We start from the raw sequence: 141255 nt of genomic DNA on the forward strand, positions 1-141255 counted from the left end.
GCCTTTCTCTAAGAATTACATGATGATGAAACCCTTTATTGCTATATAGATGTTTATTTCTTACAGCATATCCAGATATTTGTTCCATTAATAGGTTTGCATTACATGATAATTTGTTTGTGTTCTTTGTGCATGCTTTATGTGCTTGGAGTACTAATATTGATCTCAAGATGCCTTCTCCTTATTCAAATCTGCATTCATGAACGCATTTAAAATGTCATTAAAAAGCCAATAAAGCAGTGGTCAATGTGGACTTATGTTTCTCTGAGAATCAGATAGTGATAAAACCCTCTATGTTTATAGATATGTTTATTTCTTAGTGTGCAATCACATATTGGCTCCATTAATACTCTTAAATTGCATTTTAACTGTAGCAAACCTGTATGATAATGTGTTTGTGTTATATGTGTATGTTTTATTGTATTTGGACTTGTAGTACTAATATTGATTCACTTGTACCTTCCCCTTATTCAAATTTGCATTCATGAATGCATTTCTGATCTCTCACTGAAACCAATAAAACAACAGTCAATGTGGAAGTTCTCTTTTGGGGGAGAAATTAGTACCACTTAATTTTCTCTTAGAATCACATATATAGATGTTTATTTTTCTTTGCTATTAGTATGTTGGTTCTGTTACTGTTCCTGAATGCTCTTGCATTTTATTTATAAGCAAAGTTGTATCATAAGTTGTTTATGCTCTTTCTGCATACTTTTTGTTGATTCTATGATGTCTTCACCTTAATTTAAATTTGCGTTAAAGTATTGGTTCCAATAGTACACTAGATCACCACTCTAGTAATTATGCATTTCGATTATAAGCAAACCTGCACGATAATTTATTTGTGTTCTTTGTGCATGCTTTTATTGTGCTTGGAGTACCTATATTGATTCAACAGTACCTTCCCCTTATTAAATTTCGTATTCATGATCTCATTTGCACATACATTTGCAATCTCATTGAAACCGATAAAACATCAGTCAAAGATGTACTTTCAAGAAAGATTATGCACTGTTCGAAGTCTTTAAGCCTGACTGAGATTATGAACAACTGAGTTACTTTCATGATGTAGCTTGTGTGCCATCAAATAACAGCATTATGAGACCGACCGATCTTTCTAGTATAGTTTCCGGTCTCCCAATGGTCAGCATAATTACTGTCCAACACTGAATGCATCAATGCAGTTCCTCCAGACAATTGTGAAAAAAAATTTCAGGTTAGTTTTTTTGTTGACCTAATTTTTCAATATCTGAAATATTTTTGCCATGAATCTCATGCAGCAGGATTTTGTTTCTGTGCATAAGAAGACCTTATCTCAATTCAAGCAAGATTCTTGTGAAAACCCAAAAAAGTTATTTAATAGTTTGGTGTTGCTTCTGAATCCACAATTTTCAATTTTTTTCTGAATCAATGCAGAGCCTGCAAAATCAGTAATTATATTACTGATTTAATTGTTCTCAGATTTATTTCTGTAAATTTTGAATCAGCGTTTACTCACAAAGATATAATTTAATAATGAATTTATTATATATATATATTATAAGATTTCAATGATGAAAGTACTGATCAGGACCCAGCAAATTGAAAGTACATAGACGTTGGAAAGATTCAAACTTCACAACAAAAGTTTCACATTATCAGAGGAACATTTTTTTTTTTCCTCTGAACTGCCCACCTACTTGTCATGGCTGGATAAGCCATACTCACTTTATTTACTTATACACCCCTCAATTTCAACTCATAAAAGAATAGCAAATTAATTGCCATCTCTCTAGTTTTCTTTTCCTTTTCACCTTTAAAACATGATATTTTTAAATTGGATTAAATACATTTTTAACCCATATATATATATATATATGTGTGTGTGTGTGTATATACCTCATTAGATTATATATGAAATATGAGAAATTATTTTTATAAAAAGTTCATGATTTTTTTTTATTTAAATCAGTTATATATATATATTATTTTTTTAATGAAAAACTTTGATTTATTTATTAAAACCAAATATATAGCTATATTTTGTATAAATAAAAAGATAAATAAATGATTCCGTTTCAAACTAAATACATAAAAAGCAGTTGTTTTTATAGTTGACAAGTAAAATAAAATTACAGTGGGAGCATTTTAAGTAAAAAAACTTTATAAAACGTAATAAAAACACTTCACTCTAATTTAGCATAGAGGTATATCAATAATATGAATTTTTACAAGGGTATGTTAGTAATTTCCCAGCTTCACAAGGTACCAATTTTCTCATGCATGTTACATGAGACCATTATGAATATCCCTCCCGCCCGTTGAGGAATTTGAATCCAAACCCCTCCATTTTATTAAGAAGAGACACAACAATAGATTCATTGAAGTAGTTGTTAAAGTTGGACGTTGATCCAGAGTTTTAGAAGAGAAGTAGTCATGGGTTGCCATTTCAGCAAGAAGAGAGCTCCACCACCACCATCACCACTCACTCCCCTTCCACAAGAGAAGAAGAATGACAAGGTGAAGAAGAAGACAAGCACAACAATGGAGGACTTGTTAGCCTCACACCCCATTGAGAAAAAGCAAGTCTTTCTCATTACTAACAACAAGAAGGTGAAGACTCAAAGTGAAGCCATTTGTGAGGAGAATGAGAAGAACAAGGACTGCTGCAATAAGGAAGAGATAGATACCATTTTGATCCAGTGTGGCCGTCTCAGTAGAAGCTCATCTGGTAAGCCTTCTAATGAGACTAGTATTCATTTGAGGAAAAAAAGCTATGATTTTGATGAGGAGATGGAGAAGCCAGTCTCAAGGCCTTCGCCATGGAGAAGAACACCAGGCCGAGAACGGTCTAGGAGCAAAGAGGGTGGTAGGAGATTGAGTCGATCCCCGGGAAGGCGATTGGATAATAATGTAACTGCTGTTGTCTCTGGTTGTCATATTGAGAACTCTAAGCAACCAATGAGGATGGTCTCTGTTCCTCCAAGAGAGAAGGCTATCACTAATGTCAATGTTATTAGTAACAAACGATGCCCTTCACCGCGATCTCAGTCACCGGGGAACACCAGTAGAGCTTCTTTTGACTATAGAAGGTATCCGATGGCTGAAATCGACGGCAATGCTCGGAGAGGTGAAGAATTTCCTACTCCAAGAAACAAAACTTTAATGAGTAGGACTTGTTCCCATTCACAGGTAGGCAGTGAACATCTTCTGAATTTAAAGATTGAAACTTTTGGTTCCCTTGTTTTACTAATACATTTCATCTTCAGAAATCAAGTGAAGGCATTAGTGAAGCTAGAAAAGCTGAGATGAGGAGCAACAACGTGTTTGCTGACCGTGTGAAGGACCATTTGATGAGCTCCAGAGTAAGGGAACAACAGCTGCTAGAGCTGGAGGTCGTGGACGAGACAGCAAAGAGTTTTGTTGAGGCACGGAGAAGTATGGGTAGACGATCGTCTTCACGAAGATCTTCGCGAGATCTTGACCAGACTTATGCGGCATTGCTGCTTGAAGATATCCAGAATTATCATCAGCAGAAGGTTGCGCACTCTGTCTCTTCCTTTTCAGAGAAAAACTACAAAGCAGAGGAGGCTATCAATGACAAAAAGCCATTCATGGTGTCTGAGGTTACTGCCAAGGATGGTTATGTGTCTCTGAGGAGCTTTGGTGGAGAACTCAGACAACAGGGATCACCTATTGATGTTGGTCTTCGAGGAAGGAAAGAGTGGAGTTCTGAGAAAAAACACAAGTCCGGTAACAACCAACCTTATGCTTCACGGAAGAGAGAGTTAAATAGGCATCAGCCACGAAATCCAAGAAGAGTTTCTACCTCTTCTGCTACTGCAGCAAACTCTTGAATTTCAACAATTATCAGGAATAGATGTCACAAAATCTGCTTGTTTTGTTAACATAGCAAGACATTTTGCTTTGATGCATGTTTGGTGATTGCAAAGTCTGATTTTCTGCATGATTTACAGAAGGCTGAGTTCATTTCATTGTTAAAATCCATTGAAACTATAATTTCATTGATAGTCAAAGTGTTACATAACAAACAAGAGAACAAACAGTAATTTTCTAGGATCTCATCTCAAGTCAGACAATCAAATTACATACTTCCATAAAACAACTAGAAGAAATCTGCCACCAAATCAGACCATGAGATCAACTACATCAGTCTTGTTAAGTAGAACCTGAATCAAGGACCGGAAGCCTGCAGTGGAAGCTGATCGATTTGTCCATTAATCGTGTGCCTGGTATGAAGAACTGGAAAATCATGGTCAAGCAAGCACCTTGCGGAGCTATACCTGCAAAGAGACACGGAACATCTCTAATAATCCATGATACACCAACAATAGGAAATTATAGAAATTGCAGCAAGGTATTTAACCATAGAAGACGCAGTCAGGCTTCGATAAATGACATTGCAAGCTCTTCGCTAGGTGTTTCATGCTCACTTGCTGAAATATTCACATGATTTTGTTAGTACACTATTTGGTAGAGAAGGATGATTGATTGGAAGTGATGAAATACGAACTACTGATTGAGCTTCGCCTCTCTGAATTGCCATTGCAGTTCGAGACTGAGCATTCAGATTTTGTTCTGAGGCAGGTGCATTAGCTGAAAATAAAGAGGAAAAGTTTGTTATTATTGAAATTCTTCATAATCCAGAGGCACTGGAGAAAAGGCCATGCTTCATACCGTGCGCTCCAAGAACCCTGAGCTCCCGGAACTCAGACCCGACAGTGATGAGAGAAGTAGAGACCTGAAGATGGAGGTCGCCGTACTGAGTGATTGCAACTGTGAGAAGATCTCCAACATTCTTAAGACGATCCACGAGGCTCTGCAGCTGCGCCAAGTCTGGAACCTGAACAAGAGTCTTCACACAAAGGAGCAAACTTAGACAGTTTTATGACACATGAAAAGGATAATCTAAACGAAAAATGATCAAAACTTGAATTGCACTAGTTGCAAAAAAGAATTATAAGAAACAAAAGTCATCGATTCTACACAACAATCAACTATGCCAAGAAAACAATGCGTGAAAGGTATGAAATAATGGAAATTTTATAATGTGGCCATCTGATCTCATTTACTCATCCAACAACATAATGATCCTTTGTTTTCTCCCAGTTTCACTCAATCCAAACATTCAAAGATCAAAATGACTGGAGAAAATTGGGCTTTTTATGCAACAAAAGAAGAAAAAATTGAAATAATAGATCAACTTGAAGAATAAAAGTTGAAGCTTTTCAAGAAACAATGGAACAATAGAAACGAAAACAAGAAAAAGGTAGGAACTTGATTGGAAAATATGAACCTGGGGGAGGTCCTGAGCAGCGTCAAGCGCTGCCTGGAGTTGAAGAACATCAGCCCGAGAAAGCGGCTTCGAGATAGGCACGTCCTGAACAACAGCAGATCTCAATCCCTTTGTCTCAAAAGTGAGAAAAGGCGCCGGATTCCGCGACCCCGCCGGCAACTTCTTGACAAGCTTGATCTGAATAGCAGCGGTGTCGTCTCCCGATTGGAGCTGGATCGTTAGTGCGCTGCGGAGGGCTCGGTGGAGAAGGGCGGGGTCGATGGCAAAGGCAATGCGATCATCGTTCTGGCTCGAGATGCGGTAGTCTCGAAAGAGGATCTCCTTCTTGAATTGTGCCACTGACTGGACGCCATCGGCGGCGAAGAGGTTGTGTAGGAACATGGCGTGGTCGCGGGTGAGATACATGTGGCATAACCTTCCGAGCTTATCCAGCGCCGGAAGGAAGCCTGGAAGAAGGAGAAGAGAAGATATTGGTTGCGGATTAGGTGTTTGTGAAAATGCGGCAAAGAGATGGGTGATTTGAGGATTAGCCGATCAAGTGTTTGTCGAAATGTGAATAATAAGAGAAGAAGAGAAGAAGAGAAGAGATGCATACGCTTGTCGAGGAGATTGACTCCATCGGAGGTGATGAAAGCTTTGAACTTCATCTTCTTCTTCTTCTTCTTCTTAGCTTCCCGCCTTCTGAACTCTGAAAGCAGTGTTTTTTATTTGGGGATCAAACGCGCGCGTGGCGGCGAGTTGGTAACCGAATCACATATTCACAGCTTTTCTATTCACGCTTAAATTTTGGGTTAAACCCCTTATAAAACAGGGTATGATATCCGATTAGTCCTTATACTTTTCTCTCTCTTTATTTATGGTCTCTCTACTCAGAAATGCTCTAAATTAGTCCTTTTTATTCTTGAAAATAGTTATATTTAATCGCTTTTACTCTAAAATAGATCAATTATTGACTGTATTTTTTAAGAATAAAAAGACTAGATGGAAAAATATTAAGGGTAGATAGACTAAATTGGGTCATTTTTAAAAGTAAAAGAATTAGTGGGCCGTATTTCTAAGTAGAGGGACTAAAAGAGAAGAGAAAGAAAAGTAGAGAGATCAATTCAAGTATTATATCTATAAACAAACGTGCCCAAATGGTTTAGCCAAATTAAAGAGCCAATTTTTTATTTTTTATTTATTTTCTAAATTACCCACATGTCATCTAGCATGATTTGAAGTTTTGAACAATCATGTGCTAATATGTTCCTAATGTAAACATGTTGTTTTGATTTTTTAATAATACCGTTTATTTGAATTAAATACTAAAATAATTCATTAGACAATTTTTTTTTCCCAAAAACTAGAAGTATTATATAAATCAAAAATAAAAATATACTTATAAATTGGGAATTAATCATTTTACCTGCGCACTATCATTCAATGATATAGAATTTGAATAGCTAGCTTACACCCACAACTAGAGACCCATTATTATCACTGTGTTTAATGACATTTAAATTCGAAAATAGAGATTATTAGACAGACTGTCATGTCATTAACGATAGTGAGAAAAATGTTTGAAATAAGTAATTCAAATTGTGAAGTTACATGTTTATCCATACATGACTAAGATGATTATTTGAATATAATTTGTGGACTAGTTCTGGACTTTCACATGATAATTTTTTTTTTTTTTTCACTTGACAAAAAAGTACATTAAAATATCCATTGATTTTAATATTATAAATCCAAGTTAGTTTGATGCATTAGCTAGTGGACACCCAGGTTTAGATATATTGCCATGCTGCCTTCTTATATTGAAGAACCAAATTACCAACAGATATATTATTTATTAGTAAAAATAAAAATAAATAATAGCAATTACAAATTTATTCATTCAAGGAGTACAACAAATGACACAAGAAATAGAATTTTCAATAGTATAATCATCCCAGCACTGAAATCATTTGGAACCTGCTCATAATACTAAGCACTACATTCTGGGCAATCTCTGGAAATCTGGTAAACATTACAAAATAATAAAATAGCCCGAAAAACTCGACAAATTCCTGACTAGCAGCTTATAACATACTTTTGTAACAGAAAATTGCAGATAATGCGCATGTATAATCACAAGAAATGACGTGTGGTAGTTTTTAAACCATATCAAAAGTTTAGAGTCCATAAAAGTGACACCAGAAACATATGCCCCAAACTAAGAATAATAAAGTTAAACACAGCATTGCCGGAATTTGAAAGGCTGGCAGCTACCATCAGTAGCCTTGACCATCCTGGTTCACATTACTAGAGCTTGAGAAGCCACCTCTATTAAGCTGCTGCACCATCGGTGGAGGCAGAGGGGGCGGTGGCGGGAGTGGCATAGACAATGGCATTTGAAGCGGTACTGATGCCAACACACCCTTTCCATCATTCTGCTCAGCAGAGCCACTGTGTGAGTCTGTTGGATTTGCAAAGCCTTCAGGAATTCCTTGACCCATTGCGAGAGAATTGAAAGGCACATTCATATATCCCATGCTCCACGGGCGAGGAAAACCCTCGGGAAAGCTTGCAAGGCCTGCTGCCTGTGCTGGTGGAAATCCCAACACTGAACCCTGGTCTGGTCCACTCTGTGGCATGGATTCTGGTCGCGGCATCTCATAAGGTGCATTATAATATGACTGCAAGCCTTCAGGTGGAATAGGATAATTGTAGGATGGAGTTGGTGCAGGAGCTTGATTGGCATTCATAGGCAATTGAAAGTTTGGCTGTTGAAGCGGTTGAACAGGAGGATAAGTGGGGATTGGTGATTCTTGGGGAATACCTGTTTGTTTATCAGGAGGTGGGTACTGAAAATTACTCTGGTTCTCGAAACCCTGGCCTTGGTTGTACCAGTTCTGGCTGGGCTTGTCAAACCCTTGAGGTGGGTTGTTATCCAGCAGCTGATCATTTGGCTGGTAAGAGGGACGACCAGGAAAGGGTGACAATTTTGGCTGAAGCTGTGGCTTTGCAGACTGTTGATCTCTTGAAGGGTAGCGACGAGTCCTTTCATCAAAGTCCTGCATTTGAAAATCTGAATTGGGTGAAAAGGCCGGTCTAGAAGGAGCACGGGCAGTAGAGGATTCTGGCTGCTGTGAGGATTGTTTATGGGAGTCCAATGACAACCGCTGGTTGTTGGAAGCGTCTACATCATTCATACTCTTCTCAACATTAGGCTGGAGGATGTCTGCATGGGTTTCATGAATATGTGATTCAAATTCAGATTTTTTAAGAAAAGACTTGAGGCAATGAGGAGCTGCACAAATGAAGATCCCTTCCATCATTTTAATAGTTTGAATTTTCTGAATACGTTCATCACAACTGCACAAAGAAAATAGTGAACCCAAGAAAGAGCAAAACCTTAGAAAGCAACAATAAACTATCATAATAAGCAATATCAGAGTACAAAATGGTATGGCAGTATAATATAAATGGCAGAAACCTATAAGGGAAGAAGATTGAATACTAATGACTATATGAAATGTAGGAAATGCATAGACAAATGATGCATTTAAAAACAATAAATAATTTCTGATGCCTCACTGAAAAAAAGTGCCATATAGTTAACCAATAGACCGCAGATATAACAATTTCCACATTTTCTTTTACACAAGCAGAATATGAAAGACTGCATTCAATTAAAATGCTTAATTTCCCTTAGCTTTATGCACTGAAGATGACTTGTACAACCAGAATAAAAATACATGAGAAATTATTAGGTGGTGTTCAGCTAAATGGTAAGTTGGATACACAAAGCTAAATCATAAGTTGGATAAACTAAGGCTTGTTTGTGAAGAACATTTTTCATCTTGTTTTTTCTAAGTAAAAGGGAAAACATCTGAAAAACATGTTTACGAGCATATTTTTTCTTTTCTCATGTTTGGAGAATACCCAATAGAAGTTTATTAAAAAATATTCTATGGCAATTCTAGAAAAGTTTAGAAAGCTCTTGTATTAAAGGAATTCAAATTGATAGGATGTGTTCGAGCATGCTACGTTAAATATCTTAATCTATACATTATTTTTTAAATTTTTTTTCATGCTTCAAATATTTTTATTTGCAAATTTTATCTTAATTAAAACAGTATACTTAGATTCTACCTTATAAAAATTACAAGTCCATCTTCATAACTAACAAGATTGAGTTTATCTATTATAATTAAGAAGCTCAAGTCTATCTAAAATGCTCAAATGATATATTTTTTGACATCAATTAGGTAGAATAAATCATAGCCATGGCTCTAAAGTTTTACATGACACAACAGTTCTAGAAAGGCCAAGAACTAAAAGATTACACAGATCATAATGTGCAAGTAAGAATGAATAAATTTTCACTTTTCACACAAAGACAAAGAAATTCTTACAGGTAGCAGATGGAATCATTCCTTGCACATGCCAGACAAAACACATGTTCACAAGGGATCTGCAAAGAGCATTTAACAAGATTAATAACTTACTCATAAGCAAACACTAACAATTATATATTAAGTTTTAAAATTGTTCTGAGGGTCATCAACAATGATAAGGGTAAAAAAAGGCAAAAGAAAAGGACATCGAAAAGATTTTCATAGAGGAAGAGAAACACATATGCAGAAAAGACTGGAAAGAGAATTTGAGTGCACAAGCAGACGAAGAAAGTAAGATTAAGTAAAACACTAATTGACACACTTAACAGTAAAAAGATTCCGTGAGCAATAATTCATACAAAGGTGATTTTGAGAGCAACATGACAATCAAATAGCTGCTAATAATAAACAACACTAACTCCAGCATCAATTTTTAACCAAACCATATCAGTCCAAAAAACAAGGATCACTGAAATGACATGTTTATTGGGTACTTTATAAACCAAGCCATGCCATAGATACAAGCAGCAGGGCAACATGAGGCCATAAGCGGTCACAACGTTTCCTTTAACTTCAAAATTAAAGAGGGCATAAGAACCATGAAGGAGAGATGTCAAATAAAAATGAGATCAGTAAAGTGCCACAACATAAAAACTTAGGAGAGGAAGAACAAAATGGCAGGAGGGTATCAGTTACTGATCACAAGTTGCTCAACATTTTTGCTGGTTTTAAAATGCATGCATCTTAGTTTGTCACAAGACGAGTGATTTATACTTCTAAAAATAGATGCATTTTTGGTGCATCTACACAAAATAATCTATCTGTGTATTACAAGAATTATGATTGAAATTTGTGGCGAATTCTAGTGACTATAATTCACTAAATTATTATTACCATGGTTTACTTCAAAGATCTACAAAAGACCGACATGATTTTTGATGTACCCACACATCTACTCTAACAGGTTTCCTTACCACATGTAAATTCCATTATAGTTACTTAAATCTAGTAGAACATGATACCTAGCAACTCTCAAATCCTTTAACAGGTGATCTTACAAAAAGATTTATTCCTACTAAATTCGTGCTGCTCATACAATCCGTTCTTCAAACAATTAACAGTTTTTCGGGAAACTTCAACTCTATTTCAATATATGTCAATCGGTTTGACATATACCAAACAGAACATATGGACATCATAGGCTAAGCAAGTGATAAAAACATGCATAAATAGGTAAGCTATTCAAGGTGAAGATTCCACAACCCTAGCAAAAATTGACTGAATAAAAATGCATTACCAATGTAAGACTAAAGCATTGTAAACCAGATTCTGTTTCTTGTCCATGATGAATTATATAACGACTAAAAGATTAAGCTTCAAAAGAAGACAAAATAGTTAATGATACATATCCACTAAGAAGGAACTTTCATTGCTTATGATGGAGCCTTAAACCCTTTTAAGAACCACTTAAATCAGACTTCTCTATTCCAGAAAGAACAGTAAATCTTCTCATACCAAATTTCAATCAAAAGAAAATCTATTTTCAACTATGCCACGGCATAACCATTCACCATGACCTATATTCCAAATATAGAAATAATGGCTTAAGGTTGACTTCTTTGACATCACAAAATTCAATCTTAAACATAGTGCTGTGTTTGAAAAGGGGAAAATCAGAGGAAAGGAAAAGAAAAGATGAAGCAAAGTTGTTTTCTTGCATATAATTAACTGAAGAGAATAAGCTCGATAAGCAATTGAAGAACATGTATCTATAATATTTTCTACATTATTTTTTCATTCAATTCATCATCTTTTATATCCTTCTCTCCAATCCCAACATACTCTAAAAGATTTTGCCACAATATGAAAGCCAAATAATTCCTAACGCATCAAAGAACTAAAAACTAAAACAAACACTATCTAATGAAGAACACAAAAAAACACTTTAATCACAGATAAGAAATCCATCTACACAAAAGAATATCCAGTATAGCATACAAAGCCATTCAAATAGGTGAGATAGGGCTTACGAGGCGGCCATAGACGGCGATAGGGTAGTCGCAGCGAACGCAGAAGTGGACTCGATCCCCGGGGAGTCGGCGAGAGCGGCGTCCAAGAGAACGTAGGGCTGGGGCGGCGGAGGAGGTGATAGCGCCGAGGCTTTTGGCAACGGGGAGATCAGCAATGACCAAGTGGTCCGGGCACGCCACCGTCACCGTGTCTGATGGGGGCGGAGGCCTCGTGACCGCCGGTCCCGCACCGCCGTCTCCCGGCGGCGCCTTGCTGAGCCTGATCTGCAGCATCTCCGCGAGCCCTCTTCTCGGGAATGGTCCTTCCAGGGACTATTCGTTAATCTCATGCGATTCGTGTTTTTTACTTAGAACACCTCAAAAGCATAAAAATACCAAAATTGCTTCCGTTTTAAAATAATATCTCATAAAACTCTTTCCTTATTTTTATTTTATTTATCATCTCCTCGAAAGCAATTTTAATTACTCTGATTTTTATTAGAAAAAATTAGCCTGGACGGTAACATATGTAAAATTAAAATTTTATTTTTTATTAAAGTTGGAGGATGAAAAAAAGTGGATCAACCACATATATTAAAACTAAAAAATTGAGAACAAGTTTTGCGGCCGAACCGCTACAAAAAGAGAATAACCAAAAAAAGAAAAATTCCACTAGTAGTGGGACAACAAGAAGATGTAAAGAACCATAGGAAGAGAGAGAAGACCCTCCAGGCTTCTTCTGACTTTCTCAGCGGGCTCCTCGAGTCTTGCCATCTTGGAATCTGGGACTGCATTTAGCCATAAAAGAATCATATGATCAATCTTTAGTATGATAGATGAAGACGGGAGAAAAATATAAGAAAGCATGCGTGCATTTCTCTATAATCAAATATTCCAAGTAATTGCTTTCAAAACTAAAATCCAGAAAAATCTCATGGATTTTCTAAGACTAGCTAACCATGGGCCCCATAATTCTTTGAGGGAAGCAGGAAAACCGTTTTGCCCAAAAAAGCTCCCCAAATAACTCCAGATATGGGCGACCCATGGACATGTTAGTAGTAAATGATTAGACGTTTCAATGGCAGCGTGACACATTATACAGGTGGAATTTTGCAAAAGATTACAAGATTTTTTCGCAAGATTTTCGAGAGAACGGATTTTATCTTCCTACACTAATTAATTAAAAAGATTGATTTTTTTTTTTGGGCAAGGCCTTCCCAGAATAATTGGGGTCAGCTGGCATCGTAGTCACCCGTCAATCAGGAAGGTGTAGAAAGGTTTGACTGTGAAAATGCCGTTAGCAGTCAATTTCCATCTCTTTGAGTCTTGGTAGGCTGAGGTGTGGTTAACAAGTCTATTATGCATCTCCCTTATTCTAGGAAGGTTCCCCAATGGGATATTGTTGGCAAGACCCACCAGATCTTTAATGGTGCCCCCAGGAAGTGGCGATGAGAGAAACAACTGTGGACAAATATCGGTGGGGGCTCAACCCTCAATCCATTCGTCGAACCAAAAAAGGGTGGTTTCCCTATCTTGGACGATTGTCTAGACGCACTTTCTAAACGCTTGCACATTGTGCATGATTTCACTCTAGAAGAAAGATGCCCTTCTGATTGGCCTTTAGAAGAGGTTCTGAGGTGACTCTCCTTGGCAGTAGATGAAGCTAAAAACCTTATCACAACACCAAGATTTCCTTGACATAATCTTCCACCACCATTCCTAATAGAGCATTATTGAAGGAGTTTATGTCTAGGATGCCCACCCTCCTTGAACCTTTGGTATGCAAAATCTTTTCCAGTTAACTAGTCTAGATTGGGGATGATTCACATCAGCACCAGACCACAAGAAATCTCTTCTAACTCTATCAATGCCTTTAATGAGCCATTTAGGCAGCTTAAAAATCAACATCTAATAGGTTGGGATTGTCGTAAGAACAGAATCTACCAAAGTAAGTCTACCACCCAGAGACAGGAATTTCTCTTTCCAAGAAGCCAGCCTTGTTCGGATCTTATTTATTAGAATTTCCCAATCCTGGTTCCTAGGTCTCTTTCCCGAGATCGGAATACCCAAGTAAGTCAAAGGCAAGGAACAATCGAGCAATGAACCATCTATGTCAGGGAGTTGTGCTGTTGATATCCTACCCGAGAAGAGCACATGCAAGTTTTTTGATAATTCACTATTAGCCCGGATAAGCCCTAAAAAAGATAGAGCAAAAGCTTCATGATCCTTAAATTTTCCCTTCCTCCAGAGGTGAGGATTAGCAGGTCATTAGCAAATTGTAGATGACATATTTTTTTTGCGTGTCCTAAGGGTATCCCGTAAAGAATTCTGGACTTTAACGCATTACCGAACATTGTGCTGAGAACGTCAGTGACTAAAATGAATAACAGTGGGGAGAGTGGGTCCCCCTGTCTGAGGCCACGCCGATAACGTACATAGCCACTCTTAGCCCCATTTATAAGGAAGTTTGCTTTAGACGAGATAAGGATGGCCTTGATCCACCGTGCCCATCTATTTCCAAACCCACGCGTTTTCAACAACTCAAGTAGAAAATCCCAATCCATTATATCAAAGGCCTTACATAAGCCCACTTTTAGGATAAGGTTAGGAGTGCTCTGCTTCTGCATATGAAAAGATCGGTTCCTGTGTAGTGACAATATTATCAATAATGCATCGTTCTTTGATGTAAGCTAACTGAGTAGAGTCAACCAGGGCATAAATTTTCTTGCTTAGGCGAGTGCCCAGCACTTTAGAGATGATTTTTAGTGAAGAATTGATAGACTAATCAGGCGAAAATATGTTTATATGCACAATTAATCTTTGCAAAACTTTACATTGGAATATGCAGTACTGATTTTTGGTTTTGAATGATGTCAATCTGCACAATTAATCTCTGCAAAACTTTACATTAATCTGACATGTATGTAATTGAACCCGAAGCACACAATTTCTTGCAATCTGCAGTTACTGATTTTTTTTTTCTTTTACCAATTTCATTAATATATGAAATTTCGCAAATTACATAATTTAGTTTCTCCATACATTTTGGTTTTCAATGATGTCAAACTCCATTTGCACACAATTAAAATTTGCCATGTATTTGCACAATTACAAAACTTTACATTCAAATAGCAGTTTCATTTATGTATGAAACATAGCAGTTTACAAAATTTGCTTCCTCCATACATGTTTCAAAATCCAATCTGCCATGCAACTATTCAAAAAGAAACTTTCCAACATTGCATCACATTTCATGTCACATGTATCTTTAAAACGCAAAAAGAGACAAAAATATGTATCATTCTAAACAAAAAACAAAAGCCATGTAAACAGCATCAAATTTGGTTATCCTCTGCACTGGTAGTCCTGGTCATGCTTTGTTGTGTTGATAAAAATTTTGGATGCTCAATTGCTGATGATGATTGTTGGCTTGAGTCCATCATATTCTGCTTTTTTTTTACAGTCTTATCTTTTCTTGCCTACAAAATTCATGAGCATCAAAGAATATCCTGGGAAAATGAACAATCAATCATAAGGAAATGACGCTCATCTAAATAAATTGTTAGAAATGCCACCATTAATTGGGAGACAGTAATAAAAGATGATGCTTGTGGATTTTCCCTACCAACAATGAGCTCCCTGGTGTGGGAACCCTACATAAATGAGCATCTTGCTACACGGCCTCTTGAACTGCACATATTTGTTCAGTGTAATCCTGGCCTGGTCCCTTTCATCATCTACATTTGACCCCACAATGGGGACATCTACTAATATGTCCTCATCATCCTCTTCTGAGATGTTGTCTTGTTCATCGAATACATTTTCAAATCCAAAGATTTTCAAATCCAAGTATTTTCAAATCCGGCCAAACAAACAGCATCCATTAAAATACGTGATTCTGACCTAAGCAATGATCCAATTCTTTGCCTTAGTTTTTTTAATTAAGTGGACAACCCAAGCATCCATTAAAATATTTACAAAGACAGTAAAAAAAAAAATTTCTTTTTTTTTTATTTTATTTTGTAAGATCGGCCATGTGCAGCCCAATCATTCTTGTTTTCTTTTAATCTTTATTAAAAAAAAAATTCATTGACAAATATAAAAAGTTATTTATTTAAATAAAATAGATTAATCAAATAATTTATAGCTCAATGATACTGACGTCACTTGAAAAAAAATAACTTTTAAAAAAAAATGTAAAATTTTCAAATATTTTCTAGATGCATGTTGTGGTAATGGATTTTTAATGGATTTTCAATTTGCGTATGGTCTTGCAGTTTAAAATCTTATATTAGTAGACGAAAGTGCATGAAATAGATGATGAATTTGATCAATTAATTATATTTGTGTATTTATAAATAAAATAAAATAAAGCTGATTTACACTTGTTTCTTTTGGATTCTCGTTTGATCTTTATATTTTCACGACTTTTCTCAACTGAGCGGCTCAGCCTAGCAATATAAAATGCCTTTTTTTTGTCAAATTTTTTTCTTTTCTTTTTTCTCTCCAACTCTCACTCTTTGTCAAGCAAACTTGTGCAGTCCAATTCATGTGTGACACGTAGGCGAGCTGAAGCGCCGCCAGGAGCACTACACAATTACAGTCAATTTTTTTTACAAAATTAACGACAAGTATTTGTTTTTATTATATTATGTTGAGGGATTTCAAACTTGAGACTGTTTGAGATGATGATGTTGAAGACATTAAGCTTATTTCAAAACAAATAAAAAGAGGAGAAGAATGAAGAAGTAATTCACAGTTTTTTACTGAAGCAAAGAAGGAAGAGATCTTGTTCTGTTTCAAAGCCTTCTCATTTCATTTTCACGTGCAACTCACATGGGCATCTAAACCGTTACATTATGCCACATCAGCACAAGTTGTTATAACTGAATCATCGGCTTTGTACAATCAGAGAGAAGCTATATAAAGCTCTCTTTTCATTGTTACCTTTCATCATGAAATCAATGGAACCTTCTTCTCTTCTCCTTCATCTCCTTCGTCTTCTCTTTTTTCTCAATTAAGCAATTGGAGTTCTTGTGTGGATCTCTAGTTTTCCTGCAGATTTGCTTCATTGAAGGAAGCTTCAACTCAAGTAGCATGGGTTCCAATCTCTGCAGGTCAAGAGCTTCAAGGCCAATTCAGTGAGTTGAATCTTTGTTTTTGTTCTATTTCAACAGAGACTTTTGAAATACAAGTAAAATATTAGAATATATTTTGATTCGGACAGTCAATCTCTCTTAGAAGATTTTTTTTTTATGTCGTTACTCTTTTTAAATTTTTTAATACCACATGAATAAACCATCACTATGACTCACTTTATTTGAGTCTTAATAATGAATTAAAAATCAAACCCAAGATTTTTCATATAAAAATCAAATATCATAATTACTCCATCATTACAAAAATAGTAAAATATTTTTATAAAAAACTAAAAAAATATAGGAAAGGTGATAAAAAAAAATTTTAATATCAATTTATTGAAAATGGAAGCAAATGTTAATTTTAGTTGTAGTACTAAATTATGGAAACTTAAAATAATTGATGCAAATTAATACAAAATAAATAAGATAGGATTCTTATTCCAAATTTCAGTAAAATTATTAGAGAATTTGATTTATGTAGAATATGATTTATTTTTTTTTAAAAGAAATAATCTATGTAAGTTTTGTGTGAAGTAAGCGTGGTACAATAATTGTTATCAACTCATTAAGGTATGAAAAGTTCATCTCAACAAGTACTTATCCTTTTATTAATATTTTAACAAGTGCTTAATATAATAATTAGTTATCTTTGTCTTTTCCTGCTTTTAACATTTTCGATTTAAAAGTATTTTTTTAACTAATTTTTGTTATAAATTTTAAAAATCATTGGATTTCTTTAACTTTTTGAAAATTTTTAAGTACCGCAGGATCCCAGAGTTTAATTTATCAATAAACTATAGCATGTTGAGTTAATTTTACCTGCCATTTCACATCGTTATAAAATTAAGAAAGCAAATAAAAACAATATCCAAAATAAAATTAAAAAGAAAAAAGAAAAACAACCAACTTTTTATTCACTTCACTATATATTTATTGTATAAAATTATAAAACCAGATAGATTCATATGAAAATTTATATCTTTTAAACTTTTTCGTGTGTACTATGAAATTTTTAAGAGACATTATGAACAGTTTTGAAAGTTTTTAGGAGTACAGGGGACTATTTTGGTGATTATACCATATATTAATAGCCATCCACTTAATAAATATTCTATAACATGATTTTTTTTTCTCTATTCATTATATTACTCTTTTATGTCTTTTTTTACTTATTTATTTTACCTAATTAACAAGAAAAACAAGTTGAAGTTAGTTGGTAATTTAAATTTTAAAAAAAAATTGTATTAACCTTCCAAATTTACTCTTATTTAAAATATGCTTTAAAAATTGTATAGTTGATTATAATTTATTAAAAAAAATTTATAAATTGACGACAAGCACATTTTTATTTTTATTTTTATTTTTTTGCATTGTGCATGAAACAAGATAGCAAATCAATATGTTATGCCTTGATTCCTAATTTATTAGAAGTTGTAGAGGTTTATTAAATAATAAATATAAAGAATAAATTTGAAAAAAAATAATATTTTAATGCTTCAAAAATTTATGATGGACAACTAAAAATGACAAAAAATCCTCTATAATAGGATAATTAAAAAATTGATGAAGCAGTAAATATTATTTTTTTCAAATTTATTTTTTATATTTATGTAATTTTATAATTTCTAATAAATATAATCAACTACACAATTTATTAAATTATATTTTAATAAAATTAAATGATTAAATTTGGAAAGTTAATATAATTTTTTTTATAAATTTTAAATTTTTAACTAATTTTAACTGATTTTTTTAGTATGTGTGAATTAGTTTAAATTGGTAAATAAAAAAGAGTGGAAAGAGTAATAAATAAATATGTTTATAAATATATATATATAAAATTTTTACAAGGGGTTTTATGCAAACAAATGTGCTATATAAGCAACACAAGAGCACCAAATCTTCATTGCCATTTGCCACTCACTCCGGGGTGGTGTTTGGATGTCAAAAGTGGAGTGGGAGTGAGGGGGGATTAGATGCAATCTCTTGTTTGAGTGTATATCATTGGGAGTGAAGGGGGATTGTGGAAGGAGTGAGACTCACCCATGTGAGTGAGTCTCAATCACCATGTTTTTAGGGGATTGTCCAATCCTGGATATGAAAAAGATCTATATGCCCCGAAGTTATCTTAGTATTATTTTCAATGTTTTTACAAATATTTATTTTGATAATTAATTAGTTAAATTTTTTTGAATGTGTTACACAAATATAATTACAAATATCTCATTATAGTTAATACCATTAATTAGCTAATTACTTGCTAATTAATAATATTAATATTTAAATATAATACTTATAACAAAATTATAGTATTATAAAATTAAATAGTTATTTTTTATAATTAATTAGTTCAATTTTTAATGGGTTACACGAATATAATTAAAAATATCTCATTATAGTTAATATCATTAATAACTAGCTAATTAATAATATTAATATTTAAATATAATACTTATAACAAAATTATAGTATTATCAATTTAAGTAGTTATTTTTTATAATTAATTAGTTAGATTTTTTCAATGTTTTAAAAATTATAATTAAAAATAATTCAGTATATTTAACATCATTAATTAATATCTAATTAATGATATTAATATCTCATTCCAAAAATTAGATTGAAATTATAATATACTAAAATTAAATAAATATTTTTTATAATTTAAAAATATATATAATTAAAAATAACTCATTATTATATATACAATTTCATTTATATGGATAAGGGTCATAATTATCATTTTATCATTTTTATTTTTCTCATTCCCAATAAATTACACTCTCCAAATCTTATCAACCAAACACATTATTCATTCTCACTCCTCCTCCATTACCCCTAATATCCCTCTTAATTCACTCCTCCTCCAATTCACTATTACTCCTCCTCCATTACTCCTAATGTCCCTCTTAATCCACTCCTCCTCCAATCCACTATTTGCATCCAAACACAAACTCTCGGTCTTCTTTCCCATCATCACCATCATTCCTCCCCTTCAATGGCCTCCTCCAAACCCCATCACATCACATCGTCGCCATGCCCTACCCCGGCCGTGGCCACATCAACCCCCTCCTCAACCTCGCCGGCCATCTCTCCACCCGTGGCCTCTTCGTCACCGTCGTCCTCACCGAAGAATGGCTCGGTCTTCTCTCCACTTCCCCTACCCCATCTCACCCCGCCGTCCAGTTCCGATCCATCCCCAATGTCATCCCCTCCGAGCACGGCCGCGCCAACGACTTCAATGGCTTCCTCGACGCCATCAACACCAAGCTCGAGAAACCCTTTGAGCGTCTCCTCGAGAGTCTCGATCCGCCGCCGGCGGCCATCCTCGCCGATACCTGCTTGTCGTGGATGGCCGCCGTCGGCGAGCGCCGGCGGCTGCCGGTTTACTCGCTTTGGACTATGCCGGCGGCGTTCTTCTCTCTGTTTTATGGATTCGAGGATATCTTCGGCGGTGAATCCACGGCGGCTCTTGAAGGTTAGCTCTCTCTGTTTCTTTTTATTTTTATTATTTATTTATTTATTTATTTATTTATTTTTAATTTAAGTTTATTATTATTATATTATGGAAATTTTTGTGTGGGTTTCGTATGGAACAAGAATGCTAGTGTTATCAATGATTATAGCCTTCCTAAAATTCCACAATATAAGGGTTTGGGCAAAATTGCATGAGAAAATGGAAATTTCTCAAGGTTTTGGTCAACTATGTAATATATATATATATATATATATATATATATATATATATATATATATATATATATATATATATATATATATATATATATATCTTTTGGGTAATTATGAGGTATTTTGCTTTAAGAGTCTAAATGACATAACTAACTTAAATAATCTACTGTCTTGGTCACTTGCTTAAGTTACAATTGTGCTAAAATATTATCTCCATTTCTATGCATGAGCATAGCTTCCCTAGATGGGTTGGGCATTCGTGTTTTATTTATAAAAAATAAAGATATCAATTGGCCCCGCCCCGACAAAGAACTTGATTCTCCACCCTGTTGAGGCCGGGGTCAGGAATTTTTTTCGAGGACAGGACCGAAAAAATTCCCCGTTAGCATTGAGGCCGGAGCGGGGAATATCCTTCCTTCCCTGCCCGGGCCCGAAATATTAAATATTTAATTTAAATATTATATATATATATATATATATATATATATATATATATATATAATATTTTATAGGTTTAATTGTTATACACGTCCTTGTAATTATGTACTTTCTGCCCATTTAGTCCTTACAATATTTTTAGGTACAATGAAGTCCTCATATTTAGTCGAGTTGGGTCATTCTAGTCCGCAGTGTAGATGTGTAAGTGTAAATTGTAAGGACTTAATTGTACCTAAAAATTTTACCGTGGACTAGAACGACCCAACTCAACCAAATATAAGGACTTAATTATACGTAAAAGTATTAGAAGGACTAAAAAGACCGAAAGTACACAATTATAGGGGCATGTATGGCAATTAAACCTATTTTATATTATAAATATCTAGCAAATTATTAATAATTAAGTAAACATTAGTATAAAAATTTAATAAAATTCTAAACTCATATTAATTATATTGTTTTTTTTAATTTTTTTTAATTTTGTATATAATTTATTGGTGATTGTGTATGTTGGTATTGTGTGTTAAGTTGTATTTATAAATGAGTTTTTCAATTATTTAAAATTTTTATGGTACTTTTAGTAAATATTTTATAAATTTTATTTTAAATAATAATAATATTTTAATTTATTAATCGGGGCTGAAGAACCCCGGAACCCAAAAAATCCCCGCAAAGGACGGAAAAAAAACTCCCCGTATTTAGGTTCGGGGATGGAAGTATAATTTTGGGGTAAGGGTCAGGAAATGTATCCTCTGTGAATACTCTCTCCGTTGACATCTCTAGTACTAAAATGAATAATAATCATAATAATTAACTTAAAAAATATAATGTTCGGTGGGGGGATTTGAGATATAGAATTGAGAGTCGGTTGTTTGGCTTATATAATAAGATAATAAATTTTAAAATAATTCACTTTTATAATTATTAATAAATGTTTATAAATAAAGAAAAAACTCTTTTTCACCTCGACACTTTTTATTATTATTTTTTTATTTTAATAAATGTAGACATGAACCCTCAGCAAATAAGTTACCACCCCTTTTACTGCAGTGGAGGTGGTTCATCTTGACACTCTTTCATGAACTTTTTACCCACATCAGTTAGTTGTTCTGGGAATTACTAACCTTAACATTTAAAATGTCTTTTGATAATTTTAAAGAATAAAAATATGCAGGTATATATATGGAAATTTATGGAATGATCATTATCTCAGGTCTATCATTTTGGTCTTTAAAAAAAAAAGTACGAACGAAAATGAACCTGTTTTGTATTCATGAACAAAATTAACCAAAGAAGTATAGTTTAATGACCAAAAATGCACTTTTACCCAGCAGAATGCTCTATGTATTTACAGAAATAGACAAGAAATTGGAACAGCATGTCAAGGGTCTAAATTTAGGTGATGTGAGTTCCGTAATCTGCTCAGCCACACTAAAGAAGTGGGTCTTAGAATCTTTCATTTGGGCAAGAGGAGCAAAAGGAGTCATCTTCACTTCAGTATATGAATTGGAGTCAGACATCATAGACTCATTGAAATCAAAGCTCTCATGTCCTGTGTACACTGTTGGTCCTTGCATCCCTTACTTGACACTCAAAATAAGCCTGGCAATTCAGATTACATGCAATGGCTCGACTCTCAACCTATCAACTCTGTGCTCTACTTATCTTTAGGAAGCTTCTTGTCGGTCTCTGTTGCACAAATGGATGAGATTGTAACCGGGCTGCACGAAAGCGGCATTCGCTTTTTAGTGGTTGGCCGAGGCGCCACTTCGCGTGTGCAGGCAAAGTTGGGCAGCACAGATCTTGTTGTGCAGTGGTGTGATCAGTTGAAGGTTTTGTGCCATCCTTCAATTGGTGGTTTTTTCACACATTGTGGTTGGAACTCGACTATGGAATGCGTGTTTGCCGGTAAGCCAATGCTCACATTTCCTTTGTTTGGGGACCAACCTCTTAATTGCAAGCTTATTGCGAACGTTTGGAAGGTTGGTTTGAATGTGAAGGAAGAGATCGAAGATGGGAATTTGGTCGGAGGTAAAGCCATTGCTAAGGTTGCGAAGAGGTTGATGGATGTGGAGGGGATAGAGTACAAGGAGATGAGGGAAAAAGTTGTTGAACTTAGTGAAACAGTTCATAGAGCTGTTGAAGAAGGTGGTTCTTCTTATTGTGCTATCAATGCCTTTGTTGAAGATGTTTCAAGTAGTGTTTGATTTTTCATGAGTTTTAAGAGTGTGTCGGCTCTTTTTTCATATTTGTCATGGAATGGGCTTAATGCATTTCCATTTATTGTAATATATTTTTATTTATTTATCTTTAAGGTAGCACTGTTGGTTCTTCTTATGTCTTTTTTTTTTAATACAATATGGCTTCAACTCATATGAAAATATGTTAGAAATAGATGTATCCGTTTCTTGTATGAGTTCGTTATTGCTTTAAAAGATGTGTCATTTGATAATGTGACCATGTTTATAAATTCTCTTTTATCTCTTGGATTTATAAATAAGAAAAACTTTCACTTTTTTTTAAAGAATTCTAATAACTTGCTGCTCTCTATCATGATAATTTAAAAGGATTGGATCTGTGTGTGCAACATAGATTCGATTGGGGCTTCGTTGTATCCTGAAAACTATTTCTATTTTCCCTATTGCATATCACATTTGGTGGTGGTGAATTAAGTCTAAAGAAGAGTGGCAATTCGCAACACGCTTTGAAGCCTTTTCAAATTCTTCTTCCTCTTTTTCATCTAACATTTTTTATACTTAATCCATGGCTTCCACATTACAGGAGATGGTTACTGACTTTCAAAAATTGGATCATTTTGATGGAGAGAACTTTGTCCGTTGGCAGAGAAAGGTGCATATTCTTCTTACAACGCTCAACATTGTTTATGTTTTATCTGTTGTTCATCCCCAAGCAAAGGTGTCAGAAACTGTAGACGAAACAAGGAAAGGCAGAAGGAGGACAATGACGATTATGTTTGGAGGGGTTGCTTTTTGAACGGTATGTTTGATTCTCTCTTTGACACTTACGTTCACGTCTCTACAACAAAAAAATTGTGGGAAAAATTGGAAGTAAGATATATGAGTGAGGATGCAATTTATAAAAAGTTTTTGGTGACTAAGTGAAACAACTTCAAAATGATTAATAGCAAATCAGTTATGGAGCAATTCTGAGAAATTGAGAAGTAGTTGAACCATTTTAAACTGTATGATATGAAAATGGATGATTCCATTATTGTGTCCATGCAAGATGACAGTTCATTGATGGAGAAATTGTAGAAATGCAAGCATACTGGGCTAATGGAGTGGTTATTGAAATTATAGAAATGCAAGCGAGATTATAAAAATACATTCACACAAAATTACAAAAATAAAATTGCAAAACCTAAATGGATGGGAGAAATATGAAAGGTTTATATATGGCTGAGGATGATGAATGACTTCTTTTTTAAAAAAAAAAAAAAAATCAAATTTATCAACCATGCAGTACTCACAATGCAGTCACAAATATTCAAAAACATCACTAATTCAAAACTACAAAATCAGAAATGTAAAAGTTACAAAAAGATCATCAAAATTAAGAACCTTAATAGATTGGAGAAATAATAGAAATGCAAGCATACGTTGATGGAGTAGCCTCGAGCGTCATACGCTATTGGGATGGATGGATCACTAGGGATGAGGGGGAGAGGCTTTATGACCCAAGATTGAGAGAATCGGGGCCAGCTGCGATGGTGGTCAGAGACGGGGCAACTAGGGCACAATGGTGTCGATGATCGGGCGAGAGTTCAATGCTGCTTTCCAGCCCAGTTTCAACAATTGTTTTTCTCCATTAAAAAAGGTCACGTCGGCACACACAGAGAGTAAAGAGAACAGACGTCTATGTGTGGATTAAGATTTCCCCTTTTAAAAAAAATAAAGGATACAACTGGTGCAAGTTTTAGTAGAGGGACAAATTAGGGAATTCTACCTTAAAAATAATCTTTGGACGGCTTCAATTGACTTTTCCTCCACTGTTTTATTTAAGGACTCCTGGTGTTTTAACGTCCTGATTTCTTATAAATCTTGTTTTCTTAATATGGACTTGGATTTTGATAACTTTAGTATCTTGGATGTTACAACTAATTTTGATTGGAGTTTGGATGTTACAACTAATTTTGATTGGAGTTTGGATGTTACAACTAATTTTGATTGGAGTTTGAAAGCTCTTACAAAGATTTTTGGTGTTCACATTGAGTCACCAATTATGAGAATAAACTCCATTGATTCAGGTGAGGGCTTTTACCGGGTCTAGCCTCCAACTTTAAATATCAACAAAATTGTGCCTTATGTTTAATCTTTTTACAATCAAAGTTGTAAGTCTAATACCCGCTGCCGGATAGAAGGAACATTTAATTCTTATTGTGGCTCAGAAAGTGAAATTTTTTACTTGGTTAGTTGTGCATGTCTGTGTTAAAACCTTTGATTTTCAGTATTCCCTAAGATTTAGGTCTGATACTAATTGAGTTTTTTGTGGTCTCAGTAAAGAGACTACTTCACATAGGACATTGGTTAGATTACAGTACTTTCACTTCCAAGTCCCTAATTTCTGCTACAATGTGGTTTGTTTAGAAAACGAGATGTAGATTGATTTTTATAGAAAAGTCCTATAATTATGTTTTTTGCCAAGATGAATGGCGAGACCGCTAAAAAAGGCAGGGGCGTATACAATCCTCGTCTGAGCAAGTGGGGGCAAAGCCCGCGCACACATGGGCACTAGAACCACCTACACATAACCACTGCTTACAGTCCCAGAAATGGGCTTTCACCAATGATTTGAACTCTCACCACTTATGAAGAGTTCTAATGGGGATCCGACTACTAACAGATTACTCGGTCGTTGGTAAAGTTTTAGGATTATTAGGAAATTGATTGTAAAGCTATGAATCATGTGGAGGAATATTCCATTTTGCTAACATTCATCTGAAGAAATTCTTTATCAATGTCTCTAGCTCTAGAAGTCTGAACCACTATATGTTCTCAAATGCTTCATGGAGGACTGAAGACGATAGTGGAGGTTGTGGCTTTGCTATCATTGATTTCAATTGCACTACTCTTCTTGCATCACTCACTTATCAATTCATTAAAGCAGTTAATTAATGGCTCAAGTGAGATGCACCAGAATTGAAGACATTCCTAGAGATTGAAACCATTTGAAAGTTAGACTAGCAAGACAAGGTAGATCCTCGCCGGATATCTCTTTATTTCATCAAGGATTTGATCTACCCAAATGGCTAATAAAACTTGGGAGCTGTTCAGGTTTAAAATTTTGAAGTTTTTTGTGTTTTGTCTGTTTTCTTCCCATCTAGTCTCCGCCGGATATCTCTTTATTTCATCAAGGATTTGATCTACCCAAATATAAAAAATAATAAATAAAAAAGATGTTGCACGAGAATTACATACGGCATAAAATTTTTTAAAATTTAATATAAAAATCAACCAAAATTTTAAACTATTAATCTCTTGGAATCATATCTTTTTCTTGAGACTATTTTTCATTTATATATTACTTATTAAATTGAATTAAGGTAATGTTGGAAAAAAATAATTATATTTAAACTCTAAAATGACAATTATTTTGGATTTTTTTTTTTCTTAAAACTACATCTAATTCCAAACGGAAAGTGAAAAAAAAATTCATTAGTGACCTTTTGGTCTATTGACATTAGATCTTCTATGTGAAGTATTTATATTTTAATGAGAAGATAAGTTTGAACCTCAATTCACATAAAGTGAAGACTCACATATATTTATTTAGGAATTAACTTATATATTAAAATAAGTTAAGAACGATCATGCTTTAGCATAAACTTAAATAAAAATAAAATTAACATATTTTATAAATGAGGTTAAAATGTGCTGATTTTATTTATTTTTAACAAAATAAATAAATCACATACATTAAACAACATAACAAAGGTTACATAAGGAGAGAAAAAAAATAGTACATTGTATAGTTACATGAATTTTATATAAGAGGTTGAGCGTTTGACTCGCTAATAATACATAATTAATGACAAATAATAAAACAATCAAGAACAGCTCATTAAAAAACAAAAAGACAAGAGCACCTACATAAGATAAGTGGTCCGGGTGAGAAAAGCTAGTTTTATTTTGTGCTTTATTTATTTATTTAAATAAAAATTGGTGTATTTTTCTTGACATCCACCTGTTTCTAAACACAGCCAACAACCAAGACACGTACTCAAATCCATCGCAATTCAAAACTGGGTGGGACCCGACCTATTTACTCCTACATGGCTGATTAGTTCCAGGTGGATCTGATCCCTGGGCTATTAAATTACCATTTTACCCTTATTCAAATATTAAAAAAACTAATTTAAAGATCCCCTATCTCATCCAACGGTCAACATGTCACGATCTGCCATCGTTATCGATCTCGAGGCATCGTCACTTCCATTTTAGCAATGCGAGGAGTCTATTGCTCATCGTCTTTCTCTATGTTAGCATGCTTGCTAACGCTCGGTGCTAGACCTCGCCGGCGATGTCGTGGTGGAACGGCGGCGCGTTTCTCTCCGGCGAGCTCTCGAAGCCGACGTCCATCTTTGGGTTGAAGCTATGGGTCGTGATCTGCATCGGTGTGGGCGTGTTCATCCTCCTTATGCTCTCCCTCATCGCACTCTGCATCGCATGCCGCTCTCGATCTAAGAAGGCTCGCCGCGTGCTTGATCCCACTCCGCCCGTATCCAAGGAGATTCTCGAGATCGCTCCACGGGCGGAAGCCATCCAGATCGACATCAGCGGGAAGCCGGAGCACCGGGTTGTGTTTCCTGAGATATCGCCGCGGGCGCCGCCTTCGGTGTCCACTGCTAGTGGGGAAAGCCGGGAGGTTGTGGACTCGGTTTCGCCTTCAGGAGGGCGGCCGCCGGAGGTTTCGCACCTTGGATGGGGACACTGGTACACATTGAGGGAACTGGAGGAGGCGACCGGGGGGCTTGCGGAGGAGAATATCATCGGAGAGGGGGGATATGGGATCGTGTACCGAGGCGTCCTGCAGGACAACACCATGGTTGCTGTGAAGAATCTCCTTAATAACAAGTGAGTAGTGATTCATCCATTCTTCAAATTCAGATCTTTAGATCAGTTTATAGTTGTGTTTTTCCTCATTGATCAATGGTGTCCGGCAGGGGCCAGGCGGAGAGGGAGTTCAAGGTGGAAGTTGAAACCATTGGGAGAGTGAGGCATAAGAATCTGGTTAGATTGCTTGGATACTGCGTAGAAGGAGCGTATAGGTATATTGCAGTTATGCATATGTTCTCAGTTTTGGTTTTTTTGGTTGCTTCTGTTGCTGAAAGTGATGGTTTTTTCTTTTGTTTTGAGTAGGATGTTGGTGTATGAGTATGTAGATAATGGAAATCTGGATCAGTGGCTTCATGGAGATATGGGGAGAGTGAATCCTTTGACATGGGAGATTCGGATAAAAATCATAATAGGAACGGCAAAAGGGTATGACAATTTCCACTTTTTTCTGTTGTTTTGGAGGTTGGAGCTGAGAAATGGTTTACTGAGAATTTAATGCATTGGAAGCCTAGAATTTGTAGTATTTGAAGGAACAGGAAGTTCTTTAAACTAAGTAATGGTATATATTGCAAGGAAGCTTAGAATTCTGTTATTGAGATGTCAAACAACTCTCTCTTGTTGTTGGACTTCATGGATTGGTGTTATTGAGTTTCATATAATTTATTGGTTTGCACATGATAGTTGAAGTTATGATCTTCACTTCCAAGTGATGGGAAGCAGAGGAATGTTTACTAGTAGTTGTATGAGATTCCAGTTTACCTTCTCTTACTCTTGCAAGTTGCAACACCACTGTCTGACATATCTTTACTATGTTTATGAGTGCCTTTTGAGTTTTTACAATGGATGTCAATTTGTAGTCTAATCTCTGAATTCTCTCATAGTCTGGCCTATCTTCATGAGGGGCTTGAACCAAAGGTTGTTCACCGAGATGTGAAGTCTAGTAACATACTTCTTGACCAGCAGTGGAATCCAAAAGTATCCGACTTTGGCCTTGCGAAGCTTCTATGCTCTGAAAGGAATTATGTTACTACCCGTGTCATGGGGACGTTCGGGTTAGTTTACGATTTATTTATGTTTAAGTTTCCTCTATTATATGTTCAGAAGAATTCGTTTATTTGTTTTATTTTGGTGATTCAGCTATGTGGCTCCAGAGTATGCTAGCACAGGAATGCTCAATGAGAGAAGTGATGTTTACAGTTTTGGGATTCTTATCATGGAGATAATAACTGGTAGGACACCTGTAGATTACACAAGACCACCTGGAGAGGTTGCTTCTCTAAACTCTAATTCTAAATAAAGTCTTTCAACTGAGTGAAACACTTAATCCACTTCGTGTCATTTTCAGGTGAATTTGGTAGACTGGTTAAAGGTAATGGTTGGAGAGAAGAAATCTGAGGAAGTTATAGATCCGAATTTGCCTGAGAAACCTTCACCCAAGGCCCTTAAAAGAGCACTGCTTGTGGCTCTTCGCTGTGTTGATCCTGATGCACAAAAACGACCAAAAATGGGACTCGTTATTCACATGCTTGAACTTGATGATTTGCTCTCCCGGGATGTATGCCTATTCATTCTCAACAAAATCCCAGTGTCTTATTCTTTATGAAAGATAAACATGCAATGTGGTTCTCACTATCATTCAATTCATTGCAGTTTTTGACCCATTTTCGGTGAATTCTCATTGCAGGATGGTATTGTTCTGCGCCAAGGATCTCAAGCACAGCATGATCTTCCTCAAAACAGACCAGGTTCATACAGATACAATCCTGAGCATGAGTTTACGAGGGAGAATCAAAGTAGGTGGAGATGACAAACATCCAGATAGGTGACTAATAATTTGTTTCTTGTTACAGTTTTAGTATTTATAGTTTATTATTCAATCTCCCTGCAACTCTCAATTCAACAAAATGTCTGTGTTGTGCCCCACAACACTCATATCATTGTCTTGAGAATATTGGCTGGTCCTTTAGCAATTAATCCCTTTTTGGACTCATTGTATCATAACAAGTGTCTCTTTTGAAAATTAATTTTTATAGCTCCCCTGATATATTTATTGTATCATGATCTATGATTAAATTCATCAAAAAAAAAAAAAAGTTTGTATATTTATTAAATCAGTTGGTGTGAGAACTTTTGAATTAGAAAAAGAGTGGGGCTGGAGTAAGTAATAAATAGAGATGCAGGAATGGCGTGAACCTATGTTGGAACAGTATGATTGTTTAATTAAATGTCAAGGGATTCAAATCGTGAAGGCTACGGACAGACAGATGGAGTGAAACAACACTAAATTCACTTCTTTATGTTTTTTGAGCTTTGAGCTTTGAGCTTTGAAGTCCTGTGAGTATATATGTTTAGGCACTTGCATGTGGAGTTCTGACAGTAGAACATGAATGCCAGACTGTGGAAAAGGGTACTCTGATTGGGAAGAGAGTGGGAATAGTGGAAAAAGGTTCTTTGATTGGGAGGAGAGTGGGAATAATTGAGATTGCTTCTTGGTTGGATCACTATTACCATAACTGGAAAAGTAAAGGTCAGCTAAGTTTTGAATAGTGGAAAGATGTGAACAAGAGAGTTGGTGTTACTGGTGGCCTGGAGTTGTCTCAAGACTGTAGGAAAGGTATTGATGATGCCGTTTGTCTTCTTGGGCCCTTTAGTTTGGTTGGAATATATTTTGATTAAGGCACTGGTTGCCTCTCAATTTTAGAAATGCTGGCTCTGTTGCTTGATGAAAACATAAGATAAAATTTTATGCTGCCGTTTCAGAACATAATGGAATTCCTTATTTGGTAAACCAATATGATCTCTTCAACTTAAAATAGCACGGATAATGTTTGAGACATTGGCTTAACATTTTATTAATTTTTTTTCTAACAAACAGGATAAAACAAGAGGCTGAGGTTTTAATGCCAGCATTTCTTTAATTAAATGCGTCGCCAGCATCTGAAACTGACGGCTTCATTTTTTTTAAAAAAAAAAAGTACACCAACATAACAAATAATAATAATAATAATAATAAATAACACAGCCCCACCATCACCATAGGAAATAACAGCAGGTTACTAAATATTTTTGAAAGAGAGATTTTTCTAATCTCTTTTAAACAAAGTTTGATTGAATGGAGAAGGATAAATGGATAAGCAAAAGAAAGAAAATGTTGTTAAATGCCCTTTTCTGCCTCATCTTGGATCCTTTCAGTGATGCATCATGATTTACATCTAAACAGAAATCAGTACCTCAAAACACTATTATAATCCAACCATGACAAAAAGAAGTTAAACAATCACCTTGTGTGTGAGTGAAGCATGTTCAAAAGGACAGGCAAAAGCTTCTTTGCCCCCTCCAATAACAGACCATGCATGTTAGTACTGCATAAGAAACAGAAAAGGAAATCTGGTAACATGACAAATAATACCAAATAATAACCAAACACACATGCAATTTCCATTGTTTGCAGGGCAACCATTTTGATCCTTGCAATGTCCCTCTATATGACAATAGTTCCTTTCTGCATTGACTGCTCAAATCACTGGAATAACCCCACCAACAATTACATAGAACAAGCAAGTGTGAATTCTGTAATTGGATGATCGACAGATTTCGTTAACAGAATCCTTATGAAATTCATACAATGAAATTTTGTAGATGGAGTGAAGAATTGATACATTAGCTGAAGAATTCGATAGCTGCAGGCAAAACAAAGAACTTTGCTGGTAGGAATCCAAAGTGTTCACCATCTGACTGTACGTAGGTCAAACCAGTGGGAGTCACCTCCATGACTTCAATAGACTTCACACTGCACCATAGTTGCATTTTTTTTTAGCATTAAATTAATTACCGGGCAAAAAATAATGGCATTAGAGCAGTAACTAAGTGCTGTGGCTTCAGATGAATGTTAGTGATTTCATACGTGAGTTCAAGCATGATATGGTTTGACAATGGCGAGCCATTTTACCATTTTAAGTAAGCCCTATCTGCATTTTAACCTTCATAATGAGAAAGGTTCAATCCTTGGCATCTTTAAATTGTCATGTCATCAAATTGGTGTCTCACCGAAGGCTCAAAGATCATTTTTAATGTGTATAAAGAGCAAGATTTATGTAGCTTAGATGTCCACTAAACTGGGGGAAAAAATTAACTGTCCTTTTCTTTATGGAGCTCAAAGTCAGGTTCAAGTTCATACTTTGACTCACACGGCACACATGCTTAAGCGGCAGATGAATTGTCCTTCAGCAGGGTTTACCACGCAAATGGGTTCTATGTTGTGCACGCAGCATTCACATTTCCATATCAACTAATCAAGCATGTTATTATTTTTATATAGATTCGTCAAGAGTTCTGACATTGTGCATACTTGACAATACAAGGAAAACCTCAAAATTGTCAAAACATTTCACACTTTATATACGTCACTGTTTGAAAGAGCCATTCAATTCCAAAACTTATTGTATTATAAGATTACACCCATCATCAATGAGATGAAAACTGGTAATTTAAGTGCACAATAGTCTACGGACAATTATGCACAACAATCTTACTATACAGGCAGCTACTGCACTGGTTAACATTCAAGAACTACCACAGATAAGAGAAATGTACCTTGGAAAATAATTTGCATGTTATGGTACTGTAGTATATAATGCATGCCAAGTATAAGTGTAGATCATGAAATATACAACGTAGCACTAGGTTTTCATAACACTTTCACAGCAAAGAATATGATCAACATATCTCCAATGAAAACCATTGAAAGAATTAGATCTTTCTTCTCATTGTAACTGAATTGATAATAAACACTTCAAAGCTACCAACCTGAACTAAAACTCTGAGCAAAATTATGAGATAATTAAACTAGGAATCAGAAATTGATAGGGATGGGCCAGCAAATCTGTTTGCAAGTGTCATTGCTAAAGGAAAATCGCAAAAAGATTAATACAACAAGCAGAAACTATAAAACATGAAGGAAAATTTCCCTTTTCTGAAAACTGAATAAGTGACCTTTTCGAATGCACAGTTTTCTCAGATAAATGTGATCCTCTGTACAGATTGTGCAGCTTAAACACAAAATCATACCATTTGAAGTCCTGAAGAATAACCACCTAGTATGTAGAACAATCTTCAAAAGTTTAGCAACTCAATAAGCATAATAAACTTTGAGAAAAAATCTCCCTGCAAAAACCCATTGTACCTCAAGTTCTCCACTTGATGGATCAGCTGTTGGAGTGATCTTCATGCCACCACCAAAGAATTTTGCATTTCCAATGCAAATGGCGGTGACTTTCTGGAAAACCTCCCACTCCCCTCCATTGAACTGTGGTGTGGCAGAGCATAATGTTGGCAATGAATAATAAGTCGTTATGGGGGTTGATTGCAAGTGCTAGTACCTAGCATTATGTAGTTTCAGGCATTGAGTTGGAGATAAAACTGACCTTGATTTTGAGGTCCTGATTGTTATGTCCAATAAAGGCTCTTAAAGCCCCAATAACATAGCATAGATTTCCAAATCTTTTATATTTGGAAGCAAAATAACCCGCTTTTGCACTTCTGCAGGTTTTGCCAAATAATTGAAAAGGTGAGTCAAACCCAACAATTTATTGAGGATTCAAGTGTGACAAAAGACATTCTTACAAATGAATATCAGCAACATTAATGAAGAAATGTTGATTTCCATTTGTCCCAGTAATAACACCAACATCTATTCTAGATCTGAATCCTGCAAGACAAATTGCTGTAAGCATAAAGCCCCAAAGAAATTTGAGTTCTTTTAGCTTTCTAGTGATTCTGGATGAAGCTTAATTGTATTATTTACATATGCACACTTATTGTACATGAGGTACCAGAAGCAAGCATCATATAATGTTTCTAATGACCCAATTCATATATCATCTTCCTTTCGGCCACCACACCACATGGTATAAGCAGGTTCCCAAATCCATTCCTAAAATGTTAGTTACCTATCATGCTTGGATCTAGCTTTTTCAGTTAAATGCTTGGATCAAACTTTTTCAGTTAAATGCTTGGATCAAACTTGAATGTAAAAATTTGACAGAGAATAGAAAAAAATTGACACATATAGAAGCTCATATTTATTATATACCAAACTTAAATAGTTAGGTGCAGCAACCTCTCACAATCCGCTCAATTGCCTCATATGGATCATTTTTCCTAATGGAAAAAACATAAATGATATGTCAGTAAATGAATAACAGCAAATATCTAAGCATTCAAACTCTGTAAGGCATAGGAAATAATGAAAGACTGACCAGCCAAATGTCCTAGCAAAATCTGATCCAGTCCCCAGTGGAATGAGCTGAGAACAGTGAACACAATCAAACTTTAAAATGGAACAAATTTTCGATTGAGGAGTAAAAACTGGTGAGATAGAAATCTTAATCACTGACTCCAAGGGCAGTAGAATGTCTGCTTTGATGTTCAAGTTCAACTGGGTGTCTTTCCGAAAAGAACCCATTCACAACCTGCCAATAGAAAGATAACATCCAATATGACCAGAAAACTGAAGACATGTTGTAAATTGAAGTTTAAGGGCAAAGAATGATAGTGAAATAGAACTAAACATGGCAATTCAATATTATCTGATCATAATACAAAATGAAAGACACACGACAAATGAAAAAAGCACTTGAAGAGACTATGAAGATCCTGAAAGGTTGATTTTATTGGCAAAAGCATTAATTATTTGTCCTATAACCCAACCTATCTGTACTTACAAGTTCCCATCTACAAAATTACCCAGGCCACCTGCCATCTAACCTAGATTCAACACAGAACTTCCATGTTGAGACCAACCAATAAAAAACTTAACTGTCATCTTTATCAATTAAAACTGTTAACCAAGAATATTGAAAGATAATTGACTAGGCTGTCCCATCTCAATTATTTCTCAACAAGAACAGTCTCTACTTTCTAGCATACTTATCTACAGTAAATACAAGAGGGATAGGTTATGATGTTCATTAAGAGCAACTACCTTCAAAATAATCATTCCATCTAATCTTTACAAAAAAGAAAACTGGCTAACTAGTACATTCACATTCCCCCATGTCCATTTCTATCAGAAACTTCAACTTGTGTTGTCCCATAATCCTGCAATGCTGCTTCTCCAGGCACACAAACACATCCCACTTATCCCAGCCGCACATTAAATATTAAGCGGTTATGATAGCATGCTTTTCATTTTTCAAAGATTAAACAAACTTAGTTTCAAGAACTATTAAATGATTTAAGTCCGAAAAACACACAAGTTTCTTTCTTTAAGCTTAATGCAATTACCTCATGAAGAGTACCATCGCCACCAACAGCTATAACAGCATCAGCACCATCTCTTATTGCCTGTATTACCAAGAATAAAACAAGGGTTGAAAGGAAAATTGGCCATTTATCACACTTTCAAATAAAATTTATACCTCCCTTGTTAAGTCTTCAGCATGAGAAGGACCAGACGTGATGGACTCGCATATCTGGTAAAAGTCTACATGAAATCAATTGTGATCCAGAGATGCTAAAGAGTGGAGATCAAGATCAAGAAATCAAATAAAATGTGCACTCTATACATAAGTTTAAATGCCAGTGTAATTAATGTATGGTTTTATAATTGCAATTAAACACAATCATCAATTATATGTGAACGCCATTGACTGGGAAAAGAAGCCAAGAATGTGCGTGCCAGTAGCTGATGGCTGAATACATATTGACAATTGATCTGTTGTGTGAAATAACAACCAAACAAAAAAAGCTCTAATAAAATTGTTCCCCGTCTTCCTTATTGCCTACTTGTTTCCTATCATTTGGTCATATACCTCAAAGTCTTGACTCTAAACGTAATTTTCCAACAAGTGCATAGGTTGAGAGATAAATATTCAGACTGTGAATGTAATTTGCTAACTGATACATGTTCTGGACATTTACCTGACAATCAGGATTTGCTAACAGACTCATGAGTTGGGAAACAACAACTTCTTTTATACCCTTTACCCCAGAGCTAAGAATGGTTCTATGCTTTGTAACATGATTTAAATGTGGCCATGTTTGATAAAACATGTGGTGTATGCAGTATGAATCTTAGAAGCATTTCAACAAACTTACTGAAAGAAAAAAGATCAATCATGCCTTTGAAATTCATTTTCCTTATAAACTCTATTTGATGATTGCATGTTTTACAAAGAAACTGATATTCCCTAGAGCACATTTGATCTAGCTAAAAACGTTGTCAGTTATTCACTGGGTTATCCAGCCCACTTTTTGATTTTTCATTTACAAATCACAAAGACTAACTAAAGTTCGATGGTATTTTGTGCCACACACTGACCAAATCTTAATCGGACTCATGCTTACTTTTATTATGGCTGAAGGTTGTAATTTATGTTTATGTTTCAGAGAGTTTCTGATGGTTAAAATTCAGTATGTTTGACTTATTGTGGCTAGAAGTCTTGGCTAGAACTACTGTGCTCTTCTGTAATAAAGAGTTCTAGCTAGTCGGTATGTCATAGGGATCAATAGACTACCTAAATGATGATTCTCTGTTTCTTTAACTTCTCCCGGGGGTAAGGTCATTACTCATTACCACTGTGTCACTTCGCATCTTGTGTTGGATTGTCCGTCATTTGGTACATATTCCATAATAATCCATTATAATCTAGTTAAGAAATGCCTGATACTCTCCATCACTCCCAACTCTCTACCAGTTAAAACTTTCAGCAAACCTATACCATCTTCCAAGTTTGCATCTCACTTAAAAGAGCAATCATTACATTCTCATGTCAGCTGAACATAATCATGTTATTCATAATCTTGTACTTACATGAATAGTCACAACCAAAATTAGCAGTGAGGCTGAATAAAAGATTAGCGTCATTGCTGACACCCAACCTACACATATAAGACCATCCATGGTTTCCTACTTTTAAGAGCTCTCAAGATTTAATTTCTGAAATGACGCTCAAACATTTAACTGCTGAAACCCTACACCATCAGAAAAACTAATTCATTGCAGAACCACCCATAGCAGTAGTTCTAGTCTTGGATTATAAATCTTCCAATTAAATTTTAAATTTTCCAATCCTTGAAAAGCTTCCCATTGAATACTATCAAGTTTCAACTCACTTAAACATTCAAGCTGAAATATTTTATAATAGTGTTGAAAAATTTAAGCCATACAGAGTAATACACAATATGCTTGCAATTGTATCTTATCCTGTTACTTTAAATCAAGATTTGAAAAGATGCTAGCTATTAAAGAGTAAGAAGTCAAAATCATGAAGCAAAACACAAAGAATTCTTAAACAAGATAACAATGACAAGCAAGAAGGGAGCTCACATTGCAGCGATTGCCAAGCCGAGTGGTGAGATACGGAAGCAGCTTCTTCCACTCCTTTCCAGTCCGTCCATTAGCACCTAAATCCAACCAAAGATTAAGAAAAAAAAACAAAAGAAAGCATAATGTTCAGATTTGGGGAAGATTAAGGGACCTCGGGGGTTGACGACGAAGACGAGATTCCTCATGGAGCGAGCGTTACTGGTAGCGCAATCAGAGGAGAAATCGAGAGAGCTTGAGCGGTCAGCGCTGATGGAGAAGGATGAGGGTTTGGCCATGGCCACCACTGCCATGCCCAATGCCATGGCTGACCTTTGTTTGATTGATGATTGTGTCGAAGAGATGAATACCAGTCGATGAAGAAGTATTCAATTCCTTGGAATTGGATCCACGTTTGCTTGCTGGTATTTGGACTTCAGCGCCGAGTTTGATGAGCTTTTTATTTATTTATTTATTTTCTCATAAAAAATGTTATGTTTTTTTTTTAGAGTAAAGTGTTAAAAGCCCCATTTTTTTAATATATAAAGTAAAATACCTTAAATGGTCCCTCTACTTAGGTCACTCTGTCCTTTTAGTTCCTCCACTTAGAGATACGGGAACTAATTAGGTTATTTTCAAGCGTAAAAATACTAAGTGTATAGGGGCTAATTTGGAGCATTTCTGAGTAGAGGTAGGGGTGTAATCGATCGAGTTCGAGCCGAGTAGTAGTGAGCTCGAGCTCGACTGAAAATTCAGTATTCGATACTCGACTCGAGCTCGATCGAGTATTTATTTTATAGCTCGAGCTTGACTCGGTACACAAATTGAGCTACTCGAGCTCGCTCGATTAGGCTGGAAAAAGCTGAAAATAACCATAAACATTATGCTCGAGCTTAAACTCGACTCGAACTCGAAAGTTTTTCTCCTTAATTTCTATCAAATAAATCTAATATTATATATATACATACATGCTCGATTAGGCTCGCGAGCACTCGAGTCAAGTATCACAATACTTGAACTCGGTTCGCTCGACTACTCAAGCTACTCGAGCTCGGCTCACCTATGACCGAGCCGAGTTCGAGTTTTCACCGAATCGAGCCTGATTAGCTTGCGAGTAGAGGTGTATCATTTATACCCCTAAGTAGAGGACTAAAATGACAGAGTAATCTAAGTAAAGAGATCAATTCAAGTATTATACCACTAAATAACGATTTTAAAAAATTATTTCAAAAAATATAAATTTAATAATTTCATAGACATATGAAAAAGGGCCTAAGTAAACATCCAAATGGGCCCTAAATTGCACAATTTAGCATTTTTCATGAACACATAAAAAATAACATAAAATCTGCAAAAAAAAATTCCTTTATTTCTAATTTTAAAATATTTAATATGATTTTTAGGTTTTTTTAAGTGAATAAACCACAATTAAAAAAAAAATAAAGGAACAGAGGGAGTACAAAATAACCAACTGAAATAATAGACAAAACAAATAAAGAGAAAACAATAACAAACAACAAAGTAGAGAGTACAAAAATAAAAATAAAAAAAACATTCACTGATAATGAAAGAGACACTATAGACGATAAAATAGAGGGAATAGAAAACATAGGACTAATGTGGTAGCTCTTAGCATATACTTGAGAATATATCTTGAGAGTATATCTCTCATTAGTATCTCATAAGCTATTTTAAAAGCAATTTGTTTGTAAGCAACCATCCAACTCTAATGGAGAAAAATAAATAAGATGCTATTCGTTTATCATGGCATGCAGAAAACTTGTCCATGATGAGAATGAGCAACAATGCACTCCATCGTAGTCTCCAATGCATAAAATATAAGTTAGTGAGTGGACTAACCTTGTAATAGCCAGAGATAATTGGTTTTTTCTGTCATGCCTAAAAAAAAATCGCAATTTGTTTGTCAATCTCTAAACTAATTTGTATTTTTTTTATTTGTGGTCACTAAAGCATAAAAAATTGTTAGTAGGATGGTAAGTAAATTTTTTATTTTATTTTATTTTTTATTTTCAAAGGTGATAAATATGGTCAGATTTGTTAAAAAAAAATAAGTATGATTTATCAAATTTTTACAGATTAATTAACTTAATCAAATGTCTATGAGGTGATTAAAATCTTACCATGGGAATGTAAAAAAAAAAAACCAATAAATAGTTAATGAATATAATGCTACAATATTCCTATAGTATTTAGGTAAATTTTCCATTTTAGTCCTTGCACTTATCAACATGTACCATTTCTGTTCTTCTGCTTCAATTTGTGCCTTTTAAATCCCCTACTTTTTTATTTGAGCCAATATAGTCCCTCATGTTAACGGTTATGAAATTTGCCGTCAAAGTATGCTGACATGGCGACACGTGATTTTTTATAAGTTTTTAAGAGGGCACACATGGGATTCATTTATCCTAATCAATGGCCACTAATATAACCTTCTCAAATTCGGATTCTCCCAATTAGATCTGAATTCAAGAAGGTCACCCCCTTCCCCTTCTAAATTAGACCCCACCCTCATCTCTTTTCACAAATCTCCACCACCGGTTCCCGCCCGACCGACTGACACCGTAATAATCCTAACCGGTTATCACCAGAAGTAGGTTGTAACCTGAAATCCTCTGACAAACCGAGTTCTCACCGGCGTTGCTCTCATCGTTTCCATTGTAGTTCTCACCCGCTGACTCAACTCACTGCAAGCTTGAAGTAAATGGCCAAGTTTTGTTTTAAAACACCAATTGTTTAGCATGTATGGAAACAAACGCTTTATGCAATGTGAATGAAATGTTTAGCAATGTATGCAGAAAATCTTGTAATTTTCATATGTTATTTGTCAATGAAAATGGAATTGTATTTTGGAATTGGAATTGTATTTTGATTCTGTTCAGACTTCAATGAAGATGTTAATTCTATTTCTAAATCAACGAAATTGGAATTGTATTTTAATTGTATATCATTGTGCGATCTAGATGTATGAAGAACAAATTTTTTAGTAAATTAATTTTGGATATTTAAAGTGCAGAACCTGCATTTTTGTTGTTCAATGCTGAATTCTTATAATGCAAGATCTGTATTTTTGTTGATTGATGTTGGATTCTTATAGTGGCATATAAATAATGGAAATGTTTTGCTGCAATCTAGATTCTTATTATGCAATATGGAAATGTTTTGCTGCAATCTAGATTCTTATTATGCAATATGGAAATGTTTTGCTTCATTGTGGATAATGTGCTGGAAATTTTGTACATCAATTTCTTACATCACTTTGTTACATACAAAAAAATCCAAATGAAAAGAGCAACATATATATATATATATATATATATATATATATATATATATATAAATTGGCAAACTTTGATTTGAATTCCATTAGGGCTGCCACCCGATCTCACCAAGATTTTGATTTCAAGCTTTTCAAGAACTTGACTTGAAGCTTGTCGTGAATCGAGTTAATCAGTGTGAACAACAATAGAAACGATGAGAGCAATGCCGGTGAGAGCTCGGTTTATTAAAAGATTTCATGTTACAACCCACTTCCGGTGATAACCAGTTGGGATTAGCATGGCCCCAGTCCATTGGTGGGAGCCGCTAGTGGAGATTTGTGAAAGGGATGCACAAATTAGAGTAAATGAAAATAAAAAATACATTTCAATAAGTATAGGGATTAAAATGAAAAATTTACCTAATATTTATACCGTATCACAACAATATCATCTATCCATGAATTTGATTCAAAACTTATTTATTTATTATTAAAGCAACAATCTACTATATTTCACGGTGGTTGTTTATTAGAATAGTAAATTAAACATCTTTAAAAAAAAAAAAAATCACAGAGTTTTTCTGAAAAAGGAGGAGTTGATAACCAATTTCGCTTGTTTACCGGGACAGGCGAGTAAGAAATTTTAATTTCAAGTCTATCGGACTCGAAACAAGGCATCCGAAATCCGAAGCAAAACCCTTGCGGGTCGGATCCCATCATTTTGCCGGGTTATCGGGTTTACAGGCGAGAGTTAGGGTTTGCAAGCGCTGGTTTCCCTATAAAACGGCGGCGAAAGGGCCTCGATGTATCAAATCCGGCGTCTCTCTTTTCGTCGTCTCGCGATGCTGTTTCTCGTTTGTTCTCGGTCGCTGGTTCTTTCTCTTTCCTTTATCTTTTTTCACAGAATTAGTATTCAAATGATGAGGAAAATACTGCAACAATATGATTCGTGTCTTTAACACGATGCATGATTCGTAGTATTTAAGTCTCTGATGATCCCTTCGTCGATCCAAATTTTTTTTTTTAAAAAAATTTGTTTTGATTTCTCTTGGATTTGAAAGAAGTTTGCTTTGTGGATGTGTGGGATATGACGATGGAAACGAATTGGTCCGTGTTTCTGATTGTTCAGTGACTGATAAAATTCGATTACAATTTCTGATCCCATTCATCTTCACCTTTTTGTTTGTTTTTGGGAGTTTTGCTGCTGTGATGAAGTGATGAAATCGTTTATTCGCATGTCAGACTTCAGAGATCCATGGATCAATGAGAAGAGATTTCATTCTTTCTGAGCCAAATTTGTTATTTTAGCAATATCTTGATTCATGTTTTAAATATATTCATATTGACAGGAAGTCTGAGATCTCAATCACAATGTAGTTCTCTTGGCAAAATTTTCAATTGTATTATTATTATTTTTTTTAATATTTTGATGAAATCTTAGGATGGATACATCATCTTGGTCAATAAACCAAGTATTAGACCAGAAAGCTTCAGGTGGTTGTTGAAGTATGGTTGTATCAGCTTCTCTTGAAGATTCTTGTCCAAAAAAAAAAGAAATTCTCTGGAGCTACCTTCAAAAATTTTAATTTCTGGAAAACAAGTAATGAGATCTACGTAAGAAAGAAATAAAAGAAATAAAAAGATGTGTCCAATGGTTCAACAAAAATGATTAGATTAATGATGCATTTAAATCCAAGACAACATCTACGTAATGAACCTTTAAGTATAAACCAAAGGTGTCTGGTCGTTATACAAACGTAAGGGTTTATCCGGTAGACTCGGTTAGTAACTATCACTGAAGTTGTTCATTTTTAACCAGATCTATCAATTTAATTTTTTTTATTTTATAATTTAGAAATATATTAGTAATTGTCTTAAACGATTCATGCTCTTTACTTTAGAAATTATTAAATTGAGGCAATTTAACCGATTAGGTTGAGTCATATTTCAGTTCTATAATAATTATTATGGAATCAGTTCTGTGATCAGAGAAATTTTTTGGTTCTGGCGAAAGGGTCATTGATAAATTCTGCTCCTTACATGCTCTGCTCTGATGTATGGTGCATCCTTTTTTTTATTTCTTCATTTTATTTAGGGAAAATTACTGTTTACCCATCGTAATTTTCAAAATTTTCCAAAAACCCCCTCTTACTTTTTACAATCTGCTCACTTCAAATCGGCTCACGTCGTGAAATCCAATTTTTGACTGAAAAATAGTGAGAAAGAAAGTCGCCAAATCACATCATGCTCAACCTTTTCGAGGCTTTTTCCTGGTTTCCGATAGACAATCGCCTAGGAGTTGCATTACATCTCGTTGTTCTCCTCATTTCTCCCGAGTTGTTCGACTTTTTAGTTCTCGCTTGCTCGTGAATACGATGAGAATCTTTTCGTCATATCACTCGACCATTCCGCACGTGTTTATTATGGCGACTCATTCATGGTAGCTCTGAGCGAAGTTTATCATAACCCGAAATATATAAATCGGCTTTCTCCAACAGTAAAATGAAGTTTCGATTTTTCATCTGATCTGGGTCAAGTGTACTTCATCTTCAAAACGAAATCAGAGTCAATTTTATCGTCGAGACGCAGCATGCGCCATCTGTCGCTCCGGTCTGAAAAATAAGTTCATTTCATCTGTAATGTTCTTCTAATTTATGGTTATCTATTCAGATATTTTTCAATATTGTTTAACTCATTCTGCTATTACCCGCTTAAATATATTACCAATATGTTTAATAATAGTCATCTCTCGCTTTAACCTTTTATCTTTACATGTATAACTATTCATATTAACGCAGTAAATTTTTAAAAGTCTCTCACAGAAACAAAGTCGATCTTTTTCATTCTGATCCGAATTGTCAGCAGCAAGTGCGCAAGAAGATGCAGATCCCGCAGATAAGAATTAATCGACGGATTAATTCTTACTGCATCGTGAACATAAATATCCGAACAACCGCTCGTTGTCATCGCCATCGCTTTCGGTCCATCACTGCTTAACTTTTTTTCTGATATGAAGAGTCACCGCCAGCGACTTCGCACTATAACAACAAGGAAGAACCCTTCCCATAGACAACCACCGCTCGTCCCCTCATCATCATCATCCTCCTCCTCCTCGCCATCTCGCTCTCCCGCAGATGATATTCACTGAGTCGACTGAAAGTCAAGATCAACTCTATCTCGAAAGGATGCCCTCGTGATCTTCCTTATCTCGAGAATCATCGACAGAATCACACAACAAGTTAAACTATCTTTTTCTTTGCCCAAGTCGAAATACTCGTATAATCGCCTCGAACGCAGAGGGATTCTCCAACGCTGGACGACGGCAAGCAATTGCTGGCATTTCGACTTGGGTAAGAAAAAAAGATTTCACTTATTGTGCGATCATGAGGATTCTCTAGAGGAGGGAGATCGTGAAACATCTTTTAAGATCGGAGTTGATATTTTTCACTGAAACTTTTTGTTACCGCTTTAAAAAAACATTACGCTAGCTGTACAACTATTACGCTATGTGTTTAACTATCGATCTTCGCTAAGTCGCACTCACGACACATCGATTAATAGACGCTTTTCCCGGCTTTTCATGAATGTGTTTGTTTAAACTTTTTTTAATGTCAGACGTAGCGCAGGTTCAAGTTGATGCGCATGTTACGCAAACCGCGTGAGCATCTCGAACGCATGACATACTCTGTTTCGCTTCTACGAGGGTCGAGTCGCTGAGTGTCCAAAGTCCGAGAAGACGTAGTAAATGTTGTAAATGTTTTTATAAATAAAACGAAACAAGCTTTATTCGAATGTGAACTTCGAAATTTAAACAAAGCGCCTAGTAAAAACAATGTGGGAAACAAAAGAACGCTCATCAGAAACAATAGAAAAAGTTAAACAATACCAAGTTACTCTTTTAAACAACGACAACTGAGTTTAAGAAAAATACGTAAAGATGTTTAAACAAAGTGACCCGTGAGGTACCCATCTTCAACGCTGACGTCAGCTGAAAAGCATTCAATTTAAACAATAACATATATTTTAAACAGTTTAATCACTATATTTAAACGGTTTACGTATTATTTAAATGATATAGTCGTTATTTAAACTTGTAATCGTTATGTTAACATTATATGTATCCGTTTAAAACATAAAAAGCCCGACGCTTAAACAGAGCACTCACGTCGAGCGTGATAATACGCCTTTCATCGCGACAATGGCATATATTTTTTTCCTTTTTGCCCTTTGGGATGGAGGGAAAAATACCGCCCAATCACATCACGTGAGTCTAACCTCTATGCACTTTTTTTGGCTTTCATCGCGACAAAATGATATATATATGCACTTTTTGTTCGCTTATCCGATCGTTGTTCATTGTTTACATCTTCTTCTTCTTCTTCTTCGGCTTATTTTTGCTCTTCATTTCATCTCGATTTAGACGATCTGGCTCTTTCGCCGATATATTATGGAGAGTTTTTGTGTTATCGCTAGATTCAACGAGTGAGGGAAGAGTGCTAATGCTCACTACCCTCGCACTTTCGGGAGTCGGTAGCTACTGAGACATGCGAGCTGATGAGGTCCTCAAGTTTCTCTCATGAGGGTTAAGTTCATCACACCCGATGGATATAAAAACGAGTTTGCTCAATAGAAAACGATGTCGACTTCCAGATGGATGTGTCACGCCAGACTCCATCTTCAAATGTGCATGCAGCTTGATCTTGTCGTCGAGATGTAAAATGCGCCATCGTCGAATCTCTAACGAAAACGAGTTTTACTCGTCAGAAGTTCCTTCTCTTTTAATTGCTCCGCATGTCTGGGGTCATTAGTGTTTAAATATATCCGCTACTAGTTAACATCTCGTACTAGTCGCTTACGTTATTAATTAACCGCTAAGTATTTAATTTAACGCTTTAAATATTGTCATTATCACTTAAACATTATATTCTCCGCTTAACATATCGATCTTTTCATTCGATCAAGTGTGGCAGGAATTCGGATCATGCGAGTGCTCCTGCTCATCCCCATGGCGCATCCGGACGCGTGGATGTATTCCTTCCTCGCCGATCATTCCAAGTGTCGTCGTTGATATCGACAACGCTGACGCTGTCTAACATTTCGTGGACGTATCTAAATCACGCAATCAAAAGGAATTTTCGACTTCAAATTCATAAAGAACGAAAAACATCGAGCGATCGTGGAACGCTATCGACGGTACCCACTTTTCTTGGAAAAATATCGGGTACACTCATCGGGTGCCACGGTGGAAAGATGGAAACAATGTTTTTCCACGTCTTCTGTGATAGTCGACAACGCCAGACCGACGCCAATCGACTTGGTTCATATCTAAGTTAGGGCGATGCTTTTATACGAGGACGGAGATTATCATGAGATAATTAACTTCGTGCCGGACGGTCCAAGGGTCTTGTGAGCGCAATCGCGAGAGTCTTCCCTTCTTCGCCACATGCATACCTGCCTTCGACACTGGAGGCCAATTTTATGAAACCCAATATCGACTTGGGAAGGCATCGAGGGATGAGTCGTCGGTCCATATGCTTCCGCATCGCGCTGGGCATCCACGGCTAAAGATTTCTACGACACCGCGAATGAACCTGCGACCACATCACCCGAGCTCATCACCTGGTCGATTAATAAATCGGATATAACACATTGGTCGAATTATCTGCTCGGAGGTGATCGCTGAGGGTGAGATGTATTCAAACGTCGCGGAGTCGCTCAATGCTTGGATCAAGGAAGCCTCGCCATTTCACGCGACGTAAAATGGTCGACTCCATAAGGTCTCGCGAATGTCTGGGTTTTACACTTAACATTTAGTGTTACCATTTAAACATTCTCAATCTTTGTTTAATTACACTTGTCTCGACTTTTTAAATATTAATCCTTTTCGTTTAAGTATTTACAATAATGTTTAAAACATGTTTACTGAATTATTTAACCATCAACTGCCTTTGTTTAACCTTATTTGCCAAGTTCAAGTTGATGTGCATGTTATGTAACCCATGCGTGAAAGCAAGCGAGCAAACGAGAGACCTACTTATGCCCGGACATACATTCAAGGTAGAGATCATTGTCGAGGACGAAAATGAAATCTTCGTGTTGGTCGTCAGGTCGACGATCGCTACGGGCCGATCGACCAGTCATGACAGAACTCCGTAGATCTCGCCATCAAAACTTGTTCATGTCGGCGTATGGCAAGTTTATGGTATCCCTTCCAAACACGCTATACGCGCAATAACGCAGATGTACACCAACGATATCGATTTATTAGCGGGTACTTCACCGTCGACAATTACAAATCAGGGCGCATAAAGAAGCTATATTCCCCCATACCCGACGATGGCTGAGCTTCGGATCGAAATCGTGAGCTTCGCTTCATGACCGCTGCGACGAGAAGGTAGCCTGGGCGGCTCAGACGAAAGAGGATCGAGTCGCAAGCGTTTGATGTCCTCTTTACAACGAATTGAATGTATTTAAACAGAGACATTGTTATTTTAAACGGATACACTGTAATTTGAAATATTTCCACTGATGTTTAAACGATATATGGTATATTTAAACAATGAAACGGAAATGTACACAATTACAACGTAAATTAAACAATGAAATGAAACTGAATGGAATTTAACCTACCTTACAATTGAAAAACAAACAAAAATTTACATTGAGATATACAAGTCATGTTCTTCGAAAACAAAAAAACAATGAATTGAATTTGTCCGTGTTTACACTCGAAAAACAAAAATTAATATTGAGATATACAGGGACATGTTCTTCAAAACAAAATTTAACGCTGCCATGACGACCCCCTTTCGTCACAGACGCCTACCGCCTCCCTCCTTAAGTATGCGGGTAACATATCTTAATCCGAGGGTAAGGAACGCCCTGCCTCACGGTAGCGTAACTTCTCACCCCAAAGTAATCGCTCGATAAACCGCATGACGTAGACGGCGCAATCGACGCCTCCCTGTTTCGCGTGGGGTTTCCATGTCGTGCACGGTGGGTACTTTCGTCGTCGCCGATCGCCGAACTCCATATCGACACAATTGTCGAATAGATTCCGCTGTCGAGATATGCAAGTTGAGATTAGAATACCGATTAAATACCAACCACTATTAATCGGACGTAATTAAAGAACTTACCATGTCCAACGCTGTCTTTATCGCACTCCCGGACATGAAGAATAACGCTCAGATTCTTGTTTATCATTATCGAGGACAACAACATGGAAGTGGCCATTCATGATTATCTGGAGGACGACAATTTCAAATTCGGTAGGTTCATGACGAAAGATCCCCGACCTATAGCCATAATTGTTTCATGTAAGCGTCGTCCTCGCTTTGACATAAAAAAGCGCAAGCGATCCGGTGACTGGGAGGCGCTTCTTGTAAGGATATGGCTCTTTCGCTCAAAGAACTTTTGTATAATCGATATGAAAGCGTGCATACAATTTGTCTCAGTGTAGGTCTGGGACAATGGTCATTTTTTTCCACTACGACGATGCTAAGGTTAAACGATAACATATATAATAAAAACTATATCTAGAATGTTTAAATGATATTATCAATTGTTAAATGATATTATATATAATTAAACGTTAAGTAGAAAAACTTAAATGATAACATAAAGACATTAAACACCATTAGAAAATCGCTCAACACTATAATAAAAAAACTTTTAAACACTATCATAAAAACTTAAGACTTACCCGTCCATGAGAGCGATTGAGGAAGATCCTCATCAACTCCCTCGCTCATATTTTGTTAAGACGAGACAAGCCAACCCATTTTTGGGAATAAAAAGCTTTTCGAGCCGTCTCGTCCCATCGTTGGTCGGGCCTTGATCATCTCTCTCGCTGCTTCGGGTCGGGGTCTTCACGGGCATCGCTGCTGCACCTTCACGGCAGACAAGACCAAAGCAAAGATCTTCCTTCGACGCGAGGACGATCGCGACAACATCAACTCGCGGACACATCCTTACATGGTTGTTCTTGTTGCGGGATCGCGCCTCTGCTCGACGCGGGACGACGGCGATAACATCAACCGCGGACACATCCTTACATGGTTGTATTTGCTGGTGGGATCGTGCCCCGCCGCTGCGACATCGCCGGCCACGGCCACGGCCATGGCAACAGATTCAACGATCTTCTCAACCGTGGCCACGACGAGCAAAGATCATCGAGACACACCCTTAGCTTGTTCTTGATCTGCAAAGATTGTGTCCATCTTTGATGCCCAAATCTCGGCAACCGGTTCCACCGGGTCTATCGATTCATTAAGAAGAGAGTTAACGACCTTCTCAATCGCGGCAACGGCCACATCATCGACGATGTCCTCCACCGTCATGGCCATGTCATCAACGATCGACGCACTTTAGTAATAAAGATCACCGCCGATGGTGTTGCTATTGTTTTATCGTCACCCACGCGTGGAGACAGAGGCAGTATTGTTCTCATCTTCTTCTCAAGTCTCTTCGAATGTGGCCGTCTGGGGATGACCTTTCCCGATGACGTCGCTGCCGTTAAATCCGACGCCTCGCTCGTCCCTCGGGTGCTTCAGTCTTTGGAGGGATGGCGCAGCTCGGTCGTGAAACGTCCCTCCAGTCCCTCAACACGAGCGATAAAGCCGAGGAAACTCGGTCATTAATATCTCGCACGCATGCATAAGAGTTGCGCGACATCTTCGCTAATGTCGCCGGTCACTGCCACTGCCGGAGGGGTCGCGCATGGCCTGTGGTAGGCCGCCACAATCGGGAGACTCGCTGCTGTCGTGGTAGAGGGTTGTCGCAATCTGCCAGGTGGTGGAGGGCTTCTCCCTGGCCGAGGATTGCGTGCGCGTGGTGGACTGGAAGTAGGAGAACTGCGTCGAGCGCACACGATGAGGGCCGCCTCTCATCCTCGCCTTCGAGCTAGCTGGTTCCGGAGCAATAGCATCCATCCGCTCGGTCGACCCCTAATAAATATTTCTTCTTCAAAGATTCGACGGAACCATTTCAAGAAACTAACATATGTAAACCAAACAATGTCAACTAAATCGACTCATTTTAAAACTCAGAAAACTATATTAAAACAGATTGGTTATATATTTAAAGGTTATAGAATATATTTAAACGGAGAACAAAATATTTAAACCAGTATGAATATATTTTAAATGGTAAATACTACAGTTAAACACTAAATAATATCTTTAAACATTAAATACTTATGTTAAACATTGTCCATGATTTATTACCTCTTTCCCATCGAGTGATGACAAGCTGGTTTCTACCGTCGCTTGCTTCCGTAAGTACTTTCACGTAGTACGCAGCATCCTTGGGATCTTCTTGAAGCGAATTTTTCTTCCCCGTTACGGTCACTCAGTAAAACCAGGGACGTTAAGCGTGACCCTAGCAACCCTTAATGTACCTCTGTCTGGGTCTTCTTTCCCGACAAGATCTATCTCTGCGACTCGGGCGGTCAGCTTGGGGAATATCCTCCATAAGCCACTTGTGTCGCTCGCTGCCTACGCCGTATCGCCCCCATGGGTCGGTAGATCATCGACATAATCAACGATCCGATTCGAACCCGAGCATGACGTATTTGGGAAGAGGATCTGCACTCCATGAGTTACACCATCGGGGAGTTTGACAAAATTATCTTCTTCTCCCTCCGTCGAACAAGTCGCACTGGGAGTGCTCTTGATGGAGTCTCAGATCTCTCGTAGGGTTTTTGATAAATACCGCCCCTTCGAAGCCGACCGGTCTTCTTCTTCGAAAGACGCATCGCGCCACCATCGCAACGCAGCACTCAAGAACGAGGGCCACATCCCGAGGGCTCGAAACTCAAGCAGGCTTTCCCCGATCCCTCGAATTTATTGGTGCGACCATCGTACCTTCTGCGAAAAGAGAATCAAGAAGGGCCCTCTCTTGGTATATAGCTTCCATCTCGATGAACGCCGCTAAACGGTGTCCTTCGAATAATCTCCCAATAGTCGAGGGGTCATGTTATCTTTCAATTCGACTAAGGTCTCCACAACCGGTGTCAAATAGCATCGCCCATTAACTAGGGTTGATCGCCATAATCACAAGCTGCAGCATAATAACAACACATTCAACATGCAGATTAACAAAAGTTTAAGCGGAAATATAAGGTTTTAAACGGTAACCTCTCGGGTTATTAAACGGAGATATCAAATGTTAAACAGAGACCCATTTTTAAAGCAGAGCAGGGAATACTTAAAGCAGAGACAACAAATTTTTAAAAGCTGTAACATCTCATTTCTTAAACGTCAACCCTCATTTGTAAAATCGCAACCATATCAAACGAAGGGAAATGTACATTATAAATATTACACAAATCATAACAATCGAAAAAAACTATTTCGATAGTGTATACATACTGAAAATGCAAAAACAAAAACAAAACCCTAGCCGAGAAATCTCCATGCAAGACTAACAAAACCCCAGCCGAGAAATCCCCCTGCAGACTTCAATATCTTCCAACAAAAACTGGAGCACAAAACAAAACCGAAAAAAATCTTTCTTTGTAATGTAGCAGCTTAACATAAAACCATACTCAATACCTTAGATCGCGAATCGATGAAATGCCAACTAGTGCATGGGGACTTCTTATTCGAGATACCGGTGGAAAGGGAAAAGCTGATGAAATGCCAATTATAGAGCCTTCGCCAGTAGAGACAACTTCAGAGACAGCTTCGGAAATAGAAAAGCTAATGACGCGAGTTGAGAAAAAGCAAGTAAATGGCTCCAAGAAATTCGTCTCTTGGGGTTACCCTACGGAAACCCACCCCACTTCTTTTCAAACTGCCGAGATGGATGCAGCCACGACTCCCCATGCAAGGGCATTTTCGTCCATAAAATTTAAAACTCACTCCGTTCACATCCGTTACAGGCTTTGGGGGTTTGAAAAACATATTGTTTAAAAGAAGGGGTTTTTAGGGATTGCAAAACTAACGGGGTATTTTTGGCAATTTTACAAACTTAGAGGGTTTTTTTGGCAATTTCTACTTTTATTTAAATAATTAAATCACTTGTAGATCTGTAAAAATTAATTTTAGTAATTTAAAATTTATAAAATTTATATTAATTTTTTAAGATTATTTTTATTTAATATATATATATATATATATATATATATATATATATAGTTAAATATAGTTTATTAAAAATTATATAAATATATTAAATATGAAAATAAGTTAAAAAATAATATTTTATATTTTATAAGTTTTTATTAAATAGTTAATACTAAATATATATTTTGTATTCCAATATTATTTTAAATTGAACCAAAGATTATCAAACATTACTATTCTAGAGCTTGACTAGAGCAACATCCAAGTCCTCGTCTATGAATTTTTTTTAGTACGAAATTTATAAAAAAAAACCAAATTTTAAATAATTAAAAAAAAAATTTTAACAAATTGACGACAGGTATTTTTTTTATTAATTTTATATTGTGCTTGAGAGGTTTCGAACTCGAGACATCCGCTTGAGAGGTTTCGAACTCGAGACATCCCAAGCACAAGCAAGGTAGGAACCCACTAGGTTATGTCTTGGTTGATATTTAAAATTTTCTTTCTAATTTTATTTTATTTTATTTTTTTTGGAAATGCTATAAGTATCACAATCTCAAGGACGTGCATGTGTGGGGAGCAAGACTTACCTTTATTTTATGTAGGACATGAAATTTGATTTTGGGTGACCTAATATTAATTGACCCAAAGGCGTTGGTTTAGCTTTTTAATTTTTAATCCTAGAAATTGGGTAGCTAATTACGCAGAAAATTTGTAATTTTTTCTCCAACTTATCACAAGTGAAAAAGCGCGGTTGACTCCAGTCAAGAACTTCAACATTCACATCTAATGGCGGCAACGCCCGGCATCAACCACGCCCCTACGTGCGTTTTCCTCGACGGCGCCACCGTGCGCTCGATCCTCCCTCTCCGCGCGCTCATCCCCCATCTCCGCTCCTCCCTCCCATCCCTCTCCCTCTCCATTCACACCCCTCCTCGCCATTCCCACACCATCGACCCCTCCTCCTCCTCCACCCTCCTCCTCATGCCCTCCTGGTCCTCCCATCCCTCCCTTCCCTTCATCGGCGTCAAGCTCGTCACCTGTTTCCCTCTCAACTCCCACCTTCGCCTCCCCGGCGTCCAAGCCTCCTTTCTCCTCTTCTCCTCCTCCACCGGTGTCCCCCTTGTCTCCCTCGATGCAACGCCTCTCACGCTTCTCCGCACCTCCGCTGTTTCCGCTCTTGCCTCCCTCCACCTCTCCCGCCCCACCTCCTCCGTCCTCGTCCTTGCCGGTGCCGGCTTCCTTGCTCCTTACCTCGTCCGCGCTCATCTCTTCTCCCGTCCATCTATCAACCGCGTCATTATCTGGAACCGCAATCCCGATAAATCCCGTGATCTCGTGCTGGAACTCCGTCGTGAATTCGATCACGGCGTGGTCTTCGACCACGCTGAGGATCTCGATGAGGTGGTCGGACTTGGAGATATTGTTAGCTGCGCGACTAGTTCGATGACGCCGCTGATCAGAGGAGAGCTGCTGAAGCCTGGGGCACATCTGGACCTTGTCGGATCGTTCTCACCGGCCATGAAAGAGTGTGACGATGCAGCTATGGTGAGGGGGAGGGTGTTTGTTGACTTCGATGTGGCATTGGAGGAGGCTGGGGAGCTGGTGGGTGCTTTCGAGAGAGGGGTAATGGCGCCCAGCGATGTGGCTGGGACTTTGGTGGAGTTGCTCGGTGGGGTGAAGGAAGGGAGGAGGGACGAGGACGAGGTGACGGTGTTCAAGTCGGTGGGGGCGGCGGTGGTTGATCTCCTTGCCGCGCAGCTTGCCTATCAGACATACATCGCAAGTTAGTACTCTGATTCTTTTCTAATTCTTTGCATTTGTTTCTTTCTTTTCGTTTCAATTGTTTTGCTTACTCTTTTTACTGGAATGCTAGTGTTGACCTTATTACTGTTGAAGCTTCTTGCTTGCTTGCTTGTTTCGTGTCCTCTGTTAGACCATTCATATTGAGTGGTGCTGTTACTCTTGATTTACTCATGAGTTTTCCAAAGGTTGAATCTTGAATTTGGAAACCTTGTTGGCGCACTGTTAATCCATTGAGAATAATTGTACTATCGTTCATTATCTTTTAGAGATACCAATGGTAAATAGGGAACAGTGATCTTCGGATGTTTTTATCACCATTATTCTATCGGCGACGGTTATTATATGACTGTTTGCTTGTAATGGCCAACGAGAGAGCAGGGCCAAGTAGATGCGTCTGATGATTATTGATAGAGTTGGTGTTCTTTCCTTGGAACAACTGTATCACTTGTTATCTTGACTCAGCTATTTTGTGGTTAATTATATTTAGCGTAAGGCCTTGTGTTTTTATTTTATCTAGCAAGATCAAATTTTCTTGGTTTGTTCCTAATCTTGTTTGATTTAGATCCCTACTGTATAAGTTGGTACAGTCTTATTGTTAGAATCCACTGTGGTGCTAATCTTGTTTATAGTCACCATGCTCAAGCTTGAGCTTTTTGAATTCTTAAAGAAATCTGGTAATATTTTCTTGAGCTTGATGAGTTGGTGTGTTAAATGATGGTTGTCCCAGATCAAATTGACAGGGACCAGCAGGGTTGGTGTAGTTCTCTTTATGAGCCTTCGTATAAGGAATACTAGCATGAGTCTATTAATCCCAAAAAAGCATTAGGATGAATACTTGATATATGCCAATGAGGTTGGAATTTGGATACTAAGTGGCTATGGGGGCATCAGCATGATAAACTTGGGGAATAGGTTGGAGGGAATGAGGTTAACTGTTAAATTTTCCATGTAAGTGATCCATTCATAAGTGAAGGATATGGTCTAGGGGTCTTGGGCGTTAACTTATTGAATGCCGAAAAAGGTAATGTATTACTATGCATGTAAAGTGGTCTAAGCTATCTTGATAAGAACTGAAGAGGTTGTGCCTGTATGTTTCAAGCATCAATGAGGTAATGGCCAAGTCATTGATGGTCAATGGAAAGACTTGGAGGGTCAATCTTATCTTTTTTGAGTAACTTTTCATGAATAACACTTGATGGTCTAGCTAGCAACAATTTCTAAATTAGTTAGATTATTAACATCAGTCATCAGCCTCAAAATGATTGGACACAGACAAACACCTCTTACTCTTGTCAGCATATTCTTAGTCCAAGTTTCATTTTAATTCTCTTGCTAATTTTAATAAAATTGCTTTTTTCTTTTCTATTAGACAAGTGGAAGTGCATTAGGCCACAACCCATGGCATAGCTTGGTCTTACAATTTTTAGGCAAAAGTTGGGGGATATCCTTCCTTACACATCGTTTTCCTCCTTTAGTTCACCACCTACCCACTTGGCTGCTTGATTTTGCCTATTATATCAGTCATTTGGGTCAACAATTGGTAGTGCCGCATAAGCAACACGTTGTTTAAAGTTAAAGTTTTTGGTTTGAGTATCGCCTAAATGTTGCCAAAAGGAAAAGGAGAAAGATTGTTGTCCTCAAAAATAAATTTACCTCCCTTTGATCAAATAATCAATTGACGTGAAGGTAATAACTGGATTGAGGTAAAAGTTAGGAAATAAGCACAATCTAAGCAATGCAGAATATGAAGAATAAAAAAAAATAGAATACACTCTCACATCAGAGCTGTTTGCTCAACCCCGACTAAATTATGACTTGCGCTGCTTCAATCCTGTTTGTAACCAATGAATTTTCTAATACCGCAATTTGGATGATTGTAGAATGTATACATTGACCTCCAATTTGAATATGTTCCCTGTATTTTAGCATGTCAAATGTTTGCTAGTTTACCAGGATTAAATTTCCTTCTTTGGTTTCTTTCCATTGTATAATTTTTCCCCCGATACTCGATTTGAATAAAAAAAACTAACCTTTTATCATTATCCAATTCATATTTCTAACAGGTACTTGAAACCCCGCAATCTGGCATTTGGTCAAACAATATATTCATACTGGTAATTAAACTATCAAATAATCAATCCCCAGTGGCTTCTGGAAGCTAGCCAAGAGATGGGTTTTGGATTTTAAGGTTTTTCTGCAGGTTTTTATTTGCTCTCTTAGTTTTTCATTTGTGCTCAGCTACCAACTCTCATAATAATGTAAGATATTTATCAACCTGGTATATAATAATGTAAGACCTGTAGCTATGATAATAATGTACTTTTATTGTTGATAAAATGACAGACTGAATTTATTCCTATGTAAAGAATAGAGTTGTTGGATTGCAGTGTATTATCTGAAAGAACATGAACCAAAATTGGTTAAAACCTACCTATCACCACTTAGGCTTTCTTTGGGTGAGAATGGCCCAACTTAGAGTCCAGTAGTTTATTATTATTATTATTATTTTTGAAATAATGTGGATAAATCACATATTTATTGAATAGGAAAAGACAGTACAAAATAGGAAACTACTCTCACCGGGGGTGAGGAGAAACGGAATACAGCAAAAAGAAGTAAAAAAATGAGGAAAAAAAAAAGATCTAGGTAGGCGGAAGACACCGTTTGGTATCTCAGGTCTTCCTAGAAAGACATCAGGAACAGCTACTTCTGAGCAACATCAAGATCGGAGTCTCCTGCAGGGTTTGGGAGTCCAGTAGTTTATCAAGAACCTCATCTCTCTTGTTTTATTTGTGCTTACAATAATTGTGTGTAATCCACTACTTGTAACCATTTTTGTTTTTTGAAAACTACTTTTTGTACATGAATTTGTTTATATTCTGGTAATTTTTCAGCATTTAATACAGCTAATTTATTGCCAATATAATTATCCCAAAATTTCCGGAAAATACTGTTGTTGATTTGGTACCAATAATCTAATGTGGCAGGGGAGTCAACCCTCCATTTCTTTTTGGTAAACAAAAGCAGAGATTTCCAAGCTAAAAAGCAATGTTTGCCGGCCAGTTTCTCATCAACCCTTTCTTGACTAACTGTCTTAGTTTCAGACTGCAACTGATTGATGATTCATGAAAGAGACCAATTACACACTAAGGGGAAAGAATGGCATGAGTATGCCTATCTATTTGTATAGCTAAACAAATTAAAATATAACAACAAGGTGCATGGGAGAGTGATATGGCATATGGATGACTTTTAGATAACTAACAATTAGATGCTGACCTGTGACTTTTTAACCTTTATTTTTCTTCTTCCCCTGTTTGTTCCACTAAGAGAAATTGCACCAGTTCATGCTGAGCACTAAGTTAGAATTACGTGTTGTTTGTTTGACTTGTAACATCATTAGTTTCCGGGTTCCACATTCTCATTGATTTCCAGGTGTCCCATAAGTTAGGTTTTGTTGGAAGTGCGCTTGATCTTGTTGAACATTATTAGTACTGTTAATTTGGTCCCACAAATTTAAATTAGTCTTAATTAGTAAAACTCATTGTCCAATGATTATTTTGATAGATGTTAATATTTGTTATTAACGTTTATCACAATGATTTACATATATATATTTTTTAATTTAAAATTTTAATGATCTATTTCTTAGCATGGGATAGTTGTCTGATCGTGCGCATTACCCGCACTAAATAAATCTCTGTAATTTAGCATGTTCAAAATGCTTTATTTTACTAAATTTTAAATAAAATAATATTATAATTTAATAAAAACAATTGACAATTTTTTGATTTGTTGATATTAGTGAATTAAAATATTAACTTATTATCTTTGCATGATCCTGGCTTTGTTTATATTTATTAATAAAATAAAATAGAGACAAAAATAAAGATTGCGTTAATTAATAAAAAAGAATAGAGACAAAAATAAAGATAAAAGCCGAGAAATCAATCATTATGGTAATCAATGGCAACACTATTTATACAGTTATACTTTGAGTGATTAAAATGATAAAAAGAGAAATCTTAATTTAATTTATAGCATTATTATGTTTTGTGTCTAAGAATGACAAAAACTGAATTGACCCATGGTTTCTGATCCAATTCGCTCCTCACAGAGTGGCTTTGGGTGGGGCAAGGCGGATTTGATTTTTTTTTTTTACCCTCATCACACTAATAATTTAATTTATTATAAATATTATATAATTTTTTTAAAAAAAATTAATAAATTTTTTATGAGTTTGTTTTTATAAATATACATTTTATAAAAAAAATCTATTTTAAAAATATTTTTAAGAATTTTAGTTATTTATTTGTAACTATGAGCGGGGCCGGAATAGTAAAAGCGTGCCCTGACCCGTCTTATTGCCATCCCTATTTGTGCCCCAATAATATGAATTAAAAAAAAAAGAAAAATAAAATGGTTGAGAAGATGAGTGGGACGGCAGTGGGAAGCAAAGAGAAGGAAACGTGTGGCATTTGAGCACCGCTCGGAGAAACAGGGCCCTCCACGGCCCACGCCGAAGATCAACTCATCCAATCATACCACCCCAGAGATCAAACTCATCCGATCACTTTGTTTCTATTTTGTACGTCTTCACTTCATTCTTTGTTTTTCTTTTCCCCATTTTACACACTAATATGGCCCAAAATTACACGCCTCTCCATCTCTTGACACTTGGGGTGTCTTTCTTGTGCTCCCTCTTCTTTCTTTTTCGCCCTTCATTCTCCCACTTAATTACATTTATGCCCTTCTTTCTTTTTCTTTTTTTTCCATGTTTGAAGTTTTCAAATATCTTACTTAAATTTGAAGAGCCTAATTTATAATAAAGATAATTTTAGTGTATTATAATTTACCAATAATCCTTTAGTTTATTGGAACTAAATTTTTTGTATAAGATATTTGGTAATTTATTCAGAAGATAGATTTAAATCTCAGTTCAGGAGTCATGAAAATATAAATGTGTTGAGAATTAATTTTAAGTATGTGCACATTTTTAATATGTTATTCGCATTTCATAAATAAAAAAAAAAAGTAATTTATGTTACATTAATTCTAAAACTTATACTCGTGTACTGTACAATAAAGACACATATAGTAAAAATTATTTTTAGAGAATAAAGTATGAAATTATGGGGGAATTTTTCTAAATTTTGAGTGAGGAGAAAAAAATTGTATTTGATCAAGATAATCTTTTTACTTTTATAAATCATAATAATAAGTATCTATTAATATAATATTTGTTAAATAATTCTTAAATATATTTGTTTAAATAGTTAGGTCTCTAAGGGCGGAAAATAATGTTTATTCATGAACAAATATGTGAATTGGAATAAGTTGGAATAAGTACTTTTCCCAATATTTTATTTTTAATTCAAACTAACAAAAATAGTGTTTATTCTCATTAAATTATTATTTTTTATAAATTCTTTTTAATAGACAATAAAATTAATTTCATTAATTAATTCTCACAATTTTTTACTTTTAATAAATTATCTTTCCATGCTTATTGCACAAATCGTTCCACTCGTTGCCCAAAACTTGTCTTTTTAATCTTCATGAAATGTTCATGAGTTTCAGGCTCTTAATTCAGAGTTCCATAGTTTATTTTATTATTTATTTAATTAAAATAAAATATAAATTTTCATGAGTTTCTGTAATTTCACTATTTCTCAAGAATGGAAAGTAAAAGGCATATTTATTTTTTCAAATGTGATGGTTATTGACTTTAAATAACATTTAAAACATTTATTTTAAAAAGCCGCTTTCAGCAGTTAACTTTGAAAAAAACATTCAACTCCATAAAAGTTGAGATTGGTATCTTACAACTAATAATTGGGTTTTTAAAAACCAACGAGTTCCATGTGCACTTGATTTAGTGCAGCCCCAGTTCATTTTAGACAAGTTTTTAATTTTAAATCTCAAATAAGATATATATTAATCAATCAATAAAAAACCATTTCAAATAAAAAAAATTATAAGTGTATATATATATATATGTATTTCTATAGAGTAACAATGTATTTAGATAATAATTAGATATTTGAAATGATTATCAAGTCCGTATTCATGTGAGTATCAATGTCAATTTTTTAATTTTTTAATTTTTTTATAAAGTGCACCTGCCATGTGCTAGAGTAGAATATTGATCATTTGGTTGACACCATTATATCCGATTTGATGAAAATTTTTCAGAAATTATTATATTCGATTTGTTTCAAATCTTTAGCAATAAAAGTCCCATAAAACACATTATACAATAAAATCAGTATCATTAGACCAAATATATTTTAATTTAATATTTTTTGTTTCTTAATTTTTCTCCTTGTTAAAAAATATTAAAAAAAAACTACTCTCTTAGTTTACTATTTAGGATTTAAAAGTTGGAGGTTTCAAAGGTTTTAAAATTTTAAGTTTAATATTTTTATAATATTTGATAATTTTAAAATATATAATTTTAAAATTTTTTTAAAAATATTACATAAATATAGCATTACTAGTTTCGACACACTCGAGGTCACCGGAAACAAAGTCTTCATTCAATTTCACCCTTACCATGGCGCACGTTCCATCCGGTTACTGGTTAATTCGTCGGCGGCGAAAGAGTGGCTCAAATGGACGGTGAGGATGCAGCTTTCACGTGACCTTGAATGGTCTGGATCAATCTTTGTCTTCTTCCCCAACTTTGTCTTTTTAAATAATTTAATTAATTATTCATGTTGGATTATCTATTTGTGCACCTTTATCAATATGATTAATTTATTATTTATACGTGGAGTCTATAACTAACCACATAATTCAGATTAAAAAAATACTTTAATTTAATCTTCTTTCGTTATTCCAAATCATGATGCACCTATCAAGTAATTTTTAATGTATATTCAACACATGCTTGAATTTTTTTAAATAACTCAGTCAAAGTTAATAGTTAATCTTGTCTCTTAATATTTAATTTATTCTTGCGTCCTTATTTAATTAATAACAAAATCGATTAGATTAAGACTAATGTCCTACTATATTTAAAAATGTTAATTTATGTGAATTATACTGAAAATGAGTATTTTTAATCATGAATTAAAGATGATAAGTTTTTGGACTTTTTTTGTTTTGTTGTTACTTTAATCCCAAACGAGTTATGAAAATCTTTTTTTTTTTTTGGCATATTCTCCATTACATATTTACATAGGTAGTAATTGCAGAGATATATCTTCTTTGATTTTGACATTATATTATAAAATTCAAATAAATTTTCAAGATTTATTTTTCATATTTTTTTATATAATTGCAGAAAAATATAAATAAGATAAACATTATAAAAACGTCAAAATTTTTCAATACACATTAATACGTCCATGAAAAGACTATGATTTTGGTCATACAAATATTGTTTAGAAACTAAAATAAAATATAAAAAGAATCACTTTTATAATTTTCTCACTTATTATTTATTTAAAAAGAAAACATCAAAATAATACTAATTTGTTATTTATTGTTCATAATAATTAAAAAAAGTAAAAATAAAAATAAATAAATAACCGGTGTCGGTTCAGGGCAATGGCACAAAAGTAAATAAATCCAAATACGGTGGCATATGCAAGCAACCTTGCAATATAAAAGATGGAAGGGACCATCAGTGAGTTTTCAAACGCACCTCATTTCCACTCATTTCTCGTGCTTCATCACTGAAACACTCCTACTTCTTCAATTTTACATTCCAGTCCCTCCAAACTTCATTATTTTCACATCCGAGTCCCTCTTTTCCATCTCTTTCTTCTTTCTCTCCGTGGGCGAAGCGCGGCATGGAGGCGAGCATCTCCGCCGCCGCCGTCCCTCCTCTGGGTTCGTTACGCCGCGCCGGTTCCGGCGCCGGCGCTGGTTGTGTTCTGTTTTTCACCCCACTTCTTACATGCAGATCCCCAGTTCTTCGCCGGCGCAGACCCTCAACTCTCTGCCTCGTCGTCGGAGAAGACAGTGCGAAAACAACAACCACAAGCGCAATCGAAAGGAAGGAGAAAGAAGAGAAAGAGATCATCATTACTTTGAATGAAAGCCAAATCCGGGCCAAAGAGAGGACGGAAAGGAAGCAATCAGAGCGAAGAACATACCTCGTCGCCGCAGTGATGTCCAGCTTTGGCTTCACATCCATGGCCGTCGCCGCCGTCTACTACCGCTTCGCCTGGCAAATGGAGGTGTTTACCCATTCCTCTTTCCCCTTAGATTCATCGATTCTTTTCTCCAAATCCCTAAAAAAAAAAAAAATCTTTGTTCTGATTTCAGGGCAATGAAATCCCCTTATCTGAAATGCTCGGAACTTTCTCCCTCTCCGTCGGAGCAGCAGTGAGTTCTCCATCTCTCATCTCACATCCTCTTCTTCTTGATTTTGTGAACGAATTGAATTGAATTGAATTTGTAGGTGGGGATGGAGTACTGGGCACGATGGGCGCACCGCGCGCTATGGCACGCCTCGCTGTGGCACATGCACGAGTCTCACCACCGCCCACGCGACGGTCCGTTCGAGCTCAACGATGTCTTCGCCATCATCAACGCGATTCCGGCCATCTCTCTTCTCTCTTTCGGCTTCTTCAACCGCGGCCTCGTCCCCGGCCTTTGTTTCGGCGCTGTTAGTGCCTCATAAATATTTATATTTATATATTAATATTTATTAAATTAATCGATGTGGGACTATTATTAAGATAGTTCTATTTATTTTGTAAACAGGGTTTGGGAATTACTCTGTTTGGGATGGCGTATATGTTTGTACATGATGGACTAGTGCACAAGAGATTCCCAGTGGGTCCCATTGCAAACGTACCTTATTTTCGAAGAGTTGCTGCTGCACACAAGGTTTGTTTTAGTTATATGTTATGCTTGAATTTCATAGTGCATTGTAACTTGAATAATATTTGTTTTTATTTTTATTTATTTTTGTAGATACATCACTCGGACAAGTTCAATGGAGTACCATATGGGTTGTTCCTGGGACCGAAGGTGGGGTAACTTTGCATCTCTGCCTTTCATTTCTACTTTTAAAAAAAACGCGAACTAGTTGGTATATGGAACAAAAGTGGGTTTGTTTGTGTGATTTTGCAGGAGCTGGAAGAGGTGGGTGGGATGGAGGAGCTGGAGAAAGAGATTAACAGGAGGACTAAAGCTTATGATGCTGTTGATAAAACATCCGGGAATTCCAGTTGACGTTTTGATCTTGCTTGAGAGTTTTTTTTTTTGAACTTTGTTTTTTCACAGTTTATAGCTGTGTGTATGTTATATATGTTTTGTGTAATGAGGAAGAGTGGATATATACTTGTGCTTTGCTTGATTGATGTATATGTTTAGCATTTTTCCACACACTGTTTTGACTTGACACAACTTTTAATAGACATATCAAAAGAGCATATGCACTCAGTGCTCTCTTCCCTTTGTTCCTCTCTCTCTCTCACACACACATACACACTTGTGTTAGTCATCTGATTGGTCTTAAGGATTTAAGTATTCAAAGTGCTGTATCTACTCAGAGAGTTTGGCAGGCAATATGGTCAAGTGCACTGTATTTCTTTCTTTGTATTTTGAAGCCAGATATGTGTGTATAATGAAAGGAAAGTGGCACTAAACAACAGAAACAATGACTAACAGACAGCAGATGCTTTTTAATAGTAAAAGATAATAAGAGAGGAGTATGCACACATGCATGTAGCATAATTAAATATATAACTCTTGCTCAAAGAAAAGGAAGTCAAAGTAAAGCATTCAAATACATCAAGCCTGAACACCACCACACTGATGGAACCCTGATGTTACTACCAGCATGCTGACTACGCCTTGCTTGATGTCTACTTTGGCTTCTTCACAACTAAAAACATGATGGTACGTGTAAAATGATCACTGTGTGAACCAATTAATGACACAACTAAAACACAATTTTAGGTGATTCAATCAATTTGGCCTTTTATGTACAGACAAACAGAAGAACTTTATCATTATGGAAGTTTTAAGGACAATAAAACGCTGTCAGAATACTGCACATTATGATGTTATATATATAAATATATCTTTACACAAATTTGAGTTATAAACTAACTTAGATAAACCTGAATCCTCCACTACAAGAATTCCAGTTTTCTTCAGTTTTTCTTTGGTCAATTCATGTGTCAATAAGATTTGAATTCAAGATACTTAATATATACACTATTCATTCTTTAATATCAGCTTAGTTTTCACATACGAGACAAAACATTATAATTAAGTGATTCAGTTAATTTTGTCTATATCAGCCGACTAACTTTTTTGAAATATTTTTTATAAAAATTTTGAGGAGTTTAACTGATCATCCAAACCAAAAAAACCTTTATTTTATTTTTTTATTTTAAAAAATAGATAAACTATTTTAATAAATAGACAAGAGTAGTCACCTCTTTTTCACAGCTAAGACAAACCTACATCACTAGACGGTTGTTTTCACAATCTTGCTATCTTCCCCTCCTGCCTTCTTGTTTGTTTTTTTTTCCTCACCTCCCGTGAGAATTCTTTGTTCTAGTGATTGCAGGTATTTTTCCTAGTGTTTTTTTTATTAGTTACCATGTCTATGTTTTTTTAATAAATTAATGATTTATTTATTTATTCCAAAAAATAAAATTACAAAGAATTGGAGATACAAAATAACAATTCAACTAAAAATGTGGAGAAAATAAAACACGCGACACAGAGAAATAGCAGACGCAAACAACAACAACAACAGCAAAGAAAATAGAGCTACAGTTCCCCTAAAAAAGATAAGCACCCTTATTTTAATTTGCATATGTTTATATAAATTGGAACTACAGCATTGTTCTTTTCCTTGTGATCTTTCAAGTGAGTCATGTATGAGTCAGTGAAGAAACACGTAGCGTTTCTTGATGTCTACTTATCATCATTCACACCTGAAAACATCACCACCTTTCTTGAATTTATTATCATCAAGGCCCCATCAAGAGGCACCTCATTAAAAAGATAAGAATAGATAAATCAGAGTTCTGTTAGTGTTGTGAGAAATATAACACTCAGGCTCATTAAAATGCATGGATAGTGGCCATTCAAATTATGATATACAAGATGGGACCATGAGGATTGGTTAGGTCACTATAACTTATTGGCAAAGGTTCAAGCACACCCAATGGCTTATTGTCACATGGAGTGCAACTTGGTATTGTCTACATCTTTCTATCTTCTTTTTTATCTGCATGACATTCTTATTTATGTGATGAGGATGATGCTGTGTTTTATTTTATGTATGCATTCATGAGATTGAGAGGGGTGGCATTGAACTTGGCCAAGCAATGAACGTATTAAATTATGGAACCCATGATTTTGATTTGAATATTGATTTTTCTGGGATTTTGCTTAAGGTATATGATCTTGGAGATCATTGACTTTGATTTCTCATGATCTTGTGTAAAATAAAAGGAGAATTTTGTTATTTTGGTTCCAACAAAGAGATGATGTGTTGTCTCCTATGCATTGAAAACATATTTATCTTTTTTTTTTTTGTTAAAATAGGAGGTTTTGATATATATATATATATATATATATATATATATATATATAAATCAAAGTCGTTTATTCAAAGAGCCACAAGATAAACTCACCGCCATATAATTTTGGAGGGGATAATGAGAGGTATTCCTCGTACAGAACTCTTACAATGGACTTAGAAAATAAATTGTAATCTGAGAGCTTCAAACTTAATATCTCTTAATCACAAATATGGGTAGTTACCAATGAGCTTGCCCATAGGTCCTTAATATATTAAAAGCACCTTAATTAATTTAAAAAATATGAATTTAAATATATAAAATAGAGTTTTTCATATCATTAGGTCATTAAAATTTTCAATTTTATAGATTAGCACATATCAAACCGTGGAGTTCTTCCATGGACTAAAAACTTTATTCTTTATTTGAAAAAAAAATTATATATATATTGATAAAAATGATAAATACTATCAAAAGAATAAGTAAGTATAAAAGTACATTATTTATGGTAGTTCAACCACTTCTAAGAATAAATTCACATGTAATATGTACAACTTTAGGGAGAAGAATAAATTGATAAATTCACATGTAACATGTACAACCCTAGAGAAAAGAAAATTTGGAATTTGTCACAATTTTATTATGCTATCAATAATTCTTTACACAAATAATAAAAAAAGAAAGAAAGAGATTTTGTTGATGTCAAATCAGTTGAGGAAAGCTTAAAGCTGAAAAGAAGAAACAATTAGTAAGCAATTGATAATGGTGATGGAGATTGTTGAAAGCCAGCAAACTTTGTCTATATCTGTTTGTGTTTCATGTTCCTCCACGAAGTGATATTTCTTCAATCAATTTCTCTTTTATTTTTCCTTTTTTTTAAAAAAATTTTAAAAATAATTTTTACCTATGCCTTGTCATTCTCATTTTCTTCCGAAATTTAAGTTCATATATAGATCTCTCAAACAAATCCTGGGAGATGACTCATGGACATATAAATCACACAATTCTTTCTAAAAGGTACAATTAGATTGCTACATTTATAATAAATATCTTTAGGTTCGCCAAGTGGAGATTTTTAATATTTTTTTCCTAACTTATATTATTATTTTTATTATTTATTTATAATGTAGTTTGTCAAAAATTGTTATTCAATTGAATTTCTAGTTTCGAGGAATTTGTTAGAAAACTAATTAAAATTTTGTCCTGATCAACATCAAGATCTGATTGCCACCTTCTGCTGAACATTTTTTTATGAGTAATGCTATATGGGGCGAAGCAGTCACACGACCCAGCCACACGAATGACGTGGCTAGGTCACGTGGCTGCTTCTCTCTCTAAATTCACTTTTAATTTTTTTATTTTAAAAATATTAAAATTGAAGATAAAATGAAATCTTGAAATCTTTAATGCTCTCTCTCTCTCCCTCTCGTGTCTCTCTCTCCAGTAATCCCACCACCTGATCGCCGCTCACCTCTACTCTCTCTCCTACAATGTTGAGACGCGCCATTTCCTCTCTCTTTCTCGTGTCTGGTCGCCACTCTCTCGAACAAAGGCTCCAGTCTGCCACTCTCCTCTCCTCTCTCCTGCACCAGCTGTTGTGCCCCCGATCCCGGCAGCCGCTCCCCTCTCGGTTCCCAGCTCCAGTCCACTGTTCCCCTCTCCTAGCTCAGTTCCCATCTCTGGTCGCCAGCTATCCCGACCACCGATTTTCTCTCTGCTGTGCCCCAGGATCCCGGCAATCGCTTCCCTCTCGGTTCCTAGCTCCCGTCCACGATCTGGTGATATTTGTGTGGCTGCCTCTCCTCTTCTTTAGTTAAGGTACATAATATTTAGAATCCCATTTTAAGAGGTCCTAATTTTTACAAATCCCTTTTTAAGTTTCATAATTTTCTGTTAAAAAATATTATGTGAAATCTTAGGGTTGTTGTCTGATCTTGCTCATTAATTATGTAAAAAAATATAATTTTCTGTAAATCCCATTTTAAGAGGTCCTAATGTTGTCTGATCTTGCTAATTAATGCATTTTAATCTCTTTGTTCTTGTGGTAGTTGTTATTTAATTTTGTAACTTGTGGCATACCCTAATTAATATAATACAACCAAGAACATGAATTAGTCATTTATTTCAATTAGTTGTAATAGATATCAATTAGTTATTTCTTTCACAGCCTTTTTCACCAAAGAATGAGTGAAATTTATTTTAATGTAAATTCTGAAATCAATAAATAAAATCAAATTATTTATGAATTTATTGTTTGTCTAATTTGTGTTTAGACATATACCTAAAGCAAGAACATGGAAGAAGTGGTACTTGGGTATTCTGAGCAAGAAAAAGATAATGCTGAAGTTGGATGTTCAAGTCATGAAATACATGCCACAAAAAAACCGGTAGATTTAGATTTAATTGAAAAAATTGTGCCAGAGGCCGGTATGATGTTTGATTCTGAAGAAGAAGTTTATAAATTGTATGTCCAATATGCTCGGCATGAAGGGTTTGGTATCAACAAAAAAAGCACGAGATTAGGTGATGATGGAAAATTGAAATATTACACACTAGCATGTGCGAGAAGCGGCAAACGAATATCTACTTCAAAAAACTCCTTTAACCCAAGGCTATCCACCAAAGTAAATTGTCCGGCAAAAATTAATGTCATTGTTAGCAATGATGGACGATTTACCATTTCAAGTGTTAATTTGGAGCATAATCATGCACTTAGCCCACAAAAAGCTCGTTTCCAAAAGTGCAATAAAAAAATTGATGCATATGTGAAAAGAAGGCTTGAATTAAACGACCAAGTAGGGATAAGTCTAAGTAAAAATTTCCATTCCCTAGCGGTTGAGAGTGGGGGTTATGAAAATTTAACATACACTGAGAAAGATTGTAGAAATTATATTGCGAAAGCAAGACAGTTAAGGCTTGGCGTTGGAGATGCCGCGGCACTTGGAAAATATTTCTCTCGCATGCAACAAAGAAACACAAAGTTTTTTCATTTGATTGACATGGATGAGGAAGGTCGTTTGAGAAATGTCTTTTGGGCGGATGTGAGGTCTATAGCTGCTTATGAAGCTTTTGGTGATGTAATTTCCTTTGACACAACATACTTGACGAATAATTATGATATGCCATTTGCTCCGTTTGTCGGTGTAAATCATCATGGGCAGACGGTATTGTTTGGGTGCGGCTTATTGTCAATGGAAGATACAGAAACATATGTTTGGCTTTTTAAAACTTGGCTGGAGTGTATGTCAGGCAAGGCTCCTAAAGCAATTATTACAGACCAATGTATGGCTATTCAAGGTGCTGTTAGATTGGTTTTTCCAAATTCCCATCACCGCCTTTGCCTTTGGCATATCATGAAGAAGGTTCCTGAGAAGCTTGGAGGTTTAAATGAATACAAAGCAATCAAGAAGATTTTGAAACGCATCACGTATGAAGCAAGGGATATTCAAGAGTTTGAAGACACATATTTGAAGATGATGGCGGACTATAACATTGAAAAAAATGAATGGTTGAATTCTTTGTTCAAAATTCGGGATCGTGGGGCTCCTGTATATGCTAAAGGCATATTTTGGGCTGGAATGTCTACCATTCAAAGAAGTGAAAGTATAAATGCATTTTTTGATGGCTATGTTGGTCCAACGACTTCACTGAAGCAGTTTGTTGAGCAATATGATAATGCCTTGAAAAGCAAGATTGAGAAGGAGAACAAAGCTGATTTTGCTCCATTTAACTCGTGCTTTCCATTGATCACTGATTGCTATTTTGAGAAGCAACTACAAGAAGCATACACAAATGAAAATTTTAAATTATTTAAAGATGAGTTGCGAGGAATGATATATTGCAATCTTACTCTCACTGGTTCACACGGGGTAGTCTGCTCAATTCAGGTGTCTGACATTGTCAAAGGGAAAGAAGGGGCATTTATAAAGCAAGTGGTATACAATGTTTACTATAATGAAGAAGAATTTGAAATTAAATGTTTACTATATATGTAGGCACATTTGCAAGGTGCTTCTTGAGAAGAATGTGAAAGACATTACTTCTAGGTATATTTTACCACGATGGAGGAAAGACATCAAACGCATGCACACATATGTACTAAATTGTTATGATGATCCAGAAACAAGTGAGGAGAAACAAAAGTACAATAAATTGTGCTCTTATTTTACTAAAGCCGCAGAACTTGGAGCAGAGTCAAATGACAAATACATCTTCTTGATGAAATATGTGGATGAGGCAATTGAGAAGTTGATGGGCAACATAATTTGCACGGAAAAGTTTACACCTATGTCATTGGAGGCGACTGATGTGCCATACCAAAAATTTTTGACTCCTTTGAAGGTGCGGAGTAAGGGTCGGCCACCATCAAAAAGGAAGAAGTCAAAAGTTGAAGAAATAATAATCAAAAAGAAGAAGAAGGTATTTTTATGTAGTGTATTCATTACTTCTTTTGATTTTATTTTTCAATGCATTTTTTGTGTGTGTATAGAATATCTATGTTATTATTGGCAGAAGGCACAAACAAAGGGAGATTTTGCACAAGATGATCATTGCACACAAGAGAGCGTGGTAATTCCCTTGTAATTGTCATTAATGTCCAAGTTACGTATTTCAATCATTTAATTTTTTGTAATGATTTGTTGGACTATAATATCTTCTCTTAGGTGAATTTAAATTCTATATCGATCAATCTGGATATGCATCATAATTCTTCTCTAGGTTTTACAAGCCAATGCAATGATCCCTGATTGAGGTGAGTTGTAAGACGTATGTATTTATTTTTGTATACAACACTTTGTGATTATGATTGTTGTTGATAAGAAAAAACTGAATTTTTTTGTTCATGTTTGTGTTCACAAGGTTTTGGAATTGACAATGTGGAAGGAGAACTCATTACAAGAGCAAATTGATCACAAGGTTTTGGGATGAAAACATATTTTATTGTTGTATTCTTTTTATATCTGTTGCAGTCTTCTTAATGTTAATGATTAGAGTTATTTTGTTGTGGTTTTGATTTTGTTATTATGTTGGCAATGAAAACACTTAATTTTGTTGTGTTAATTTTGAAGGTCTTTTCCTTGGTTCTCATGTTCTATATTGGCTTTGAAAACATGTTTATGTTTGAAGGATGATGAGTGGTACAGATAATGCATGCCCCAGATTTTCCAGGATTTCCCTTTTATGTTCTATCTAGCACCAGATTTTCTATCCAACACTTTTATGTTCAGTCTAGTACCAGATTTTTCTATCCAACACTTTTATGTTCTGTCCAGCACCAGATTTTCTAGCATTTTTATGCTATGAAAAACACTTTTATGTTCTATCCAGCACCAACACCAGCACCAACACCAGATTTTCCAGGATTTCCAAGAATGCATGCCCCTTGTTTTCCAGGAATGTTCTATAATTGGAGTGCAATATAGAAACAAAAGAAACAACACTGCCACATTCATGGTAATGCACAAAGAATGAGGGAAAATTCCTCATCAATCATCATTAAAGAAAAAATCAACTTTTCAGGGTGGCAAAACTTCTACAACTTTCATCTGCAGCCACAGATACACCATACTGAAATTACACACAATAAAACACAAATTTTCAATTTTTTAATTTAGAAATGCAAATTGTAACGAACTTTTATTTAGGAACAATGCACTAACGATGAAGCTTTTCAAGAACTTCAACAGCTTCATTCACTGTATATTCCTCATTTGCATCAAAGATAAATGAGCAAGTTGGATGAGCCACTCTGATAGCCTTCAAAACTTCTATATCTGACTCAAGGTTCTTGCCCACCTTAAGTTTCAATGTGCTAAATCCCTGCTTATAATATTTTTCAGCTAATTCTGCAGCTTCACTCGGAGAAACAATCAGAATCTATACATTACAATAAAAACTCAGATGTCAAAACAAAATTCTTTGAAAAAACAGAATGGAGCTATGCATTCAAAAGAAGACATGTACTAACTGTAATATTGGTTGTTATTGTATCCAATGCACCTCGAAACAATCTCCAAAGAGGTACACCAATGCTTTTAGCAACAGCATCAATCAGTGTCATCTCAACTCCTGCTCTAACCTTCAATCCATTCAAAGTTTGCACATGTCCAACAAAATTATCATTCAATCTCACTCCATCCAACATAGATTAAGAAAGAAAAATATCAATCAGAAATCAAATTTTTGAGAATGATCATATACATTAGAAATGAATCTAATTCAAGGTTATAATTCCGACACTGAGAGAAAAACAAGGGATATGATAAGAATCACACAAGTGCATCAAAAACAAGAATTAAGAAAGAAACTAAGAAATTAGAAATCAAAAGCATGCAGCTTGCATGACCTATACATCACAAATCAATCAAATTCAAGGTAATAACAACTCCAAAAGCAAAAAGAGAAAAAAATTATAATTATAGCACAACTCCATTATTGGAACCAGAAAAATTAGAGTAAGAATATGAATTATGAAAGAAACATATCAATCAGACATCAAACGTGTGGTCCACATGAGCATATACATTAGCAATCCATCCAATTCAGGGCAATAATTTCAAAACCAAAAAATTAAGAATAAAAACAAGAATTAAGAAACAAACAAACAAACAAACAAACAAATCAGAAATCAATCAAATTCAAACTAATCATTCCAAAAACCAAAATAGAAAATAGAATGATGATAAAGACAATACAATTACATCAAATAAATCGATTAAAAATCAATTTTTTGTTATCTCCGTGATCATAAACATTAGAAATCACTCAATTTCAGCCTACTAATTCCAAACACTCACACACACAAAGAAGATGACAATGGTTAAAACAATTCAAACAAGTAAACAAATGCTTTAGATCATAAACATTAGAAAACCAGTGAATCAAACTCATTTCAAAACTAAAAAGAAAGAAAGAAAGATAGAAGAAGGCGCACAAAAGCAAATTTTGAAGTAAAGATAATTCAGGATTGTTGAACATTAATATTACCGAAGAACTACATAAAAAGTGTTAGCCTCTTCGGCCATTGAGGGATCAGGGATAGCTTCTAGCTACTTGTAAGCAAGCTCACATCCAGGCAATAACCACTTGACACGAAACTCACTCAAAAGAAAAAAAATTCAGACAATGAATATCATAGGCTCAGATCTTGCCCTCTATCCATTCACAGTGATAAATCAAGGGCTGCAACTGAAGTTGCCACGCCACCCAATCTCCATACTCTTTTATAGGGCAAATCATCATGGCCACAAGAACATCTACAAGAGTAATGCTATATAGAGTGAACCAAATACACAAACCAGCCACATCGAAAGGATTCATGCGAATGAAAAAAGAGGCTCAGATTGGAAATTTTCTCCCACCCTTCCCTCTCCCTCTACAACAATAGGAGTAGCGGTTGCCTAGTATGCCATCCAAGCTACTATACCGTCGTTGTAGAGAGATGAAGGCACGAGAGATTTTTTGGGCATCATCATTGCCTTGTACCTGATTTCAAGGTGAGCCGAGCCTCTCAGACAAGGGCATCGAGAGGGGAGTAGTGGACGGGAGCTGGGAACCGAGAGGGGAGCGGCTACCTGGATCGGGGGCACAGCAGAGAGAAAATCGGTGGCCGGGTTAGCTGGCGACCAGAGATGGGAATTGAGATGAGGGAGGGGAGCAGTGGCCGGTCTCGGTGATGCAGGAGAGAGAGAGAGAGGAGGGAGTGAGCGGCGGGAGGGAGTCGCCGGGTGACTGCTCGCCTTGAAATCAAGTATAGAGGAAGCAGTGGCGGCGGGAGCTGAAAAATCTGAGAACTAGGGCACACAAGATTTTATTTTATCTTTACCTTTAAATTTTTTAAAATCAAGATTTCATTTTATCTTTAATTTTAATACTTTTAAAATAAATAAATTAAAAGTGAATTTAGAGAGAGAGCGATCACGTGACCCACCCACGTCATTCGTGTAGGGTCGGGTCGTGGACTCTTCACTATATAGCATTACTCTTTTTTTATAGGTTTTTTTTTTTTACAATAGCGGCCGGACACTCTTATTTAAATTTAAAGGGATGGATATAAATGTGAATTGCATTCGCAAGTTCAACAATAATTTTATAGAAAAATTTTTGAAACTTTACTGTTGCACTTATCTGTTATGTTGTTGCTTATATTGTTTATTAATTTTTAAATTAACATATATTACTTTTTAAATTGACTCATGATCTAAAAAGCACAACGACTATACCAAAGAATTTTGAATAATCTAAAGAAGTGTTTTTCTTGAGGTCTAGTTTTCAACACTTTTGGATTAAAGTTGTTTCTTTCTGTCAACCATTGGATAGTCCAATGGTATGACACCAAAGTATAAGGGGGAAGTCATGAGTTCAAATTCCTCTCCGACAGTACTGTTCAACATACTGTTCATATACTATTCACCCGGGATTCTTATATTATTCTCATACTATACATATACTATACATCTGAGTTCCAGTATTGTTTGATACTATTTATATTTATATAAAAATGGTGCTTATCATCTATTATTAAAAAAAATTGTTTTCTTTTTCTAATTATCATATAAGTAGGTTAGAGCTGTGATATCTCAACTTTATATTGTCATTTATCTACAATATATTTCACTAAAAAAAAATATTCATCTCTCCATTATGTTTTTTTGGCGTAGTTTCGTGAATAACATATATGTTAAAAGGATAATTATTTACATCAGCTTAGAAGAGATAGCATAAAAAAGGTAAATTTGATTAGAAACATTGATTTATTATATTTGAGTCTTTTACACTCCCAACATGAAATTTCTCAGAAACCACTTGTAAGATTTTAAAATAAAATATTAATTTTTAGTTAAATAAAATGTTACAAGTGATAAGCCATCATAATTAGTACATCTCCGTATTTATTTGTCACTTTGATAATTTTTTAAATGAGAATGCTTGTCGTTTATTAATTAAAAAAACTATAAATATCACATACCATTGTGGTCTATATTAGAATTTTTATTTTATTATTAATAGAATTTGCTACTTAGTTTAAGTTTTGAAATAAATTAACATTTGGTAATTTAATAATATTCTTATTCATATACAATTTATATTTAATATGGTAGTATGTATAAGGATTGAGATTAGAGTCATTAGACACATGAAGAGTGAGTTAGATTAGTCTCAATATTAATATTATAATTTTCTTATTAGCAACCGTAAGTACTTAACCTACTACTAGAAATACTTTAATAATGTAAGTTAAATATTTAAGTAAATAGCAACATACGGACGTTCATCTAAACGTTGGATTCCAATCCAACGGTCGCCAACTGTTTCAACAATAGTATTACCGTGCTTATAAATGATAACACAATAAAAAAGTGAGATGCATAGTATTTTAATCTAAATTTGAAAATTCATGTATCATGACAGGGTTGTTGTTGATATACCAATCTCTTCCGATCTCTTTCATATCTCTTCCCTCAATTCTCTCTCAATCTTTTCAAAATCTGAGTATGAAATCTTAATTCTTTTTTAACCTTTTCAATATCTGGAGATGTTCTTGTGAACGTCCCAGATGATATTTTCACTTATATATATATAACATGCCATTTTTTTGTGTCATATGCATCATGCTCTTTACATTGACTTCATTAATATAAAATCAATTTGAATAATATGATTATAAAATTACTTTAATAAACTTTGAATAATAGTTCAAGTATTATTTTAAAAATTTATAGTATGTTTTCATAATTTTGCTATTTTATTAATTCTTGAATAATAGAGAAGCATGGAAATAAATTTCTTATGTTTTCATATATATATATATATAGTTTTTTTAATAAAAAGATATTAATTTATTAGTAAAACTTTTTTTAATTAAAAAAACTCTATGAAGCACCAGAACTTTCCGGAACTTTCAGGTCCTCACTATGAATCGAATCTGAAACGGAGAGCAACCGTGCTTCAATCGCGTCTTTCGTTTTGATCCCTCTCGATTCTCGTCGCCGGAGTTCGCCGGAGCCACCACACGGAAATCAACCGGAGGTGTGAACTCTGCCGTCTCTTCTCTTATTTTTCTTATTCTCCTTCCATTGATTGGTTACGATATCTATAATTTTTTTACCATGAACCAAAGTTTCCTTAATTCCTGAAACCTGTTTTGTTTTATCTTGAATGAAATTCTATGATGTTTGTCTTATCTGGAAAATGATGCTAATGAATTACTGTAACCATTTCATTCCTTTTCGTTCAGAGCTTAATTGCTAGTAAATCTATGAAATTGCAACGTTTTTTTGTTATTTTCTTGTAGAGAAAGTCTGCAACATTATATAATCATGGTTCAAATGATGTGGATAATTATGTTGAGATAATGAATTTGTAGAAAACTTAGGAAGAGAGAAAACTAAATGTGTTCTTTTGAATGAAGAAAGGGTTTTAATTGAAGGGATTATCTTGTACTCAGATTATGCTCCATGGTTTTTCCTATCTGGGATATTCCTGCAAATCTTGTTCACTTTTTGTTTGCTTGTTTGTCTCATCTTGATTGATTACGTGAATATTATCACATATACTAACGGTCTCTTGGTCTATTAGTACCCGGTCTTTTACATATGGTGTTTGCTTAGGAGATAACCTGAGATTAAACTCCAAATTCCACATAAGGTGAAGGCACATATGCTTGTTGAGTTTGTTCCATGTCTGCACATCCGTGATATCCGTGATATGCACTTGTCGCATTTCGTCAAAAAAAAATCATCACATATTTGGAGCTCATTATTTTTAGTAATGTTGTACGGATTAGATGAATATCACCACTCATTCTGAGTAATTCTTAGTAAATCTAAGAAATTGGATGCTGCATTGGAATTTATATTGTAGCCGGATTATGCAACTGGTGCTTGCTTTGAAGATGTTTTTTTGTTTCTTTGATCATTTTGGAGTGTATGGTTGTGAATTTGGTGAGAATTAAGGTTTTTATTCCCAGAATTGAGAGCTGAACACTCCACGAATAGGTAATTCAGGTTAAGGATCTTATTGCTTCATGGAAATTTTAATCATGAATAAACTAATCTAGTTTTTAAATTGGATTAGGTTATTCTTGAATTTATAGAGAAAATAAACCTTTAAAAGTGAGGTTTTTTTTCAAAAATAACTTATCTTGTATGCAGTATTCAGTTTTGGGTCTAATATCTTATCAATGAAGAACATGGGACCAATGTTCAGTTTTCATTCCAAATGAAGACACCTTATTAATTAGTTTGTTGCCATTCTGAAGATAAATACATTTGTACTCTTTGGTAGATTATACATTTTTGAATATGTAAATAAGTGTCACCGGCATCTCTAACTTTATGATTGTAATACATCTTTTGCTTCTTCATTTGGTAATTTGTTTTCACTATTATGTATTGAACTTGTCATCATCTATTTATCAGAAGTAAGCTGTAAAGTTTAAATCTCTCTTCCGCTGGAGGATTAATTTGCCCGTTCTGAACTTATTCCCGACAAGGACGTGAATGCGAGGAACAACAACCAAATTGCCTGTAAAGAATCTGGTGAAGCAAATATATCTCATGCGGACATGGAGTAATATAAACAAACGTTTTCTACTCTTTTTGCTTTGCAGTTCATTGTCGTCCCTTGTCTGATTAACAGGTCATGAATGCAGGACCCATGACAGTGTCTGCACCCAAGAAACAAGAAGCGAATGACGCCCAGGAAGGAGTAATAGAAATGAATGGCGATTTCGGACAAGCTGTTGCCTTTAATAGGCCAAAGCTACCTCCTGTTCTTGGGCCTTTGGTTTTATTGTCAGTTCTGGAAATGGGTTCAATTGCTGAGGATGAATCATAAACATAATACATCTTTATTATTAGTTTAGTAAATAAATGAAGAAACTGAGAAGTGGGAGAGTGAGATGATCCTCTAGAGTTCTCCAGATGTTTGCATGAGTCTTTGGTAAGAATCTGCACTGATAAAATGTAATGTGAATAATGTATTTGACAGTATGTTGGTGTTCTGTGATTCTGATAATAATGAAGTGAATTGTACTTGTTTGCTGGGTGCACCATGACATGATCTGGGGAAAACTGGATATCAGTAGTCCAAGTTCAGCAATAAATTGCTGTTCTGCAGTAATATGGACAAGTCACAGATTACCTCTCTTATTGTAGACTAATTATTAGTGTTTTTTTTTTGGCTTGATTTGAGTTTTCTCTTTCTTTGTATTTGTTTGCATGATAATATTGGTGATTACGTGGACATATGCTCTATAGGTTCTCTATCAAGTATGTATTTTATCCAAATAGATTCGGAGGGGCTATGTAACGAGAAATCACAAAATTTATAAAATTTATATGAAAAGGAAACGACAACAAACTAGTGTATCCAAGTGTTCTGAAAAATCGGAAATAGATAAAAAATTGGTTAATATTTGTTTCAAACCTTCAGCTTAATCCTTTATAAGATAATCATTATAACATAGTCATCGACATGGTCATATGTCTTCAACTTAATCAACTCATGCAATTATGCAATCAATTATTAAACCAATCAACATGAAACTACTCTAACTGTGTTTTTGATAGAAATCGGGTGGTCAAATCCTCCGGAAAAAGCTGCAAGAAAATTATAAAAATTTTAGTTGAAATTAAAAAATTAATAAAAATTTTTATTATTATTATTATTATTATTATTTTTTTTTAAAAAACCTCAGGACTAAGAGAGAAACCCGTTCGTGGTTGCTTCTAATGCGGTGTCCGAAATAACAATGTTCTGATCCTCGACCCCGATTCCACTTTCCCTTTCTCTTCGTTTTCCTCTTTGCGGAGATAGAGAGAGAAGGGCGGCGACGAGGAGAGGAGGATGGAGGTGGTGCTGCATGTCTACGATGTGACTAACAGTGGCTCGGACAAGACCAACAACACCATTCTTCAGATAAACAAGTTCTTCAAGGATGGGATCGGCCTTGGCGGCATCTTCCACTCTGCTGTTCAGGTTTGGTGTCCTCTTATTCTACTTCGATCTGTTATCGCTTTGCTTTTGATTTAAATGATGGAGAAGCCCTAGGTTTTGTTGATCGGCGCTGTTTTTGTACCTGGACTTGATTTCACGTCTTTGGTTTTAGTTTAGGACGTTGAGAATGGCGTTGATGGATTTTAGCGGTAAAGAAAGTTTAATTTTGAGTGATTTTGAAGCATAAAAATGTTAGCTTGCCTCTTTGTGGAAGAGATATTTGATTGGACTATATTTGGTTGCGAAACGAGATTTGGTTTTGGCTTTGATGAAGAGTGAACTGCATTGAGATTGTTGAAGGGTGGATATATTTTAAGCATAAGAATATCTCATTTGATTTTTGACATGAAATTGTGGTTCTCATTCTGTTTTTGATTAATTGGAACCTGCAACAAGATCCAACCATGGTTATCTGCCATTTCTTATGGAATCAATGAAGATCACCATAGATTTTTATTGGAAATACTAGGAAACTGGTGTCTTGATAGCATGCGTCTATTGAGAAGAACAAAGTTAAGTGTGCTGGATAAAATTTGCCTACTAGAAGCTATATTAATGGGAAATACCTCCATTTGTCATCTTCAGGAAAATAGACTGTTACAATGAATGCCAAGAGTGGAACTGAACTGCAACTTTCGTGGTTGAACGTTTGGGAGGAATATGAATGGGAAATATCTCTATTTGTCACGTTTAGAGAAAATGGACCGAGGTCATGAATGCCAAGAGTGGACTAGCCACCGAATCCCATATTCGTACTTGAGCATTTTGTTGTGAAAGACTCTGATAAACATGGCTGGTTGCTTGCTGTCAAATGTAATTACTATGAGAATTTCACTCAACATTCTTGAATTTGTTGATATACATGACTCTGTGGATCTCTTTTTCATAAACACAGGTGTTCTGGCTATATGTGATCTCTACTGCTTATTTAGAAGTCGTATTTTTGTGAGTTTCTTTCATTATAACTGTGTTAGATTTTTCTAATGGCTATTTAGATTTATTGAATGCTTTCTGCTACTAATTTTAAAGTCTTTTTGTCATTAATTATTAAAAGCTGGTGCTGCTAATAATGGGCTTTGGGATGCATATTACTAAAATATTTCTAATCTTTATATTTTTTATAAGTTGTTGATGTATCATTCATAAACGCATATCGTGTAGCACCCATCTGATGTTAATTTTATGTGCCTGTGTGAGGCCTCTCTCGGTTGCTTTTTCTTTTTTGTTCTCTTACAAAAGATGCTTTAAATTCTGTTGATTGTACATCTCATAAGGGACTCGTTTTTGACAGGTTTATGGAGATGAAGAATGGTCATTTGGGTTTTGTGAATTTGGTACTGGAGTTTTTAGCTGTCCTCCGAGTAAAAATCCAATGTATACCTACCGTGAGCGCATTGTTCTTGGAGAAACAAACTGTTCAATTTTCAAAGTAAATCAGATTTTGCGGGAGCTCAGCCGAGAGTGGCCTGGAGAATCATATGATCTGCTATCAAGAAACTGTAACCACTTCTGTGATGTTTTTTGTGAAAGCCTTGGTGTACCCAAACTACCAGGTCAAATGATAACTTCTTGTGCTGATTTTAAATTTGTCGGCTATTCTCTTATGAACTAGTGTATAAATCCTGCAAACTGACTGTTACTAGTCCTCCACATTGAGTCTCTTTTCATTTCAGTATTTGGATTTTGACTTGTTTTGTAGACATATGTATATGCTTTCTTCAAACTGTACTTACTGCTTATGCTTAAGGGAGCTATTGATTTCTTGAATAATTTTTGTACTACAGTTTTGTAGAATGGCCTTTAGCATTGGGCATCAAGCTAGGCAAATTAGTTTCTTGTGGTTATGATGTAAATTCTGCAATTCATGATGTCATGTTATTTACATCTTGCAGGTTGGGTAAATCGGTTTGCCAATGCTGGTGATACCGCCATGGAAGTTGCAGGCACCACAGCAATGAAGGTTTACCCTTTTAATCTTGATTAATGCATTTTCATTATTGTTTCTTATTCCTTGATCTTTACCATATATTATTGATGAAGGTGCTTAGATTATTGGAAGGATGACATTTTATGATTTTGGTTTGTGAAATGTGCTTCACTTTTGTTCTTCAGTGGTTGTTTGCAACTGCATTTATTGATGTGTGAAGTCCGAAAACTTTGCCTTTAAGTTGTGGTTAGTTATTATGCTTTTTCTTTAACAAGTTTTACCCACATGTATGACAATTTTTCATCCATTAGCACAATCAGTATGATGTTTGTACCCAATGAGCAGTGTTTACCGATTAATGGGAGTCAATTTGGGAAACTTCTTAATTGGAAGAGATAGTCCACAATATTAGCCCTAGAGGAATTAACAGACTGTTAGTGTATCTGTCTCAGCATAGAAAATAAAGATGTAGATGGGTCAACTATCCATTTTTCTTCATAAATGAAAACCTTGAGTATTCATTATGGGGCATTCATAATGAAAGAGTTAGATCTTTAAAAATATGGAACTCCCAACTTTCAACAGCTGAATTGTGTTCATCTTGCTTCCCAATAGTTGTTTGTATTGAAGCCTAAACTAGCACAAAATGATTCTTGTCAATTGATTTTAGACAAGATCAAAGTTAGCAACTTCATTGATTGTAAGTTGTTAGATGGCAGAGATCTTTTCGGTAACAATTTGTACATTTTTCCTAAATTGAAAATGTTATATTCGTACATACTAAATAATAATAACCAATTAATTTAAATTACTCCCGAACACCAAGAATTTTTTAATAGGTATTTTTAAATTACTCCCGAGACATGCCAGGACCTCAATTTTCTTCTTGATGAAATTTTCCAATGTGCACTTTGCCCCCTTATATAAATATTTTGAAGTCACTTCAAAGATCATTGAATTAGCTCAATTAATGACAAAGAAATTTATTTAAAAAGAAATAACTTCAATTTGTATGCTTATATTCTACGAATCATAGAGAGGCCTGCAGACCTTTTTTTTATTTGTCAATGTATGTAAACAGCAAATCTTATTCTGGTCTCTAACCCATTTAAAGTGGTCAAAAGTGTCACTTATGTTTTTTACTCAAGTAGTGGAGGAAATTATAATGTGTTGTTAGAAATCTCTAGCTTTCCTTCCATTATATGTTCTCATATCATGTTAGTATTCAAGTAGATGGAGCAAATAATGAAGATTATTATTGACTAAGCAAGTTCCTAATATTTTGTTCAGACAGATCGTTTAATCCAATATCATGCATGTTGTCAACTAAGCCTACATGTATGAAATTTGCATGGATTATATGAAGGTGAAATGAATGTTTAATCCAATTCATTTTTTAACTATGAGGGATAATCAGAGCACCATAACTTTCTGGGATGATCTTTATCAATTACATAAATTTTGTGAAACAATCTTAAATCTTCTAAATAGAAGTGATAATTGACTATCTTTTGGCTGTTTCATAGTCTATTCTTGGAATGCATTTGTAAGCTGTGTACACAGAAAGATGCACTGCCCACATTTGTTCTTTACTAATGTTTTTACCTGTTTCGTATATACTTATGTTTGGACTTGAACTTTGCATTTAGCTAGTTTCAATGTATGCTATTCATACTCTTAAGGAGATGCAGTATTTTAGTCTGTAATATGATTTAGTGTTTTGTAGCACCATTTAGTTAAGACTTAATAATATGCGTAATTACCTCCCTTTCCCTGTTAATAGGCATTATATCCTATTTCAGTTCAAATCAATGGATGAACTGGTGACTATGCACAAGAAAAATAATATTCCAGTTCTGAAGTACATGACATCAAAATTATATTTTGCATAAATAAAGCATGCATTTGCCAAATAAAGAATGACACAATACTATGAAATGAATCTGCATGCTAAAATTGTGAAATGTGATTGACCATTAGCTAAAATTTTCCATTCCTGCCGCATGCCAAACATTTGGAAGTAAAGGCCAAACCTACAACAAATGCATGAAATTTGTATAGGCTAATGCATCTTGTGCTTGAATCTTTGTCTTTATCAATTCACGTGGTTTGCCATGCCTGTTAACTCATTTGCTGCCGCTGTTGCCTTATATCTTGCAGTTCAGGCAAGCAAAGGCGGAAGTAGTGACAGCTAGCAAAGTGGCATACAGATTCCTTGCGGGTATTGCCTCCAATTCTACAGCCACGACGGAGAGCCCAAGCAGTCCGAATAGAGGTGCTACTGCTCCGAGGTTTCAAGGTGCCTGGTTTAAAAACCTGATGTCTATCGGTGCCAAGCCTAGTACTTCTGAAGTCCCAGATGATACGGATGTGATGCTTCCTCAACAAAGTCTAAAATCGACAGACCTACTGGAGCATAGTCCCAAGCACAACTTGTAACATTTCTCAGACTCAAACTCCATGCTTCAATTGTGCAAATTTCGGTACCATTTGTGGAAATTCCTCCAACTTTGACTTCTGCATCCTTTGTTTTGTAATTGTGCTTTGACACTGTAGTTGTTAAGTAAACATGTAATTGCAGGCTAACATTGACTGAAATGAAGGACAACAGCCTGGGGGTTTATAAATCCCAAGGCCTCCCCATTGTGGTTAGTATCACTTTCTCTTGTAAACATGACCTATCTGAAGATTTTATACATTTTTTTCTCCAGAGAGTTTGTTCATCTTTCAATTGAGATTGTTATTTGCTGTAATAGACATGGTTTGTTCTTGAAGTATTTGTTAGTTTCTGTTATGATATAGCTAAGACCTTGAAAACAGTCAGTCTATTTGTTAAATTTATAATAAAGTTTCGGAGAAATCTTGTGCGTGTGTCTGCATATTTATTCTCTTTTAAATATTGTATTTATGAATATTGTCTCATAGAATATATATAATTACTGACATTCTCTCACAAAATTGTATTATTTATTCATCAAGCCTTCTGAATTATATATTTTTCTAAGGATTTCTGCTATGCTTTGTACCTTTGTTTTGCTTGTCTGTTTGTTTGTTTTTTTAAAAAAATTTAAATCTTGCTAATTTCCTCAAAACTCAAGTCTGAAAGTGAACACATGCCTTTGCTCAAAAGTTACTGGTGTACAAAAAGATTATTAGATATCGGTGGTGATTTTGACCATGGAACAAGCTATTCAGAAAAAAAAAAAGAAGAAAAAGAAAATAAATTTCATGGAATAGTTACCACCAAACACATCCTCTACTAACAATAAAAAACAAAAAGAATATTATTATATTTTAAATTTTTTTAATATTATTTTTGAGTTATGAATGCTAGGACGTTTTACTTTATCACATATTATTTACATAAAATTTTATTTCAAAAATATATTTTTGGCTCTGCTCAATCTTCATTATCGCTTCATAATCTTTGATAGGATGTACTTAGTTCAATTTCATAGCTGATTGTTTTTTATTTTTTTTTTTAACAAAATTGACAAGTGACAAAACAAAAGAATAAACTATTATAGAGGTGCATTAAAAATCTCACATAATGAGAAATAATTTTCATACAGAACTTTCATAGAATGAGAGATAATTTTCATAAAGAACTCTCACAGCACAGGGGACTCTGAACATGAATTATAATATGAGAGGTTTAAACTTAAGACTTCTCAATTACAACCACATGTAGTTACCATTGAGTTAGCCCATAGTTCTTATTTCATAGCTGATTGTAATTTTGGCTAAATGACTGTCATATTTATACCACTAAGAAAAATATTTCAAAAAACAGCAAAAGTCATTAATTTTTTTAAAAAAATTGAAAACATTGTTTGGGGTTTCACAAAAGAATAAGGTTTGATTTGGGCCGATAAATGACAACTTCATGGGCCTCCATATTTATTGGGCCTCTACGAAATTAATCAAAAAGGGGAGACAGATCGAGGAAGAGGGGAGGCGGCCGCCGCAATCGGAGTGGGCGCTCGGGTGCTGCGGCGAGAGTCGGCGAGACGCACCGCCGGCGAGGGCTTTGCGGAAGGTACCGCACTTTCCTTCGCACTTCTCCATCGAAATCCTTAACCGATTTCATCTCGTTTGATGGTGCCTCTGATTGTCTATGTTTCTCTGGATCTCTGTCTATTTAGGGTTTTTCCGATGGATTATCTGTTATTATGATCATTGTGTTTGTTTGCTTTCTGATTGGATGAGTAAAACTGGATTGATGCTGGTGAAAAGGGGTATTAGATTTGTGGAAAGTGGTATATGAATCATAGGTCTTGTTTTGATGTCAATGGTTGATTGTGTTGTTTGTTTTGAGAAATAATATGCGTGCTTGAGTTCAGCATTATCATCATTGGTGGTTCAATGGGTAAGGGAGACAAGCAGCAAGATGGGATTTTGTGGTCAGGGCTTCTATACCATCTTTTTCGTGTTTGGTTTGAGGTATTTAGAGATAAGGATTTGGAATTCTGGATTTTTAGTTAAGTTCAATTTAGGTGTTAAGTCAAAATCTGATATTTTTCAAATCGTTCCAACTAAATATATGATTTGGGACATTCTAGAACAGATGTTTCTCTGATACCAAGGCATTAGTGAGCATTTTGTTTGTTGAAGCAAAAGTTTTTCAGGTTTGTTAGTGCTTGCATGTGTTGCATTAATCTCTAAGATATGTAAACCTAGTGATGCAGTCAGCATTATTCTAATTAATTAGATAATTTATGTGTGTGTGTTTTTCCTCTAATTCTTGTTTTGAATTGTTAATGATAAGTTTGTGGCCTCTAGGTCACATTGTTTTTCGTTTCTTTCTTTTTAATTTGTAGTGGTTTATTCACTTTTGTCAAAAATAAATTGTTAGAAATATAAGCTTATTTTTAATCTAGGAGTTTGGTTGGATTATGAGTCTTGGTTGAATGTCTATTTAATGTTCACAGATTAAAGAGAGTTGTTTTTTATTGAATAAAATTTGTTTTTTTTTAAAGAGTGATTCTTATTAGTAAGAGACTAGCATTTAAGATTAGTGAGAAACTAACATGCACGGATGGTGGGAAGTTATTTGGATTTTTGGTGAATATAAATGGTGAAGCTGATTTCTTAGATTTGACGTTTGCTCTATCATATATGCTTCTACCTTTAATTCATGTTTATCACCAGTCTCAGTTGATTTTTTCATATCCCTTTCTAATATTCTTATCATGCTTTACTTTTTTATTTCCTTACTTTTTACAAAGAACCTTTCACTTGTGAGCCCCTCAGAAAAAAGCCTTAAGTGCTTGTCTGCTTCATCTTTTGTTTGAAGCAGTTCTCCAATTGGTAATGTTTATCTTGCCTTTTTGTGAGCGCTACATTTGTGTTATGAGAATCTTAGCTGATATCTTTTCACCATCTCTTGTCACCAAATATGTAATTCAGATCTCGCTGTTTACTCTTTTACCTTAATGATCACTTAGTATTAAATTAAAATTTTTCCTTCCATCAGTTAGAAAAACAACATCTTTTTATGTTTTAGCTGTTCAGAGAATGTTACAAATGAATGTCTATTTAGTACTTAATTTGATGGTCAGTTTCTTGGGAAAAAGAATTTCTCAAGCCATCATTTGTAGTTTGGCTATATAGCCCAAGTAAATGATTTGATATTTTGACTTTCTTCTAGTTAATCTTGTGATGCAATTGGATTGCTTGTGTATGTGTTTGATACGTACAACATTTGGAGCTCTAGCTCTAGTTTTGTCTGATTATTTTGTCACTTAATTCTCAATAACTTCTCTTCACATTATGATTTTTGGGCTGCAGACTTTGTATGAACACTAAAATTTGAGGGTAAAGAAGAACATTAGTTCTCTAAGATCCCAACTGAATTGCTGTTCTGTATAGAACAATGGATGATAAATGTGATACCAGACTTTATGTTGGCAATCTTGACAAAAGAATTACAGAGTAAGAATTTATTCATTCATTCTTTTTTTTTTGTTTTTTTAAACAAATTTATTCATTCATTTTTGCCATGCTTGCGTATTAAACTAGGCATTATAGTGGATCTCGTGCTTCATTAAAATTCTCCAATACCTCAGGTCCAATGTGATAAAGATGTTCACACCTTTTGGAAAGATTATGTCTGAAGAATTTTTGTGGCATACTCGTGGTCCAAAGCGAGGAGAACCTCGTGGTTACGTTTTTATCGAGTATAGCACCAAAGAGGTAAGCTCCTGGCTTTAATCTCTCTCTCTCTAACTCACGCGCACGCACACACATGATGCTCATACTTGTGATTTGAAGTGAGTATGCAGGAAGCTGAACTAGCCAAGGCTAAGATGGACGGGAGATTAGCTTGTGGACGACCATTGGTTGTTCGGCTTGCTAGTGAGAAGTGCTTGTTGGAAACTTCAAACCAACTCAAACCTTCATGTGATGGGAAAAAGCCAAGTGCTGCAGGTTGCACATCAGGAATGATGAACAGAAGCGCAAAGATTGCAGCGATTAAAAATAAGTTGAAATCCTTGGAAGGAGAAGGCGTTGGAATAAAAAAATTAAGAGAAACAGACAGCTCTACTTCAACCCACGAGACTGTTTCATCTGCAAGAAAATCATGAAATTTTTTATAAGCAGTGTTTGTATTGCTACTGAACTATCTGTAGGTACCAGCAACTTCTTTCAAGTTTGTACTTTGTATTATGAACATTAAGGTTGCAGCCTTTGTCCAAGAAAAAAGCATTTGAGTTGTGGAAATCCAAAAGTTTCGTATGCTATATCATATATATATATATATATATATATATATAAGCGGCTGGAAGTTTGGCATGTTAGAAATTATTATTGTGGGATCTCATTTATTTATTTTTAATATCTAACATTATTATTGTGGGATCTCATTTATTTATTATTATTATTGTGGGATCTCATTTATTTATTTTTAATGTGTTACTGTTTATAAGCACAATAATATTATTGATTAAATAGTGTATAATCGTTGGGTTGAAATCTATCCGTTTAAATGAATATTCACAGATTTTAAATTATGAATTCAGTTTTTTTTGTCAATATTTTTAGTTCTTCCTAAGAATGTACAGTAAATCTGAAATTCTGATTTCCATTTATTAGTAAATTAGTTGAGAGGTCATTTATTGGTTTTATATTGGTTATTATGTTTTCAGGGTGAAGAAGAATTCAAAAGCAGTATTCTTGGATGGAATTGGGCATTGGTTTATTGGGAATTTTGAAATCATGACTATTTTACATGCTCATGGTCACATAAAATTAAAACATAAATATTATAGGAGGCTACGTTTTTTATGAACGTTCGTAGAATTCAATTCTACATATGTTTATTTTTTAATTATTGGATTGAAATTCAATAGTGATAAAATCTCTTACATTAATACGAATTCTCATATTATAATATACTATTTAAAAGACATTAATATATTGTTGTTACATGCATATGTGACCTAAATATAATTTTTTTTTTCGTGAATATCTATAATGATAAGTATGTATTTCAACATTGGCGTATAAGTTTCATCAGTATTATGTTAATTATGGTGGTTGAAAGAATTTCATAACAAAATAAGAGGTTCACGTATTGTCGGTATTGACACATAATTTTATTTATTAAATAATTTTCAATGATAAACTTCAATCTTGCCATGAATATATTCATATAAAATGTTAGATGAAAAAATAGTAAGATTTTGCAAATCCCATCTTAGTCTACTCCACAAATTTCTTACTATCAATAAACAAAATTCATATATATATATATATATATGTTATATCACGTGAAAGATAAATTAATATATTGATACTCTATTGGTATGTGACCTAAATATAATTTATACACGAATATCTACACTTATATATCTTAATATTGCCATATAAATTTCATCCGTATTATTTTAATTATAGCAGTTTAAAAAGTATTTTATAATATATTTAATTTTATATATTAAGAAAAGGTTTGTGCATCCATAGAAAATTATCATTATTATTATTTTGAATAGATTTCCTTTATTCTATTGATATAATTTTAGATTTATCAATAAATAATTTTTTATTATACATTTAAATCTCGCCATAACCATATATTCATATAAAACATGCATGTGAAAAAAAAGGCAAGTTTTTGCACAATCCCATTTTGGTCTCCGGCTCAACTTTCCCACCCTCAATAAACAAAATTCCTTAAGAGAAGAAGACCTTATATAGCATATACCATCAATGAAAAAACAAAGCAGCAAAATAGCCAACTCTCCTTTTTCTCCTAAAACCTTTTATACCGCTAAAACACTAGCTCTCTTCATATCCTCCAATCTCAATGGCAACCATTTACCATCTCATTCTTCTATCCATCTTTCTCTTATCACCATTCTCCAAAGGTATGTTAACCTCTTCTTTCTCTTTGAAATTCACCAACCTTCACTAACATGTTTCTTTGATTGTTTAAGCTGAAGGTGAAAGACTATGCATTGATAATGTCAGGGTGTTCCAAAAGAGCAGTGGATTTGGAGCAGGACATGTTCCAGAGTACACAGTGACAATCAGCAACATAGGACAAGAACCAGTGTCTGGAGTTCATGTTTCATGTGGAGAATTCTCATCTGCAAGCTTGATAAACCCTGAGATTTTTCAGAGGCTCAACCTTGGAGATTGCTTGGTTAAGGATGGTGAAGTAATAGATATGGCTGAAGTTGTTTCTTTTACTTACACTAACTTTCCTCCTTATGAACTCATTGTTTCTGCTGCTCATTGCCTTGACAATAACTAGTTTTGTTTTTCCTATTTATGTAGCATTCGCATGCACAATAAGAATTCTTTTTTCATTAATACATTAGAATCGTACCACAAAACAAATCCCCTGAACTTTTGTTTTCTTCGTGGAATATGCGTTCTTTAAGCTTAGATATAAAGCAAAATGCATGAGACTAGCTTTGAACACATAATGTTGCTCAAAGAAGTAGTTGGTGCGATAAGCCTCAATCAATTCAATTCGACACGCTCTTATCATGTACCATTCTCCTAATCATAAATTTTCAATGACAAATAAATCAACAAACAGACAGACATACTTTCTTTTTACTGCACTCAACATTTTCCATCATATGCTTGGATTTTTTTTCATCTTTTTCCTTGTAAGGCAATCCTCGAATATACACATCCATTCGACACAATTGAAGCAGCCTTAAATTCATTCCACATTGATACTCTTTGCTTGGAACACCAAAATTGCTCCCTAGTTGTTTAAGTTAGCAATACCATCCACAAGTGTATTGCATCAACCGTTTTCAGTTTCACCCATATGGGCCATATCAATATTCATTGTCCTTATTTAGGAAATAAGGAGCCTAAACTTGTATTTATAGGATAACACACCCATATGGGTCATATCAATATTCATTGTCCTTATTTAGGAAGCAAGGAGCCTAAAATTGTATTTATAGGATAACACACCCATATGGGCCATATCAATATTCATTGTCCTTATTTAGGAAGTAAGGAGCCTAAAATTGTATTTATAGGATAATACACCCATATGGGCCATATCAATATTCATTGTCCTTATTTAGGAAGTAAGGAGCCTAAAATTGTATTTATAGGATAAACGATGGCATAGGCATTATTAAAACAAATCAGAACTTGGTTGTGTGTGTCAATACTAAAAGCATCAATGAAGTGAAAAAAGAAATGCTAAACCTAAAATTGAAATACAAGGATATATCATGTTATATTGAAAGGAACAGTATTTTTCTCACATCCAGAGGTACAAAGTTTGACAATGAAAACATTCTATTTTACAAACAAGGACCAACCTGACAATGCTAGAAAGGCCAATAATTAGAACACACTATATCTCAGCTACATAAAAGAGAAATAGCTATCAAGATACATACAAACTATTGCCTCAGATCAACATACAAACCAATCAGAGGTAGGAGCTTCAGAATTTATTCTATAGATATGCAGATAATACCTTTGATAATTCTTTCTTGAATCCTTCAGGAAAATATAAACTTACTTGTCAGCATTAGATTTCCTTTAGCAGGCTTACCCTCTGAAACCTCAGTAGGTAAACGTGACCAAGCCAAAGCATTCCAAGCCTCTGCTCTCAACCTCAACACCAACATGAAGACAATGGAAAACAAGCTTATGAAACCAATGCCACACACAAACCATCGAGCAAACTCCCCAAAGAATCCTTTCACTGGCTTCACCAAAATAGCACTAACAGGAAATTCACCATCGAAACTGCCAACTGTGTTGTTCATTTTCATGATCTCCAATCCATTAAGCATTCCTTGTACCCATGAGGGACTACTAAAATTGGAAGCACCAATGCTCACAGTCAAAACACCAGAACTATTAACTACATCAGTGACAAAGTCCATATAGAAAGGCGAAGCCAGAAACTGGCTAGTAGCATCGGAGAGATCGAAATACTCATAAGCAGAATAGCCATTTATGTAGATATTGAAGTAAAGCTCATTGAGTGCCAAACTAGCAATGTCACAGAAATGCATTCGAATGAAATACTGATAACCAGCACTGACATCAAAAGCCCATGTCATGTTTAATTTAATCTCCAAAACTCTTGCAGTATTATCCACATTATCAGGAACAACTTCACGACTTGCCCTATGTTCTCTATAATTTATCCTACCACTAAAGGTCACGACTTTTGTTCGAGAATCAGAAGTCAAGAACTTGGAATCAGGAATCCAAGTTCTCCACAATGTATCATTGAAAGGTGTGACCTTTAGGCCCCCAACGTTGATCCTATAAAGGGTCTCCAAAGCTTGACTGGAAACAAGATCATAGAATTGGACGTGATCGGGGCTTACCAAGCGGGCGATGTCAGGGACGAGATCGGCCGGGGCGGAGAAGACCTCGATGGCGTTGACGAAGGCGAAGGTGGATTGACTGGCGGGAGTAAAGGAGAGGATGAGCTCGTCGGAGGGGGATCGAATGATGAACTCCCTCAAGATGGGGCCGGGGAGGTCGGCAGGGTTGAAGTTAGAGAGAAGGACGAGGTTGGAGGTGGAGACGTGAAAGAGGGCGGAGGAGAGGTTGAAGGAGGGGGTGGAGAAGGGGTGGAAGTGGAGGCGGAGGAGGTGATGGCCGGGATGGGATGATCCTGAAAGTGTAGGTGGAGGGGGAGGTGAAGATCCGGGCTGTGCGATAGAGAGGGGAAGAGATCGAGGGGTCGGAAAGGGAGATGGGATGAGAAGAGGAGAGGTGGAAGGATGGAGAGATAGTGGAGTCGGGGATGAAGACACGGTGGTCATCCAGGGTGGAAACGGAGGTGGAGCCGCAGGAGATGAGGAGGTTGTCAGCGGGGGAGAAGAGGGAGAAGGAGGTGGAGACGAGATGGAGGAAGAGGAGGAGAAGAAGGGAAGGGTTTCGAGGATCCGCCATGGGAGCAGGGGTTGGAGCTTTGGGGATGGAGATGGGGAGCAAGAGGTGGCGGAGAAGAGATAGAGGGGTGCTAATGCGGCATGGCTGGCACGATTGTGGCTTCGCTGGAAGGGACGCGCTTATTGACTGAGTCTAACCTGTTAGTGTGGGGTCTGTGTCATCTTGGAAAGTTGAGGATTCTTTTGCTGATGGAATAGGATAATATATATTTGATCAGGTATAATACCCGAATTGGTCATTATTATTATTATTTTTTTCTTCTATTTAGAAATGATCCTAAATAATCTTTTTATTTTTAAAAATGATCCAATTTAGTCCTTCTACTCTTAATCTTTTTTAGATCTAAATCCCTTTGTCTGAAAAATATGCTAATAATCGAACTTATTTTAGAGTAGAAGAGCTAGGTGGAGCCATTTTCAAGATTAGGGAGGGACTACTGAGAAAGCGTTTCGAGAGTGGAGAGCCAAAAAGAAAGAGAGAAAAAAGTAGAGGGACCAATTCTGTATTATACCATTTGATTACTAATAAATATTTAATAAAATTAAAATTAACGAAATTTTAAATAAACAAACATTACTTGACGATAACATCTTGGAAGATTTTTCTATTTTTATTTATTAATTTATCTTTTTATGTCTTCTTTTAGGTTCCTTCCACTTTGGTCTTTATGATGTTATTTTATGATTTTGGAATAGCTGTTTAACAGTTTTTCTTTTTAATTAATTTGGCGATTTATTTAATTTTATAAATAGATTTAAAAAACAAATATTTCTTTGGTTGATAGCATAGAAACATTACAACATAATACAATAAGGCTTCACCATATCAAATTTGGGGCATAAATACTGCCTTTTTAAAAAGTAATATATATATATATATATATATATATATTACAAAATGGACAAGTTATTCCGAGGGACATGCGGGCCTAGAAGAGCTCTTTCAGAAAAGCCAAGACTCTAATAGTGAGGAGCACACTCTATTGCTACAAGCTTTCATCTTTTGTATTATGGGAGAAAGTCGAGTTCATGTCTCACTTTATAGAAAAAAGACTTTATTTCATACACCCTTTGATTTAATTAATCTTATAACATTACATAGACATAGACATATGTTCATGAGATTTAATTGTTTAAAAAATAAATTTAAAAAGTTAATTTTAAAATATATAATTTTTATTAATATTACTTAAATTAAAATTTAAAATCCCTTTGTATAAAAATTTAACTTCCAACCCAATATGTAAAAATGAAACATAAACTAAGCAAAAAAATAAATAATACACTATAAATAGGAAAGTAAACATGGGGGATTACAGTAACAAAACAATAAAAATTAAATTAAATTAAATTAAAAGGTGTACAAAAATTTATTCAATTTTTATATATATATATATATCTATATGAGCTTCAATCTTCTAAGCAAGGTTCGTAAATTGAAATCTACGAACGTTGCTATCAACCATTGGATCGAAATCAGTAATTTAATATAAATCATTCAATCAATTTATGCACAATAACTAAATAAATCTGAACCATCCAACCCTATTTCTACTATAACATTTTAAAAACCCAAAACCAAAACTAATCAACCCAACTAACCTATAATTAACTACACTGTAGCAAATGAATGGGTACTGTGCAGATCTGTGGACGTTCGAATGTCCACAGATGATCTTTTCTATATATTCATTTTACTCAAACATGAGTCCTCTTTAGTTGCAAGTTAATTAATTTGAAACCAAAGTAGTTGTTTTATTTATTTTGGAAGTACATTCATGTTTTACTTACAGAGTCACACACAAATGCCAGTTATTATAGTACACTTGCATTTCCATGCTGCTTCTGACGCATGCAATTACAATACAAATAAATTATCTTTACAAGAACTCTGGCTACAAATCTTCAATCAGATCACCAGTTGAAACTAATGGATTCAAAGTGCAAATTATTAGCCAATCCAGAAGAGCAAACCCTTGCAACCTGGTGGCGCAGTTCAGAGGGACCACTAGCCATGACTCCGGTGTTCAACTCATTGCACTCCAACAGCATCTCTACAAAGCCAAACATTCTTAGAACTTTAATTAAAAAATAAAATAAAATAATTAATCAAAAACTAAAAATATAAAACAATGTCTTACTAGTAAGGTCAGGTCTTCCACCATAATGCACATTAGCAGTCTGAAGTACAGAGTCCAGTGGCAAACTCTCTAACTCTTGATCAACATTATCAAGCCATGAAGTTGGTGAAGCTATAGGAGTTTTTACATCCATGTTTGAGCTCTGTTTCAATTGGATGGAACTCCTTCTCTCTTCCCAAAAAACAGCAGCACTAGCAGTAGCAACAATGCAGAAGCATATGAAGAGCAAGTTCAACAAGGCTCTCCAAGAAATATTATAGATTTCATCAGTATTTTTATCTATAGGATATATGTAGTAGTTTGTGAGAATTCCCAGGAGAACCAGGAATGCAACAAAGGAAGTAGTTATAATAGTGGCAAGCCAAAGCCAGGTATTAGGACCAAGAACCAGAGAGATGGGCTGGTCTGAAGGAAGAGGCTTGAACCATTTTGTTCTTATTTTTAGCTTTGCAGCATTGTTTGGAGTAGGAGGAGCTTTCTCTCTTGTCACAAAGGCTTCTATCTTTAGATTGAGAGAAGAGAGATCAGAGATGGTGGAAGATATAGGGAGAAGGAGATCAAGCATAGAGAGGTCAGCTGAGGTTTTGAAAGCACAAACAAGGAGGATGTTTGGTGTTGGACTTGCTAGTGTTGTGCTTCTATAGATTAGTTCTCTGATGACAGAGATGAAAGGAGTTATTCCGCTGCCACCACTCACTAAAACCAGAGAATCATACCTGCAAGGAAGTTCATTAGATGCATAAAATTTCTGCATTTATTTCTCTGTTTTCTGGTTAAGTTTGTGGTGCAAACCTTAGGAAGTTAAGTGAGACAGGGCCATATGGACCTTCAACAGAGATATCAAGACGTTGTGGACAAGAAGGTGAAGAGAGCATCTGGTAAAGCCTCTGTGTCCAGCTTCCTTCCTTTTTTATTATAATGCTGAGCTTCTCTGGTTCCAAGTTGCTGCTTGAACTTATGGTGAATGGGTGCCATTGGAGTGAGGAAACACTTGGAACATTAATGAACACTGTGCTCAATGGTGTGTAGCTTGATCCTGCTTAGAAAACTTTCAAACATTGTTCATAATTTGATATTATAGTTGTGACAAAAGTTGTGGTTTTTTAAGTTTAATGAGTGTACCTAGGTGTTTGGAGAAGTTGAGCTCAAGTGTTTCTGAATGCAAAAGACGAGCTGAAACAAGCCTAGCTTTCCGGCGTGATTGCAAGAATCTAAGGTATCTGTCTAACAAGAAGAGATAAACTCCAGGAAGGATCAAGGTGAAGACTCTGATTCCCAGGTGAAGTAGATAGAAGAGAAGGAAAAGGAAGTAGAGCTGATGTGTGTAGAAGAAGAGCTCAAACATCTTGCGTCTGATTGTAGGGAAAGTAGTCACCCACATCAATAACCCACAAATCAATGCTATTTCTCCAGCAACGTTTGATATCTCATGAAAATCCCATTTTAGCAACTGCCATGCAATGATCAGTAAATACAATATATACAACATTGAAGAATTTTCACATGTAATTAAATTGCTAGTGAGTAGAATACCTGCCAGAGATCACCCATGGCAGCCCAAAGAACAACAAAGCAAATCCCATGAGCAGTGAAGAAAAGCATGGCAATGTGGCCAAGCCACACATGATATCTGATGCTGGACTCAGAGGTGAGTCCAATGAGAGGCAAGAGAGATGAAGTTCTGGTGACTGGAAAGAAGAGGAATGCACAGCATGTGTTCCCTGTCAAGGCTAGCCAAACAGATGCATAATATAGCTTTTGCATCCACCTGCAAGCAAAAAAGATATAGTTCAAGTTTCATTACCTCTTTCATCTAAAACAACCAAACCTGGATTGGTTTTTATCATTTACACTTGATCATATCCTTCTGTTTCTGCAGACTCTTTAGTGATGGAGGAGAAGCTGTTGTGTACAGCTGCAGTGAAAAACCAGATCAAGAAAGCAAGAAACATCAAACAGAAGGCAAGCTCCATCAAAGAGATGATCCCAAGAGGAGCTTTCACCAGAACTGGCCTTGTCCATGTTCTCAAGAAACTGCTTAGTGAATTACAACATTCAAGTCTCTTTGCAAAATGGAGATAAATGCATCCAAGCAGAGAGATGAGCAGTATAGGGAATGTGTAGATGAGAATGTTAGTCCCTGTATAATTAAGGTACTAATAAATTGGAGCATTAAAAACTGGAAAAAAAAAAGATTGCTAGAAAATTAGACAGAACCTTGTGATCCAAAGTATGTGGAGTTGGTGGCAGTGTAGAACTTATCAGACCATTTGTCAAATGGTTTTGTGGGCAAGAGAATCCAGACTAACAACCAAGAAATGAACACTAAGCTCATCACAAGTTTGAGCACTAAGAGGAAGACTACCATAGAAGCATAATAAGAAGAAGAAGATCCTTTTACTGCCATGGGAACTCAAACAAGTACAAGGGGTGAGAGTTTGATGAATGGAAATTGAGAACCAAGGAATCAAAAGGGAGATAGAAGAAACTCCACAACCTCATATATTGTAAGTCATACCAAGGTGGCGGAAAAAGTGTGGCAATAATAGAGTTTGTTTTATACTTGCAAATATGTATGCAATAATTTCCATACGTTTTGGTTGCTGAATAGTCAACCTCACATATCATGGCATTGACTAATTAGTCATTGTCCTTTTTGAATTTCTTATTATGGGATTTAATAGAGTTTATTTAAGGGAAATGACAATAGTTAGTCAGTTCTTTCAGTCATGTAAAATCAAGACACTTTGGAAATCTAAGTAGGAAGAAGAAAAGCAAGATATTGTATATTAAAACAGTATATTCCATCTTTTATAGAAATAAGTATATCTTCGTGTTAGATAGTTTTCAATAGCTAGAATTGATATTGATTGTGAGTTAGCTATTAAAAATAGTTGAGGAATGTGCAGATTCAAATCTAGTGGAATTGTTACTGCTTGTGGTTAATAAAATCTGTGTGTGTGTGTATATATATATAAGTTAGCACATTAATAAAAGTACAGATTGGCACATTCTAGAAGTCTTTCATAAATGATAATATACACTATGAAGATATTTAAAAATAAGTAATTGCTAATAATAACAAACAATTTATAGGAAAAAAATCTCCGTGCATGTAATTTATATCTTCAAGGTAAATATACAGATATCCTTCTAATTTTCATAACCAATGGAAAGAAAAAGTACAAAATCATACAAGTGTTAATTATGATTTAAAAAAAAAAAAGAGAAAAAGCGATGCCGGGATGCGGCCATATTGGTCCATACCCAGCGACCTAATCAGGCCCAGCCCAAGCCACATACCTCGCTAACAAACCCAAACCATCTAAACCCGCCACGTGTCCATCCATCCTACCACGTGCCAAAGCGTCCGAACAAGACGACAAATGATTCTCCAGTCAAAGCCGGGCCCCACATAAAGGAGACAATACTAATCTCCGTCACGAGACCCGGCATAAATCTTTTCAATAAAATAAATAAAAACCAAAAAGTACCCTATTTTGTTAGTGTTTTTAAGTTAACCGAACCTGCCCTACCTAAACCTCCACCATCTAAATAATTTCCTAAAAAGCTAAAAATAACAAAAATTAATCTCTAAATCTCACTAATTTCTCCATCCCTACAAACTCCGACCTCAACGTTCATGACCTTTTTCGCCCCGTTTCCCATCCTTCACCGGCGTTACTCTACAGCAATTCCTTCTCGGAGCCTAACAATTTTTAAAATAAATAAATAAATAAATAAGGAAAAATAAAAGAAAATTAACAAATTAATTAATTAATTAATTAATTACCCGGTCCCAAAGAGAAGGATCGGGTTTCTTCGTGACGACGACGCGATCGACGAAGTGGGAGGGTTCGGGGAGGTGCCAGCGGCACTTCGGCTGAGACTGGCGGTGGCGGGAGTAGGTGGTGACGGTGGTGCGCCGGCCACGGTCATACCTCCACGACGAGAGGTAGTATATGAACGGCTTCTGGCAAGGGTTTCTCGCCACCGGCCGGGTGTTGAACGCGTAGGCGGTGTAATCAGCGCGGCGATACCAGTTCAAGAAGGTCCTCGCCGGAGTTTCCATCTCTCTCGGCGAGATGACACCGCGGACGATCTGGACGACAAAGCCCCAAGAGACGGAGACAGTCCATCGCTTTGATTTTTCGTAGCAGATGGATTGCTGCATTACGCCGGCGGAGTCGAGTTTGACGGGGCCGTCGAAGAGGCGGCGGACGGAGGCGGGGCGGGAGCGAAGGGAAGGGAAAATGGGTTGGACGACGTCGAGGTGGTGAAGAGAGATGAGGGGAGCTACAGGGTGAGCGGCGAGCAGGCCGAGAAGGTCGCCGTAGACGTCGTATTGGTGAAAACCAGGGTGACGAGTTAGAGGGACACCGAGCTCGGCCATGCAAGCTTGGATCCGATCGTCGCTGCCGTAAAGGGCAGGGTAGCGGCGGAGACAACCGTCCTGCATTCGAGCAATGGACTCAGCTAGAGGGCGGCTAATGGCGAAGCCGCCACCGCCGTAAGCCATGCCGTAAGAAAAGTAGATGTTTTGAAGGTGACTCTCGGAGAGGGAACCGATGTAGTAGGGTTGACGGTGGTCGTAGTGGGAGAGGACGTGGACGAGGTTGTCGGGGAAGAAGACGGTGTCGTCATCGCCCATGACGAACCAGCGGACGTTGGGGAGGTTGAGACGGAGAGTCTCGGAGACGATGCGGGAGAGGCGGAGGGCGGCGCGGCTGCCTTGTTTGTGAGTATAAGGAAAGGAGGAGGTGTCAGAGGAGATCTTGAGGATAGGAAGTGAAGAAGAAGAAGAAGAAGAAGACTTGAATTCTTTGACTGGTTTGTCAAGCCAGACGTAGCCGCGCATGATGTGAGGACGCCACCAGATTTTGATGTATTCTTTGCGTTTGTCCCAGAGACGAGATGAGGCAGCGATGCCGAAGACTATGTGTTGGAGACCTGTGGGAGTGTAGGATAATGATGGTGATGGTGGAGGTGGTGATGGTGGTGGTGGTGGAGGTGGTTGGGAGGTGGTAGGAGAAGCAAGGAGGAGGAGGGAGACATTATTGAAGGTGGTGTTGGTGTCAGGGTGGCAGGAGGAGGAGAAGAGGAGGTTGAAAGAATAGGAGAAGTAGATGAGGGAAAGAGAGATAATGAGATAGATCATGAACCTGGGGAGAAATGGTCTGGAGGAAGGAGGAGAAGAAGAAGTTGGTTTCATGGTGGACCAGAAGCCTGTTTGGTCTTTGAGGTTCTTTGTGTTGTTGTTGTTGTTGTTGTTGTTGTGTGGTTTCATTGTTAATGGGTTTGAAGGGGTGTTGGTGATGATGGATGAGAAGAGGAGGATGAGAGGTTAAGAGAGGTTATCGTGAGGAGGTGCTTGTTTTGGGGGGGTGGTAATGAAACTCAAAGAGAGTGGCACAGAGGAGGGTGAGTTGGGATTGGAAAGGATTGATGGAGCTTGGAGAGTGTGACATGCTTTTCATGCTCTGTTGCCAGGTTGCACCTCTCTTGCTTCTTTTTTTTTATTATATATATATAATTTTAAAAAATTATTATTATTGGTTATTTATGACAAGATTCGGAGTGAAGCGGGATGCCTTGCTGTTTTATTCTTCTCCGATTTAGGAACATGGAAATAATCGAAAATATTTTCCTATATATTTATCATGTTTTCCTATTTGCACTTTTTTTTAATTATATGTATTTTAATTTTATTTATTTTTATAGTTTTTTATATTAATGTGACAATTTTTTTTTAAAAAAAAATTAACCATCCCGATTAAATAAAAAAAAAATAAAGCTAGAATATGAGTGTAACAAAGAGAAATACTAACAAAAATAAACCACGAGGAAAAATAAAGGTAACAACCCTACTAGGGGTAGTGGAATGCTTTGTTATTATTGTGTGATGTGCATCATTCATTCGCACTTTGCACCTCTTTTCTTCCGTTTCTTGGTTTTTTATGCCTACGGTGTCTTCTCTTTATTTTTCTTTGTGTTTCTTTGTTTCTCTTCTTTGTTTTGTTTGCTTCTCTGTCTCTGATCGGAGCTCACCCTAGGTGACTCGTCCTCTTTCTATACTTTTATTTCCCTTTTTTTCAATGAATTACTGATTTATTTCATTTTTTTCTCAATATATATATATATATATATATTCTAGCATATTGTATAGATACTATAGCAATGTAGTACAATCACTGTTTTTATTCCTTGTGAGAGGATGAGGCTTTCTCCCTTTTTAAGGTTGTATGGCAAAAGATTTATTAACTCGGTTTGGTTTACAAAATATATTTTGTACTACACATGATAAGACTTTAATTACTCCATGTAGTATTTGACAAATTTTTTAACACCTTTTTGTGGGCAACGCTTATTGTTATTGTTAAAAAAAAATTAGAACAAATTATTCATAATAAATATAATTCTATTTTTTTAAATTAAAAAAACTCAGTTTTAGCTCTTATACAGAGTGTGAGTTTTCATGGTCATAATGGATTCTACGTTGAAATTATTTGGAAAAATATTATTAAAAATATTAATGTTCATACAATATTAATATTTAAAAACATTTTGAAATTAAATAAATAAATCAGTGGGCCCGTCAGAGACGGACGATGTGTGAACATTTTTATGTGCATCTAGCGTGGCTGTGTACATACGAACAAAGATGGAGCAAGTCTTTGTTCTTTTTTTAATTAATGCCGACAAAATAAAAGATAAAATCATAAAAGTTTAAAATGAAGCCTTTATAATTATAAATTAAAGTAGACAAGAGTAGGCAATTTTAAATAATCATTCACAAAATCTCACTATCATTTTGTTTGTAAAAATTTTACTTCTTCCAAATTCTCCTTATATAAGTAAGCACTCTTAATTTAGAATGTTATTTTTATAAATATATTGCTTCGATGCACTAATTAGTAATTATATAATATTTAATTGTATATTATTTATGCCATAATTCCTTAAAAATAGAAGCAAATATATATATATATATAACAAAATATCATCTAAGTAGAGATGATTTCAAATTTTAAAAAGATAGAGAGATGATGAGGATGAGAGAGACAGAAAGAGGATGGTGCATGAATAGTGTGGTAAATTGTACCCGGGCATTGAACCGCCTACGTGCATAACAGTTGGATTGAAATCTAATAATTGATACGAATATTTATAGATGATGGGTACTCTATGTGTATATTTAAATTATTTTTTTTCGTAAATGAAAATACCATTCATACTCTTTAGTTATGCATAGTATATACACAATAAAATATAAAAAAACCAATGCAAAAAATCATTGGTGTTAGAATTTCATTGCTCAAATTTAAAATCTGTTAACTGCAATGATGTAATAGATCAATAATTGTTACTGCATACTTGCAATCTAAACCCCATATGACAGATTGATGGTGCATAACCGGTCATTTGATTTATGATTTTATGTTATTTTTAATTGTATATATATGCTTGTCACATTTATCAAGAATAAAATAAAATATTATAAATATATTCAAGTTGAAAAAATCTCTTTCATTCCATGGTCTTCTCCAAAAACATGTTTTTTATTTTTTTTTAATCCTAATCATTGTTATGAATCCTTACTAGTGCTTCAAAATCAAACACTCTCAATTCCTCTTGATTATTTTAATATGATAATCTAAATAAGATCAATTGTGTTATAATTTTCAACCATAGAAATGCTGTGAAACAATGGTTTAAAGCTATCCAACTCATGGTTTGATTCGTCATCTGAGTGAGATTTCATGTAATAAAATTCAATAATTCATTTTCTAAAACGTTTTAGACATAACAAATCTCCGTGATTTATATAATATAAAAAAATTTTGAATCCAAAATTTTAAACTTTAGATAATGTTTATGTATTTATATGTATGTTAAAACTATCTGTTATTATTAGTTTAAATTGTCTGTACATCTCTTTAAAATAAAATTTATTTCTGCATTTTTGTGCAATCTAGCTTTAATATTAAATAAAAAAATTATCCTATTTTTTTATTAAAAATATTTAAACTTTAGAGGAGAGATATAGAGAGAATAATATAAAACTAATTATAACATTCTAAATATCAAACAAGTAATAGTGTAATACTGATATTTGTAGATATGTACTAATAAAAAAATAATTTTATTATTATTATTTGAAATAAGAAGGTCACAGGTTTCACATGCAGTGCTTTTCAATGTCCAACATCATATTTGACAAAACGAACCTAAATCACCGACACCATGTTGATAATTGATAATGGATTGGGCCGCTTGGGTTGTTCATCTACTCCCATAACTTTAATTGGGATAAACTAAAAACACAAAAGAAATATTTTCTCTTAATTCAATATCTATCCAATTATTTGTTAAACCATTTATGGCAAAATAAATTCACACAAAAAATGAAAGATTAACATTGGCAAACAAGTAAGTTATATGTAATATAATCCTAAATCCCTAACCCACATAAATATATATAGAGAACTAGTAATCTAGTGACGTCTAAAATCTAAGGATGTCCACAATAGCATCCGAGCTTTGATCATCATAAACAGTACTGAAAACGCATTCCTGCAATGTTGCACAGTATCATGACCAGTAAAAAATGTACAATATTTATTGAAACAAATAACCATTGGATAATAATCCAACGGTTTTAAATCAAACATCTTTAGAAAATAGTAATCTACGTAGGGATGGCAATGGAGCGGGGTGGGGCAGGGTGGCCCGGCCCCGCTTCCTCCACGCTCACCCCATACCTTGCCCCGCTCCCCGCCCCGCTATTTTCTTTTTAGTTTTTCAATACCACGACCCTAGGATTTTTACACTTACCCCGCCCCGCCTTTACAAGAATTGAGATAAAAAAATAAAAATCTCCACTATTTTTAGTTCATTTACATCAATGATTAAAAATATATAATACCATATTAAATAACAAATGGTACAAATTATATAACAACAACAAGACTATTCATCTCAAATTATATTTTTCACTATGTATTTTTTTATAATTAAAATATTAATACATAAATTTAATCAAAATACATAACTAGTTAATATAATTTTATTTACTTTGATATATAAAGTGAGAAATTTTAACATTATATGTGTATATAAATATATAGGAAATATATGTAATTTTTTTAGCGGAGGCGAGATGGGGGCGAGCAAGGTAGTACCAAACCCGCCCGCCCGATTTTCAAAAACCGCCCCATTTGGGGAGGATCGGAAATTATGGGGCATTTCTAGTTTTTGCCATCCCTAAATCTACGGATTTATTTATATTTTTTTGCCATATATATTTAGAAATAGCAAGACTTAAAAGATGTCAAATGAATAAACAGGTACGAAGATGCATAAGTTGTTATAGTATAACAACCCTTAAAAAATAACACACGAGAATAATAAAAATTTGTCACATGCGCCTAAGATGATATATCAGAGATTTATTCTTATTAATGGATTTGGTATACATCAATAGTTGGTAATACAAGGATGTATCATGCAATAACTTTATCTAATTGTCAATTCAGCTTTGAACTTTGGGTGGGCCTTTAATTTTGAAGCCATATATTATCCAACAAACATGTTTGACAAATTATATATATGCATCCAAAGTTTGATGGTCTTGTATTTCTTCTAAATTTTTTTCGTACATTTAACTTGTAATTGAATTTCTATAATTAAATAGCTCAAGTTTAACGTTTGAAGATTAAACAAGCGTTTCCTTTGTTGACTAAGTTTATATCCAACTACGTTGAACCGAACTTGTAAATATTTATGCTTTTATGTCGATTGCACATTAAATTCATTCCATGTTTTTTTAATAATTAAAAATAAATAAATTACAATTTATTGAAAAGAATATATAATATAAACAATATAGACAGAGAAAATGATAAAACTTTACATGGACTGCATATTACATGGGAAAGAAAACTAGAACATCTACCGGTGATGATAAAAAAGAACTATATGTAAAAAAAATAAAAATAAAAATAAAAATCATGCAACTGATTGCTTGGCTAGTTATGTAAGATATTAGATCTAGTTGTAGAAACCAAAGGTCCCATAAAATCAAGACACTTTTTAATCACTGAAAACAACATTCTCCAGCTTGATCTTTTATGAGGATGGAACTTCATTTATCTGGACAGCAAGCATCTGATCAATGTTGCCTACAGAAAGAAAAAAAAAAAATCAATTCTTTTAATATTATAATTTATTAATTCAAATACTAATATAAAAAAATCAAAAATTATATTTTAGATCCAATTGGTGTAATTAATTACAATTTTGAAAATGAATTTCCATGAATTTAAAACTAAATTAACCGAATTGATCTAGCGCACAATTGAAAAAAATGGTCCACCCATAAAAAAGGTCTCTATTGTAATGATCACAGGCCCATGAAATTGATAAAGTTAACATGGGCTACCCATCTACAAACGATTTAATGATCCATCCTCAAGCCCGGCTTGTGCCTAAGTCTTACTCCATAATCAAATAGTTTTTTTTTTTTGTTTAGATAAAACACCAAAATATATTAACAAAATTATTATTAAAACATACGGAGTTGAAATACATGAAAAAATACATAATATAGGATAATGGATTAGAGTCACACAAAGCAACTAGAGGTGGTTAGGTGGCTATCCAGTGATAAGTGAAATGGTAAAGTATGGTGGGGCTTTTATAAAATGGCCACATAAGGGAATCATCTGTCAATGGTGCTTTGTTGGAGGAAAACTCCTGCAAAAATAAAAAATAAGTCAAAAATAACATTTTAAATACTTATATCATCCTACCAAATATTTTCATCTAAAATGATAATATTTTTTGAGAAGTGATCACAAAATTTCTCAATTAGGTGGTTGTTTTAGGTAACCATATAATGTTTATTATATATATATCCGTAAAGTTCTCCATTGATTAAGCTATGGTACAATGTTTTTAAGATAAAAATTAAAAAGTACTAGTTTTTTGTAGCATTCTCTTGGTGTCTTAACCTTTATGTAATCTTTAATTATATATAGTACATTCTCTTGTTTACATATTAAATTTTCACTCTTTTGCTGGATCTGTCAATTTCCTTTTTCTCAAATTTACAATTGATTACAAACTATGTTCATCTTGTTGTACATTAGGCTTGAATTCCATGATTAATATACAATTAGCATGGTAATCAAAGCTACAAGTATCAGTTGTCTCAAAATTTTTTTAGCTGATTTATTCCATCGCTATATAAACCCTTGTTTCCAAACATCATGTCAAATTTAGGGTTTTGGAATGGTCTATGATGGTAGGCTATGTATCTTTACTATATATATATATATAAATATATGTGAAAATAATTTAGAAATAACACCACCAACTTTTGATTATTTTTACTTTTTTTTTAATTGGTAAACGTATATAACAAACAATCAAATTGATAAGATTGTTTGTTTGGCATAACACGTTTTCCTTTTGAAACTCAATCTAAACAACTCCCAAACGTGTTTAGCTTTTAGTTAATGACAATGATTTTTATGAGTGAACGGGTTGGTTACGTTGGTATACAACTTAATTAAAAAATAATTATAGATTTTTTTCTAAAGAAAATGCATGTTTTTTTAATATATTTTTCCAAATACGGATACAATGAATGATTACTATATATTTAAATCAGATGGTACATTTCATATAGTGTCTTATCTTTCACAAATATATATAAGTGATGCACATATTAATTTATATGTTTATGTTTTCCTTAATCATAGATTGGAATTTTGGTTGAGTGTTCTTAAGCCCATTCATATTTGCCATAATATTCCTCTCAATCATTTGCTCATCATTAATATTCATTTGAGTTTATTTTACACAAATCATTGAAATCATTTTTAACAACTATTAAATACAAATTGAGCATTGAACTCATAAAATTTTATTTTTTTTATTGATTCACAATGAGTGTAAGAATACTAGTCAAAATTAATTTAGTATTTCCATTTGTCATAAAACTTAATATTATTGTGCAAGTTACACATTTTCAGAACCACTACAAGCCATAGAATTTCATTTTATATATTTAATAATATTATAAAAAGTTTTAAAAAACAGATTGATAGTTATTGTTATTATTATTTAAGAATTATTATCTTTGACCAGAGAGGCAGAGGGAGGGAGAGAGAAAGAAAAAAAGAGATAGAGGTTTGACAAGATCATTGATGGTGGTACTATAGTTTAGCAATGGCTTCCACTTCCAGCCCCCACCATGAACAGAGATGAATGAAGACACTGCCCATACCTAACTCTGCAACCCAAAAAAACACTATCGACAAAACTTTTTTAAAGTATCCAGACAATATATATATATATAAATATATCAGTACATTTATACCTGCATTTATTTTACTATTACAATTGCAGAAATGATATCTTTCTCAAAATTTGATCTTCATGAGTTTAGAAGTCTTCATTAGCATTCAATTGTGTTACAATTGAAGCTAGAAGTTATAACTAAAAGTCTTTTTGCCCATAAAAGCTAACACACTAGAGTAGAAGAGCTCTGCTTTATACCAAATTGCAAACCAAACATTGAGATTTATATATATATATATATTGATGAAAGTTTGGAATTTACAAGCAGGAAGAGAAGCAGTATAAATATCAAGTAGTAGAAGCAAATCAAAGCAAAGAAGAGAAAACAGAAGCAAACCAAATCCCCTAAATTAGACAAACAAAACTATGTACAAAAGAAATTAAGGGGAAAAGGGTTAAGCTTTCTTTGTTTTTTTCCTTCAATGGTTCTTCTCTATGAACAGTGTGAAACTCTGGGGAAGAAGATCATTCTCTCTCACTTTCAAACTCTTTTTAAACTAATCATATCAAGAAAGAAAAAGAAAAAGAAAAATATAAAATAAAACGCTGGAGAAGAAGAAGAAGAAGAAGGATGCTAGGTGGGAGAAAGAGAGTGGTACTCAGAGGAGAAGAAAGAGGAGTCAGGGATGATGGCGGCGGCGGCCCAGAAACGCTCGTTGAAAGAGTCCTGAAGCTCATCAGGGATGAGAGGTGTGCGGCAAAGAGGGCAAGTGCGCTGATCGTGCTGCATCCAGCGGTCAAGGCAAGAGCGGTGGAAGATATGACGGCAGTTAGTGAGACGACGGATCTCCGCCTCGCCGTCGAACTCATACAAGCAGACGGCGCAGCTATCAGCGCCGGCGTAAGTGGATGAAGAGCGGAGCTCATCGAATCGAATGACGGGGAGTAGCTCTTGGATTAGCATGGCGGAGACGGAGTAGAACTCAGGATGAGGATGAGGGTGAGGGGTTAAGGGAGGTTGGGGTGTGGGTGAGGGATTGGTCGGAGGCTGGCCAAGAAGTGTCGGTATCGAGAAGGTCAGCAAGACCGATGGAGTTGAAGGCCCAGAAGACGAGCTTGCGAAGAGAACCGAGGAAGAAGACGATGTGTAGGAGGAGCTTAGGGAGGAAGAGCTCCGAGTAGCCCACCGGAAAACCCATTCCTTTGTGAAAAACCAAAATCAATGGTGTGTATGAGACAAAGAGAGAGATTGGGAGAGACTACGGAGATGAGGGGGTTGGTTATATATATATATATATATATCTATATATATCTAGAGAGAGAAAGGATAGAGATCTAGAGAGAGAGAGAGTGGGAAATGGCAGAGCAACATCGAGTATGAGTGTCCTGGTATTGATAAATGACAGTGGGGGAATCCCATGTGAGATTATACGGATGGGATGGGGGTACAAATACTATTCTTATTTGTTTGTTTGTTTATTTATTTATTTATTTATTTTTTTGTGAGTTTTTTTGGGAAATTATGTGGTATGTGATATATGTATAGAGTGAATTTGATTTATTAGTTTGTACATAGGAAATGATATCGTGTTTGTATGCATGATTTGAGTATTATTCCCTCCGTTCTTTTTTATTTTTTTTTTTATTATCAAAAAGTATTTATTATTATTTTTTAAATTATTTTAATAGTTTATTTAATTTTTCTTTCAAGAATTAAATATGAGAGAAATATGAAGATATAAATTAGGGGTGATTTTAGAAAGATAACAAATTTTTTATAAAAATTTGTGAAATAACTAAATTTATTGGTATGTGAGATTCGGTTATTTATGACAGATAAAAAAGAACGGAGAGAGTAATATTTAAAATAATTTTTTTAAAAAAGATGGGTTGATTATATAAATGTTGTTTGTTTGTTTTTTTACTGTTGTTGATTTGGAAATCATTTTTTATATCAATTGGTCTTGTGTTATTGATACAGTTGGTATTTGATGGGGGACAAACATGATAGATTTTATTCATGCTGATTTTTAAATTTTTAATTTGTTTTTGTTTCTGGTTTGAATGTTATATATTTCTATTTTTTTAATAAATTATGATTTATTTTTAATTAATTAATTAAAAGAAACGGGTGAAATGGACCAATCATTCTCAAAGTGTAAAGAATTTTTGTGTTGAAAAAGTTGAAAAAGGATTATATTTTATCTCTGGCAAAAATTTTAAAAACACTGATTTAACCATGAGCTTTTTTTTTTTATTGAGAAGAGAAATTGTAAAATTGAGTTTGGTTGTATTTATTTGACTGTATTTTTAAAAAGTAGTAGAAGAGTATATTGATGTTATTTTTTAATATCAAACAATGCATTTAATAAATACAGTAAAAGACGGGGGAAATCTTATTATAGTAATCCCAAAAAGAAAACATATATAATGATTTTGATACAAACTCCAGTTGGATTAAAGTTAAATTTTCCGTCCCTTTTCAGTGTTACGTGTCTACTATTCAACTTATTATTCCTTCACGTACATAATTCCTTCATAAACAAATGGGAAAAATTTTTCACATCCATTTTTACAACCGTACACTTTAATCAATTTCTTAAATTAATCAAGCATTGAACAAACGCAGCAACAGCTAAAAACATTATTAGCTTGCCAATAAAAAAACCAAGTGATTCACATGCATGTCTTCCTTTCTCCACTGCCCCAACTCATGCACTGATGCACCAATGACCAACCCTTTGTTCACATCCAAATTGCCAAATCATCCTACAAAGTTACAAACAATAACATGTATATATGTATATATATAATATAAAATAAGATAAGGGAAAAGAAAGAAAGGGATGATGACAGAGGATTGTCAAGAGAGGTGGAGACAGAAGGTGTGAAGGCATGTGAGAAGAAACAATAAAAATGCAGTAAAACAGATGATAATACACCCTGAAAAGGGGGACATAAAATCCAACACATACATACCTGACTGTTGTGTGAGCATGAGATGTTGTAAACGTTAAGTTGTTGATAATTTGCTGGCGTTTCACATTGCCATGGGATAATGAGATTCAATGAACCCAAAGAAAAAAAAAAAAAAGTAAGATTTATTAGATTGATTAAATTTGAAGAGTGATAGAGAATTAATGGTACAAGAGTTGAGTGGTGTGTGGAAATGGTGGTGGGGTTGTGAGAGGGTGTGGATACAGAGATTAGACTGATGATTTTGCTGGTAATATGAGACAGGTTAAATCAGAAAACAAAGGTGCTAGAGAAGAAGGACAAGTAATAATGTGTGGATGGATGGATGAAGAGTGTCGGCAGTGAATGATGTGGGTGGGATCATGTATCATGGATCATGTATGGATGGAGGATGAGGATGTATCATAGCTAGAGGTTTGGAACAGGGCCAAGACATGAAGAGGGTCCCCATGCTATTGCTCTTTTTCAAGTCTACATAACATGTCCCTCTCTTTCTCTTTCTCTTTCTCTATATATATATATATAGCACTAGACACTTTGCTTTTGTCTTTTCTTTTTGATTATTCTCCATTCGTTTTTTTGGGAGTGGCAAAGTTTAACAGTCTCTTTTACATTTTGTCATCAAATATTAATTTTTTAGGCCTTCTTTATATATCTATCTATCTATATATATATATATATATACAAGCATAGATGCATAATGGAATACTTGCTTTTATGATTTTATCTCATATAAACCACATGTCAAAAGAGATCCTTTTTTTTTCTCTTGTTATTGCACTGTGGATAAGGCATAGTTAATATTGTGCATGATGTGTTAATATCAAAGAGATCTAAAAGTGGATCGAATCATGAGTGGAGATACGGAATTTAAATATTTTAAATTCAATTAAACAGATATATAGATGTACACAACATGGCTTTAGTAAATTTCCTCAAAAATAAAAAACATGGCTTTAGTAGACACTCCATTAATATATATATATTACAAACACAATCAAATGGACATGTAGAGGTGCATTCGTAAAGTGACTTAACAACTTTTTAGAGATTTATTATATAAAACAAAGTAACATGTAAAATAATAAAAACCTGCGACATGCACCAATATGAAATATTAGAAACATAACCTAACAATGGTAAATCATAATGTTATGCTACCTTATAGAATTGGATGAGTGAAGAATATGATTCTTCACATATAAAGACTAACACTAGAACCCAATGAACATTGAATAGATATTGATTTGCAGTATAGTGGACTTAATAAATAGTGTATAAATAATATTGTGGTAGACATAAGCATGGGGTTTTAACTCGCGCTTGCGTATGCATTGCCTAAGTGCCTAAACTTACACCAAAAAAATGTTGACCTCTATGAAAATTTTTGTGTTATTATGTCTCATAATTTATTATTATTATTATTATTATTATTATTATTATAACAAATATGGACAAACTACGGGTTAGGATATTACTTTCACTCTACTCCAAGAGAGATTTAATCTCTAGTCTCAGCTTGAGCAGGAACTCATGTCAATTGGCTAAAAACACTGTTCATCATTTGGCTATTATTATTATACTAAAACTTTCTAATTAAATTTAATAATGATTTATCTGTACAAGAGTTTGAGCTCCAAGTTATCTAATGCACTTTAAACTCCTGTAAAAGTCAAGAAAAGGCTCGTTCTTACCCAAATAGTCTTTAAGTTATTAAGTATGTGTGGATGCATGTTTGTAATTTTTGATTAATGTTTGTTTGTTTGGTGTATATAGGAAAATGAAATTGATGGTGTTTGAGCTGAATAGGTTAGCTTGATAAATTAATCATGACATGATTTTTCACTGAACTAACATTGGAAAGGTTTAAATAATTACAAGAGAGTGTTTAATTTTATGTCAATAAATATAAGTTTCATGCATGCTAGGTGCTTAATCATAAAGCACGCAAGATACTTTAATGGATAAATCAATCATGTTACTTACACAATTAAACCTTGAATTTTTTATTTCACACACACACACATATATATAGCGAGTGAAATAATTATAAATTAAATAATGATTAAACATTATATTTGAAAACCTAGCACTTTTCACAAAACTAGATTAACATTGATGATAAATGAAATTTTATTTAAAAACTAACTATAACATTCTATACTAATTCACTGTTCAAAATTATACAATTATATGCAACGAAAGCAAAGAGTTATATTATATAATACATTAAATAATGGATGAAACATTTTATACAAAAAAAACTATACAAAATATGTTTAAACTCCATATTGATAATTATATTTTTTTCTTAAAAAAATTCCATTGGAACAATTTTTATAAAAATTATTATTCTTTATGATTATTTTTTTTTAATAAAAAAGATAAATATTGCAACCATTTTATAAATACTCATTTTTAAAAAAATACTATGACCCATAATAGTAAATATATATCATTGAGTTTTATTTATCAAAACAGAAATCTTGTCTCAATCAAAGAAGCAAACAAAAGTTGAGTTCATAACCAGCTAAGCTTGTTTGACAACTCAAACCCTCACCACGCTAACGCTAACTCTAACCCTAACCCTAAATCCTAATCAATATGATCATAATTAATTGAGCTTCTCATAGAATAGAAAATAAATTAGGGTTAGGGGTTAGGGTTAGAGTTAGAGAGAGGAAAAAAAGGATAGGGCTCCACTTGTTGTACATATGTGGTTACACAAAAGGAAGAAAGAAAGTGGAAAATTAAAGTGGGTGGTGCATCCATGTCACACCTTCAATGTTTTGGTACGAGCATGCCCGGCAGCCTTTCCATGTGCTGGCCCAACACCACATGCATTCCTCTGCTCTTGACATTTTCTTTATTAATTTTTCCTTATTTTTCCCCTTTTTAAAATCAAGTACTAAATATATCATCTATCCATCTTCATCTCCAAATTAATACAAATTTAATTTCATCTTCCGAATAATACAATTTTTTTTTTTTTGTGCATACCAACATGGGTTATATTTCAAAATTATTATTTGAATATAATAGGAAATACTAACTTTCTATGCTTTTAGGAATTTTGGGAACATCCTCCACAGAAGAATTCGGTAATTATCCCTGATACTCAGGATAATGGAGTGACTATGGATAGATAATTCATTAGATGACTATTTTCTTTGAAACCCTTTCACCTTTTATTGTTGGGACGTTTAACCAACTCTGATGTATGATTTAACGTATATCTAATTCTTTTGTATTTTGTATTTTTGCTATTTGTTTGTTATATTTTATTTGCATTATATTTGTATTTTTTTTATGTTTATTTAATAAATTTTAAGTGTTTTTTTTTTATTTGAAACATATATATATTTTTTAAATGAATTTTGTTAGCAGCATTATCCTATTGTTTGAAATCAATATATGGATTTCCGAAAGGGGAAATATACGCTCTTCTGATGCAGCTAAGATACCAAATATATTTTAATATTAAACACATAACATATGTATTGGAAAATTATGATGTAATGTTTATATTTTTTTTTATAATAAACTTAATATTTACAATATATTAAAAGCAAGAAGACAAATTGTCCAATTATTGTAGACAATGTTTCTCGATTTCCATCTTTCATTAATTGTTATAACATTTCATTAGATATATATATATATATATAGTATATCTATGAAAGGAAAAATCAAGAGAGAGAACAAAAAAGAATAATATCTCTCAAAATATTCATCCACATGGATTATTTCTTTATCACATGAAAAGCTTTGAACTTATAAATCACTTGATTCTTAATCTTGTTTTCTTCACAAATTACATGAAAGTCATGCTAAAAACAAGGCAAAACAAATGTCATAGTGTGGTTTAGCTTTCACTTATAATGTATTAATTTAATATTTTTCTTATTGTAATATAAATATTGTTAGTTTTATATTCATTATAGTAAAACACATTTATTTATCCACTTTTCTTTACAATGTAGAGTCTCCTTCCATCTCATTTCAATGTCATACGACTACTAATTTGGACTACTCTTTGGCAAGTATGAATTTTTCAAAATATCTTTATGTATGATATATTTCATAGTTCATTATCTATTGGCTTTGGAAGTTAGTGAATTAATTAGAAAGAAACAATACACATGCAGCACTTGCTTTAGATAATGAAAAGCATGGCATTGTCCAAAATCCACTACGTATTCTCCCTATCATATCATCGTGCCCTATTTTTTGGGGGGAAAAAAACTTTCTATTAATTTTAGTTACTCTAATCTTAAATCTAATTAACTATTGAATTTTTTAAGTTTTAATTTTTTTTAAATACACGTGTATATATATATGTACAACTTATTGTAAAACCATAATAGATGGTACCCAACAAATTTATCGCTTATATATAAAAATATATCTATATATTTTACTAAAATAATTTAAATTTTGATCTCCCAAATAGCTTTACAAGTAACTAATTTCTGACGGTTTGAGTTTTTAATATTCTTTTTTTAAAATAAAAAAACTCAGTTATGAGTATAAATATAATAATCATGAAAAAATTATATAAAGGTAACCATATTAGGCATTACATGAGTGGAGTTGGTTTATGTCCAATTAAATTTTTAAAAACATTATTAATTTTAATAATGTATTTTAATGAATTTTTTTTTTTGTCAAATATGAAAATATACCACGCATCTTCACCTATCGCCATGAATATTAAACCTCTAGTCAACACCCGTGAGTAGAGGACTGATTTCGATAGGTAAAAACATGGTTGGTTTTGATGATAGGTTAAAAACTAATGTTCACAAGGACCACACATATATATATATATACACACACACACACACACAATGCACACGTATCCCTTGTTTTTCCATAATGAAAAACAAACATGGCCATGCCCTAGTGTATGCATTTGACCACCAATAATTAACGAACCCAAGTGGGGATACATACACGCCCATGCACACACTCTTGGCCGGCAAAAGACACATTGATATGCTGCCATCCATGCGTGTACCTCATCAATTATATATTCCATCTATGTATATATATATTATAAATAAATGATGTATATTTCTTTTGTATTGTTGAATAATTATGATAGTCATTAAAAAAGACAAGCTCTTTGATGACTATCAATTAAAGGTTGTATCTCACTATAGATTTATCATTGATAGAAGCCCTTCATTTGTTATATATATATATATATATATATAATATATCTGCGTGTGGTCCATTGAGTATTACAAGAGATCAATGAAAGATGATTTAGATCACATAAATAAATAGGGTAAGGAGACAGATGAGGACATGATTTAAGAATAGGTCCCAAAGTTTGGAGCTTAGTGAAGGCAAGAGAGGGACATAAATCACACAAATGATAGACCCTTTCTTTCTTTTCTTGTTTTTATTAATCCATGCTTAAACTAATATAAAACACCATACTATTCATGTCCAATATCATAAGGGAACAAGAGGGCAAGCTTGTGTTCTTCTCTTCTAGCTCTTATTTTGCCAACAATGCTTATTGCTCTTGATGAGTCCCACTTTTGTCACTTTTAGATTTTTTTTTTCTCTTATAATATTCTTTTATTCTTTATAATCATAATCATAATTATAATAATTATATCAATATAAGTAAATCAAGTTAAAGAGGAAGACTAAGAAAGAACTCTAAATTAGGAAACAGTCTTTTCAATAATTGGCATGCTTTTAAATGCATTGATTGTGAAGCAAGTGTGGATTTTTAAAGATATTTGATAATCATTTTAACATTGTTTAATTTAGAATTAAAATTCATAACTTTTAATAAATATTTTCTAAATTTGCTAAATAATTGGCTTACCATTTATTGTTTATCATGTGGAGTTGTGTTTGGGTGCAAATATTCAGGTTTGTGAAGGTGTTTATATAAGTGGTAAAAATAAGTGAGTTTATAATGAGCATATCTGAAAATAAAAAAAAATAGCTCTAAACTTCTTCATTATGGTCAAGAACACATTACATTTTCTATTTTATTAAAAAAATAAACAAATAACTTGGTTAATTGTTTGAGCAAACTAAACTTGAAATGGGCTTTACGAAGATATGAATTGGGCCGAGTAAATAGGGCTTACGAACATTGGGCTTTAGTTTTTGGTCTAGAGTAATCTTATCGAAGCCCAAATTATCAAACTGATCAAATAAGCAATAGTAACTTAGTCTAATCATGTAATCGATTACGTAACGAATTATTTAAACCAATAAATTTTAGAACAAACTTATGACCAAATGAATATAAAAATTATTTATACAATTGCTTTGGCATCCTACCGTTTACAAATGGGATTAATAATTAATTATGTAATTCTTTATATGGATATATACATATAGTTTTTATGAAGAAAAGCAGAGGGCAAGGCAGGATTTGGAGAGAAAGGTAACACATTTGAAGCTTTCAAAGTCTTATCTGATTGACATGTGAAGCAAGCACTCATTTGTCAATTCAAGAAACTTCTATCTATTTCAGTCACCAACATTAAATGCTTTTCTCTAAAAATAAATTTACTCGAAACTAACTATTAATATCTGTGTAGTTTGCACTTTCACATTAAATTCCTCCAAATTTTAATATCCCTAAAAGGTCTTTTTTTTTTATTTTTTATTTTTCAATCCATATGTTTTAAAGGGTGTTAAAAATGCATTTATGTGACATTAAACTTTACCAGACTGCCCCTAACAAAAAAACACAAATCCAAGCGCACGAAAATGATGATAATACCCTCCGAATCGCATTTGAAATTATCAAACTACCCCTACTCCTTACAGTATCCTCGCAGTGATGAAATTACAAAAAAATTCCCCTATAAACAAGCATTCGGAAACGACATGTGGACAGTTGGACGATTAATAAAATTACACATTATATGTAATTAATAAATAATAAAAATGTATAATATACAGAAATCATTGATGATACATAAAACATTCGCATAATACGCAAAAATAAGTGTAGTAAATAAGAATGATGTATAAAAAAAACTCCCAATATTATGCATAACACGTTCAGTCGACTATAACTGCATTACATGAATAGTGATTATGGTCCACAAAAAAAACCTCAATATTATGCAAAACCCCATTCGCGTATGTTTGCATGTTGTCACACATGTATGCTTGCAAGGGAGGTCACACACTTCCCATCTTCTGCAGGAGCACTTTAATATCTACAAGTTGACTGTGTTGTTGTTCTCGTCTGCGACTTTGTAATTGTTGATGTTGAATAAACCCATCCTTATATTGTGATTGTCTTCTACAATTTTTTCCACTTTCGTCTATATCTTAGGACAAAAGTATGTTTCCCACATGTTTATTAGTTCACGTCAATCTGCCAGCATATTTATAAGTTTAAACCCGCAGATTAACATATCAACTACGCATTAACTATGAACGCTATAAAGTTAAACGTGGTATAATAAACATCAATTGGGTATAATACATAGAAATCGGCTATTATACACACAAACGTTAGCAAATACACACAAACATTTAATAATGCAAACAAACTATCTATTAAAACACATACTCTGCAAATACACATACAGATTAACCTTACATCTCACACCAAGCTCGTCACCGGCAGATGACTGCTTCTCTTGGAGGCGTCTCTTTGATCCAAGCAAATCATAGCTACTTACCTCGCTTCCATGAATGGAGGCCTTGGCAACCTCCTATTCCATCCATGCATGCTTGTTGGATAGACAAACACCATGCTCCTGTAACATGCCCTTCTGTATATCAATAGCTCTATACAATAGCCACTTTCTTCAATTTTTTGATAACACGATCACATACCCATTTCTTAATAGCTTTTGGGTGTGTTGTTGTACGAATGCCTCCATTGTAAATGTGTGGTGCTTAGATTGTTTTCATGTGTCTATGTTTCCCTCTTACGATGCATGAACATGCCACTAGCAATTTGAAGCAGCAGACCTAATAGTCACTCGAAGGAAATGCAAACCACAGCAGCAAGAAGAACAAATCAAAAACAATGTAGACTACACACAAAACACAAACCTTAACTAGAAATATATTCTTATACACAGTGTTAGTTCCGTTGATGTGGTTTGTGGTTTTAGAGAAACACTCATGCAATCTCACACAAACCAAACAAGAAAGGAGACACACAAGATTGGTAACCCTGGTTCGGCGTCCACTCGCCTACGTCTGGGGGCCAAGCCCGGAGATAAACAATCCACTAAAAAATGTGAAAATAGATGAGTACAAACACTTGTCACTCACTCTCTCAACAATAAAGTTCACTACCCTCTATACATTGTCTAGTGCTCACACATTCTCCTCCACAAGTGACACCCAATATCAGATCAAGGTAGTTTATATAGACGCCTCAACGTCCCAAATGTAGCACATACCTCTTTTAACATCTTTGCGGCTACTAATTTAAAAACATTCCAAAATTAGCTGTTGGAACTCCTCTGTCACATGAATTGCAACATGGCTCTGACTACTGACTTGACTGAGTTCTGATTACGTTGTGGACGACCTCAAGACCCATCAACCTCTCGGTCATGCTTAGTCCGAGTCGGTGTAGTTAAATCTCTAGATCCCGACTGCCGGCAACTAACCTACGTCCTCAGTTCCTCATCACGCAGTCCCTCGCAAGGGGCGCATGTCCTTGTGCGTCTTCACAAAACTTGCCAAACTTTATCTTCAATTCACCCTAGTTTGGTCTTCAAATCTTCTCAAGAAAGATCTTCAATCAATCAACTCAATCATGCTAACAATAGACATGTCTTCAAATCTTGCCCTTAATAGTCTTTAATCATCCTTATTAAGGTTTTTTCAAATTATACCATCAATAGTCTTCAATCACACCATTGATAGGTATTTCTTCAATTAAGCTTCATTCATATTTAGTCTTCAATCAAATCACCCTAAATATGGTCTTGATATGATATTATCTTGAAGTTGTAATATATTGCCAAAAATAACTCCACCAAGATCTTAAAGATATTTGCCTCAAGTTAAGACTCCTTGCCATGTCACCATGTCTTGTCATATCATCAATTGTGCCACATTACACATGTTACCACCTCATCTTGATTGTTTGTCAAATCATGCCAATTATAGTGTGGTTGCACTAACACACAGAAATCTTGTATTTTAAACACAATCTAATTGTATTACATAGAAATTACTAATAATACGAATGAAATTGAAATAATACGGAAACGTCAGTGTAATACACATGAACACAAAAAAATAAACCAGCACCAACATTCGTGTTCGACTCAATTATCAATAACAAATAATTTTTATAATAATACATATTATTAATTATACATTTTAAAATAGAAAGAAACAATAGTTTTTTTTTTTTTTTAATGACGAAGACAAAAAAGAGTTTGACATCTTTTAAAGTTTTTATTTTTTATTAACACTTGCATGACATTTGGAAAAGCATATGAGAAGTGATAAATAAACAAGAAAAGTGACATGATTGAGCACTTTAATAGTGATATGTTTTTTGACTGTTAGTATCACATTTATGCCGGAACTTCATTGCCGAAGGTTGAGATAAAGGAAAACTAAGAAATGCGCTTTTCACAATCTCTAAAAAAAGAAGAATAAGGAGAACAACAAGAAGAAAAGAAGAAGAATAAGAGGGAATAACTAGAAGAACAAATAGAAAGAAAAAGAAGAATAAGAAAAACAATAAGAACAAGAACAAGAAAAAAAAGAAGAAGAAGAGAGGAGAGAAGGTGGAAGACCTGCATAGGAAAAAAAAAATATGGAAAAAGGCTTTCAATAATCTTCTTTTAATTTGGTTGTACATATCATTAAAAGGTGATGTGATTTGTTGGGAATTTGAAAAACAAAATTTTGCCGAAGTTTGAAAACAAAACTTTTCATTTCATTTGACAGGGTATTTGTCGAAATACATAGTAAATAGATTGACAGTGGTAACGCCAAGGACAAAGTATATAACTTAATAAAACAAGGACTGTTTATAATTTGGTAATGTCAGAGAAATTGTCAAAGAAAAATGAAACTATTTATGGACTTATAAGTAATTTTACCATAAATTTATATTCATTAATTAACTTAAAATTTATTTTTTTAAAAAAATATAAACTCAGAAAAAAAAAAACTAGTGATAATAATTAAAAGGTACGCAAACAAAACTACATAGATTAATGATTTTGTGGAAAGTCCAAATTAAGAAAAAAAACACGAGTTGAAGTGGCAAGGGTGATTCTATTATATTGAAAATTAAATACCATGGTGACGCTCAATTTACTAAAATTATTTTACTATAATAAAAATTTTAAATATTTTTAAATAAGTCTTTGGTTTATTATAAGTAACATTGACTTAAATTCAGTTTATGTCTTGATTTGCTCCATTGGATTTTGGTTGTTGTGTGCTCACTTAAAATTCTAATTTAATATTGGTGGTCTAAAGGATCATGTGAATCCACTAAATCCTTATGTAACAACCACATTTTTTCCAAAAAAAAATCTAATTTAAAAAATCACATAACTCATAATACTAGTTTTTCATGCAAGTCAAATACTATCCTCATGACAAACTCCAACAATTTATATGTGCACATTTTATGTTTTGTAATTTTGTTTATGATAGCATTACAATCAACCACAGTTTGTTTGTTCATAGTTATTACGGTATATATGATTAAATTTATACTAATATAAATTATAATAAATAAAATTTAAAATATTTTTGAAATAATAAAAAATTAACAAAGTACCTAAAATCATCATTGTTTTGGGCATATCTTTAGATCAAAAGAAATAGTTCGAAACCCCTAAAAAGCAATGTTTTTAAAACCGGACCGGATAGTGAACTGATCACATATTTGGGTCACAGGTCAGTCGGATGACTGGTCGGACCGGATGACGTCATAAATAAATTATATATATATTAACAAACTTTATCATATTTTAATCATAATTATTTTAAATATTTATTTTAATATCATTATGATTTTATCTAAATCTTCAAATATAACTCCCTAAACTTTTTATTTCTTAATCTATTAATCATGGATGATGATAATTACATAAGTTAAACCACTAATTAAATTATTAATTATGTGAGGATGAGACAAGCATGAAAAAAAAAATTCAAAACAAAACTAGAACTAAGTATGGTTAATTTAATTCTCATATTTGATCATCATTACCATTAAAAATAAAAAGTATAAAAATAAAAATAAAGTCCTAAATGATCTATACCTCTTAAACAATTTACAAGTTTGTTCTTTTGCTTATTTTCTCATACCTCCAAACTCCAAAGTTCCAAGAATCCAAACAATATTTTTCGACAAATCAAGACTCAAAGAGCGTCATGAAATCGAGAAAAAAAGAAAGCCAATTCATGCCCTAAGTCTTTTCTTACACAAAAACAAAAACAAAAAAACAAAAAAACAAAAATTTAAAAACCGGGTTCCATCCGGTTTTGATTCAACCGACGGTTCGCCGGGTTTGGCACGGGTTGATCGGTTCAAAATTTGGTCAACAATTATTCTAAAACCGGTTCGGGCTATGGGCCGATTCTCGGTTTTTCGGTCCGACCGGCCGGTCCGGTCCAGTTTTAAAAAGATTGCTAAAAAGGGTTCCAATGGTCTTCTAGAGAACCCACTTGAACTTTTTTTTAAATAAAAAAAAAAACTCCCAAAAGCTGAAATAGTACACCAATTCTCATTTTATTTAGTTAATTATATGGTTGTCACACAGCTTAGTTACTCTCAAAATACTCCAATAAATATATAAAGTGTATGCTTTATTAAGTGTTGTTATGTTGTATTATTCTAGGCCGGCTATTTCAACTTGGAATGATTCTTTGGAATAGTGACCAGCCTGGTTTGGGTTCACCTTGTCTGCCTCTATTGCAAACTTTCGGCTCGATAAATGATTCTTTGAATTTTAATTTGACTTTTTTTTTGTAATTTCTATTTTTTATATATAACATATGGAGTTAAATTTATATTCCATATATTTATATATGCAGTGTAATTCATATCATTGATAGAATGATAGAAAGAAATTGATTGAACATGTTAGTTTTTTTTTCCTTGAAAGAAAGTAAATAAATCATTTTTTTTAATTTAAAAAAACCAGGAGGACATGTCAGTACTCTTATTAAGAGGCATTTTCAGTGCATTAGAATTATATTAATATTTTTTTTAAAAAAAATGTGGAGAAGTTATGACTAGAATTTGAACCTTTGATATTTGAGTTTAAATGAAAATCAAATAATAACTATCCTTTTTTCAAAAATAAAAATTAAAAAAAAAAAACTATCCTATTGCAGATGTGGTCATTGACATTCTATAAATATATTAACATATATTTTTTAAGATATAGAGATAAAGGAGAAGATCAATAATATGGTGATAAGTTGAATGCAAAATAATGATGATGACGACGACGATGATGATGATTAGAGTTAAAATAAGCTTTGGTTGATTAGCTTGATTTACTTTGAACTTTGAAAAATATTTGTTCAACATTAAAATTTTTATTTATAGTTTAATTATATATATATTTATATACATATAACCTAATTTAAATATAAAGAAGTTTGGCTTGAAAATTCAAATTTTCAAGCCAACCATCTAATGAGCACATGTGGGCCGGTTGGAGTTTAAAATGTTTCTAGAATTTTTTTTTCCCCTGAATATTGGTTGCACACCAACCCTTTCTTTATAAAGTCCAAATTTATTTATATATATTTATGGTAGCATGATGAAGTCTCTGACGTTTGATGTTTGATCTATGAGATGGCGTTAAACATTTCAAGTTTTCAACACCAAAATGATTATGTACTTATCTAGAAACAATTATAGCTAAAATATAATTATTTTTTAAATAATTATATCTACACCAAAATAAATAAATAAAAATCAAAACTTAGTTCATAAAAATCCCCAATTAAAAACAAAAAAAAAAATCTCACCAACATTATCCAACCAAATTATTTAAATTAAATAAATTAACCAATCAACTAAACAATTTTATCATTTAACTATAAAATTATTAATAAAAAATAGTCTTTAATTTCAATTATTTATGTAAATAGTTTCGAGTTTAAATTTTTATATATAAACAAAAATATAATTTCAATATAATTTAAAATTTTTGTAAATATCTCATTATGTAAAAAATTAAGATGATAATTATAATAATAAAAAAATTTTAAAAAAATAGATAAATCATAGATTAAAAACATAAGTAAACAAAATTATAAAAATCCACATAAATAAAATAAATAAAACAACAACACCTCCGCAATAAAAACAAAACACTAAAAACAGTGGGGGACACTGCAACTAAGAACCAAAAAAAATTAAATAATAATAATAATAAGTAAATAAAAAAATCAAATAATTACGGATATATAATTATTTATTTATTTTTTTTTTAAAAAAAACATTCTGGAAAACTCGACTCCGTGGTCAAAATGGAGGGAAGCCGCCGTTGGACGTTTACCGTTGGTAATCTCGGGAAGCCTTGCTTTGATTGTTCTCTTTCTCTCTCTCGCTCTCTCTTCCCAAAAAGCAGCCCGCGTGGTCCACGCGCCAAAACCTCAATCGAAGCTTCCGATTTGGAATTCTTAATCACTTCTTCAACCCTCCTTTCTCTATCCAACACCTTCGATTTGAGCTTCAATGGCGAAGAGCAGCCCGTTGAGATGGGCCAAAACCATCTTCTTTTTGATATCCATGACGGCGTCCCTCCTCCTTGTCTGCGCGCCGCCGCTGCTCGTCGCTATTCTCGACTTTGTTCTTCCTTCAGCTTTGCTCTCTGCTGCGTCTAATCCGCCGTTGTCTCTTTACTTCGTCTTCTCCCAATTGCGGAATTTCGATTTCAGCATCACGCTTGTTGATGTGCCTCTTGTGTCCATCGCTAGATCCTTTCTAATTCTCTGTAAGAACTTCATTTGATTAAAAAAAATTGCTTTTTTTTTGTTTGTTTAGGTGAGAAATTAAGTTGTTGGATTGAATTGGAGTGGTGTTGGGTTGTGTGATTGATTGATTGATTGATTGATTGATTGCAGGTGTTTACTCTGTTTGGGATGGGAAAGGCCCATACTTGGGGATTGCCATGGCCAGCAATTTGATTTCTTTTGCTTATGTGTTGTTCAAGACTGTGGCTTTCTATGGAGTGGCTTCCATGGAGATCACTGGGAGCAGAGAGGGGCGCCTGATTGAAGCTCTGTTTCTGAGCTCACTGGCATTAGCCATGGCGCATATTGTTGTCGCCTATCGGACCAATTGCAGGGAGAGAAGGAAGCTTCTTGTGTACAGGATCAGACATAGAAGCAGTACAGGTTTATACCTTGTCATTAATTCATCTTGCATGTTAGATGTCTGATGTCTTACCTCTGAACAAAGTTTGGATTTTTTATTTTATTTTATTTTTTTGCTCCATCTATTCTTGACTATAATCTTGATGAGTTTAATTTGATCACTTTTATGCAGTTCTTATAAAGAATTATTAATGGTTTGTTCGCACTACTGTGATCATTCGTAGTTTATTTTTTCTCTTTGATTGCTGATTATTCTCTGTATTCAGTAATTTAAAAGACATAAGCTCAATTAGTATCATTCTTCTCCATTTGAAGTCAATTACAAGCTTGATGACATTAATTTGATCACTTGTATTTGTATATTAGTGCTATCTAAGAGTCATTATGAAGTTTGCAGATTTTGTTACTATTATCTGCATCTTGGTTTGTTCTTGCAACCTGAAAATCATGTTTTCTTTGATTTTTGATTATTCTGTGTATTCTGTAATTAAGATCATGTTTGTTCAAATAAACTCAATCTCTAGCTTGATGGGATTAATTTGATCACTTTTATTCTCATTCTCAATGAAGGATCATTATGAATTCTGTAGAGTTTCTTAGCATTTTCTGCATTAGTTTGATTGCACTTCTTTGATAATGAGTATTTTGCATTGGTTTCTTGGATTTGTGATTCTTCTCTGCATTAAGATATAATCCCTGCCATGTGTGAAATATTCTCGTTTTGGATTATAGAACGATGATTTTTCATCAATATCTTTTTCTGATTTGAAATAGCACACACTATGCAGGTACCGAGTTACAAGGGTGATTTTGTTAGTCATCAAAAGCTTGCACTGCATAGATGAGTTTGTATGAACATAGTAGGAAGAGTCCTACCAATGGTACATTGGTTTAGAGATTCAGGTGAGAACTGTTAAAATATCCTATATTTTTAAGCTATTTTTCATCCTTTGGTTCACTTTGATAAATGCTTTAGAGAACTTCAATGAATAATAGTTAAAAAAAGTTGCAGAAAAAGTTGATTTTCGGTTTTGTTTTGACTATTTTTTCAATAAAGATTTCATCAGCAGAAATTCAAACGCTCACTTTTGAAATTAATTTTGCTCTTTTTAAAGTTTGGTCATTTTTGTTGACTGTTAGCCACCACATGCAATAGTTCATCAGAAGTGGAACAAAATTGAAAGCTGAAATGATTTGATCTATCTTGGTTATTCGCTTCTATTTATTATTGTTTGACAATGCCCTAAAACATCGATCTCATTATAAAATCACCACATAAATCTCTTCTCAATTTCTCATTTCCATTCAACTCCAACGTCATTATAAATTGACATTCAGATTGCAAAAATTCCTTTGCAGAAATCTTATATGAATTTGCATTGAACTCTGTTCTACATTTATTTATTTTGTAATAACTTTTTGGCGTCTTTTTCATCTCATGCAGATTGAGGTAACTGAACTGATGATGACTCCATCACATCCAATGTGAAGACATTTTCGGGAATCTTTTAGCTCGATCAAAATAAAATTTTCGCATGCTTCAAAACATGTACATGTAGATTATAGAAATTGTGTTACTAATTCTTTGTTCTATGACACATGTACATATATATTCATACAAGAGAAATTCAAGCAGTCATTTTTCTTTTAAAGTTCGATTGCTGATGTATGTACATAAGAGAAGTTTGTTGAACAGACCGTTTTCAGAAAGGAATTGCAGGTTGATTTTGTAGTAAAATTTGTTTACCAGTTTAATTTAATTTGCTCATAACCTTATTAAATATTCATAATAAGTTTGTCTTGATGCATGATGCTAAACAAATACATTGGCATACAATTATTAGGAAACAGAGCATTTCCAACAAAACAATTAAATAATTCATAATAAGTTGACTTTTTTTTTTCCAAAGCTTTTCAGCTTTAATTAACAAGTTAACTTTGCCAACTAGTCAAAAAAATTAGCCCCTGAATATCTATAAAAGTAAGAGCAAGCAAATAAGTAAAACTTTTCAAGATTTCTGAAGTCAAATATAATGCTGCAAAGCACATAGAACATGAGCTTATGAAAATCAAATTTTAATTTTAAATTCAATTAGAATACCATCAGAGAAATAATTGAACCAATAATTAAACTCAAACAACACTTGGTTCCATGCACGCTCTCCAACTTGCAAGCACGTTGCCAACCACCACAACTCTTCACATATAATATTTCAATCTTCAACTCTGATCACAAATATTCCAAATCTAACAATATCCATGTACTTGATGTACATCACTTCTTATAACATAACAAAAAGTCTCCATATCATGCAAACAACTCAGATAGAGAACTCTTCAATATATATATGCATAAGAAGTTGCATTGAGAGTAAGAACAGAAAGAGAGTTATCTCAAGAAAGCCCTGATGATGGCTTCTTCCCTCTGGCCATGGACACTCAGCATCTTCATTGTAGGAATGATGGTAAATGCAGTACAATCAGCTTCAAGTTTATATGGACATGGATATGTCCCTGCTAAACCTGCAGGTCTCCAGCCAAGTGCTTGGTCTCTAGCACATGCCACCTTCTATGGTGATGAGTCTGCATCTGATACCATGGGTTTGTAACCTTAATAAAAAAAATTCTTGGATCATTAATTACTTAACTTGTCTATTATAATCATCATCAATCATGATAATCATGATTTTGTTGATTTCAGGGGGAGCTTGTGGATATGGGAACTTGTTCAACAATGGCTATGGAACAGACACAGCAGCATTGAGCTCAACATTGTACATGAATGGCTTTGCTTGTGGATCATGTTACCAAATCAGGTGCACGGGCTCACCGGAGTGCTTCCGAGGCAATCCGATCACCACTGTCACTGCCACAAACCTCTGCCCTCCAAACTGGTCCGAGGACTCGAACAATGGTGGTTGGTGCAACCCTCCCCGGACTCATTTTGACATGTCTAAACCTGCCTTTATGAAGATTGCTAATTGGAAGGCTGGCATAGTTCCAGTAATGTACCGCAGGTAAAATTTATTACTTAAAAGAAGAGCAGAGTAAAATGTATTACATACTATCAAATATAATGATTATGATGATTGATTGTAGGGTACCCTGTGTGAAGAAAGGGGGATTGAGGTTCTCTTTCCAAGGGAATGGGTACTGGTTGCTGGTTTATGTGATGAATGTTGGGGGTTGGGGGAGACATTGGGGGAATGTGGGTGAAAGGAAGCAAAACTGGGTGGATAAGTATGAGCCATAATTGGGGAGCTTCATACCAGGCCTTTGCAAGCCTTGGAGGACAGGGACTCTCATTTAAGGTCATGTCCTACACCACCAAGCAAACCATTGTTGCAATGAACGTTGCACCTCCCAAATGGAGCACAGGACTCACCTACCAGTCCAATGTGAACTTTTCTTAATTTTCTTTCTTAAATATGTTTGTTTTGAATTTAATGTGAGTCTTTCTTTTCTGGTTTTAAGGGGAGGTTTCACTTGTTTGGTTTTGTCAACCTTGTTATGGCCAGCTTTTGCTTGATTGATGAACAGTGATTTATAGATGTTTATCTGAAAGAGCCATTGGAGATGAGCAAAAGAATATGTTTTTTATATAATTGAAAGCATAGCATACATGGATTTCACTTATTATGCACACAGAAAGAATGTGTTTATATATTTCTTCTGGTAATTGTTCTTAAGTACTGTTTTTAAGACTGCAGAATCAATCAAATTCTGGCTGGCCATTTGTCAACCTGTAATTTCAAGAATTTAAGCCTAGTCAATAGTTAAGAATCACATAAAAGGATTTTTTAGCTCAACTACATAAAGATAAAAAGCAAGAACCCCAAGAAGCTTGAGCACTGACAAAATGCATCCTATTAATCTTCATAGCACTAAGTTCAATCATGTAATTAAATAGCTTGATCTTTGGCTAAACAAATCCTTTTATAATTGCATGCATGTCAGGATAATAAAACTCTTGACTTTGGAACAGGAAATGATGTGCTGCAGTGATTCAATCAAACCACAGGCAATGTTCTAGATTAGTCTAGCTCATTATGAGTAATGCAGGTAGGTTACTAGATGTGTCTCTTACTCTCTTTTCTGACATTGTTCCAAAACATAAGCATCCTATTGCTTTGACATGCATGTCTACATATGAACTCTCAAGTTATGCAAATAAATATTAATAAAAAAAAATAAAAAAAAAAGATAGCAGCTTTATTTCCATCTAATTAAAAATCCACATCAATCACATATAATACAATGATAATTATACTTGAGAAGATTTTCAGGAATAATTGCACAAAGATTAACAATTAATTCAGAGACAAGGTGATATCTTGGCATCTTGTGTCACCTCTGTAAGGATTCCGGAGAGGCACTCGCCGGCGAGGGTGGTGCAGTAATGAACATCACTGAAGATCAAGCTCCTACTCCCTTTCTACATCATGCATTCATTGGAAACTATATATTGTGATATTCAAAACTTCTTGTTCTTTCCCTCCATTTATAATAAATAAAATGCTTCAGCATCTAAGAGTTGATCATGATGGACCCACAAATCTTGAATCATGGGTTTTTTTGGAGATACTATGAAATAGACCAATAAATTGGTCCAATGAGAGCATGGTTTGTCGGTTGAACAGTGTTTTTTTTTAAAAAAATAAAAAAAATGGATAAACACTTTTATTAAATAAAAAAATTAAAGTACAAGTAAATAGAACAAGCTAAACAGTTGATGAACATAAGGTTTAAATTATACTAAAAATACTTCAAGTAAATTATCTAGTTCAAAAGAAGATTTTTATTGCCACCGTCACAATAGTCAAATCATAAGACATTTGATTTCCAGACAGCAGTAGATTGAAGGTTCAACTCTCTTAGAATGCATTGTTAAAACGTAAATAAATTTATATAATTTAGCTAATGTAGTTCATCTCCAAAACTATCGCAAATGTTCAATATAAAACAAAAAAATTACAAGTATTTATAAGCATTCACTCATTTATTAATCATATTTTAATTATGATTTATTTATTTTATTAAATAAATAAAATTTATTTAAATTTTAAATACATCCAAGAAGATAATATCTCCGAAGGTGGAACTCATTATTTATAGTTTCATAGTACCATGCTATCCGTGCTAATCAATTGTTTTTCTTGATTTTATCAAGCAGTATCTCTGCTAACAATTTTTCATAGTAATTATTATTGCGAGTGGTTTTTTTATTATTTATATTTTTGTTTAAGAATATATGGTTTGAATGGGCTTTGTCAGGATCTTTGGCTGTAGTCTTTGTTTCTTTGGCATCAGGTTCTTTTAAATGAGAGGCTACTGTTTATTATGGTGGGGTTGCTAGACTGGGATTCTATTCATCATTGGTTAGGTCTATTAGGACTCCAACTTTCATTGTATCCCTCTTCCTTTCTTGTTATATAAAAATTAAATTAAATAAAAAGTTAGTCACTAGCATGTGATAAACCAGAAACCAGAAAGAAGAAGAAGAATAACATACAAAATCCACTCTCAAACTCCCCTTATTATAAAATACTCCATAATAAAACAAATTAAAGTTAATCTTGATCTTACACATAATTGGTTATAGTTTCATTGTATCCCTCTTCCTTTCTTGTTATATTAAAATTAAATTAAATAAAAAGTTAGTCACTAGCATGTGATAAACCAGAAACCAGAAAGAAGAAGAAGAATAACATACAAAATCCACTCTCAAACTCCCCTTATTATAAAATACTCTGTAATAGAATAAATTAAAGTTAATCTTGATCTTACACATAATTAGTTATACTTTCTGTCAAGTTAAAATATTAAAAAAATATATTTTTTTTTAAAAAAATTAATAGTTAAATAAGATATCACTTTCAGGACTTCTGATGTTGATTTGTTAGAAAATAAGAATAGAACTGAAGGATTTAGGTGTTAGTTGAGTTTCTATGAATTTAAAAAGATTTTAAAAATAAAAAAAAAAATTAGTTTTTTATAAATTAACTCACTCCGCCCAACCCCACTTCAGTAAAAAAAATACTAAAGTGAGCTTAGTTCAAAATCCACTTTAGTCGGAAGTGGATGAAGTTTCACTTCTACTACTTCAGCATAAATAAACACCAGAAGTGAGGAAAGTCAAATCACTTCCTCCAAAAGGTTCCCCTGAAATGAATGTACTGTTACAAGTCCAAAAAAACAATGTGGAATAAATGCTATTAGAATAAAGTTATTTGAGTTTATAAAGTCCAATTAATACTGGTGATGAAACTATCTAGGTGAGCTCATTTAAAGAATATTTCCCGGAGACTGAATGAACACTACTTAGTGGGAACTAAAGGTGGGATGTAGGAAACATTGGTAGTTGGTGTGCGTCTAGCATATTCAACTCATTTTAATTTTATTTTTATTATTTGAGATTAAAATAATAATAATAATCAAGGAAAAAAAAAATTCCAAGATTTCACTAATTATTTAAATTGATAATTATATCTGGAGTTTATAGATTCATGAACTCCTGGTCATTGATGCTTTTATAGAGAAAATATCAATGTGAAATTGTGAATGCTTTTTGGGAGAAGTGGCTGTGTGGATGTCAACCTCAGCATGCTAAAGAGGCTGCCATCAAATATGCAGCTAATCAATGTGACTATATATATAGCCACATAAGTAATGAAGATTGGTGAAGCTAAAACCACTTGGGTTGTTGTACTTTGTTGGGAAAGTTGAAAACTTTGTTTTCACCTCATTTTTATAGAAAAAAATAATAATAATAATAATAATATACTTGTTATTTACTCCATCCCTCAAATTTCTCACTCATGACTTTCAATCCTGCAAGCAACTAAAATTCTAAATAGCTTCTTTTTTACTACCAATCAAATAACATTACTCATCAAATCACGTAACTAAAGATTAACTACATATAAGGTAGCTTAACTTTAATCTTGAAGTTTAATAAAACAAGGAAATAGTATTTATATTGAAAACTTGAAAATCTCTGTATATATATATAAAATAATAATAATTGTACACAAAAGGGCAAAAGGACACATCGTCCTTAGAAAAGCCAACTAATGAGAAAGATAAGTAAAAAAATTATTATTATTATTATTATTATTTTTTTTAAAAAAGAAGCAGTCAATGCACCGAACGCATCTATGTGACACAAGTCAATCAAGCAAACGGCGGATGCCATTATTCTATCAATACCTTTTTCTTTTGTAAGTTGCCAAACAAACACGAGCTAATGGCATCCACGAGCCGGCGCTTATCGTGCACGCGAACCCAACCCAACATAACATAACAATAACATAACACAACATAACATGTTTGACAATATTAATAATATTAACGTGCTAGCAAGTAGCAAGCAACACAGTAATGGATTCATTAATTATATATATATATATATATATATATAATAATAATAAGAAAATTAAAAATAAAAATAAAAATAAAAAAAGATAGAGGGATAAAAAAAAGTCACAGTGATTAAATAATTGGGGTGGCGGGGTTAACGCCAAGCGGAAGTTACGGTGAGGTTACGACCGTGCCAGCCGAGACAAAGCCCGCCGGCGTCCTGTTTAAGTGTGAAACCCGGGTTGGGTCTGATTGAACCGAGTCGGGCTTGGACCGACTCGGTAACTGATGCGGTGAGTGGACTCGGTGTGAACCCGGCCATCCCCATCCTAGCGCGCCACTTGCCGAACACCTCGCAGCGCTCGATACGATCGGCGCCGTCGCGAGCCACGGCGTTGGTGGCTTTGCGCACGATGCACGTCTCCACGCGCGTGCGATTTGAGAGGTCGATCGAGTCGAGAAGCGCTCCGTAGTGCGCGCAGACTTCGGCGAAGCGAGGGGCGAAGGGGGCGGTGTTGGTGTTCATGTCTTGTTCGACGAGGATGACGATGAGAGGAGACAGAGCTTTGACGCGCCGGAGTAGCTCGTCGCGGGGGTTGGCTGGAGTGACGCTCTCGTCGGCGACGCGGGATAGGAGGAAGGCGAAGTTCACGGCGAGAGCCTCGCCGGGTTCGCAACCGAGGGTGGAGCGATCTAGTTCGGAAGGTCTCCGGCAGACGATGTTGAATCGGAGACCGACGCCGGCTTTCTCCGCTAGCCGAGCGAGTCGCTCGCCGACCTGCCTGAGATTGCTATTGTTGTTCTTGAGATGGGAAGCGTGAAAGGGGAGGGAGGGGTCGGCGACGGCGGTGATCTTGACGGCGGGGAGACGCGAAGAGTGGTTGTGACGGTACTGGTCGGTGAGGGCGTGAATAAAGGTGGCGTATTGAACGCCCTGGCCGACATCAAAGTCGATGATGTGGATCTTGAGGTGATCTCTGGTAGCGTCGAGGATGGCGAGGTTGGCAGCCAGGAGGCTAAGCTTGAACACAGGGGAGACCTCGTGAAGCATTGCGGTTCCGGCGAGATGCTCCGCACTACCGAGGTCAGCGAACGGATGGCTGGCCAACGGGGAGGGGTTGATTCTGGACATAAGAGCAGAGACCATGATGGCAGTGAGCCGCTGGTCAGGATCTCCACGGAGATAATTAGTAGCTTGTTTCAGTTTACTAAGGTTGGCCGCCGCAGTGTCAAGGTTGCCGTCGGAGATGGCGTTGGCCGTGTCCAAAAGCAACTGCCGGGAAGAAGAAGAAGAAGAAGAAGAAGAAGAAGAAGAAGAAGAAGCAATGGAGGAGGAGGAGGAGGAGGAAGAAGAAGAAGAGGAGGAAGAGGTTGGAGAAGGTGAAAGAGGGCTTATGAGTTGTTGGATGGTGTCGTTCCACTCGTTGTTAGTGATGGCAGACTCTTCATCTTCATCATCATCCAAAAGCAGCTGTCTTTCCAGCTCTTGCAACCTATTCTTTATAATAACAGTCTTCTTCTCCGACTCCGGCTCAGGCTCTAACTCCGGCATCTCCATCACTCCAACCGGAGGGAAAGAGAAACCAACCAGGGTAGATGAAGTATGAGAGAGATCAAGAGGGGAGATAGGAGATGTCTGAAGTGGAACAGCCTTGTGCTTCACTGACCTGAGGAAAAGCGCTTGCTGTAGCTGCTGACTCTGCTGTTGCTGTTGCTGCTGCTGCTGCTGCTGCTGCTGTTGCTCCGGCAGTGTTCTCTTCAACAGGTATTCCCTTCCAGGATACCCAGACGCCATGAAGAAGGTAGCTAGATTTACAAAGAGATACAAAGAGATACAAAGAGAGAAGGGATGAGGAGGAGAAGTCAGTGAAGTAAAAGAGAAGAAGAGAGAATTAGGAAAGCATGGTGATTGGAAGGGTGTAAGGCTTTGCAGGCAACTTTCCCTGTTTTTGAATGCTAGTTGTTGTTGTTGCTGCTACTGCTGTCTTTCAGTCTTTCTTGGTGTTTGTTTGTTTTTAATATCTCAAAGGGGAGAGTGGGGGGTGGTGGTGGTGGTGGTGGTGGGGGTTGTGGTCTCTCTTCCTTCTTCTTTGTTTTTGCTCTTTTTTTCTTTTTCTTTTCTTCTTTTTTTTTCTCTTTTTTCTTGGTTTCATATGATTTCTGATTAACAAAAGGTGGTGGGGAAAGATGGGATGACACGTGTCGGTGAAGGTTGGCAACGTTTAGCTTTCGGCTGTCTGGACGAGATTAGGAGGAGGAGGAGGAGGAGGCAACTGGGAAGTTGGACCTACAACGTTGGCAGCAGCGCAGTGCAGCGCAGGGATCTTACCGTGTTCTAATCTTATGCCATTTGCTCTCTCTTTCTCTTCTTTCCTTCTTCATTCCACCCTCCTTCCTCATGTCCACCTGTCTCATTCTTTTCTTTTTCTTGATTACCATTCTACCCTTCTTATTATTCTATATTTTGACTTTTTGTTTTTTGTTTTTTGTTTTTTTTTTCTTTCTTTCTTCATTAATTGTTTTATATATATAGTGTTAGATTTTATGACTTCATTGTTTTTTTTTTATATATATAAAATTGTATGTGTTCATGACATCTTTTGTGTGTTTTGTGTGCCTTCCTCTTTCTCCTCACTGTTATGGGAAAATATGCCATTAACTAACAAGCCTTTATTGTTTAGGTTTATTAATGTTTGATAAGCACTACAATTTTGTTATGTTACATGTGTTTTATTTAAAAAAAAATTTTATTAGTTGTTAAGGGGTGTTTGTTCGACCAACACTTTGGTGTTTTTCATTTTCATTTGAGTGAGATGTGAGTTTGACTCTTTATTTTCATATGTTTTACATAAAAAAATTTTATTAGTTGTTAAAGGTTGTTTGTTCGAGTAACACTTTAGTCTCTTTCGTTTTCATTCGAGTGAGATGTGAGTTTGATTTTTTTTTATAAAGTGAGTTGTGCGTTTGACTCTCCACTTTTTTAAAAGACGAGAATATATGACTGTTGATTGAGCCTAGTTAAATTTAATTTATTTTATAAAAAAATATCATTTATAATTACTAATTCAAATTTAATATTTCTGATTGAATTGGTTTAGTTTATTTATTTATTTTAAATGAATAATGGTCATTATAAGAGCATATTTCTTAAGTTCAAAAAATTAAGAAACAATTTAATAAAAAAAATCATATAAATGTTTTTTTTTCAATCAAAAGGCACTTTCCCTTGTAACCCGACAATGGTCTTTGAATAAAATAATAAATCATTTTTTGTATTTTTCATAAACCAATTTCAAACTTTTTTGATCATTGAAGATGTGAAAAGTTAGTTTTATCTTTAAATAATATAAAAAAACACACACATGAGGTCTTGGGGGAGCTTTCATACTCTTAACAATGTTGGAGAAACTTATAATTTTATTAGAAGAAACAAGAGAAGCTTTTGTTAGAGGGTATTTTTGAAATTTAACTCAAAATTTTTAAAAACTTTTATCATATATATATATATATACATATGAAAAACCAAACTTTGTTTTATTAGAATGTCTTAAAAATTCTATTCCACCATCATCAATTACGTAAGCATTTTAAACTGTGAGAATATTCATAAATTAATAATAATAAGAATGTTTTTTTTCTAATAAATCAAATATAAGATTGAAAAAAGAAATTCTTATAATAGAATCCTAGCATGATGATTTAATCATCAATATGTCTTAAAGTTTCTGACAACTAAAACAAAACCTTTTTGTATAATTACTCAACCATCACTCAAAAACACAAAAAGTGCTCCAAAATTTCTTTGAAATTTCTTACAATTTTATAATCTAAATTAATAATAGTCCCGTAGCAGTCCAATCCAAAAGAGTGGTCACATATATTATTATTATAATAATCAATTATATATTATATTATTATTATTATTATTGCTTGCGGGGGTAGCGGTGGAAATTTGGTTAACAAACTAAACACCATCACCCACCCACCCATGACCCAGACACACCCACCCTGAGAATGAACCATCTAATTTAACCAGCACCGGATTTACTCACCGACACGTGTGCAAAAACTAATATTATATCTATAGAATGTTATTTTACAAACATACCCTTGCAAGCCTTGTTTGACATGTACCAGTATATAAATATTATTAAAAAAAAATCTCCTTTTGATATATTTGAGATAATTAGATGCTTTTATATATACTTAGATACGAAGGATACCTTGTTAACGGCCTCTCTGTTGTGACAGGGTGAGAGTGTCTAATATAATTAAAAAGCTAACACGTATCTTTGATACGTAATTTATTCATATTTATAAAAATAAATAAATTATATAATATTTTATATATTGATTTTTTTTAGTAATAATTTTTTACTTTTTTGGTCAATTTCAATAACAGAGCAATCACTTTATTTTAATAGTTTAATTATATAATTTTGTTCACTTTTGTCATAATTTAGGCAAATCCATATTGAATGGATTTATGTTAATTAAGTGAAGGATTAAAATAAGTAATGTTTAAGTTTAGAGACGAGTTTACGGATGATTATTTTCTTTTAATCTTAAATTTTATGATGGTCTATATATATATATCAACTAATTTTTTATTTGATGATATAATGAAAAAAAAATAAAAATAGAAGGAAAAGGACGAGGAAGAAGAAGAAAAGCAAGTACGTTTTTTTTTTTGTGTTGAAGTTGGATTGGTTGAGTAGTCACTAAGATGCTCCATTGCATGAACAATAATAAATAAATAAATAAATAAAGAGAATGTTATAATGTGACTCTGAGTCACTGTTGGTATTCATGGCATAAATGTTTCACTTCTATTTTGTTGGATTTGGATCCATGCTTTGGGTCCACACATATTGGTTGGAATCTTAGACTCATTTTTCATCCCTCAAAGCACATTCATTGTTATGTTATTTCATCTGGCTTTTCTTCTCAGGACTAAGTACACCGTTAGTCTTGGCATCAAATTGTCTAATTTTACTTTTCTATTATTATTTTATTTTGATTTCGATTTTGGTCATTGATGTGAAATAGGATTTTTGGTTGATAGTATTGAAGTTACGTCCAAAAATCATGATACTTTAAACGGTTTGAGAGGTCTATTTCATAATTTTAAACATCCGTTACCACTGTATGACTAAATGATCATATTTATTTAGAGTTTTAATTAAACTACCATAAGTCAGAGATGTAAAAAAGTACTTTAGATTCAAATTAAAGTAGGATAAAGATATAATATATATATGAAGTATAATTTCAATAATAAAGTTAGTATAAATGAGGGATGGTTAAGATGGATGATATGAAGATTGGTAAAAATATATGTTTTGAATACATGGGCTTTATAATTTATGAGGATGGAGAAATAGCAGAAGATGACACAAATATGATTAAGGCAGGTTGAAAAAATAAAGGGGAAATTCTTAAGTTTTATGTGATTGTAAAGTACTCCGATTTGAAGTTATGTTTTATATAATAGTTGTCAGATCAATTATGATCTATGAGTCAATATGTTAAGCGGTTAAGAGGAAATATCTTCAAAAGATAGGCATGGTTGAGATAAGAATGTTAAAACAAATATTATGTATTACAAAGAAAGATCAATTAAAATGGTACAAATATATCCTTAGACTACTTGTAGATGTCTCTCCAAAAAAGGTGGAAGTTTTTCATATTGAGGGTTGTACAGAAGGAAGATATAGATTTTAAAAAATGTTTAGCCAAAATTTTATGAAATAATATGTTTGCGCTTGATGTTTTTTAGTATTTTGGCAATTTATAGAGTAACATAGAAGGAAATGATTTATCGAAGTTGACTTCAAATAGTTAGGACAAATGGCTTATTATTGTAGATAGACTGTTAGAAATTTTACATTATTATTTTTATACATTTTTTTCTGATAAAAGTGGATAACTTTTACATATTTATGATGATAAAATAAGATGTAAGTGACAAAAATAGGTAAGTTTAGAAGTTTATGTGTGAATTAAGTTTTGTTATTGTGATCACTTTCATGGCAAGAGAAATGAAAAAGATATTGATATATGAAAGATAGTAATTATTATTATTATTATTATTATAATATTATTATTATTATTACTTTTATTATTTTAGTTTGAAAATTATTTTTTATCTATTTTTAGCAGGTCTATATATAATCTCTAAAGTATTGCAGCAAGCAATAGGATTTTTATGATTTTTCAGCGACGAAAGAAGTGATGGACACAAAGCAACTACCACAATGTAAACCAAATAACAGCCTTAATAAGTTTCAAAGTCAAAGCAATAATTTATATAAAATTATAAATCAATATAAAGAAATATACAGTAAAATGACCAGAAGCATCTCTCCTGTCTCTTTGTCTTGAAGAATACCTACCACAAGCCCTTTTACTCTACATTCCCACTATAATTTTTTTTTTTTTGGAACATAGTATATATAAGTGAGGTTTTTTTTTCATAAAATAATATGAATGATCTAAAATATGTTAAATAAGGTAAATACATATCAGAAAGAGCAGTGAGTTAAGGAAAAACTGATAATTAGAAATGAATAATAAAATTAGAATATAATCCAATCACAAAAAATGATTAGATATAGAGAAAAAAAATAATTAGATATAAATAATCAAATTGGGATATAATCCAAGATGATTAGATATCTTTGTAATAAAAAATATGGCAAGTTTATCAAAACCGGTGAATACATAAAAGATAAAAAAAGAACTTGTAAAAGTACTTCTGTCGATTTATTCTTTCATAGTCACTTTATCACACCAGATCTTAAGACATATCAGACAACTCGTCAATTGCATAAAAGCATATCTTAATGCTGAAAAAGGTACACGGAGAAACTGAGGTTATGTATATATATTTCACATTTATCTATTATTATTAATAAAATATTATTTATCAAATAGAATGAAATTGAAAAACCAGTTTTCCCATGAGATAATAATGCCATTTTATGATATTTTAAGGCAACAAGCCAAAGACTAAGGAAGGATAAGCTAAAAAAGGAGCACTGGTGTTACAAGCTAAAGATAGCAAACAGCTGCAAGAGAGATCCAGCAAATACATAACAAGGCAAATCCTCCCTCCCCACCACTGGTCACATCACATTTATGCAACTACTGAATGCAACATATCCCTCTAATTCACAGCTCATCTTCATTCATCTTCATGCCCATTCATGCATTTGCCTCCCTTGTCTTTACTCCTCTCATTTCCCCTTCTTTTCATTACTTATTTGTATTTTATATATATATATATATATGACATTGTCGCTGCCATTGCAATGGCTGGCCGGTAAAGTATTGAGGTTAATAGTTCAAATCTCTCTCAATGAGTGATTAAAACTTAAATAAAATGTGTGTATGTACAGGAGTCGTTTATTCACACTGTCCAAATCACTAACTGTATTTTAAAAAATAGTTGAACCCTCAATTTTTTCTATAAGAGTTGATTGCACTATGTAATGGTGATTTAACTATTTTTTTTCATTCTTTTAATTATAATTTAGTTTTCTCAATAACTTTACTTTTTTTTTATTAATTTCTTTTGTCATTCTAAAACCAAGGACAAAGTCCAAGTTGAAAATGTACCATTTTGATAGAAAAATTCAGAAATGAAAAGAGATGAAATGGCAGTCCAACCTCTTTACTATTATTGAATGAGAGTTGTGGACAAAATGTTGGGAGAAGCAATTGGAAGAGTGAAAGAGTTTTCAGTTAGGACATAATTAGCTGGATGATGCAGGACATTTGACAAAATCAATGCCATAAATTTTGCTATAATTAGCCAATGCTCATTTTTTCTCAATTATGATGATGATTAAAAGTTTTACATACTCAATTTAAACACTAATTTATATTATTTTGCCCTAATAAATTATCAATTAGTGATCCCCACACGGCTAGCTAAGTCAATAAATGTCTGAGTAAAGACAATAAAAGTCACTTAAGTAACTCAGTCAACATATTGTCCAAGTCCCTCAATTCAACCTATCAATAAATTAACTTTTGAATTAAGTAGTTCAATCTAACTCTTACTTTTATATATATATATATATATTGAATAAAATGGATAAACCATAAATTTATTAAGATAAGGTCCATATATGTATATATAAGTTGTGCCCACTGATATTTTGTAAAAAAATAGTATTAATTTATTAGAGTTGTTTATAAATATGATCCCATGTAAAAATTAGCAAAGATAAATATCTTATTCTGTTTTAATTTTTATGTCTAATGAGGTAGAATATATTAAAAACTAAGAACTAACATATCTATGAATGCCAAGACACTCATAGCCTAATGACATCCTGTCCTTGCACTTGAGAAAAGTCTCGATTTTAACTTTTCATTGGTGTAGGGACCGGTGAGGGCACGTAATAGCTCAACACTGGTGCAAACCCCTTAAATTGGGTAGCTTAATGTCGATGTGATTTATACACTTGTTAAAAAAAAACTATTATCATCGTATAATAATATTTCAATCACATTATTATGGGATTAATAAATAATATTTTGGAATAGATATCAACCTCTCATAATTCGGTTGTACTATTGGGCTATAAGCCCAAAGGGCATATAAGTTTGGGCCGAGCTTGTTGTTTTGGCTTTCTTAAGCTCTTGAAACTTATTAGCTTTTATTTTTTAAAAAATTAAATTATATATTTAAATTATTGTTATTTTACTTAATTGACATGAAACTATTCATATGTGGAAAAAAATGGGGGAGATGCACTGCATGAGGGCTTCTCTGGAGGTCATCCATCTTAATATTACCCTTGCCCAAGCAATTTATTTATTTATTAATACTAGTATGATTGCCTACTTATTTATTTCAATTTCATGTCATTATTGGACAATATATCCCAAGTCTTTCTTGTGCGCATTTGAATATTTTAAATACCAAATAATATTAGCATATTAAATGTTATGATGCTTGTAAAATTGGTATAGTTATTAATATGTATGAAAAATATAAAATTATTAATTTTATATATATATATATATATATATATATATATATATATATCAGTTCAAAATAAAATACAGCTTTGAAATGATGATTTATTTTCATTTATTAAAGTTTATGAAAAATATCTTCAGACTAGCATTTTTTAAAAGCATATTTTAAATATCTTATCATCCATGCAATAATTTGATGTTATAATGTTAATCCGATTCAAAAGTATAAAAATAGAGAATTAAGGCAATAAATAATGTCACAGGGAAAGGGAGCACATTGAGAATCTTTGGTGAATAAGATGATATATTAATTGTCATGTGGTTGCCTGAATTAAGAGAATTGAAAAAAAAAAAAACTTACTCCTAAAGGAGGAAGCATTTAATAGACTTGTTCTTCATCATGAGTTTTGTGCCATGAAGACTACGAGACTCATAAAAGCACACCAACAACTTTTGAATTATTAACACAAATATTATTTATTGTGGAAGAATTATCACAAAATTTTGATTTATTGCAAAAACATATGTTCTCTTTTTGTATCTTTATTCCAGCTCTAACAATTTTTTTTTATTTTAAAAAAACAACAAGCACCAGAATTCAGAGATATGCACGTGTGGGGAGCAAGACTCAACACTGATTCACGTGCCCTCACCTTACGTAGGACATGAGGTTCGATCTCTGATCCTCCCCGAAACGAACACTCTTACGTAAAGGACCCAATACCAATTGACCAAAAGTCGTTGGTTTACCTCTAACAATTCTTCACACACATAAAATACCTATTTTATTATATTAATTTGTTGATAATATCATGCATAGAATTTTCATAATAATTTAAATTTTAAAATATAATAACCATAATTATTATGCATTATTTTTTTTTAACAAATATTGATGACTTCCCTAGTTGAAATTTTTTTTTTTGGATAAAAAGTGGACAACCTACATCAAAACTTGGAACTTAACATCTCAAGATACCTACGGACGTCTTCACCCCTATATGAGTTGATGTTTAAACCCACCTCTTCGGTAATAACTTGAATATTTTAAACAAAAGATTTAGTACTAATAAACTAGAGGTTTTTAGTTAATTAAGACTTCTTACTTTTTTTATTATTTATTTTAATTTCTTATTTTATAGTACACTCCATGGCTTTCTATCGTTCTAATTTTGTTTTAATTAATTTATATCTTATTTATTTTATTTAAAAAAATAAAATATATTTAAATTATAAGATAAACCTAGTAAAATTATTAAAGGCGGGCAAGAAAACTCGAAATTTTAAATGAAAAATCGATAAACACAAATGGTCTGTTTTGTTTAAGTTACAGTTTTTTTTTTAAAATTTTTCTATTAGGGTTCAATACAAAAATTTTGGTTCATTTAACTCAACTAAACCAATCAAAATACAATAATAATTTTATACAAGTACTTGTTTCAATCATTTATTGAACACAGTGGTTCATTGCCTTGTATTTAATTAGACTAAACCATTTCAATTAATAGTTGCACACGGGTCACCGATAGAAAGCTCTCACCGAGTGGTGAGAGTTCGATTCTCGAGTGAGTATATTTCTGGGAGTTGTGAATAGTGATTATGTATGGGTGGTTCTAGCGCCCACGTGAGCACGGTCCCGTCCCCACTTGTTCCATCGAGGTTTATGCACGTCTCCGGAGGGTCTCTAGTGGGTTCGCCCCGCTCCTCTTCCCCAAAATTAATAGTTGCACACTTGTACTTATTCCAAATCTATGAAGTTTAACCAAAAGCCCAAATCCATTGATTCAAAATTTCACTTAAATCATTTCACTTTTAAAATTAACTGAACACACACACATATATA

At 34.2% G+C, this 141255-nt stretch overlaps 18 protein-coding genes, 1 long non-coding RNA gene and 2 other non-coding genes across 25 annotated transcripts; 13 read left to right on the top strand and 8 right to left on the bottom strand.

Moving 5' to 3' along the window:
• Positions 1 to 2169: 2169 nt before the first annotated feature.
• Positions 2170 to 3936, top strand: LOC120275969 (uncharacterized protein At1g65710-like). Its single transcript, XM_039282708.1, has 2 exons — positions 2170 to 3171; positions 3249 to 3936. The coding sequence occupies exons 1-2, from the start codon at positions 2416 to 2418 to the stop codon at positions 3834 to 3836; spliced, it is 1344 nt and encodes a 447-aa protein (XP_039138642.1). The 5' UTR covers positions 2170 to 2415; the 3' UTR covers positions 3837 to 3936.
• A 72-nt stretch (positions 3937 to 4008) lies between these two features.
• On the bottom strand, positions 4009 to 6052 carry LOC120275883. Its single transcript, XM_039282606.1, has 6 exons — positions 5892 to 6052; positions 5297 to 5742; positions 4678 to 4855; positions 4514 to 4596; positions 4367 to 4436; positions 4009 to 4283 (listed from the first exon to the last, which is right to left on the bottom strand). The coding sequence occupies exons 1-6, from the start codon at positions 5941 to 5943 to the stop codon at positions 4159 to 4161; spliced, it is 954 nt and encodes a 317-aa protein (XP_039138540.1). The 5' UTR covers positions 5944 to 6052; the 3' UTR covers positions 4009 to 4158.
• A 1351-nt stretch (positions 6053 to 7403) lies between these two features.
• On the bottom strand, positions 7404 to 12020 carry LOC120276313 (E3 ubiquitin-protein ligase HAKAI homolog). Its single transcript, XM_039283035.1, has 3 exons — positions 11691 to 12020; positions 9679 to 9737; positions 7404 to 8635 (listed from the first exon to the last, which is right to left on the bottom strand). The coding sequence occupies exons 1-3, from the start codon at positions 11961 to 11963 to the stop codon at positions 7552 to 7554; spliced, it is 1416 nt and encodes a 471-aa protein (XP_039138969.1). The 5' UTR covers positions 11964 to 12020; the 3' UTR covers positions 7404 to 7551.
• A 7596-nt stretch (positions 12021 to 19616) lies between these two features.
• Positions 19617 to 23272, top strand: LOC120275287 (UDP-glycosyltransferase 87A2-like). Its single transcript, XM_039281819.1, is given in 3 exon segments — positions 19617 to 20285; positions 22290 to 22543; positions 22546 to 23272. Coding segments are annotated over 3 exon segments (1293 nt in total). The 5' UTR covers positions 19617 to 19843; the 3' UTR covers positions 23143 to 23272.
• Positions 23273 to 27413: 4141 nt separating this feature from the next.
• LOC120276003 (probable serine/threonine-protein kinase At1g01540) lies at positions 27414 to 30066 on the top strand. The gene is made up of 7 exons (XM_039282742.1): positions 27414 to 28029; positions 28119 to 28223; positions 28315 to 28437; positions 28893 to 29063; positions 29149 to 29278; positions 29357 to 29566; positions 29696 to 30066. The coding sequence occupies exons 1-7, from the start codon at positions 27476 to 27478 to the stop codon at positions 29816 to 29818; spliced, it is 1416 nt and encodes a 471-aa protein (XP_039138676.1). The 5' UTR covers positions 27414 to 27475; the 3' UTR covers positions 29819 to 30066.
• Positions 30067 to 30996: 930 nt separating this feature from the next.
• On the bottom strand, positions 30997 to 37770 carry LOC120276404 (sphingoid long-chain bases kinase 2, mitochondrial). Of its 5 annotated transcripts, none has more exons than XM_039283139.1 (14): positions 37491 to 37769; positions 37340 to 37416; positions 35430 to 35483; positions 35296 to 35355; positions 34407 to 34481; positions 34269 to 34315; positions 34130 to 34170; positions 33634 to 33718; positions 33435 to 33549; positions 33194 to 33316; positions 33004 to 33104; positions 31671 to 31801; positions 31293 to 31581; positions 30997 to 31223 (listed from the first exon to the last, which is right to left on the bottom strand). In XM_039283139.1, the coding sequence occupies exons 1-12, from the start codon at positions 37639 to 37641 to the stop codon at positions 31672 to 31674; spliced, it is 1059 nt and encodes a 352-aa protein (XP_039139073.1). In that variant the 5' UTR covers positions 37642 to 37769; the 3' UTR covers positions 30997 to 31223; positions 31293 to 31581; position 31671. The 5 variants fall into 5 exon arrangements, with proteins under 5 accessions (XP_039139073.1, XP_039139072.1, XP_039139074.1 ...); XM_039283138.1 differs by having other exon boundaries at positions 31293 to 31373; positions 31441 to 31801; XM_039283140.1 differs by having other exon boundaries at positions 31293 to 31801; positions 33079 to 33104; positions 37491 to 37770.
• Positions 37771 to 41502: 3732 nt separating this feature from the next.
• On the top strand, positions 41503 to 41590 carry LOC120276580. Its single transcript, XR_005541295.1, has one exon. It is a non-coding gene; the product is annotated as a small nucleolar RNA Z199 (small nucleolar RNA).
• A 200-nt stretch (positions 41591 to 41790) lies between these two features.
• Positions 41791 to 41886, top strand: LOC120276581. Its single transcript, XR_005541296.1, has one exon. It is a non-coding gene; the product is annotated as a small nucleolar RNA R64/Z200 family (small nucleolar RNA).
• A 10417-nt stretch (positions 41887 to 52303) lies between these two features.
• Positions 52304 to 56357, top strand: LOC120276502 (protein SAR DEFICIENT 4). Its single transcript, XM_039283259.1, has 2 exons — positions 52304 to 53447; positions 55531 to 56357. Exons 1-2 carry the CDS (start codon positions 52451 to 52453, stop codon positions 55536 to 55538), a joined length of 1005 nt encoding a protein of 334 aa, XP_039139193.1. The 5' UTR covers positions 52304 to 52450; the 3' UTR covers positions 55539 to 56357.
• Positions 56358 to 60997: 4640 nt separating this feature from the next.
• On the top strand, positions 60998 to 62884 carry LOC120275076 (beta-carotene hydroxylase 2, chloroplastic-like). Its single transcript, XM_039281566.1, has 6 exons — positions 60998 to 61656; positions 61745 to 61804; positions 61881 to 62087; positions 62186 to 62311; positions 62399 to 62455; positions 62558 to 62884. The coding sequence occupies exons 1-6, from the start codon at positions 61267 to 61269 to the stop codon at positions 62657 to 62659; spliced, it is 942 nt and encodes a 313-aa protein (XP_039137500.1). The 5' UTR covers positions 60998 to 61266; the 3' UTR covers positions 62660 to 62884.
• Positions 62885 to 74849: 11965 nt separating this feature from the next.
• On the top strand, positions 74850 to 77029 carry LOC120275302. Its single transcript, XR_005541093.1, has 3 exons — positions 74850 to 75000; positions 76392 to 76542; positions 76625 to 77029. It is a non-coding gene; the product is annotated as an uncharacterized LOC120275302 (long non-coding RNA).
• A 660-nt stretch (positions 77030 to 77689) lies between these two features.
• On the top strand, positions 77690 to 82691 carry LOC120276413 (deSI-like protein At4g17486). Its single transcript, XM_039283148.1, has 4 exons — positions 77690 to 77952; positions 79262 to 79523; positions 79863 to 79930; positions 82058 to 82691. Exons 1-4 carry the CDS (start codon positions 77821 to 77823, stop codon positions 82334 to 82336), a joined length of 741 nt encoding a protein of 246 aa, XP_039139082.1. The 5' UTR covers positions 77690 to 77820; the 3' UTR covers positions 82337 to 82691.
• Positions 82692 to 83839: 1148 nt separating this feature from the next.
• On the top strand, positions 83840 to 86627 carry LOC120275295 (probable RNA-binding protein 18). The gene is made up of 4 exons (XM_039281828.1): positions 83840 to 83936; positions 85688 to 85831; positions 85966 to 86092; positions 86182 to 86627. The coding sequence occupies exons 2-4, from the start codon at positions 85773 to 85775 to the stop codon at positions 86482 to 86484; spliced, it is 489 nt and encodes a 162-aa protein (XP_039137762.1). The 5' UTR covers positions 83840 to 83936; positions 85688 to 85772; the 3' UTR covers positions 86485 to 86627.
• Positions 86628 to 88205: 1578 nt separating this feature from the next.
• Positions 88206 to 88655, top strand: LOC120276232 (TPD1 protein homolog 1A-like). Its single transcript, XM_039282954.1, has 2 exons — positions 88206 to 88266; positions 88336 to 88655. Exons 1-2 carry the CDS (start codon positions 88206 to 88208, stop codon positions 88653 to 88655), a joined length of 381 nt encoding a protein of 126 aa, XP_039138888.1.
• A 1077-nt stretch (positions 88656 to 89732) lies between these two features.
• On the bottom strand, positions 89733 to 91170 carry LOC120276233 (probable receptor-like protein kinase At5g24010). Its single transcript, XM_039282955.1, has 2 exons — positions 89904 to 91170; positions 89733 to 89743 (listed from the first exon to the last, which is right to left on the bottom strand). Exons 1-2 carry the CDS (start codon positions 91168 to 91170, stop codon positions 89733 to 89735), a joined length of 1278 nt encoding a protein of 425 aa, XP_039138889.1.
• A 1869-nt stretch (positions 91171 to 93039) lies between these two features.
• On the bottom strand, positions 93040 to 95963 carry LOC120276376 (ferric reduction oxidase 2-like). Its single transcript, XM_039283100.1, has 7 exons — positions 95658 to 95963; positions 95292 to 95580; positions 94974 to 95208; positions 94563 to 94890; positions 94233 to 94476; positions 93441 to 94156; positions 93040 to 93353 (listed from the first exon to the last, which is right to left on the bottom strand). The coding sequence occupies exons 1-7, from the start codon at positions 95845 to 95847 to the stop codon at positions 93214 to 93216; spliced, it is 2142 nt and encodes a 713-aa protein (XP_039139034.1). The 5' UTR covers positions 95848 to 95963; the 3' UTR covers positions 93040 to 93213.
• A 1051-nt stretch (positions 95964 to 97014) lies between these two features.
• On the bottom strand, positions 97015 to 98929 carry LOC120276522. Its single transcript, XM_039283280.1, is given in 3 exon segments — positions 97015 to 97094; positions 97096 to 97149; positions 97234 to 98929. Coding segments are annotated over 3 exon segments (1608 nt in total). The 5' UTR covers positions 98728 to 98929; the 3' UTR covers positions 97015 to 97034.
• A 7093-nt stretch (positions 98930 to 106022) lies between these two features.
• On the bottom strand, positions 106023 to 107027 carry LOC120275298 (probable E3 ubiquitin-protein ligase RHA1A). Its single transcript, XM_039281831.1, has one exon. It carries the CDS (start codon positions 106708 to 106710, stop codon positions 106381 to 106383), a length of 330 nt encoding a protein of 109 aa, XP_039137765.1. The 5' UTR covers positions 106711 to 107027; the 3' UTR covers positions 106023 to 106380.
• A 15261-nt stretch (positions 107028 to 122288) lies between these two features.
• On the top strand, positions 122289 to 124784 carry LOC120275293. Its single transcript, XM_039281826.1, has 4 exons — positions 122289 to 122677; positions 122808 to 123080; positions 123848 to 123962; positions 124504 to 124784. The coding sequence occupies exons 1-3, from the start codon at positions 122419 to 122421 to the stop codon at positions 123865 to 123867; spliced, it is 552 nt and encodes a 183-aa protein (XP_039137760.1). The 5' UTR covers positions 122289 to 122418; the 3' UTR covers positions 123868 to 123962; positions 124504 to 124784.
• Positions 124785 to 125470: 686 nt separating this feature from the next.
• On the top strand, positions 125471 to 126522 carry LOC120276234 (putative expansin-A30). The gene is given in 4 exon segments (XM_039282956.1): positions 125471 to 125660; positions 125761 to 126076; positions 126159 to 126240; positions 126242 to 126522. Coding segments are annotated over 4 exon segments (819 nt in total). The 3' UTR covers positions 126473 to 126522.
• A 3900-nt stretch (positions 126523 to 130422) lies between these two features.
• On the bottom strand, positions 130423 to 132500 carry LOC120275954 (scarecrow-like protein 8). Its single transcript, XM_039282693.1, has one exon. It carries the CDS (start codon positions 132211 to 132213, stop codon positions 130573 to 130575), a length of 1641 nt encoding a protein of 546 aa, XP_039138627.1. The 5' UTR covers positions 132214 to 132500; the 3' UTR covers positions 130423 to 130572.
• Positions 132501 to 141255: the final 8755 nt, after the last annotated feature.

The sequence above is a fragment of the Dioscorea cayenensis genome, chromosome 14 (assembly GCF_009730915.1).
Source record: "Dioscorea cayenensis subsp. rotundata cultivar TDr96_F1 chromosome 14, TDr96_F1_v2_PseudoChromosome.rev07_lg8_w22 25.fasta, whole genome shotgun sequence".
Taxonomy (NCBI): domain Eukaryota; kingdom Viridiplantae; phylum Streptophyta; class Magnoliopsida; order Dioscoreales; family Dioscoreaceae; genus Dioscorea; species Dioscorea cayenensis.

Coding starts and splice junctions, on each gene's coding strand:
- LOC120276313 (XM_039283035.1), bottom strand. CDS start 11,963: ATGCTGCAGATCAGGCTCAGCAAGGCGCCGCCGGGAGACGGCGGTGCG. Junction 9,738..11,690: donor TCGCCGTCTATGGCCGCCTC/GTAAGCCCTATC, acceptor TGCTCTTTGCAG/ATCCCTTGTGAACATGTGTT. Junction 8,636..9,678: donor AATGATTCCATCTGCTACCT/GTAAGAATTTCT, acceptor TTCTTTGTGCAG/TTGTGATGAACGTATTCAGA.
- LOC120276232 (XM_039282954.1), top strand. CDS start 88,206: ATGGCAACCATTTACCATCTCATTCTTCTATCCATCTTTCTCTTATCA. Junction 88,267..88,335: donor CTTATCACCATTCTCCAAAG/GTATGTTAACCT, acceptor TGATTGTTTAAG/CTGAAGGTGAAAGACTATGC.
- LOC120275295 (XM_039281828.1), top strand. CDS start 85,773: ATGGATGATAAATGTGATACCAGACTTTATGTTGGCAATCTTGACAAA. Junction 85,832..85,965: donor CTTGACAAAAGAATTACAGA/GTAAGAATTTAT, acceptor CCAATACCTCAG/GTCCAATGTGATAAAGATGT. Junction 86,093..86,181: donor TCGAGTATAGCACCAAAGAG/GTAAGCTCCTGG, acceptor GTGAGTATGCAG/GAAGCTGAACTAGCCAAGGC.
- LOC120275298 (XM_039281831.1), bottom strand. CDS start 106,710: ATGCTAATCCAAGAGCTACTCCCCGTCATTCGATTCGATGAGCTCCGC.
- LOC120275954 (XM_039282693.1), bottom strand. CDS start 132,213: ATGGCGTCTGGGTATCCTGGAAGGGAATACCTGTTGAAGAGAACACTG.
- LOC120276404 (XM_039283139.1), bottom strand. CDS start 37,641: ATGGCATTGGGCATGGCAGTGGTGGCCATGGCCAAACCCTCATCCTTC. Junction 35,356..35,429: donor CTGAAGACTTAACAAGGGAG/GTATAAATTTTA, acceptor TTGGTAATACAG/GCAATAAGAGATGGTGCTGA. Junction 33,719..34,129: donor AATTGAGCGGATTGTGAGAG/GTTGCTGCACCT, acceptor TTTGTCTTGCAG/GATTCAGATCTAGAATAGAT.
- LOC120276376 (XM_039283100.1), bottom strand. CDS start 95,847: ATGGCAGTAAAAGGATCTTCTTCTTCTTATTATGCTTCTATGGTAGTC. Junction 94,157..94,232: donor GTCTCACTTAACTTCCTAAG/GTTTGCACCACA, acceptor ACTTCCTTGCAG/GTATGATTCTCTGGTTTTAG. Junction 93,354..93,440: donor TGGAAGACCTGACCTTACTA/GTAAGACATTGT, acceptor TTGGCTTTGTAG/AGATGCTGTTGGAGTGCAAT.
- LOC120275969 (XM_039282708.1), top strand. CDS start 2,416: ATGGGTTGCCATTTCAGCAAGAAGAGAGCTCCACCACCACCATCACCA. Junction 3,172..3,248: donor GGACTTGTTCCCATTCACAG/GTAGGCAGTGAA, acceptor TTTCATCTTCAG/AAATCAAGTGAAGGCATTAG.
- LOC120275076 (XM_039281566.1), top strand. CDS start 61,267: ATGGAGGCGAGCATCTCCGCCGCCGCCGTCCCTCCTCTGGGTTCGTTA. Junction 62,088..62,185: donor CCGGCCTTTGTTTCGGCGCT/GTTAGTGCCTCA, acceptor TTTTGTAAACAG/GGTTTGGGAATTACTCTGTT. Junction 62,456..62,557: donor GGTTGTTCCTGGGACCGAAG/GTGGGGTAACTT, acceptor GTGATTTTGCAG/GAGCTGGAAGAGGTGGGTGG.
- LOC120276413 (XM_039283148.1), top strand. CDS start 77,821: ATGGAGGTGGTGCTGCATGTCTACGATGTGACTAACAGTGGCTCGGAC. Junction 77,953..79,261: donor TCTTCCACTCTGCTGTTCAG/GTTTGGTGTCCT, acceptor CGTTTTTGACAG/GTTTATGGAGATGAAGAATG. Junction 79,931..82,057: donor CAGGCACCACAGCAATGAAG/GTTTACCCTTTT, acceptor TATATCTTGCAG/TTCAGGCAAGCAAAGGCGGA.
- LOC120275293 (XM_039281826.1), top strand. CDS start 122,419: ATGGCGAAGAGCAGCCCGTTGAGATGGGCCAAAACCATCTTCTTTTTG. Junction 122,678..122,807: donor TAGATCCTTTCTAATTCTCT/GTAAGAACTTCA, acceptor GATTGATTGCAG/GTGTTTACTCTGTTTGGGAT. Junction 123,081..123,847: donor CAGACATAGAAGCAGTACAG/GTTTATACCTTG, acceptor CACACTATGCAG/GTACCGAGTTACAAGGGTGA.
- LOC120276003 (XM_039282742.1), top strand. CDS start 27,476: ATGTCGTGGTGGAACGGCGGCGCGTTTCTCTCCGGCGAGCTCTCGAAG. Junction 28,030..28,118: donor AAGAATCTCCTTAATAACAA/GTGAGTAGTGAT, acceptor GGTGTCCGGCAG/GGGCCAGGCGGAGAGGGAGT. Junction 29,279..29,356: donor ACACAAGACCACCTGGAGAG/GTTGCTTCTCTA, acceptor TGTCATTTTCAG/GTGAATTTGGTAGACTGGTT.
- LOC120276502 (XM_039283259.1), top strand. CDS start 52,451: ATGGCGGCAACGCCCGGCATCAACCACGCCCCTACGTGCGTTTTCCTC.
- LOC120275883 (XM_039282606.1), bottom strand. CDS start 5,943: ATGAAGTTCAAAGCTTTCATCACCTCCGATGGAGTCAATCTCCTCGAC. Junction 4,597..4,677: donor CAGGGTTCTTGGAGCGCACG/GTATGAAGCATG, acceptor CTTTATTTTCAG/CTAATGCACCTGCCTCAGAA. Junction 4,284..4,366: donor GCCTGACTGCGTCTTCTATG/GTTAAATACCTT, acceptor GTCTCTTTGCAG/GTATAGCTCCGCAAGGTGCT.
- LOC120276233 (XM_039282955.1), bottom strand. CDS start 91,170: ATGACCACCGTGTCTTCATCCCCGACTCCACTATCTCTCCATCCTTCC.